Raw genomic sequence first — 135,257 nt, forward strand, 5'->3', positions numbered from 1 at the left:
ATTCTGTATGGAGAAATGCTCTCTGATCTCTTGTCAGGTGTTCTCCAAACTCATCAGGCATTATAGGAGAAAACTCAGAGCTGTTATCTTGGAAAAAGGAGGTTGCAAAAAGTATTTAATAAAAGGGGGCAAACAATTGTTCCCAACATGTTTTGGAGAAAAACATTTATTTCGTAATGTGATTTACCCCCACTTTCAATTCTTTTACTTCAATGAAAGGTTAGATTTTTGCTAATTTTTTTAATAAAATATCAAAAGGATTAACAATGCAGATTTATTTTTTGCAGCCATCTTTGATCATATTTACCAAGGGGGCAAATAATTCTGACCAGCACGGTATATAACTGTACCCATATAATTGGACAAGCGGTTTGGAAAATGGATTGATGCATAATTCAGCTGTGTAAACCATTTTCTGGTGAGATGCTGGAATTCATTCGGAGCGACCGTCAAAGTGCATTATGGATATATAGGCTGCGTTAAAAAATTTTTGGTAGGCCTACTTTTCAATCAGAAGGTTGCGTCCCAGTGAATCTGCATCCAACTCAGTCCTTCTCAGCTTTAATCGCTTGAATGAGAAGTAGTGTGCATGGCTACAGTTAACAAATTCATTAGTTTCTCATTTTCACATGATCAGGGCCCGTATGTATAAAACTTCTAAGAATTACTCGTAAGAATAGTCTTAAGCTTTGTCTTAGGTGTCAAAAAATTTGTAGTAAAAAGTAGGACTTTTCTAAGTGTAGGACACTTTTATAAAGAAGCCAAAAGCAACTTTCAGTTAATTATAAGATTGATTCTTAAGTGCTGACTGAAGTGGGACTTAAGTGCTGCAAACTAAGGACTACAATGATGTCAACCCAAAATGGCCGCCCTCAACCACTGAATAAGCCAATAGTGAGCCTGCAAGGGTAAGGTCACTGCAGCATGACACCAGTCATTTAATGTATTATAATAAAATAATTTAATTAAGACACTGAAACTTTAATATTTATTCTTTTTTATTTTATTTTTTTTATTGCTTTGCATTGTGCAAAATTATCACAAATTAGTATTGATGCTGTGGAATCCCCTGTGGAAAAGTGAGGCAAAGGAAAATTGTCAGATTCACCCTTTATTCAAATAATATTAAAAATGTGTTAAAGATTTTGTAAGCGTACTGTGTAGTTGTGCCTGGAGTCAATTGTTTATTTGTGATAACACAAACATTCTAAATTGTACAGACATAAGTTTTAGCTAGGCTGTCATACAAAGAAATTATGAACACATGAAAAAACAAGAGAAGACAATGAAATATTAATAAATGACTATGTTGCAGACAATGTATGATTTGTTTTTCTCCTGTGAGCTTTTTAGTTTTTCTAAAACCTGTAGCTGTAGTTTGCCCTTTTTTGTCACTTAATATTCAAGAATATTACTGATCTGCCTGCATTGACACCATTATATGAGAACTGAACTGAGCTGGACGATGACATCACGGTTTACTCCAGAGCGGCTGTATAGATAAATGAACTAAATAGATAACTAATGATTTTTTACAATGGAAATGAAAGCTTTAGCGTTACATCACTTATTACCTTCTCATCTATCCAATAGTATTACTTGTAGTATAAAAGATCGGTACTTACACATGTCTGAGTTCGCAGACGCTGACACCAACACTCACCTCCATCCTCCCCACCACCACCAGGATGGTCCCTTCCCATACCTCACAGGGGGTCTCTCTCACTCTAACCCTACCCCATACCTCCCCGGGGGTCGGCTGCGCCCCTGCCTTCGTCTTCAGGCAGGAAATGCAGATTCTGTTACCCTTGGATTGCGAGCTATGGACAGGGCCTACACCAAAATACTTTATAACACAATACTTGCTTGCTGGGCTGTTAACAAATTTATACTTTGTTACATCATTTTGCCTTCCGAGTCTTTCTGGTAGAAATGAATCAACACTGAACTTACTTAAGCTGGACAATGACACTATTTTCTTCTAGAGCTGCTGTACAGCCAAGACTATCTTTGCTGCATTATTTTCCTGTTATCTCAAAAGCTCCTGTTATCTAAAAAGCACTGTAGAAATAAAGGTGACTTGAAATAATTTTGATAAATACCTTCACTAAGTTTAGTGTTTTGTTCTTCCCTCATATTTTAAAATGTTTAAAATATATAAATATAAAAATATTTTCCTCATAATTTGGTGGTTTAAGCAAACTTCTATGGTCATTAAAAAAAAGCCCTCATCACAACATCACTTTTTTGGCCACTACTGTATATTTGGTGTGGTTAGTGCCACAATAGTGCTATTCGAGCCTGCTAACTGTGGACTGAAGGGCACGAGTCATCACAGGTGCACTGCTGCATTTTTCCAGTCGCCAAAAATATAATTATTACTTTCATTCCATTTCATTGCTATAAAATTTCTTAAAGGTAAGTTACAAAAAGAATACCTTTTATTGTATTGTTTGTTCAACTCCGTCATCATTTAACTCCAATACATCATATTTCCGTTGAAAAGTGCGTGGCCGCGTCTTGTTACTCCTAACTAGGTTAGGAGACCTCTCCAGCTCTCTTAAATAATTTACGAGCTGAGACCAAGTCTTAACACTTAGGAACCTTTATGAATCACACTTATTCTTAAGTTTAGGAATAAGAGTAAAATGACGTCATTCTTAGAATTTTGACAGACTTGAAACTAACATTTTAGTGGCTTTATACATACGGCCCCAGTTCTCTAATATAATATGACACTCAAAAAAAAATCACAAGTCTTTTTAACTGGATGTCTGCTCATGCATAATATTTGCCTATTTATTGATGCATTCTTTGCCAACACATTCTGGAGTCAGAACTGCATTGTTCATCTTACAAGGTAGAGTTTGAAGATTTGATCCATCGAAACTCAGGTAACTTTTGATGAATTAATGTTTTGGAAATATGTCTTAAATGTGTAGATGCTGTTTATTATATCTTATCACAAAGTGGTAAAAGCAGAATCCTGACAGTATGTTTTTAAATATATAGTTGATTGCTTTCAGGAGTGTTTGAAAGAGACTCGTGTTATTGTAATCGCAGGTACAGATGGGAAAGCCACTAAAATGAAAATATTTAAGATTTATTGAACATGGCGATATTAACAATATAGGAGGTTCAAACTGCTTGATCAGGGTATATTTTAATATGCATTTATGGCAAGTCTATAGTCTGTGTTAATTGTGGTTTATTGCTAACTTGCACTCCCAGGATAAATATTGTAATAACCCATTGTTGGTTTGCGTTATTATACAACTTATGTTCTTATGTGGATCAGACAATAGTAATGTACATTGTGAGAATAATTGCTGCACAGTAAATGATTATTTTCTTTCACTAATGCGTTTTTTAATCAAATCACATGAATCTGAACCAGTCTCTGATGAACATGACTGTGACTCTTCTTGATTGTCCAAATTTATATTTTGTGCAGGTTCAAACGCAGTCAGTAACATGATGAACATCACAATGGAAACCGAAGAAACTCCAACATGCAACACAACCAGTATGCAGGGAGCTAAACTGCCCTATGACGCTGCGATATATGCCATCCAATTCCTGCTTGGTCTTCCTTCACACTCCTACATTGTATGGCTCATTGTCACGGGAAAAGGAACAGGAATTGCATCTGAATTCTTCACTCTGAACATCTCCGTTTGTGAGATTATGTTATGTCTGCGCTCATTGTTTTCTTCAATGCTCAATATATTTCCAAGTCTCAGGAACTTTGTGTTATTTTTATCAGGATTTGTCATCACCGGTCGTTTCTTTCATTGTCTGATGTGTGTTGAGCGTTACCTGGCAGTGGTTCATCCTGTAACCTTTCTGAAGTTCAAACCTCTCAGATACAAAGTTGCATGTTCCATTTTGACCTGGCTTATGATTGCTATCTATTGTGTGTTTTCTCTGCTTATACGCACCTGTTTTATGCAAATGTATACATACTTTTACATAATACAGTTTTTATTCTTCATCTCCATAAACCTGTTCTGCTGTGTGGCTGTTCTCAGAGCTCTGAAGCAGTCAGGACCAGGAGATAGAGGGAGAGAAAGAGAGGAGGGAAACCACATGAAGAGAAGAGCATTTCATCTCATTCTAATAACTACTGGGACTTTATTACTCACGCATGTTCCGAGTTTATTTGTGGCTTTACAACATATTCTGCCAATGCAGAAAATTCCAGAACTGGATTCATTGAGTCTCACATTTTTCTTGCTACCTGGTTTTGTTCATCCTTTTCTCTACATTCACAGAGTTGGCAAACTGCCCTTCTGTAGGTCTCTGTAATTGACATAACTCTGGTCATTTATTACCTTACTATTTAAACAGAACTGCACAAAATGTGTTTGTTGTCATGTTCATTGTTTGTTCTTCTCAATAAAACAAAAGCACTATGTTCGGATTTCCATGGAGCTGCCATAAATGTCAATCTTCCCTCTATGATATAAATGGCATGAAAATGTTTTTGCCAACAGGTATGAATAGACATATTTAGATAGAACGATAGATGTTATATTTCATTTACATAACTATATTTTAATATATTTAAATATACACTCTTAGAAGAAATTGTTCTATATAGAACTTTAAAGGGGTTACCATAATGGGGTCATTTTATGGATTTAGTTTTAAATAATTATTAATATAATTTATTTTTTTTAATTACATTTTTATGAATTAAGCAGCTCATAAATAAACTGCATCACTAGAAAAAAATTAAATAACCCATTAAGTATGAAAGCATTATGCAATCATTTAAGATATATTTCTTATAGAACCTTTTTGGCATAAAAGATTGTTTAAAATGAAGTCAAGAACCCTAGGGTTCACTGCTGGGTTCATATCCCAGCAGTGCATGCCACAGGATATGGGTGTGCTCATTTTGAGGGTCCAGGACCGTCACTCTGTGGGCAGTCGTGGCCTAATGGTTAGAGAGTCAGACTGGTAACCTGATGGTTGCGGGTTTGATTCTTAATACCGGCAGGCACCTGACTCCGAATGGCTGCCCACTGCTCTTGGTGTGTGTGTGTGTTCACTGCTCCTAATGTGTGTTGGATGGGCTAAGTGCAGAGGACACATCCCAAGTATGGGTATTTCATTTATATAGAACCCCACTGAAACGTTCGTTTTTCTAAGAGTGTACTCACTTATTCATCAATTTATTTACTTTATAAAGAGCTATATTGTCCTGATATTGTTGTGTATTAAAGAAATATATGCATGTCTTCAGGTGCAAAAAAAAAAATCTTATAGATTAAAAAATTGCTTCTCATATTTTTTGTTTGTTTGTGGTTTTGCATATGCATTTCAGTGGCAAAGCTTATACTTCTGTGCCTATATCTCACTTAGTCCTGACTCCTGACATCTTCCAAAGTCATGTGATCACAGCATCAAATAGTTTTATGTTCACAGTTCTATGATCTAGATGTTAACACTCATAAATCACCATATGCATATTGAAATTTGCATACAGTAATACAAATAACATATGCAGCGTTGTGGATTCAGAGTGAGAACTGCACTGATCACCTTCCTCGACAGCCGAAAATTTCATTTGAGAGAGTGGAGAGATTTGACTATTACTATTCCGGTAACCAACTATCTTTCTTCAAAATTTTATTTCTATAATCACAGCATTTACAAACAAAATATAATATGATAAAATTGTACAACCTATAGTTAGATTACATTTCTTAAGACTTAATATGATCAAATGCTGAATCTGCTAGAGGTCTATATGAATATAATATAATATAATATAATATGCATTATATATAAAAAAAATATTGAACAAATACTTAATATATATTTTCTAATTAATGAAACCTTTAATATCAGATGCTGGGTCAAGATAGGCGTTTACAACATTTGTCATTTTTGTAAATTAAAAGTTTTTAATGTTTTACATTCTAGAATAATGTTGTTTTCTGCAGATTAAGTCTGATTTTATTACTTATTTTTTGTTCAGGTGAATGCAAAGACAGTTACACGATGAACATCTCGAATGAAGCACCTCCGACAAACGGGGCATGTAACATAACCGATTTTTACAAATATTATCACATTTCACCCTATGATGTTGTATTACATGTCGTCAGTATCCTGTTTGGTCTTCCTACACACTCCTATATTCTGTGGCTCATTGTCACAGGGACAGGAAGAGGAATTGCATCTGAATTCTTCACTCTGAACATCTCTGTTTGTGAGATTATGTTCTGTCTGCGCTCACTGAACGCTGTGCTTGGTAATGTATTTACAAGGCTATGGACTGTTATGATGTTTTTATCAGGATTTACCATCACTGCCCGTTTCTTTCAGTGTCTGATGTGTGTTGAGCGTTACCTAGCAGTGGTTCATCCTGTAACCTTTCTGAAGTTCAAACCTCTCAGATACAAAGTCGCATGCTCTGTTGTTACCTGGATAATGATCACTATATGTTGTGTGTTGTCTCTGGAACTTGTAAACCCATGTTTTATGTCCATTTTTAAATGCCTGTACCTGTCACACTTCATAATCATCCTCTCCATAAACCTCTTCTGCTGTGTGGCTGTTCTCAGAGCTCTGAAGCAGCCCAGACCTGGAGAAAGAGGGAGAGAGAGAGAGAAGGAAAACCACATGAAGAGAAGAGCGTTTTATCTCATTCTAATAACTACTGTGACTTTAGTAATCACTTACGTTCCCAGTTCAATCACAGCATTACAGTATATTCTGTCAATTCCTGCCAGCAAGGAACTGGAATCAATGAGTCTTACATGTTTCTTTCTGCCTGGTTTTGTGCAGCCACTTCTCTTCATTCACAGGGTTGGCAAACTGCCCTTTTGTAGGTCTTCATAGTTGATATAGTCATTTTTAACTCAATTTTTGGCTGCTGGGTAAAGAATGTCATAACATGTCGTGTTCATTGTTTGTGTAGTGCACTAAAAACAAGTGCCCTCTGTTCTTGTGGTTATTTTAATTGTGATTATTCTATTCCATTCACATCCTATTCTAACAAAAATAAATAAAAATAAATCTGCAATAGAATAAATATATGTATTTTATGTATATGTATGACAATATAAGAGCCAATTATTTAGCAAACAATGTATTTTAAATATATCTTTTTTTCAAACCATATAATGGATCTTCATACATTGCTTTTATATTGTAGTAAAGGTTTTTTTTTTTTTTTCGAGGGGGCCATACCATATTTTTTTAAACATTTGAAAACACCTGCTTTAGGACACACAAATGCATGAATAATGGAAGAACTGACGATTTACCTGTAATCAATTGAAACCAAGGTCTTCATAAATTTCAACACCTGGTTCAGCTTGTAATCTATAGTGCAAGAAAAAATATGATTGTTTAATTTATATTAATACATTAGGTAAAATGTTTACCACAGTATTATTTAATATAGTAAGCTATCCTTTCTTAGGGATGCTTTTTGTCTACCTGACACTAATGCTTTGTTTGTCTCATTTTCATCTTTATTAATAGAGTAACCGGCAATATACTTTAATGTAGGCCAAACAAAGAACCACATAGAAAAATAAAGCTAGAGAGAAAATAAAGGCATACAAACTTTGCTTTTTTCATTTATAAATCAAACAGAAATGCAAACATGGTGATGGGTAGCCTAATGATGAATGTCAAATGAATTTATTGTTTTCCGAATAAAAACAATTAGCTGCACTTTGTTTTCCATACAGGTGGTACCATAAATATTCTCTGAAAGATATCAACAGTAGGAAAATGTACTGGTAGGCTATAGCTACCTCTGCCAAAAGAAGCAGGCAAACACTGGAAAGAGCAAGTGTTTCGCCTTTTGATTTGAAGTCATTTGTCTCGAGCACACTCACGCGCACGCCAACATGACGTGATTCACAACCTATTTTTTTACAGTCTATGGGTGTTTCTCAATATGCGTTCTTCAGCGATCTTGTGTCCTTGTGTTCTCGTTTTACGTCATCATAACCGTCGAAGTTCAGACCCAATTCTCAAGAACGCAAGTACAGAGGACGCATGAAAGAACCCGGATGTGTTCTTGATACCGAGGATGCATCGAATGCAGACTTGAGCTAGTACTCGCCTGGTGTCCCAGAAGTCATTGCGGCCGGTTCCGAGTTCGTTCTTCCAAGGAAGCTTGGCAAGACCGGTCTCCACGAGAACACAAGTCCGTTCTCTGCGTTCTTGGAATTGAGAAACAGCCATTGTTCACAACAAAAAAAAGTTACAAATCTGCTATACGGATTTTTATTTCCATAAATAATGTCTCAGTTGGTCTAATCAGAAAATATCGAAAGGACTATATAATTAAAAAAAATAAAAAAATAAAAAATCGCGATCAATAAGCTTACCTTAACGCACTTCAGAATTGAAGAATGGCACATTGAAGAATGTCATGCCAGTCCACACACAGTAGGCCTACGCCACTACCGGAGAACATGATGACGCGTCAACGTTGAGAAATGCGAGGTGAACGGTGAGAAGTGTTTTTACTCTACAAACATTTCATATTCTATATTCTGTAGGCCTATATGTTATGAATTTAAGTCATTGAAAACACCTGCTTTAATTTAGCATTTTTAATTCAGCAACAGCTATTTGTCGAATCTCCAAACGAGTAGGCCTAGCCTACTTATAAACTTCAAAGACTCGTGCGCATGCGTGTCAAGAATAAGAAAATATTTTAATAAGAACTGTACAGTACTGTAATGTATTCCTAATAAAGAGTTCATTGCATTTACTGGAAAAATAAGTGACTTTTTCTAAAGTAGCCTATACTTAACACAGTTTACTAACAGTTATTTTGTATGTTTTTTGATATGGCTTATAGTAACAGGAACAGGCAATGGACTTTCAGCAGAGTTCTTCATTCTCAACCTCTCTGTTTGTGAGATTCTTCTCTGTCTGTACTGTCTCATCTGTCTTCTCAGGTATAAATTTGAAATTTCCTTGATAGTGTGGACTATTCTTACAGGACTTTTCATCACTGGTCGTCCTCTGTTTCAGTGTCTGATGATGTGTGTTGAGCGTTACCTGACAGTGGTTCATCCTGTAACCTTTCTGAAGTTCAAACCTCTAAGTATAGAGGTGTGTTCTGTTATTGCCTGGATGGCAACTTTTGGCACCTGTGTGGTTCTTATTATAACTTGGTTCTCCTTGATTGAGCTTTACTTCTATTATATGTTGGCACAGCAGATCCTTTTCCTCTCCATCCAGTTGTTTTGTCTTGTGGCTGTTCTCAGAGCTCTGAAGCAGTCAGGACCAGGAGAGAGAGGGAGAGAGAGAAAGTGGAAAACGCCTCGGTTACGACTGTAACCTCGGTTCCCTGAAGAGGGAACGAGCGTTGCGTCGAGTTTGACGCTATGGGAACGCTTTGCGTGATGACGTCTTGAAGCACATGTAAAATCAGTCCAATGGTGTGGCGGAACGTCAGAGGCGGGTGACGTCACGTACCAGGAAGCTATAAAAGCCGGCCCGAAACAGAAAACGAAAGCTTCGTAAAGTCTGAAGTCGTGTTGACAGGCATGAAGGAGATATGGCAAGGTGACGCAACGCTCGTTCCCTCTTCAGGGAACCGAGGTTACAGTCGTAACCGAGGCGTTCCCTTTCAAGGGAACTCGCGTTGCGTCGAGTTTGACGCTATGGGAACGTCTATACCAACGCCTCCATAGCTACAAATGTCTGTCCTGTGTGAAATCTGGTGAGCAGCACTAGGAAGACAAAACATGAGACCCTGGAGCAGAGTCTAGATCCAGAGAGTAGAACCTGACGAAAGTGTGCGGTGAGGACCAGCCTGCCGCATCACAAACGTCCTGTAACGAAACTCCTGATATAAGGGCCTTAGAGGCCGCCATACTCCTCGTAGAGTGCGACCGGACAGCCAAAGGAGAAGGCTGTCCAGCCGCCTCATAAGCAAGTGAGATAGTCTCAACCACCCACTGCTCATCCTTTGCTTAGACACTGGACCTCCCTTGTTAGGGGAGCAAATGTCACTTTTACGCCACAGGGCAGCTCTGTGGACATACGCGTCTAACGCCCGAACAGGGCAAAGCAAATTATTAGCCTCCTGGTCCGATTTCGAAAGGGAGGAGGACCTCCAAGTGCCACGAGGGAAACGAGATACCAAAGGGGTCTTTCCCCACAGACATTCCACCCAAAGGACTGTGGTAAGCACCTACGGCCGCCACATAAACCTTTAAAGTGGACGGGGTCAGACCTGCAGTGAACCGGTCCTGCAGGAACTCCAGAACTGTACCAATTGGGCAGTTGACTGGATCCAACCGACGGTCACTACACAAAGAGGTGAATACTCTCCAGTTCAGGGCATAAAGTTTCCTCGTGGAGGGAGCTCTGGACTGTAGAATGGTCTCAACAACCTCAGTTGAGAGACCTGACTCTATGAGCTGGGCCCCCTCAGAGGCCAAGCCCACAGGTTCCACAGTTCTGGGCGGGGGTGAAATATCGAGCCCTCCGCCTGGGACAGAAGGTCCCTCCTGACGGGTAGCTCCAGAGGAGGCCCGTCGAGGAGCGACACAAGATCGGGAAACCATACTCTGCCCGGCCAGCGCGGGGCTATAAGAAGCAGGCAAACCCGGTCCCTGCGAACTCTCTCCAGAACTCCCGGGAGCAGAGCAACTGGGGGAAAAGCGTACAGACGTAGCCTCGGCCACGTCTGCACCATAGCATCCAGTCCAAAGGAGCTGGATGCGTGAGGGAGAACCAAAGTGGACAGTGAGACGTCTCTCGAGACGCAAACAGACCCACTTATAATTTCCATATCAGCTCCACCACCTCGGGGGTGGAGCCACCATTCCCCGGGCCTCGGCCCCTGTCTCGACAGAGTGTCTGCTCCTATATTCTGGACCCCGGGGATGTAGGCTGCCTTGAGTGACAGCAACTTCCCCTGGGACCACAAGAGGATATGGCGTGTCAGCGCAAACCCCCTTGATATAGGCGACTACCGACGTGTTGTCAGTATGTACTACACATGGTGTCCCCTGAGACCTGTGATAAAGCTCCTCAGAGCCCGGAAGACAGCTAACATCTCTAGGCTATAGAATGCCAGGAACGATGATGGTCTTCCCACAGACCTTGAGATGAGCGACCCTCAGGATCGCTCCCCAACCCGTGAGGGAAGCATCCGTCGTTAGCAGTTTGCGACGACAAGGAGCTCCCAGCACTGGGCCCTGGGACAGGAACCAAGGTTTCTTCCACATAACCAAGGCACGTAGGCATCACCGCGTGACCTTGATTGTGCGAAATGGGTTGCCCCTCGGGGAAAAACCCTCTGGTCCTGAGCCACCACTGCAGGGGCCTCATGTGCAGCAGTCCAAAAGGTATCCCGTTGGAAGCTGCTGCCATGAGACCCAACAGTCTCTGGAACTGTTAGACAGTGAGTAGCTGGCCTAGCTTTACACTTCTCACAGCTGCCAGGATCGAAGCGTGGCGATGACAGGCGCGCCTGCATCGACACTGAATCCCAAACCACGCCTAAAAAAGTGGTCCTCTAAAATAGAGAAGCACACTTTTCTTGGCGTTCAGCCGTAACCCCAACTCTTTCATATGGGCGAGAACAACATCTCGATGTTGAACCGCCATCTAATGCGACTGAGCTAAAATCAACCAATCGTCGATGTAGTTCGTGATGCGAATACCCCGGAGGCGCAGAGGCGCCAGAGCTGCATCCACGCATTTGGTGAAAGTGCGGGGTGATAAAGCCAGGCCGAATGGAAGAACTCGATATTGGTATGCTTTGCCCCCGAAAGCAAACCTCAGGAACTTCCAATGACACGGACGGATGGAAATATGCGTCCTTGAGGTCTATCGTGACAAACCAGTCCTCGGACTAATCTGTGGCACGATTGTCTCAATGTTAACATTTTGAACTTGAGCTGCATGACAACTCGAAGACCTAAAATGGGACGCAATCCCCCGTCCTACTTTGGAACTATGAAGTACCGGCTGTAAAACCCGGTTTCCCTGTTGGAGGGAGGTACATATTCTATGGCCCCTTTCTCTAACAGAGTGTTTACTTCCTGTTCCATAACCAGAACCTGCTCGGGGCCCACCATTGTGGGCAGGACCCCCATAAACCGCGGTGGGCGTTACTAGAATTGTATCTAATACCCTTTTTCCACGGTCTGCAGGACCCAACGAGAAACATTTGACAGTAGCTTCCACGCTGTCAAAGATTCTACTAGAGGTACCAGTCTCTCGAGACTGGTTTCTGGATTTTGTTGCTGTTGAGTAGTCGGTTCGTCGCCCTGTAACGGCGCACCGGCAGGGAACGACCAAACAGACTGCTCTAGCACCCTCCTCAGAGGGGGCGGGCATCCCGAGGCCACTACGTTTCCGGGTGGACCTTGAGATATGTGCTCGCCGGAGACCGCTGCGCCCTGTAACACCGGAGGCGGCAGGGTTAGCAGAACGGTCCCCTGAGGGCACCGAAGAGAGACGGCACCGTATTTTTCTCCTGCTGTTGAGCAGTCGGTTCGTCGCCCTGTAACGGCGCACCGGCAGGGAACGACCAAACAGACTGCTCTAGCACCCTCCTCAGAGGGGGCGGGCATCCCGAGGCCACTACGTTTCCGGGTGGACCTTGAGATATGTGCTCGCCGGAGACCGCTGCGCCCTGTAACGCCGGAGGCGGCAGGGTTGGCAGAACGGTCCCCTGAGGGCACCGAAGAGAGACGGGCACCGTGAAAAGAGGTGTTAACCGTTCTGCTTCGGGGGGACTACCCTCATTTGTCCTGAGCCCTCAGACATCAGGACTTTTTCCCAGCAGCCTTCTTGGCGGTAATAACGGTCCGCAGATCCGTTTTACCCCTCGAAGACTGCTGGGTTTGAGAGCGCCCTCCGTGTCCCCGAGATTTTTGTGGGGGAGCACGGGAGGAAACGCTCTGTTTCTGAGTGGCGCGGTGCTCAGCGCTCTTTCTAGAGGAGTGAGGCTGCTCCCGCTCAGCAGCCTCATAGAAAGAACGGCGGGGGAGAAGTTTCTGGAGAGCAGCAGCTTGCTTAGCGGCTTCTTGTGATTTTGCTACCGCAACACTAACTGCATCACCAAACAGACCAACAGTGGAGACCGGAGCATCTAAGAGAACATGCTTTTCTTTATCCTTGATATCACTTAGATTGAGCCACAGATGCCTCTCAGTGGCCACCAGGGCTGCCATAGACCGCCCGATAGATTTAGCGGTCTCCTTGGTGGCCCTGAGAGACAAATCTGTGGCTCTGCGAAGTTCGGCCACAGTGTCAGGTCCAATTCCCCCGCCCTCCTCCAAATCCCCCAATAATTCAGCCTGATAGGCTTGTAAAATGGACATCGTATGCAGACACGCTGCAGCTTGACCAGCGGCTGCATACGATTTATGAACCAGGGAAGATGTTACTTTAACTGGCTTAGAGGGAAGTGAAGGAGCTTTCAGAGAAGATGCCGTTGCTGGAGAGAGATAGCCCGCAAGCGTCTCTTCCACCTTCGGCATCTCCCCATAACCATACTCTTTATATTTAGATATTGAGGAGTAGTGAGATGTTTGTGGTGTATAAACTCTGTGAGACACTGGTTTCGCCCACGATCTCGACACCTCGGTGTGGAGATCGGGGAAAAACGGCAGGCTCCTGCGCTGGGGCTGCGCACGAGATGGCAGGAAGCGTTCGTCGAGCTTACTTTTCGAACGAACGTCCTGCCTATCTTCTGGCCACTCAATAGACAGTCTGTCAACAGCTCTAGTAATGACATCGAGCAGTTCCTCACACGCATGAGACTGAGGTGGCGAATCCTCAGACTCAGCTTCAATACTCACAACATCCAACTCCTCAGAGCTGGATAGTTGCAGTACTGGTGCCTCTATCGGGGGGGAAGAAACCGCCGCGCGTGCTTCCACACCCTGATGAGAGGCACTGGATCTGTCAGTAAGAGGCTGAGATAAGGCAGAGCCCGTCTCAACATCCACTGACAGATCCATTTGCGAACCCCAGGTCTGAGATCGCCGCCGAGCCTCAGCCGCGGCGGGACCCGAGCCCTGGGGAACATGGTCGGGATTGAACCGAGCCAAGCGGGATCGGAGCGTCCGCAATGGAAGCGCACAGCAATGCACACAGTCACCACCCTCGAGTGCTGACTGGGCATGCTCCTCTCCCAAACAAACAACACAAAGAGTGTGTGTGTCACCTCCCGTTAAATAACGCGGGCAGGGATGGACACACACTCTAAACTGCTGCTCGCTCGCCATACTGAATATATATATATATGATATAGACAGACAACACCAAATATACAGACAGATTTCACACAGAGCGCAACTGAAGACTCAGAAAGCTTTCGTTTTCTGTTTCGGGCCGGCTTTTATAGCTTCCTGGTACGTGACGTCACCCGCCTCTGACGTTCCGCCACACCATTGGACTGATTTTACATGTGCTTCAAGACGTCATCACGCAAAGCGTTCCCATAGCGTCAAACTCGACGCAACGCGAGTTCCCTTGAAAGGGAACTACCCTTCATGAAGTGTCAATAATTCTACTTTACTTAACCCTTAATCAAAAGTTGTCTTTCACTTTTAGTTATTCCAAATAAAAGACATAATATAAGGGTTCTTTAGTGTGGACACTTTATGTGCCATGGCTTGATTTCTTTTAAAGCTAACATGCCTCTTTTCTTTTGCTATCAAGGTCACATAAAACTTTATTATTTATTTTTACCATGCAAATCAAGTGCCTTTATGTATAGATTTCATTGTTTCACCATTGTCCCAGAGCCAGACTTTCAAACTTTTCCTATGAAAAAATACTGTAAAAAAAAATAAAAATACTGAAAAAATAAAAAAAGTGTGAAATATACATAAGTCTAGCAGCTGTCATCAAATATTCACTTGCCTCTTATGAATAATGTCATATTTTGGTTTGCAGTTTGCACCCATTTTTATTTGGAAAGACAAAAGAGAGAGAAAAAAACAAATGAATGAAGTTCATCCTGAAGTATTTAATTCACTGCATGTGCTTAGACTGTTTTTCAGATCTGCCATCTTGTACATCATTTGATTAACATATATTTAATAATGAAGTGTATGTGCATATGAGGACTAACATATTAATAAAGTGCTGCCTCTCCTTTCAAACCACATCACTGACTTGCTGCCAGTGATTGAAAATTATAATTTTTTTATTTATATTATTTCTTTTTCTTCTCTGCTACATGAAGATAAAAATCCTTGGTCAGTCTGGAGGCAAAGCACGGCATTTGTCTCTTCATGTGTGTATCCAGGTCTGTGGTGCGAGACTGGAAGTGAAAAGCCACATGATGATTTACTCTTGTGAGAATCTGAATAATCTCTAGATGACAGTCCTTTAACATCTCGCAAAGTTCACCGATAAATACAGAGCCTGTTTCTGGATTTCTCCACGAGTAGTACCCTGTAGAGAAACAAATGTTTTCAAATGCATTTGTTGAAAGTGTTAAAAAATAAATAAAAGCAATCAACTATGCCACTGTCTGTCAGTGCAATGCAAACCTTCCACTGTGGAATAACAGCAGAGAAAATCTGCCTCGGGAACGTCCGATATTCCCAAAAATTCCCCCGGTGCTTCTTCGCTGTCTGCCTCGACACCAGGGTCAAATTCCATTCCCCTGCAGGCCTGAATATGTAATGAAACCAATAACATTAGTTAGCCACAGACAAAATGTTATGAAATGCTTCTCTCTCTCTCTTTTGCAGGCGGCTGTTACCTGTAGGAAGAAAAGTTTCGGCTTGTCCCGCAGACTAGGGCAGAGGTCAGAAGTCACGAGAGAGGTCAGAGTTTTGACATGGATCCAGCACTCATCCGATCCAAGGATTGTTCCTTCCTCTCCGTGGCTCATCAGTACACACACAAAGCAGGAATTGTCTGTGTGGTTCTCCTTGGATACTAGGGCATATTTATAAGTGAATACAGGTATTATGACCCATTCTGAACACTGAAAATGACGTTGTACTGTACCTTTTCTCAGCACACTAATCATTTCATTTGCCGACAGGTTCTTCTCCACCTGTACTTGAAAACCGAGGGACTTGAACGTGCTCGACAGTAAGCGTTCATCTACTGAACCGCCCTTCCTATGCAAACGTGGTGAGTCTGGAACAAGAAGCATAACTAAGGAATAGATGTATAGGGAATTTAATGTTTTTGGTTTAAGTTTCATTTCTACCAAATCCATTGATTCTTTTAGAGCTTAATTAAATCAGCACAGCACAGACCGATCGGTGTATGACATCAAAGTACAGCGAGAATCTATTGATACTGAGCCGTCTGCTCTCTCGCGGTACTTTGATGTTATCGGTCTGCGAACGCACCCGATGACTTAAAATTCAATGAATGAGTCAAATTAATGAATCACTCACTGAATCAGTGTGGGATTCATTAGACTGATTCAAACCCAATAACTCAGAGACTGCTTTTTTTTTTTTTTTTTTTTTACTCAAACAGAATCACTGAATCAGTTAAACTCATCACTATTTATTTATTTATTTATTTCATATGTAACCGTGTACGGAGATATAATTTACAATCAACCATTCATTATCACTAAACAGTTTTTAGAAAAATCCAGAGGGGTTTTTTTCAGGAACGGATACTCTGTGAAATGCCACAACACCGGACTAGCGTGCTAAAAAATCACATGAATAGAAACTCAAGACTGTAAACCACTGTGGGATTAGAACTCAAAACAGAAGAGCTGGAGTCAGCAAGAATCAAGATTAGAGGCAAAGTTAACACTTAAGTTGAAATTTAGATTAGTCACACTACAGTATACTCTATGTATAGGGTTCTTGACTTAATTTTAAAGAACACTTTATGACAAAAAGTTTCAATATAAGGAGAATTGTCTTAAATGATTACATAATACTTTTGTGCTTAAGAGGTTATTCTTTGTAGTGATAAAGTGTGTTTATTAGATTTCTAATTCAAAATTAAAAAATAGATTCAAACAAAAATTAATTATTTAAAACATAATCCATAAAATTATCCCATGGTGGGAACCTTAAAAGGTTCTATATGAAGTGCCTGACATAACCCTTTAAGGTTCCATATATAATTGTTTTCTTCCTAGAGTGTAGCATTAAGTTGAACTTTAAAATTATTGTAGCCATTCAAAAGGGCAGATATGTATCAAAGAACAGTTCCAAATAGCCTACTGTAAGCAGGTCAGAGATTAAACAACTTTATAGTTCAGGCTGATAATACTCACCAGGGAAGTGCTCATTACTGATTATTAGACATTTGCCTATGTTTTTATGCTTCCTGTATGGCTCAAATACACAAGACTTCTTGACAGCACTGTGAACACAAGATGCGAGTTAAAACACCATAACAAAAGTAAAATGAAAAAATAACTTAAACATGCTTGGCTTGACAATGATCTGAACATTCTGTTTTAACCAGAGTCTTACCTGTGATCTTCAGAAACATGCGAATTCATTCTGAGACTCTGAGATTCATTCATTACACCACCGCGTCTTCTTGAAAGTGACGAATAGCTTCCTACAGTCTCACTTCTTTCATTCTAAATTTCCTTCTCCCTTTACTTTCATTTTACAGCGAAAGATTTCAAAGTCCGCTGCCTCCCAGACGGGGCGTTGCACTTGATTTGTGACCAGCTCCCTACAGAACAAGGTTCACACAAAACATTCATATCCTTTTATTAACAAGAAAATGTTTTTATAACATCATATTCATGCACTCTATAGTGTTTTAGGTGTTTTTTGTTTTTTTTACTTCAAAACACAATGGTTGTGGACAGTGGAACTGTGCTGTATAGTTCCCTCTGCTGGGAATTTGCAGTATCTACTCCGAAAGGCCACTACATTGAGAGAGAGAGAGAGAGAGAGAGAGAGAGAGAGAGAGAGAGAGAGAGAGAGAGAGAGAGACAGAGAGAGAGAGAGAGAGAGAGAGACAGAGAGAGAGAGAGAGAGAGAGAGACAGAGAGAGAGAGAGAGAGAGAGAGACAGAGAGAGAGAGAGAGAGAGAGAGAGAGAGAGAGAGAGAGAGAGAGAGCAAATTATGTAAATATACATTACACTGATCATAGAATCACTTTAATATCATTTACATTTATTTCAACATGCCACTATAAATGTATTACTTGCGGAAAACCAGAAAGCACATAAAAAATAGTTTTTAATCTTGAAATCATGTTTTTTTATGTTTTATATATATATATATAAATTTCAAATACAACTTTAAGGTCATGTACAGAAAAACAGAAACGGTGGCTTGTAAAATCAAAGATGCTTTGTTATATGCTGCATTAAAAGGATATAAATGCATCTGTATAAGTAAGACTATCTGTATGAAGAGTTTGAGGTCATTACATTGTGACACTGCAGTTAAGGGCTCATGGTCTGTGTGCTGTCAAAAAGATTTACGACTCATAATCCAATCACAGTCATTCTTCTGTACTAAGCCTTTGGTTATAAGCGTGGTGAGCATGTGTCACTCTTATGCAGACAGCTACAGATTACTGTTTATTAGTGTTCTTAGCATTACATCTCGGGGTCTTACAGCAGTGAGGCTGGGACTCTTTTGAGCCTGCCATATGTGCCAATTTTGAAGACCCCATGGTCGTTTAGGGGGTGTTGATTAGGTTTCTGCTGGCGAATGAACAGTCTGAATAGCATTGTCATTTTAGTGCATCTTAATCTTATTAAAGTTCCATATGGGGAAGCTGCAGCTGAGCTCATGAGTAACTGAAATTAAACAAATGAAATGCATCTTTTCAGTTAGGTTACTACTGCATCATATTTACATATAGGCCCTCAACTACAAATATATCAGCAAACGTTGATCAAGTGTGGGAAACATTATATTTATAAAATGTTAAATATGATTTTTTTTTCTTTTGTGTTATGTAGGTAACATTACGGTTTCAAACAACACATTTCTAGTGATGCTTTTCGAAAGTTTTTCTGGTAATACTTTACAATAAGGTTCATTTGTTAACAATAGTTAATGTATTAACTAACATGAACTAACAATAAGCTATACATTTGTTACAGTATTTATTTATCTTTGTTAATGTTAGTTAATAAAAATACAGCAGTTAATTGTTTGTTCATGTTAGTTTACAGTACATTAACTAATGTTAACAAATACAACCTTTGATTTAAATAACGTACAAGTAACTGTTGAAATTAATATTAGCTAAGATTAATAAATGCTGAAGAAGTAATGTTTATTCTTAGTTCATGTTAACTAATGAACCTTATTGTAAAGTGTTGCTGTTTTTCTTTATGTTTGTCTTGTAATAATACTTAAGTAGACAGGCAGGCTCAGTGACAATGCATGATGCAGCAAGCTACAATCTTGTTTTCTCAAAGCTGCCTGGCATAAAGATCCAATTTGCTGAGCCACTTAAATCCAGTTCATGCCTAGATCCAGTATAGCTGCTAACCAATCAGATCACTGGACCCTTGACCATTTTATCCACTTAAATCAGTACTTTGTATTTGGGGAACTGAAGATTATGTTATGTTTATTGAATAACTTTTACATCCACATGCATTAACCTGCTCTACATTGTACTTTGGGGCGTTGGGACTTATAATAACCGTATGGCTAAACTGGGAAAGGAAACAACGGGAAGACGGGCAGTGATGGGATCAAGAAATGACACAAGGAATACTTGAACTCGGGTCACCCACAACACGTCCTGTCAAACGTGAGACCATGTCAAACTCAAATTTATCTACAATTCTAAGATGTTTTAATTTATTTGTTCTGTTTAAACACCAGTTGGCTTTAGATCTGAAAGTTATATAAAGAACAGAATGCTGTAGATAAAAGCACAAATCTCAATAGTATCTCACAAATATCAATGAGAGCACAAAGTGGTTTGGATACAAGAAGAGCTGCACAGTACAAAAAAAGAAACAGTAAAGAACATCTCTAACTAGGTTTTAATTTTAAAGGATAGTTCAGGCAAAAATGTTCTCATTACACTGTCATATCATTCCAAACCTGTATGACTTTCTTTTCTAAATTCTTTCTTCCATGAAAGCGCATGGGCACCCTGCCTCTCAAGCTCCAAAAAAGACAAAAAATATCATAAATGTGCATAAAATGTGTGCCCTAGTACAAGTTTTCTGAAACCATAAGGATTGAGTGAGATGCTAAATCAGCATGATGCTCAATATGTTTTAATTAACACCATTTATGGATTTGTCACGACTTGTAGCACAGAAATGATGTTTTAGGCTTATGATGTTGCATTTAAAAATATTCTGTCATCAGTTACACTTATGTCATTCCAAACCTATAAGATTGCTTTATATGATCACATGTATATATGAGGTTTGTTCCCACGCATCGAGCAAGCATCCTTGAGCTTCCGTTTACCATATTTGAGTGCTGGACGTAGTATGTCAGAAATCAATTTTCAATAAAGGGACAGAAATTTCTCGGATTTCATCAAAAAATATCTTGATTTGGGTTTCGAAGAAAAGAAAAATCTTAAGGGTTTAGAATGATATGAGAGTGAGTAAATGATGACTCACCCTTTAAGCTTTGTAAGAGACATGTAGATGTGTGTGAATGAGTGTGAGAAGTCTCTGTCCGTATCTCAAGGCTAGCAGTGACACACTGTCACAGGCTTTAAAGCAAAATTCTGCATCCGGTGAAATGTGGATACGCATTCACAGATAGGACACCTCATGCTATTCCTGGATCAGAGAACAAAACACTGTGGAAATTTCATCTTGTAAACAAAATGTGTGATGAGTCACAGATAAATGAAATGAGTGTGAGAGGAACAGAATCAGTGTTTTTATGATCAGTAAATATAGTTTTCTAGGTTTGAATGAACATTACAAGAACTTGTGCAGACACACACACACATGATATTTTATATCATATCATGAAAATATAGATTATAACAAGCGGCTTTGTTGATTTTATTGCATATTTAGGTTCCATTTTATTTTTAGTCCACTTTAGACATTCTACTAACTATAAGTAACTTTGCAACTGCATGTCATCTAACTCTCATTAGAGTATTAGTTGGAGACATTATTAGAATGTCTAAAGTGGACTATTGAAATAAAGTGTTACCCATATTTATTTAGTAAGCAGTCATGTAGTGCTGTAAGTGGGATAATATTGCAGTCATTATTGCTAAATAAACCCCAACATGGTGATACAAGACCATTTCACTTCGCACCAGGGTCCTGATCACTCTGTCGGGTTTATATTTTGCGATAATGGCAGGCTGTTATGTTTACATATTTAATATAATGCTTTATATGGCTGCATTTTCTAAATGCCTGCATTGATTTTTTTCTAAACTAATACTATAAGGCAAGGAGCTTAGTGGAGTTTGTTTCAAACCACTTTTTAAAAATTCTCACAAGCACACACCAATAACAACTTACATCACAGTGACTGCAGTCCACTAGAAAATGAACCGTGTGTGTGTGTGTGTGGTTTTTAATTAATTGGGTTATTGGGTTTAAGTCAAACTCTTCAAACAAGCAATAAGGAGAAGTTCAATCCAAATATAGTGCTGGGTCAACAAGTTGCATAGTTCATAAAAACAGGTAGTTGTGGGTTTAGTAAGTATAAAGAAATGCAGCCTTGAATGACTAATGCAAATGTGATAGCTGAACTCAGCAGGATATATGATCTCAGCAGCTCATTATACACTGTTGAAGAAAATCAGCAGGGAATCACTTAGGAAAGCTTTTGTGATTGTCCTGATTTGTGAAAGAAAATATCAAGCTGGGCTCAGTATTTTCTAACAAAACAAAATCCAAATTTCCTACTTCACATTAGTGTGGTTAGTTTGAAATGTCAGTAATTGTTAACAATATAAGTAATAAATAAATAAAGCTGAAATAAAATAAAATATAGATATTACGTTAAAAAAACAAACAAAACTTAGAATGTGTTGCCTTAGAAATGTTGCAACTAACTGAAACAAGTTACATTTGAAGTACTTAACTAAAACTGAAATAAAAATAATTTAAAGCTATATAGAAATATTTTTTTTTTAAAATGGTAAAACTTTACAATAAGGTCCCTATTAAAAGTGCTAACTAACATTAACTGACAATGAGCAGTACATTTGTTACATTATTATTATTATTTTTATGTTAATTTGTTAAAAAAACAACTGTTAGCATTCATTGTTCGTTAATATTAGCAGGTTCATTAAACAATATTAATTATAAAATTATACAATATTAAAAATGTATTAATAAATGTTGACATTAAATTAAATTAAATGTGTTAGAAGTATTTTTCATTGCTTGTTTATGTTAAGTAACATAGTTATCCAGTGTTAACAAATGGAACCTTATTGTAAAGTGTTACCAAAAATGAATAACAATGACAAAAGCACATAAAAAATTACTAAAACAAACTAAAATTAAAAGGAAATGTGATTTTTTTTTTTATAAATATGAATACATACTAAAATAATATATAAATAGTACTAAAATAACACTGACCTGAGCCGTCTGCTGTCCACCTGCAAAAGTGTAGAAAATTTAACTAATAAAAGACATACATAAATCATAGTAAACTTACTTTTACAATAAATAAGAAACCACACAGAATAGAAACATTTTATTTTGTTGGTTTTATGTTTCATCACACACACACATGCACACACACAAAATGACTTGCCCACAAATACATACATTTTCTTAAATGACTTTTAGTTTTTATATTAAGTAAATTATAGCCTACTTAAGTAAGTCTATATGATAACTCTACACCTACCCTTTACAGAAACCTTTTGTAGACATCATTTTGTCATTGTACTAAAGGGATAGTTCACCCAAAAATGATGTCATCGTTTACTCACCCTCAAGATGTTCCAAACCTGAAGAGTTTCTGTCTTCTCCTAAACACAAAATAAGATATTTTGAAGAATATGGGTAACCATTGTTGATAGTTGATGGACCCCATTGACTTCCATAGTGTGGAGAGAAAAAATGGGGCACATCAACTGTTTGGTTACTGACATTCTCCAAAATATCTTATTTTGTGTTCATCAGAAGAGAGAAATGCATACAGGCATGAGGGTGAGTAAATGATGACAGAATTTTCATTTTTGGGTGAATTATCCCTTTAAGCTCTTATCATGGTTACACTTTATTTTACAGTACGTGTACTTACAGTGTAGTTACACATGAAAGTACTGGTAATATAAGATAACTACATGGGTTAAGGTTAGGTTTTAGGGTAGGTCCAGGGTTAGTATCTAGTTATAACCCAGTTATTATAACGGAACAGGACTGTAAAATAAAGTGTTCCTATATCATTGTTATTAAAACATTTTTAGTTTTATGAATCATGTTTATCCTTGAGGACATCCCTGAATGTCCTTATGTCCTGTTTTGTCTGAATTAGTTCCATTCTGTTCCCAAAGTGTAGCTAAGCCAACCCATTCACACACACAGGAGTCCTGGTGCTGAAGTCCACTTCTGGTTTTCCGGCCCCTCCCCTCTCAGGGTGATTAGTGTGGTAAGCTGCAGTGGGATTGGGTGAGAGAGTTAGTCTCATTACTACACGTACAAACACTGCTCTCAGCCTGACCGTTCTGATGCTGGACAGAGGAACTTTACATGAACGACACACCCTGACGCTTATAGGAATTAAGAGACCAAAGAGAATTTCAACAGAGCAGACTTTCAGCTTCAGGATCATGCGGGAACTCCGACGTTTGATGTTCCCCAAGATGGTTTAATTTGAAGGTTGCTCCACTATGAAGGACTCAAAGAGACATTAAGCTAGTTTGGTATGTTTGGATTGTCTCACGTCACCATGGAGATCAGGAAAGTACTTCTGAAATGCCCCGGGACATTTTTACTGACCATGATGATGTTCAAATGGGGTAAGTTCTCTCTCTCCTTCTGTCTATCTAAGATATAATATTCTATGAACATATATTTTCATAAATACATATTTATAGAACATTAAATTAACTTTTACTTGGAAACCCTGAACAATGAAAGAAGGAACTTCTTACAAGAGGCAAAAAATGGGACACTGATCATTAAAAGCTGTTGAGAATACCTTTCATATAATCAGGGATAGAAATAGAATGTGATGTTTTGCTAATATTTGCTCACTTAAGTGTGTTTTATTCTAAGAAAGACCAAGTTTAATCATATATATCTCTGCTAGAGTCAAAAGCAACAGGTTGGATGTGGCTCTACTGGTACTTTGATTTTTTTGGGAAAGGGAGTTGAAAGCAAGTAAATGTACTTTATCCACACTATAAAAAATACAAACAAATGTATTAGTAATAAATGTTTCATAATTATATTAGGAGACAAAAGCATGGGGGGGGGGGGCACCTAGCAACCACTCAGAACACCCTAGCAACACCCTGGCAACCACCCACAAAAATCTAGCATCATGGTGATTTAAAAAAAAAAAACTGCATGGTAAGCCCTTGGTGTTCATTTTGTTATTAATTAGATATCATATCTTCTACATTCTAAAAAAATGCTGGGTTGTTTTTCATTTTATTTTGAAACCCAACAGTTGGGTTTGTCCATATTTGACCCAAACATGAGTTGAAACAACTCAACATTTTTTCTTTTCTTCTGTTTTATGCTGACACAGAATTCCTGGCACTGTTTCTCGCATTAGTGTTGTGGTCATTTTCTGTTATCTGGGACTCCCAAAGATGTGCACTGGAGTGTTACTCGCCTCCCTCCTTCTGTCTGGAGTGGATATGACTGGTGCATGTTAGACGGGTGTATGGGGGAGGTTACCCATCTATTTTCCCTCCCTCCCTCCATCCATCCATCCAGTCTGATTCTGCCCCGCTCTCAGGCCTCTGTCTGAAGCAGAAAAACTTGGGGGGTGGGTTCCATTGTTTCCCGTTGCCATGACACCAGGGCTGAGTCATTTGGACGTTGTGTGTGGGTGGAATCTGCGTTAAGCACTTTTAACAAGCTTTGTTTACTTTTGCGTCCTGTAGGCTTAACGCTCTTTCATCTGAATGCACGGTCAAGCTTTTCTGAGTATTTAACTCTATGATGATCATATCCAGGACAATAACAAATCTAAAGTTTTGAGTCTAAAGTATTAATGGTTGTATATAAAAGCAAGTATAAATTTTAGTACTGAGTAATACTAATTAACTACATGTATTTTCTACAGGGTTTGGTTTAGGGTTAGTTGCATGTAATTATGCATAATTTATAGTTATTACTACAGTAACTACATGTGTAACAGGATCACTGTAAGATAATTAAAGATTATATTAAATGAAGTTTTTTACATTTTTTGCAATTTTACAGTAATAGCAATACCTGTAATAACTTATTGCTCTGGTCAATGTTAGTTTTGGTTCTAAGTGTTATATAAAATTGAAATGCAAGGTTGGCACTTACATTAAATACACTTTGCTTAGTCAAAGCTCATTGTTCTGACTCACAGATCCTGCTGTTTAGGTGTTAAGTGTTGTATGCAATTACAACACTGCATCTGTAGTGTATTTGCATAGACTAATGGGAGTCAATGGGGAAATTCAGCGAGATGAACAGTGAAACTGGTCTAATGTCCTGACTGAGCTGATAGTTCATGTCAAATCACGCATGCAAATGTAACATCAAGCGCTTAGGGAAACAAGGGGGACTTTTTCAATGAAAACGTCTACAATGGACCCTTCCCCCAACCCTAATCCTAACAAGAACACTGACAGGGAAGAATAAATTCACATGACAAAGTCCACTGCATTCTCACAGTCAAGATTCTGCTAATAAAAGTGAGCCTATAGCTAGAGGAACTTGCATTGATGCTAACATTAACAAATAATGTCTTTCTGTTGATCAAAAATATCACCTAGAAGGTTCAATGAATGTTTTGGGTAATAGAGTGTAATATACACTGCACGGCCAAAAAAAAAAAAGTCTGTTTGGATTTAAAAAGGCAAATATGTAAGAGTCATGATTGGATCATTATTGCAGTGATTATTATATTTCTAGCATATTATATGTTTGGCAACAGTTCTTCTAAACCTAGTTGATGGAGTGTGTAGCTTTTCATTTCTTAAACATCCATGTAGGAAGACACATCATGGCCATATTCTAGGATGACAAACTGTGAAATGGTTGTGAGGGAGCATGAAGAACCATTTCCACACATTAATTGGCACCTCTGAATCCAGACCTTAAATTCAGTGAAAGTTTTTGGGATGTGCTGGAGGAGACTTTACAGAGTGCTGGACTCTTGCATTGTCAATGCAATATCTTGACCAAACATAGATACACCTCTTGATGGAAATAAATATTGTGATGTTATTTCCATCAAGAGGTGCATACATTTTTGGTCAAGATCTAGTATATTATAGGTGTTGATGCTAACATTGACATGCTTTTGTGTGGATTAATGCTCAAAAATATCACCTATTATATATTTAGAGGGTTAAATTAATGCTTTGGGTAATAGAATATATATATATATATATATATATATATATATATATATATATATATATATATATATATATATATATAGCCTATATCAGTGCTGTCAAATCAATTAATCACAATTAATCGCATCTAACTTAAAAAAGGACAATTTCGACAATTTACTTGCAAATAATAGCTGCTTAATAAAAAGGTTTTTACAAAATAATTCACTTATGTGCTCTTACAAAAAAATCAAGCTTCACATTTCTGCATTTAAACTCTCCAGACGCTGACCAGGTTTACTTAAGCAGTATCTGCTACTTAACAGATATTAATGCCACAAATTTGGTTGATAAAACTGAAATATTTTAAATTCTAATATTATGTTTTGGTTTTAGATTTACTTGACAGAATAAAGCTAATATCCTTCAAAACTAATGCCAAAAGCCTTGTGTTGGTGCTCATGAGGCGTAACACTCAAAAACATCACCTAGTCTTAAAGGTTAAAACTTTGTGTTTAGATGCAGGGTGGAATAAAGCTAATTAGCCAATTAGCATCTGAGACTAGAGCTAATGACAGACGTGCTAAGTCTGAGTTCATATTGATGCTAAGAACAACTATTAATACTCTAATAATCACAATGAGTCAAAACTATATATTTAGTCTGAAAAGTTTGATTCTTAATTTTAGAACTCTTAATTTTAGGTTCGCATGAGAGAATTAAGCATGCATGAGTACAAATAAACTTGTACACACCTCTCCAGCGCCTGTGAAAATAACCAGACCACAGGTTATCACAAAGTCCTGTCACACATCACACACACGTCCCAGCTGCCCACTCATATCTCTGGACAGATGCATATTAAGAGAGTGTTATCTCATTCAGATGATCTCCACATCTGACTGGGCCACTAACCCTGACAAATTTCACAGCCATTGTATAGACAGTTGATCTCTTACCTCCAAGATCCATACAGTGTGTTACAGGGTTAACTGAAACTAAAACTACAACCATTAAAATTAAAAAATAAAATAAACCTCTTACTTGAAATAAAACTGACATAAAATACATAAACTGAAATACTGTATATATACGACAAATGACAAAAACACACAACAAAATAACTAAAACTTGACCTAAATTTCAAACATACAAATAAAAACGAATTCAAAATAGTAATAAAAACTACAATAGGATCTTAATTATACACATACAGATGCCGTTTCCCCACCTGACCCCTCTAAAACAATCTGTAACCCCTAAAATTGTAAAACTAACCAATCACGCCCCCTCACAGCAGGAAGTAAGACAAACAGGGATGATTGACAGTGATGTAAACAAAAGGGGAGGAGTTCTCCTTGATTGACAGTCAGTATCAGTGTTAGCAGTTTAACTCTTAGAACCTGCATGGCTAACATTCTTCCAGCGGCCTCACACAGATAACCTTAAACACAAGTAAGCCGTAGTGCTCAAGACAGATGTCAGGAGAATGTCTCCGTCTGCCATAGGATGCCAAAGACTCTCAGATCTCTGTGAAACCTCAATGTTAAAGTCTGTATAATCAGAACCACTACAGCCTGTCTCCACCTCGAACCTAAATGCGTCACATCTGGGTGCTGTCCACATTCCAGCGAGATCACATTTAAGAGAATACAAATACTGTATGAATATGAATGGAACATGACCAGATCAAAAGGTGACAAGCTCACATTTGTAGAAGACAGATATTGTTGCAGTAGTGCAGTGGGTAAAGGCTGCATTATCAAAAATACAGTAATATTCTGAAATATTATTAGAAATTAAAATAACTGTTTTCTATTTAAATATGTTTTAAAATGTAATTCATTCCTGTGATGCAAAGCTGAATTTTCAGCATCATTACTCCAGTTTTCAGTCTTCAGTGTCACATGATCCTTCAGAAATCATTCTGATATGCTAATTTGCTGCTCAAGAAACATTTCTTATTAATATCAATGTCAATGTATAATCAACAGTTTTTGCTGCTTAATACTTTTGTGGATACTATGATTCATTATTTTATTCTTTTATGAATAGAACGTTCAAAAGAACAGCATTTATTTGAAATTTATATTATTTGTAACATTATAAAATGTCATTACTGTTTTAATCAATTTAATACATCCTTGCTGAATGAAAGTAGATAGATAGATAGATAGATAGATAGATAGATAGATAGATAGATAGATAGATAGATAGATAGATAGATAGATAGATAGATAGATAGATAGATAGATAGATAGATAGATAGATAGATAGATAGATAGATAGATAGATAGATAGATAGATGGCACAAGGTGGCAGAGAACTGGATTCTAAGGTTACAGAAGCTGTCTGGCTTAGCAGTGTAGACTAACCTAAAGCTGTCCTGTTTTACACACACCACTCTGAGAGGATTACGTTCAGCTCAGTATGTGAAGACTTTGGCCTACTCAAACTTACACGACAGAAAGTACAAATATTTCATCTGAAATTATGATGAAATTCAAGGTCTAACATGTGAGCAGACAACACAGATATTGTCAATTAAAGGTTCAGTCAGTGAGTGCTCAAGCACACGTGTTTTTGTGAGAGTACATAAGCTAAATGAGGTACAGACAGTTTAATCCACTTTAATTTTCTGTAAACAGTAGCCTACAACACAGGTTAGCAGAGGGCTAAACAGAAAGCAGATAATCAGTGTCCTTCAGTGACAGGAAGGAGTAAGTAAAAAAAGAAAACTAGAAGAGGCACTTCATGTATGTCTGCCGTCAGTGGACTGGATGCTTCTGACGGGCATCATTATGCTCCATCTGGCTTAGTGACCCTTCATGGCAGCGTAGGGTTGCCAACTTCAGAAAAGAAAAATGCAGGACAATCGTGGTTCTTTACAGGAAAATAAGGGACACTCAGAATATTTGTACTGTAGCCTATCACACAGTATATGTCATTTCAGGTTTGTATGTGTTTAAAAGGTTCTCAGACATAAACACATTTGTTTTGCTTAACCTATTTATGCACAATTTAATTCTAAAACGAATTTTAAGGTCACACAAAAAAAGTCACATTACACACAAACCATAGTTCAAAATAATAGCATTTATCTGAAATAGAAAGCTTTTGTAACATTATACACTACATTTTAAAGAAATTAAAGAAAGTAATAGCCTACTTTTATTCAGCAAGGATGCATTAAAGTAATCAAAAGTTTATTTCGGATAAATCTACTTTGAACCTTCTATTCATAAAAGAATCCTGACTTTTTTTTTTTTTTTTTTACATTAATAATAATCAGAAATGTTTCTTGGGCAGCAAATCACATCAGCATATTATTCCCTCAGGAAGATTTCATGTTTTCTTGCGTGGCTGGATGTTGGACTCTAATGTGGCTGGATGTTGGACAATAATCACATTGTTTGAATTCGTTAAAACTGATTTAACGAGCTGAGAAATCTTCTTTACTTATCACACTATACTGACAGGAAATGACATTAGCTTTAAAGAGATCTATGGTGAGAAAGACGGAAAATAAAAGGAGAGGGGAGGTGGATCTGAGGTCAGAGGTCAGAATCTCATCTCAGGGCCAAATTAGCTTAGCAGCAACTATGGAAACTGAACACTTTCTAGGTCAGTCTGAGTGGAGCTTGTTTTCCTGGGGAATGAGTGCTTATTTGTGGGTGTCAGACGGATCTGCTGCATCCTACACAGTGAAACATGCTAAAATTAGTGTTCTTAAAATATTTTTTTGGGAACATAATGTGTGCATGGCGATTACTCCTAAAAATATCCACTTGTGTAAGCCGCAAGATAAATGTGAGCGTGTTCACACTAAGATCAGTGTGTAAGCTCTCAGTTGTGTTGTGTAAGAACAGTCTGTGTGTTCTGAGACTGATAAGATGTTTCTGTTCTAAAAGTAACACTTCCATGTTGATTAAAGTGTCTGGGCAAATACATTGAAGTGGGTCCAAAAGTCTGGAACTGACAATCCGGAAATCCAATCCAATCCAATCCAATCAAAATCGAATTTATATCTGGAAAGAAACAAAGATTCAGGATTTTGAACAATTTAGAGTAAAGGAACATTATGATGTTCTATCTTACACTAAAATTGTTGTGCTGATATAGTACAATTTGCTATGTAATTTATCATGTAAAAAAGAAAGTATTACATTAGAAAAAAGAAGCATTTTCTCTTATAGTATAAGACTTTGGGAACCTACTTGTCACTGCTATTATGATCTGTAAACTGTTGCTCCACAAATCGAGACAAGTTAAGTCATGTTTATTCATTTACTGCTTTAAACAGTACCGATTGTTTCAAAGCAGCTTTACAATAATAGGAAAATAAGATAATCAATAATGCAAACTTACAAAAATGCATCATTTCGCTTCAGAAGGCCTTTTTTAACCCCCTGGTGCCGTATGGATTACTTTTATGATGGATGGATGTGCTTTTTGGAGCTTCAAAAACTCAGGCTCTATTCGCTCCCATTATAAAGTGTGGAAGAGCCAGGATATTTTTTTAAATAACTCTGATTGTGTTTGGCTGAAAGAAGAAAGTCATAAATACTTAGGATGGCTTGAGGGTGAGTAAATTATGGGATCATTTTAATTTTGGGTGAACTAACCCTTTAATGTGACCTTAAAAAGGTTTAAGAATCAAGTTTTACCCTTGTGGGAACATTTGATTCCAGTCCCTTCACGCTTCACCTTATTTTCACAAAATGCTGCACCATTTCTGCTACGCTGCCTTGCTACACACACAATGCTCAACATGGGCACACAGACACACACGCACAACCTCATTCCTTTTGCCCATTCATTAATATCTTCCGCCTGAATGAATATTTGGGATGAAGGTCTGATCAAAGCGACATTGAGGGGGCCAGGGCAGCAAAGTGGTTGAGAGAAGTTGGGGGAGTGTTTAGGGGGACGAGGGGCCCCACAAGGGTTAAGGATGGGTGGGCCACACTAATGGATCTGAATTGAATGCGCAGTGGGGGTTGAGGGTCGAGGTCATGCAGATAACAGGAATTTGGAATGACGCAAAGAGCTTTCATGCGATTGGTTGAATTGCACGAGAAAATCCCCATGAATGCTTTGCACCACATTCTGATCTAAAAAATACATACTCATATGCACAAGCAAAATATGCAATTTACAATACACACTAGGTCACAAATTACAGGGGATCTCTCAAATTTTAAGACTTGTTATGACTAAGAAATACAAAAATAAATAATAATAATTATTCTGAACCTCACAAATGATCAACCTCACATATGGGCTTGGTATTTGCAATGCTGATTTTTAAGAGATTATTTCACTTTGTTCCTCGGGCTCAGTCAGTCTTACCAAGGATTAAGGTTTGTGATCAACAGCCTGTTATTAACTGATGTCAGTATTACCTTTGTCTTGAATGGTATTTGTCTGTTTTTCATTTTTCAACAGAATCTTTCAAGTTTTCTGAAGAAAATGCACATGCAAAATTAATCATCACTATGTTAGAATTATGCTATGTGGGTGCTAAGGTGTTCTGTATGTTTGTTTTTTTTTGCAGTTTGCTTAGTAGTTGCTAGATGGTTGCTTACCAGCCTAATCAAATGACCCCACCTCCAACTTTCTATGACATTATGGGCCCTAGATGATATATGTTTGTTATTCAAGGTCTATGGGATTTATTTCCCAATTTTATTGTCAAGACATATAGACATCTATCACAAATCTGATTGCTTAAAAAGTTTCAGGACATCTCTCCAGTCATGTCTCTTTTATTCCATGTCTATTGGAAAAAATGGTGTAGGTCACCAAGCCCCAAACCCCAAGTATGATCAGTGGTAAAAAACTGACATAATATTTACTTGGAATTTACATCGGGTTTCCCGTTGGTGATATGCATCAGTTAGAGGTACCATATTAAATCCTGTCTTTCTTTCTCTAGGTATATTCTGTTCCGGGTCATCTGATTTGTGTGCATCTTCTCCGTGTCAGAATGGGGCGACATGCGTAGATACAATGGATGATTATGTGTGTTTGTGTTCACGGGAAGGAGTACGGTACATGGGGAGGGACTGTGCGGAGCTGTACGACGGTTGTGTGTTTGCCGAATGTGAAGGGTGTGTCAGTGAACCTGGCACAGATCACTACACCTGCCCAGAGGACATCAATGAGTGTGAAAGTGGGCCGTGTGTCGGTGCCCTCTCTGAGTGTGTGGACGAGCTGAATGGCTTCAAATGCTTGTGCCCACCTGGTTTTGGAGGAGAGGACTGTAGTCGTCGCATCACAGACTGTGTTGATGAACCCTGCCTCAACAATGGCACCTGTAGACGTATAGTGGATGGATTTGAATGCACTTGTTCAGACGGTTTTCGTGGTGAGACCTGCGAAGAGGACCTGGATGAGTGTGATTCACATCCCTGTCAGAACGGTGCAATCTGTTTGGATGGGGCCAACAAGTATCACTGCTTCTGTGTACCTGGATACCAAGGACACAACTGTGAGATTGACATTAATGAGTGTGCATCGAGACCTTGTAGGAACAATGGAACATGTATTAATGGGAAAGACCGGTACCTGTGTGAATGCCTGCTGGGATATACAGGTAATCTGTGGGTGTGGATGAATATATTATTAACTTGTTTGAAACCTTAAGTTTCCACATTTTGTAACTGTATGCTAATAGTCTAAAGCAGGGGTGCCCGATCCTAATGCTGACAGACAAAGGTCCTGCAAAAATTAGTTCCAACACACTAATTTCAGGTAATCCTAGTAGATCTTAATGGCTGATTCAGATTTGTTTTGGTTGGAACTAAACTCTGCAGGACTATGGCCCTCCAGAAGTAGGATTGGGCACTCCTGGTCTATATGGATGTTGACAGCAATTAATAACTGGTACTTGCCAAGTCGCAAGCTGTTTTTAGATCTGATTTTTTAAGTCATGTATTGTGTTTTGTATCTCTGTAGGAGTGAACTGTGAGATGGAGATTGATGAATGCGAGTCAAATCCCTGTCAGAACGGAGCCACCTGTCATGACCTAGTGGGGTTGTACACCTGTGACTGTGTGCAGGGGTTTGAAGGTTCCGACTGTGAAACCAATATCGATGAATGTGAGAGTGATCCATGTCAGAATGGAGGAATCTGCCACGACCTTATTGATAGGTAACGGAACTCTGGAATTGTGGGAATGCCTGAAAGAGTCATGCAGATGGCATGTCCATGCACTGCCCATTATTTTTTCACTTACTCACTGTGAGTAAAACAAATGTTACATGTTAGTCAGACAGTCTCTTCCTATCTAAGTGGTTGGTTATTGGCCAGAAAAAGCTGTAATGCAGAGCAGATTTTATGCTGAAAGTTAAAATAGTCTGATTTGGTGTGTTTGTATGCAGTTATGAGTGTGAATGTGAAGGCACTGGTTTTATGGGGGACCACTGTGAGGAGGATATTCCGGAGTGTGCATCTCATCCTTGCCAACATGGAGCTACTTGTCTAGAAGGCATTAACCACTACAACTGTACCTGTTGGCCAGGTAGCTCTCCTTTATCCAAAACCGCACTCAAGTCTTTCAAGTCTTTATATCCCTAACTCTGCAACAAACTGAAACAATGTTAATGTGTGAATAGGTTTTGAAGGAGATAACTGTGAGGTGGATATAGATGAATGTGCTGATACTCCTTGTGAGAACGATGGTGAATGTTTTGAGAAGTCAAATCCAGATCTCTGGGAAACGGACTGGGAGTTCACCTACGCCACAGCTGTGGGTTACGTCTGTCAGTGCCAACCAGGATACACAGGTACCGGAAACATGAAAACAGATGTAAATGTAAAACAGTACAGTAAAACAATACACAGACATTGCAACTGCTTTCATTTTAGGAACTTGTTCCGAAGTTGAGCCTAACTATTTTGTGACCCAATATGTGATTGAATGGGTGGTGAAGGTTACTCAAGTAATGACACAATGTTTTACCTGAACAGAGTTTTGTCATGCTGTTTATTTGTTTATTTCCCCAGGAGAGAACTGTTCAGTGAACATAAATGAGTGTGTATCTGAGCCCTGTCACAATGGAGGAAGCTGTAAGGATTTGGTTAACGGATACACGTGTCTATGCCCGGAGGGGTTTGTAGGTTAGTGTTTGCATATGGGAAACTGTTTGCATGTGTATTTGTCTGTATTGTTCATTTTGGTCTGTCTTTCTCAGGCGTGGAGTGTGAGGTTAATATAGATGAGTGTGAGAGTGCCCCCTGCCTGAATGGAGGTGTATGTGAAGATGGAGTAGCTGAATACAAGTGCCAATGTGCAGAAGCTGAGGAAGGTCACCTGCCATGGGGGGGTCCCCAATGCACTGTGCAGCTGCTTGGTTGCATTGAGCATGACTGCCAAAATGGCGCCACCTGCTTGCCGTGGTTAGATGAAGAGACACATGGACATACTTGCCTTTGTCCTCCTGGTTTCTATGATGACATATGTTCTACACCAACCACATTTTCCTTCTCCTCACCGAGGTTCTTTCTGATTGAGGTTCCACCACTCGAGCGCAGAAGGAGAGACATAGAACACGAGCACCCTCTGGGGGTTCGTCTGCGCTTCCGAACCACTCTGCCGGATATGCTGCTGTTCTTTCGTGGCAATGATGAGCTCTTCTTATCCCTAGAGATTGTTGGGGGTGAGCTGCTTGCTAAGGCAATATCTAAGGAGGGAGAGTCACTGGAGGCACAATTACCAGTGCTTGTAAGTGACGGAGGTTGGCATGAGGCAATGGTCACCATTGATGAACAGGATACCAGACTTGTGCTTCAGGTCAAAGGTCCAGGCTGTGACAATCAAGTATGCAGAGTTGAAGACAAGCAACCAGATGATCATGAAACTTTTTTGCACTACGAGATGCTCACAAAGATATATGTGGGTGGAGTACCAGAGGAGTACATGTACCTTACATTGAGCGGCCATGGCTTTTTGGGCTGTATGGAGGACCTACAGATTGATGGCCATCCTGTCCTGCCCCATGATCTGGATGACAAGGAGGAAAGTGTAGAGTTAGGCTGTATAAAGACGGAATGGTGCCAAGTGGACCCACATCCTTGCTCTCAACAAGGGCACTGTGTTGACCTCTGGACGAGCTACCGCTGTGACTGTTATAGACCACATTATGGACATGACTGCAGCCAAGGTGTGCATAAGCATATCCTCATACACTCAGACATTGATCTTGTAGTAATGTGTAGAGCGGGGATATTCAGCTCTGGTGCTGAAGGGTAATTGTTCTGCCAGGTTTAGCTCTAACCTTATACAAACACACCTGAACAAACTAATCAAGATGATTACTTGGAAAATACAGGCATGTGTTTGATTCTTGTGGGACTGAAACTTTGCAGGACAGTGGCCCTCCAGGACTGCAGTTGCATAGTTTTGGTGTAGAGGAAACCAAACTTATACAATAATAAAACATTGGCACATTATCATACTTGATTTTTGTCTCTATTTCTCTTTATTTTCCAGATTTTCCCTCTTGGACATTTGGTCATGAGCACTCTACAAGCTTTCTTCCATTTGTACTGCTGTCTGATATTGGCAGGAACTTTAGTGTCTCATTCTTCCTACGATCACTTAAATCAAGTGGATTATTATTTCAGCTACGAAGGGCAGGCCTTCAGGAGACAGAGGGAGATGATCCTTATTTTACTATGTACCTGGAAATGGGACGAGTACAGGTGACCTCTGTAGCGGAGTCACCCACCCTATCATCACCAGTGTTTGTCTGTAATGGAGAGAAGCCACTGCTTCAGTTGGACATACAGGAGGGTTTGGTATTCTTTAGCCATGGAGGATTGCGCTATAGGCTTGGCTCACTGCCTGACATGGAAGTTCTGAAGGGAGACCTGGTGTATGTTGGTGGAGTTCCAGGTGAAGAGGGTGCAACAGATTGGGGTGGACAATTTAAGGGATGCCTGCAGGACCTGAGACTAGACGATGTGCATCTGGCAGTGGAACCCTGGAATATTACCCTCAGTGAGACTATATATTTCTCCAGTGATGCAGAAAATGTGCTACCTGGATGCATGAGTGATGACACATGCAAGGTATGTAGACATACATTTTTGTTTTCATTTCATCATACCTGCAATGATAATTACAAGCTGTCGTTGTGCAATTGGTTTGCAGGTGGAGCCTTGCTTAAATGGTGGAGAGTGCACAGTCACATGGAATGACTTTACTTGTTCCTGTCCACGGGATTTCACTGGAAAGACATGTGAAACCAGAGTTTGGTGTGTCAGTGACCCGTGCGTAAATGGTGGACGCTGCGTGGATCTGTCGGATGGTTTTGAGTGTATGCTTATCTTGAACACCTTGCTGATATTTTTAATTTTCTTGTTTTCTTGAAATAATTCAAATATGATTAATGTATAAATGTTTATAATCAAGTAGTAAATATAAATGTATGTTAAAAAAAAGTTTTTTTTTTCTTACCAGGCATTGCTAATGCAACATTTGACAACACACCCTTACACTACAGTGCTAAGGGATCTGTAGTTGACCCAGTGACCAATGTTACCATGGAGCTCCGTACAAGGCAGGAAAATGGTGTGCTACTTCGTGCATGGAGAGGAGTGGAACTTCTTCTGGTTGGTCTGTTGGATTCAGCCATTTATGTGGAGCTTCATACAGAGAACAGTGTGGAACCAGTAAAATTCTCTGGACAGAGACACATTGCAGATGGAACCTGGCATCGCCTGCTCGTTGCCATGGCCAACCCAGAGCGTGATGTATCACAGTGGTTGGTTTTGGTGGATGACATCATTGATGGTAGCAGTGCCCCAGTGCTTGCTGGTAGTTTAACTTTTCTTAAAGACTTGTCAAGTGAGGTTGCACTGGCAGAGACGTACACAGGATGTCTAGGTGCTGTCAGAGTAGGTGAGGTGTATCTTCCATTTGTAGACAATGCCAAACCACCCCAAACATCTCGGTTTTGGCGGAGACAAGATGAGCGTGTGCACATAGGGTGCTTCGGGGCTCCAGTGTGCCACTCTCATCCTTGCAGGCGTGGTGGTACATGTGTGGATCTCTTCAATTCTTTTGGCTGCCAGTGCTCACCCGGCTGGGAAGGGATCACATGCGAGAAAGAAACAGACGAGTGTGTCTCAGGACCCTGTCTCCATGGCAAATGCAAGGACAAGTTTAATGGGTTTGACTGCTTGTGTCACCCAGGATATGCTGGACCTACATGTTCGGAAAACATAGACGACTGTAAAGGATTGAAGTGTAAGAACGGGGGAACCTGTGTGGATGGAGTAAATGACTACACCTGTATCTGTCCCCCTAATTACAGCGGAACACGTTGTCAGTAAGTTCCTACTGATCACACATTGATGCCTAGACTTGACTCAGCCATAACTTAGACTCCATTTACAATACATACGCCCTTCCACTCTGTTGAACAGAGAACAGGGTTATAACGTGGCCTTCACATTACAACCAAATGCAAAACTGCTTGCAATTGTAAATACTAATGAAAGCCAGTGGGGGAAAAAAAAATAGTTCACCATCCATTTTATACAGTTATTTCTTGTTACTCAAGTTTGAATGAACCAGTGAGGCTGTATCCTTATCTGTTTGGGACTGTTTTGATCTGTTGTGAGTTTGAGCATTTGTTTGTTTGTGTTCTTGTGCATCAGGTATAACTACCCTCCTCTTAAATGTCAACTGGATTTTGAATGTGAAAATGATGGCATCTGTCATGACACTCAGTGGGGGGCAAACTGCACCTGCCTTCCAGGATTCACAGGAGACAGGTGGAATTAACACTTACATCCTTGTCCATTAGAAATAAATTGAATATACAAATACTGATATAGATGACTAAGTGTTCACATTTTTTCCCCCCACAGATGTGAGAGAGAAATGGATGAGTGTGCATCTAGCCCATGTCTAAACGGTGGATCGTGTCTGGATCGGTTGAACCGGTTTCAATGTTTGTGTCCAGCAGGATTCAGTGGCCAGTTCTGTGAAACAAATGTAAGTAAACACGGAGTATAATAATAAGCATACAATTTAGGAGCGAAAATAAGAATGCAAACTAGTTCAGTAGTGTTGATTGTTACTTTTTATACCTGCCAACAACAACAATTTGAATCTCTCTCTGCAGAAGCAGGCTCAGCAAGATCATATACCATGGCTGGCAATTGCGGTTCCATTGGTATGTGGCTGTGTCCTCTTGGTGGCTATTGGTCTCATTTTCATGTTGATGACAGCACGCAGGAAGCGGCAATCAGAAGGAACTTATTCCCCAAGCCATCAGGAAGTTGCAGGTGCACGCCTGGAGATGGATAGCATGCTGAAAGTACCACCCGAAGAGCGTCTAATTTGAGAAATGTAGACAAGGTGACAAAAACAGATGTAGACAAGGGGGCGCTAATATTATCGGAGTGACTTCATAAAACTAAACTCAACCTTTCCAAGACCATGTGGTATTATGGAGCTACAATAATAAGCAAGTGCTACATCAAACAAGCAACCTAAAGATCTGCTGTAATACAAATAAAGAGGAATTTTTTTTAAATGAGAAGTCATTAAATATGGTTGATATTTCACCATAGATTTTGTCGAGACCAACAACTCTGGAATTTATCCAGCAACTCTCTCAAGTCTAGTTGAACTTGAACGTTGTGATTCTTTACCTCACGGGATTATATGCCTGAACGACTTTGACAAAGTGTCATACAGTAAAGAGGCAAAAATATGAGTTTACATTCTCCCCACACTTCCACAGCATTTAAAATCTTTAACAAATCCCTTTCAAAGATAAACGCTGAAAGTAGTGCTACAGATGGAGAAAGCACCATTTTGAAAAAAAAATTCCACAGCATTTGAATGTACAAGGTATGATATCTGTAGCAAGACTGTTATGTTAACTAGCTACTATTTCTGCTGTAGGCAATACTGGATATGATAATTGTCACTAAGGAATGTGGCTTCATATTCATGCCAATGTGAATAATTAGCTATACATTAGCATTTACAGGGGAGGGGAACAACAAACTAGTTACCCTTTTAGGCCCTGTTTACACCTGGTATTAAGATGTGTTTTGGTCGATCGGATCACAAGTAGACGAGGGAGACATTCCCGTTTACACCTGGTGTTTTAATCCATCTCTTTTGTCAAAAGGGGATGGCAGAAAAACTATGGAGAGCATCAGCTTTCTTTTTTGCTCTGAAAGCTGCAAGACAACACAGAACGCTGTGAATGTGTGTTAGAAATCAGGAAAGAACAATGAGTTTGGTACGTTTTTTGTCTTCAAACCAAACTGAAGTCTTCTTCAGCCAAGAAAGTTTAAATCCTTTTGTGGTTGTTCGAACACATTCGATAACATGAGTGTTTGCACTACGAAAAGCAATCCGCAAGAATGCGTTTTCGACTACCTCTGGAAGTGTTCGAAAGTAAACAAGCGCAAAATGTTTTAGACCCCGTTTACACCTGGGGCCGGTTTCACAAAGATAGACTTTGACTATGGCTTAGATATAGTAGATAGTCAGACTTCAGATAGACATCGAAATAAGACCGTTGCACAAAGCACTTAAGACTCTGACTATCTTAAGTAGGACTACACTGCAATGCATTCTGGGTAAAATAAGACGCTTTTCAAAACAAAAAACATGGCGGATCGAGTAAGCGGCGCATTCAACCGCTCAGTGCAGTTTACCCCAGCGGAAAATATGTGTTTGTTGGAGGAGTATAAATGACGGCGTATGTTTTTATGTTTCCACTGTTCGATCGCGCCCGTGCCTCTCTCTCTCTCTGACACACACACACACTCTTCAGCATTGCAATCTTGACATCGCAGCCTGTTGCAGCATTCACACCAAACGCGAATAGAGCGTCAAATTCGCGTCTAGTTCGACGCTTGAACATTTTGAATCCATTCGCGCGTATAAAGCGAGCGTTTGAAGCGAAATAGACGGGCGTTCAGAGCTATGACTCCACTATGACTAACTACCCCAGTTGCGTGAGCGGTGTATTGCATTTCACGCATCGCCCGTGCCGTGACGCTTGCGTCCACTGCTCAGACTATGAAAGGGAGCGCGCCGATCGTTGCTCGCGTTGACTATGTAACGGCCCTAACAGTTACAAGGACATTTTACTTGGGAATGTAATAACTGGAAGAAATGTTTAAATTATGAGCCTTTTCCCTTTTCTTTTGGCAGTTTGTAATTGATTGTGAACTGCTGGTTGCCAAGGTAACATAGAGTCTTAGACCTAAGTTAGCCTGGGGGTAAGGTGTCTAATTTTTTTGGTCTAAATTAAGTCAGTCTTTATTTTTGTGAAACAGTCTAACTTGCATTAGACTAGTCTATGAGCAAATTTTAGACTTGTCTAACACTATAGACCGGTCTAAAATAGCTTTGTGAAACCGGCCCCTGTATTTAGCATCGTCCACTTGTGATCAGATTGACGAAAATGCTTAATACAAGGTGTAAAATATTATATATTTTTTGCTTTTGGGCATAACTTTTTAAGCATTGTTGCATTCACATTGTGTCAGAATTACTCTAATTACGCATTTATGATTACTAAAAACTATTCACTTTGTCTTTGTTGAGCACATTTCTGTCATATAAACAACCAAAAAGACTACAGTTAATGCGAGTTAGTTGGCAATATCACTAGGTTTATATTTGATATGCCATTTTATTTTAGCCAATAACCTGCACTTTCACTATTAAATATTTGAGACAACAAAGAGAAATAAATGAATGTAGTGATTAATATATTTTTTTTGCTAAAAGCTGCATATGGTGCTATTAAGCTGTCATGGATGGAGTCACAAGACAAATAACTTTAAGTAGAATCTTAGAAGTTGTAATCTTGTAATTATGGTCATTCCAACAAAACAGTGAATGCAGCATAATCTGACTGAGACCGTTATTGGAAAAACTGTGAACATTTTACTGTTTGACAATCACCGCACTTCAAATTTTTTATGGGGGGTGGGGCATTTATACGCATACCAGTGTGAGACTACTAAAGATACAAACACCAAACTCAATGTTTATACACACTTACCTCTGGGATACACATGCAAACATGAACGCCATGAGTGGTAAAATAAAATTATGCCTGTGTATGAAGATTAAAAAAAAAGAGAGATGAGATGAACATAATAACAAATCCTTGCTGATGCCTAAATGCTGTAAAAACTGAGTGAATGCAAGTTGCATTCATTTTACAAGTTGTATGTATATGTTGTAAATTGTGGCTATAATTTGTGTTTTCTTGTCTGTTGTATATCAATCTGGCTTCCTTCAAATGTATGCTTAGGAATTACTAAAACTAAAAAGTACAGTGTGAACTGCAACATCAACATAGGAATATATTTTTTAATGTGTAAATGTGCAAAAACTGTTTAATAAAGGTGTTGTGTTTAAATGTGTAAATTGAGTAAAGGTCGGATCTATGATTATTTGTGCTTGTTTTTTTTAAATGTCATCAATTTTGCTTATAATTAGCAACACTTAATTAACATGTTAAACACCCCTAAAATATTATAAATAACAATATGTGCAAGAATACTGGGAATGACAATGATTAAAAATAAATAAATGGGAGCAAAACAAATGTCAAGCTCGCAACTTTCACAGGAATATACTGTGCTTTTTAATTATGGCAAACACAAAAAAATAACATCCAAATAAAAATTAAAAAAGTGCAAAATGATAAACAGGATATGAGTTCACATTAGGATACATTCCAAGAGAAAATTGTATTTTACACATCAGAAATGCATTTCGATAATTCCATTTTGCTGAGAGCCGCTCTCTCCTACCATTCAATCCGAGATATCCAAACATCAAAGGATCCTGTCAAAATACAATAGGTCGTATAATGTTAAATCCATGCTAAGTCATACTTTCAAAACCTGTTTTATGTTAGATTATAGTTTGACATTTTTTCGCTCTCAGAATACATGGTCACATTCAGGGACGTCCCTCTTTGTCTGTTGTACAGTGATGTGCAACACTTTACCCAGTACAAAATTTAACACTTAACACACTTTAATGACTTGCCAGTTAAATATTGCCTTTTAAACCACCGTGTATATCACAGATTCAGCACATCTGACAGTTGCTGAAAAAATAACAAAAATACTGCATCTGCTTCAGCCAAAATTGAAAAGGTACTTTTCAGCAAATACATTTTTTTTTTTTTTTTGATATTTCAACTTAATGTCTACTTTTGCCATTTTAAATTAGCACTTGATATGCAAGCACACATTTTGATGTAAATAATGTGAAGTTTTGCATTTATCAAACATTACAGACAGTGTATTCTTTAAGGATGACTCGTAAAATTTCCAATTGTGTTTTAGCATCCATTTCTGCTAAACATTTTCTTTAAAACTTTCCGTATGAATTATTTACTAAGGACAGTGTTTGCTGTACCAATCATATATCAACTTGACAGCCCAAGTGAACATGTGGAAATCATCTCATAACAAAGTCAATATTTGAACCAAAATGTCTGAACAACCCATGCTGTAAGACTAGGTATACACAACAAACCTCTCAGCAAAAACAGCTCTGAACTTCCACACACCCACACACACAAACACACACACACACTTGCTTGCAAGGACCAAATTAAACTCACTCTTTAAGGCCCAAATTAAAAGGTGGTCCAAACGAATCAACTAACAGAATTTTCTAACAGCTCTACAGGGTGGATACAGATGTTCAAGAACACTTTAATAACACAAATAACATTATTTCATATCTTTAAATACAACAATAAAACCAGAGAAGAAGAGACACCAATTCACTCCCTGATGTTCCCTGACATGGACAAAATAACATGTTTCTTTTGGATTTGAGCATTTGGTTGTACACAATTCTTTTCCATGTCAAGATCTGCACAAACAGTGTTCTCCTACTTGCAAGTCTCAGACAAAAATATAGCAAAAAATGCCATGAAACAATGATCCTCCAACACAGATTGTGTATCGTGCTAAACTAAACCCAATAAACAGGCACAGTCTATGACAAGAAAAACAGCTTTTAGAGTTAGGATTCATTTTAACACACTTTATAGCAGTATGTATGTTTAAAAAGCGCAAAACAGATCCATTCGAATAAATACCCATAATGCAGAGTGCATGGCAGTAGCAGATTGGATGGAACGGGTAGTGCTAAAAAGAAAGGTCTGATTGGTTGCTTTATGAAAGCTATAAGTCTATTATATGATGCTCAGAATAAAAGAAGATTTCAAACTTCAACATCAAATCAAAGCAAGTGGACAATTAGCATCTAAACTAAACTATTTTGAAACTGAACAGAACCCAGTTCCAGGAGACCCATTTTAACACTTTTGGACTGACACGCAGGCAAGCAGAAGAGGTAAAGCCTGTACCAGTAAGGGGTTTACCACATATTTAATCAAAAAAAAAAAAAAAAACACACTCTTGATCAGTTTACCTTATTTAATGACACTTTTTTTGGTCAAGAGCTAATGCATCAAATGCATCCTGCATTTTTGACCTCTAAAATAAGTGACCTCTAGGGGCAGTGTTGTGTTCTGAAGGGCTGTTAATTCTGACCCGTTCTGAGAGCTAACATTGTGCTGCACACACTATGCTCTATGCAGCGAGTAGTATATAGCTTGTACTAGGGCACAATATGTAGTGCAGTATGCATTGTAGTATAACGTATGTAATGTAGTGCAAATATGAAGTACACAGCAGGTACCGCAGCCACATGTAGTATGCAATGTGTATTTTAGGGTGCAGAATGTCGTATGCTCTTGTGTCATGTAGTAGGTAGTGTGGAATGTGTAGTATGCAATTTACTAGGGATACACAATATTTGTATTCAAGTGTGTTATAAATGTCAATTTAACAATTGTCTGTATACGTATGCACAAGAATGTGGATGTTAGGGTATGATGATTTAAATTAAAATATGTGTATGCTTAAAAAATAAACTTCTTATTAAAACAGCACTGACTGTTCAGAGGATGTGCAGTTTACTGCCATAAAAGCAATGTCAGTCTAATCGCTAATGTTGGGATGTGGGTCATTATTGTATGGTATCTTTAATATTGTAGTCTGATCCCTATGGGAACTACACTGCTAGCTACAGAAAATACAGTGTTATTCTGCTAATATGTTTTTCAGTGTTAAAATTGGTGCTATTGGAGCAACACGGTTTATCCAGTTGTTATGGGAAATACAGCATTAGCATCAGTGTGCATAAGGCTAAGTGAGTGAGCTAGGCGCGAAAAAAGCACAACACACTCTGGAGGAAAATGTTCAACAGTGCTTTCAGGCCACTAGGAGGCGCAGTCTTAAATACCCACTGGCTCTAAATTTGCAGTCCCTCACTGGTTGGTAGCAGCAGTAGAGGAAATATGTGGGCAGAGCTAGTCGAAAGTTTCCCACCTTCTCCGTAAGTCCTCCACCTTTTTTGGGGGGGGCGTGGCCATTACTGTTGGTGTGGTTGCCATGGTAAGAAGCTCACTAAACGGGTCATGGGGTGCGTCTGTGGAGACTTGCGCAGGCTGGGCAAAAGTAGCCGGAGCAGGAGAGTCCAAGAGGCTTGAGAGAGAGCCACTACTGCTGGAGGACGGAGGAACGCGCCCAGTTGACCACGCCCCTCCTGTTGGGGTCACAACCACAGCAGATGCCTGACCATATACTGAGAATGGGCGAGCAGAGGTGGGGAAGTAGTTGGCACCTGGGGAAGGCATGTAGGCTGTGGTGAAAGGGTTACCTGGGGCAACAGGACTATAGTGCCTTTGTGGCGTGTACTGGGACGTTTGGGTGAAGGGGTTCAGTGACACTGGAGGGGGGAAGGCAGGCAGGTTTGGGGGGTTGGGTCGAGGAGGTATAGGGGGTTTAGAGAGGGATGGGGCAGCCTCGTTCTTCATTGTTCCGCACAGAGGGTCCAACAAGCTGAGCAAGTCCAGTCCCTGTTCCTCGTTTGGCTTCAACAAGTCTGCCTGAGTTTGTGCTTGGGAGTGAGGAGACATATTCAGCGCTTGCCGAAACTCCTGCCCTCCAGTGGACCCCCCTCCCTCCTTCTCGCCGACCTGCTTGACCCCGCGCAGCAGGGTCACAGCTGGTGCCAGCACTGCACCCGGTTCGGGTGTTTTCCGACCTTGGGGACGAGGGATTGTGATAGAAGCCCCCTCAGTCTTCTCTCCACTGGGATTTGAACTGTCTCTGCTGGGTGGGCGTGCCTCAGGGGGTTCCAAGGGTGGCACGGAGAGAGGTCTCTCCCAGGATAGTGACTCTCGGCCAAGCAACGTAGATGGGTCCTCCAGTTGGCTCCAGAGCTTGCTGTACGGATTGGTGGTTTTAAGACCTGGGAGAGTGCGTGTGCGCTCGCCAGAACTAAGATCCATCCGCTGGAGAACAAACAATTAGAACAAGTTTTTAGATAGATAGAGGCCATGAACACAGATAAATATGGTTGCTTTGGAGTGTTTCACAGTTTAGAGTGTTAACAGGAGTGAAAACCGCAAACCAATCCTAAAACAGTAAAGTAGTGACCAGTAAATGTTTATTAAATGCTTCTTGTTTACCGCCGTGAGATGACAAAGCATTGCTATGGTTCTCATCATCAATTATTGTGATTTGGGGAGTGTCTTCTGTATTCTGTGCAAGAGGAACAATAATTTAGGACAGTGTTTCTCAAACCTGATCCTGGAAACACAACAACAGTACACATTTTGGATGTCTCCCTTATCTGACCCATCCATTTCAGGTCTTGAAGCCTACTAACAAGCTGATGAGTTGAATCAGGTGTGTTTGAATACAAGAAGTTGTATTGCCTCCAGGAACAAGGTTGGGAAACAGCGATTTAGGTGATTCTCTTGTGCATTAAATTGTGGCTGTCACTCCCACACCTTTTCAGTGCTTACATAGTCTAACCTGGTAGTTGAAGTTGGCATGTTGTGGGTCTGCCCGAAGCTCCTCCAAACTCCGTGCAGAACTGATTGTAGAGTGTGTGCTGAGAGATGGTTTTGTGGTATTTGTAATTTCTGTACATTCTGGTTCCCCCTGCTGACTACGGAAGGCATCCTGCAACAGGCTCAGGTCAGAGAACTTGTGTAGCACAGGGCTGGACGGAGCAGTGTTACCTTGGAAGCGCTCCCCGACCTCCTCACCTTCTTCCACAAGCTCTGCCTCTTTTAGAGACCTGTATGGCTGGGGCCTAAGTCACATACGCAAACAAAAACACAAATGTGCACAACATCCACACCACAAAACACAAACAAGCACACGCAACACATGCACAAACAAGTACAGACACACATTGTAATTTTCATGTTAGATGAAAAGCTGTTGAAATGGGCAGATATAGTCAACATACAGTAATAATCAAAATCACTTTGCGTAAATAAGCTGTTGCATGCCACAGGCATTACATTTTTAAAATCTAGCCATGCAATAAAACTGATTTAAGCCAGCATTAAAGACACATTTAGCAGGCCGCAGAGTTACTAAATATCATGGTGAACCGTGGCCCCAAAAACCATTTGGACAATTAAAACACACTTAAAAGTATAGTAGTCATTGCATTAGATAACAACAGGCTCTCACAACAGGCTAACATGCTCTCAGGGCCTGATTGAAGACCAAATACTCTGCCCTATTTTGGATTACTTGCAGACCTTTAATAACATAATGCATTAAGGTTGGCTAGAGGAGCACTTCAGTAGTCTAAACAAGTCTAGAGATAGCAAGAGTTTGGACAAGGAGCTGTGTGGCATGCTCAGATCTGAAAGGTTTGATCTTTCTGTTGCTGTATGGACAAATCTGCATAAGTGAGAGGTCGTCATAATATGGTCTGCAAAACAGAGCTGATCTCCAAACACGAAGTTTGACTACCAAAAATATTTGATAGACCAAACACACCACCTAATCCTGGGTATCATGTGGACCTTTAATAACTTATGCAGGGAGGCTAGTGAGAAGAACACTGGAGAAGAGGATGGGGCCAAGCACCAAACCCTGAGGTACCCCTGTGTGTAGTTGATACAGTTCATACTTTAAGTTTGAATGTGTTTTGAACAGTATCAGTATATCTAATGCTTCAACATGGTTTGATATTTTCTAATCTAATGCAATGACATCCGAACATTTTTTTTAGTGTGTCCAAATACCTTTTGGGGCAAAGTAGGTAAAAAGGCCATCAAATATTCACTTTAAGACTAAAAGACATCAATCAAGAATGAAAAGCACTTGAACAGAGACCATTCAAAAGGTGCAGAAAGCATGAAGTGTTCAGGGAAAGCAGCAATGGAGTCGTCATCCTGAGACAGCTCGTCACCCGAAGAGTCCTCACACAGAAACACTGTATAGTGACGAGTTGGACGCACATAACTACAGCGTCAACACGCACACATACAGAGATGCACAGCAGCAACAACAAAAAAAGAAAGCATGAACACAAATTGGTAGAGACAGAGAGCCAAGTATCAGGTGTAACCACACACAAATACACAGATCACAAACAACCATCCCAGTGTGAAAGAGAACACAAGAGTGAGAGAGAGAAGGAAAGAGCAAGTGTTACATGCAATCACACAATCAAGACCACAACATTTTTGCTGTGCTAATTTGTATGTGAGGGATAATGTACAGCCTGCCAGCCACCAGTGTTATCGCTAACTAAAAATATAAAAAAACATGTTTGTCAATTGAAATAAAATGTACTTTGAGTAAAAAACTTTGAATTGAACATTTTGAAATAAAAACCAAAACATAAATAAAAATTAAAACAATACATATTTATTTAAAAAATAAATGAAAGTGACAAAAGTACATAAATTTAGTAAACATTAAAATTAAAAGGAAAACTGAAATGTAAAAGTACACGCTAAATCAAAATATTTAAACAAAATTATAATAGTATATAAATTATACTAAAATAACATTTCCAGCCACTATTGCAAAATAAAAGGAAATCAGGACCCAGATGCAAAGCAGAGGCATCTTGTATTAAACCAAATGAGTTTATTTTAGCATAATGATCAGCTGGCTGTACGTTATCCCACTTATTACATGGATACTAGTCAAATAAAAAAAGAGGGGGAAAAAATTTATGAGTTTTAATTTTTTCATTATTTTTAATTTAAGACTGGCTTAAAGCTTCTCCTTAATAGTTCATTACAAATAAAAACAATTGGCCAAACTACAACATACTGTTACAATATTACATTTATATATTATTACCAATCTGCAAGTTACTTTTTCCTAAGCATAGCTACAATATAGCATGTCTTCTATTTTAAGTTCTCTTTCATCCAGCTCTTTGTATTTCCTACCAGTTCATTGTTCTGAACAGACAAATATACAGTTTAGCGATCATCAAACAAAAAAATCTGACCACTCAATGCCATGGTTGTGGAGCAAAATATTCCATATAGCCGTGCAATAAAAACCAACAGAAGCAAAAAGACCATTGTCTATTTGTTTATGTTTTGCAAAAGCATATGTGAGAAAGGATAAGCATTTAAGTCTTACTGTTCAGGGCTTCCCTCCACCCCAATGTTACTGCGTGGTCTCTTTGCCACCAGAGGACGAGGAGGTCGAGCCTGCAAACACACGCAAATACACGTTTCAAACAGCATCCTAATGTCTAAAAAAGTTCAGGACTTGTTAAATCACTGTTAGGTCAGAGGTTAACTGCTCCCGTCAGGTCAGAGGTCAAAATCCAAGACCTGTGGCAAGAGTGGCAGCCCGAGTAAAGCGCCTTTTAAACCATCCCAAATTGGTAGAGGTTTTCACATTCATTCGGCTCACAGTTTCTTCTATACTAAAAATGAGCTGAAAAGCTTTTTGTTTACACTCTAGCTCTCAAGGTCCAGAATCAGGGCTCGACAGTGGGAGCATTTCACTTGCATTTGTGACTAAAAATAGATGTGTGCGAACTGTAAAATGTATTTAGAAATATACGTGCGAATAAACAGTAAGTCCCCATGGGTTGTGTCAAATTTAAAGTAAAAAAAATCAATTCTTGTACATTTTAAAAGTCCTAATTGTCATTTTAGGAGGTCTTAAATTTGAGGATGGAAAACACGAATAGCAATAAGGCTTAATGTGATTATTGGTGATTATTTATTTGTGAGCGCTGCACGTTCAAAGTCATAACGTGGCCCTGTTGCGCATTCTAGAGGCCCGTGGTTTCAGAGCAGTTCGCACTCAATGTATTTATTTCAAACGATTGCTTATGATCTATTGTCGATTAATTATGAGAATGTTTACTTTATGGTGTTTGTATGATAATGTTTTAGATGGTTGTAAGAGTGCATATTTTAGCTGCCTCATGTTTGATTGAGCAGCTGGAAGCAGTAAAGACATTTCAAAATAAGAGTCCCGGTGTATTTTGATTAAAAGTCCTGCAATATTTTTTTTCTCGTTATTATTGGTATTTCATTACAAAATAAACTTTATCTTTACATTAATTAAATGCTTAGAATATACATAATTATTTAAGTCCCCATGAAATCAACATTTTTTGGCTTTTAGTATGAATATGTTAGCCTTATGGTTGTCTCCAAAACAATGACAAAAAAATACATTTAGAGGATATAAGCTTTCAAAACATACAGCCTCTCACTTCCGCCAATATGGATCAAGGATTTTGATGACATCACTCTGCACTTCAGCTTCTCATCAGATTTTCAGTCCAATCAGATGCTCTCTAGAATCTAAAGCGTCCCGCCCCCTACATTACAAATAGACGTTGAAGCTGCGGCTTAAATCGGTCACTCGTTCACACATTTACTATTTTCTATATAGTGAATGGCACATAGTGCACTATATAGGGGATAGTGAACGATTCAGACAGTGTCCATTGGGGCGAATGAAGTCTGGTTTCACATTAGTGTCTCGCAAACCACTGCCGCACGCACACAGTCTCCTCCGGTCTGGAGACACGGTAGCACAGAGCGGATCACACGCTCAAGTCGCTGCAGACCAGAAAACCTATCGGACCCATTTGAATTCTACACAAAATGCTATATTTTAAAGCAAAATTGAGGAGATTAGCAGGAGAAATGGTTAGACAAGACTCGGCATTAGAAACAGCACTGACGATTAGTAGAGATAACATTGGTGCCATACACCAACATAAATTACACACTTTTCAAACTACACATGCTCTGCATGATTGTTCAGTTTTTCTTTAGTAAAAGTTTCATATTAAATCTAAAAGTGGAATCTACTGTGGCTATCATAAGCTGTCAAATTCGGCTTTGCTGAGCTCAACGGCTCAGGCTGAGCTGTGATATAAACAAAACACTATTGGCCATTTTAAAAAAGGGGAGGAGCTGCTCTATGTCCCGCCCTGTCTTCCTTCTTCAATGGAAATGACATCAACACTGAATAACGCTGAGCGTTTCAAGGCACTTCAGTGACCCTTTGAATAAACATTTTAAAGCAGAAAAAAATTAAGTGTCACACCCTGAGAAGAGATTGAAACCAGAGGAAAAAAAGTTTGTGCGGTGGGAAAGTAAGTGCAAACACACATGATAAACTCATTCATGTGTGTGAGTGAGCATTTATCTGTGGAATAGGAACTGAAGTTAGATCACACAGACATGTAAATACACACGCATGCACACAAACAGTGTCCTGCAGAACACAAATATAACAAACTCCAGTGCAGACGCCAGGTCAGAGGGGAATATTCGAGCTCAGGGTGACAGCTCAGAGGTCAGCGGCATGTACTCACTGGTCGTGTGCTGCGGTGCAGTTTGGAGGGATGGGGGGGAGGGGGGCGTTGTGGCCGCAGGGGCCGTGCCTGATCAGTCTGCTCCAAACATACAAACATGCACACACTTTTATCTATAAAAATATGGTTTCTCTTACACACTTTCTAAAAATGAACAATCCAACACAGACTAAATGGACTGAATCCTAATTACTATGTCCATGTTAACTGAAATAACTTTAATAATTCCCCACACCCACCTGTCCATGTTAACTGAAATAACTTTAATAATTCCCCACACCCACCTGTCCAAAATGAACTGTGATTGGACGTCTCTGGTCCCAGGTGAGGGAGTCTTTGCTGTGTGTGGAGGGTAAGTTGGTGGAGCCAGGCTCTTCTGAGTAGCCATTCTCTGCAAGCTCCTGGAAGTGAACGAGTTTGAATGACAATGCATGCACATTTGTTTATGCAAAAACAATGAATAATTGTGTTCTTGTGTGTGAGGGTGAATGTTTGAACACCTTTTGTTTGAGTCTACTCTTGACTTCTTTGATGCCCATCTTGGCATGGTCTTTGGCCTGTAGAGGAAACATAGAGGAAGATCTCTTACACACAGACAGCACAGAGAAATCTCTCATAATGAAAAGAAAGAAAAATTATGAAATTATATATATCTTATATAAAAGAGAATAATAAAAAATAACCCCTCTCATGGAGAAAACAATAATTCACTCACACAGAGACAGCTGAGAAAGAAGAAGCAAATGTTTACACATGGATACATACAAATTTGTAAACTGTCTTCATTGCAGGATTTGCCTTTGTCTTCACTGTGTTTAAGATGGCCCCACTGCCCCTCTGTAAGCGAAAGATGAAAAAGACATTATCAGATATGAGCAAATTTACACATTCACTCAGTACAGTTCAACCTCTTTAGCACACACAAAAACAAAAATCAAGAAATTTCACCTTCACTGTGAAAAGCCACTGATATGTCTTATCACTGCCTGTAACCGAAATTTTTAACAGACACAAGCAAATTAAAAAACAGTAACATAGAATAACATGAATTTATTAGCTGTACAGTGAGCATACAGACAAAGTGAGAGTCTCTTACCAGCATACTCTCCAATGTTGATCTCCTCCTCAAACTGATCGCTGAACCCTTCACCAGAGTTCAATAGCTCCAGACGGCCATCTATAAACTGCAAACACACACACACAAAATAAAGCAATGATCTCTATGCAGGTGTCTCGCACTGCGAGAAGAACCAATATGACACTTTATAAAAAACAAACTTTTTTTTATCAATTTAAAACAAGTGAAGAAAGAACTCAGAAATAGCTTGAACTGATTATGACTAATAACATGTTAACATGTTATGAATAATAATCAGTGTTGGAACCCATTACAAGTAACGTGAGTTACATAATCAGATTACTTTTACAAGTAACTAGTAAGGTACCGCATTACTTTAAATTTAAAACAAAATATGAGTTACTTTTTCAATCAAGTAACGCAAGTTACTTTGTTTTCCCATTTATGTACTGAGTGCTCTCCAGTCCCCATGTTGAGAGAAATAGTGAGTAAGTGCCGAGGCTTTGTATGTGCTGTGTTAACATGATGGATTTTATATAGTTCTAGACTAAATGTGAACATGTGCATTTACTCAAATGCACAAAAACAGATTCAGCATTTCTCAAAATGAAGAAAAACAGTAAATGCAAACTTGGAATATTACGCAAACCTGCAATAATTAAATATGCTAAATTACGCAAACCTGCAATAATTAAATTCGCTAAATTACACAAGTATACTTTATGTATTTAGTCTCACTTTATGAAACAATGTCTTTGTTGCTGACCTTCGATGATCCAATTTAAACATACCAATAGGCAAAAATTACTTTAGCTGAACATCACATTTGTGTTTAATTTGTTGTTTTTATTGCTAAAGTAAGAGTGTTGAACTTTCTTCTCCTGCATCCTATTCTTGTGCAATCCAGAATGGCAGCAAAGCTGAAAGGTTTGTTTGAGCTACTGTACAGACGTGAATTTGCATTTCCTTCAGCCTGAAATAACTTTCCCCAACACTGCTAATAATCATGATCATTAATATGACTCACTATGTGCATTAATCCAGTGCTTACAATAAAACTCAGCTATACTTTGGGGACAAAATTCCCTGAAAGTTAGCTCTGTGTTTGATTCTAAAATTGCTATTTATACAGAACATGTAAAGCATGAGTATGAGAAGTATGCCAGTGGTATTTCAGTATTATTTATATACAATTGGTTTGGGTTTTTTATATTTTTAATATAGCTTTAATTATTTATTTTATTTCAGTTTTAGTAATTTTAGAACTAAAAACGAAAACAGCTGTTGTTTTATAATACAAAAGATAAACTTATAAGCTTATAAAATAAATGGAGCAATATTCATAATTAGCTTTATATGAAAACAATAAATGTCTATTGCATGCTCTCATTCAGATAGCTAGGTAAACATGTGTAATACCTGTTTAAAGAACTGTAGTTGGATAGCGTTCTGGAGAAACTGTCTCATTGTGCTGGATCTGTGCGTGATGAACGTTTCCTCACTGAACGTGATTGGCTCCTCCTGAACATATGGACACATGGGAAGGAAAAACATGCCGCTTTATACCTGAGCATTTATATTCAGAGAGCTACATGTACTGTCCACTAGAGGACATTGTCTCACAGCTAGCCTGAATATTCTTGCACATTCAACTGCACAAATACCTCATACCTCAAATGCTCAGAGCCAACATTTATAACCATTTATGAGCTTCACTCAGAACCATAAGTACATCAATACTACTAACTTTCTCTCTCACCGGTTCAATGTGTAGCGCGTTCCTGTAACTACCGAACAGAGCTGCCTGCGCCTTCAGAAACGCCCTGGCCACCCCGTCTCCTGTCGTTGAGGAAACTTTTCTTAGGCGGTTCTTTAACGAAGATACCTACAACACACACACGTATATCATCATTATAAATATATTTCATTAACACTTTACAATATGGTCTCATTTGTTAACTGTAACTATGAAACAAACAATGAGCAATATATTTTTACAGCAGTTATTTAAGTGCCCCTATTATGCAAGGCTTGAAATTGCGACCATTTTGGTTGCATATGCTCCCACAATTTAGTCCGTGCGACCTCAAAAATATTTGGAAGCATTTGTGCGAGTGCACATAATTGTTGTGGCGCGACATGTTTTATTTATCTAAAAAAAAGTTAGCTAATTACTGCACAGTTTGTGCCTGATGTGAGCTGATACAGTGACCCATGTTACAATATATTCGGCTCCTGTTATGCTATTTTTAAAGTTTTGCTTAAAAATTTTGCTCTAGAGGCTTTTACAATAGGTTTGCATGCAACCAAAAAATACAATATTCAATGAACTAATGTTAACAGATACAACTTTTTATTTAAAAAAAATATATATTGGTAAATGTTTTAGACATTAACATTAACTAAGATTAATAAATGCTGTAGAAGTATTGGTCATTGTTAGTTCATGTAGTTAACAAATGAAACCTTATAGTAAAGTACCTATATTTCTATATCAGATCATCCCGTCATATCAAAATAAACACTTGCAACTTTTGTGGAGATCTGAGCAGGTTGTGCTTATGCTTATTTACTTACCACATCATTAGGAAGGTTTTGCAGGTCATCAAACGGCGTTTCAAGTGTGTTTGTGTCTACATTGAGAAGTACCACATCATCTAAAGCCATACCTCGCACCTTCTGTTACGGCAACAAACACAGATACACACAAAACTTTCTAAATACAGCCTAGAATTTAGCTACGCTAAAACCAATAACCGCAACATGGAGAAATATGAATATGCATTTATGGTAAAATAAGGTAAAATAAGGTCAAATATACCTCCATGAGACTGGAGTGCACGCCGATGAGGTATGGCATTGGAGCGCTAACAAAGAAAAAAAACGCCACATATCAGTATACTTTATGCCTTTTAAAATGTATTAAATATATGATTATATACAAACATATTTAAAACAAATAATTTTACTTTTACATTTTTAAAAAAGATTTCTATTTTAAATAAATGCTGTTCGTTTGAACTGTCTATTAATCAAAAAAAAAAAAATTTGAAAAAGGTATCAAAGTTTCAATAGAAGCAAATCTACATAGAAGGATCATGTGACACTGAAGACTGGAGTATTACTGCTAAAATTTCAGCTTTGCATCACAGGAATAAATTTCATTTTAAATTGTAATAATATTTCACAATATTACTGTTTTTACTGTGTTTTTGGTCAAATAAATGCAGCCTTGGTGAGCATAAGTGACTTCTTATCTTGATGACTATCTTACCGTTAAATGTATTGTTTGTAATTAAATATGTAAGATATATTTATTAAAATTAATTTAATAAAACCTTAAAATATATTAAAATCTTCTACATCTTGTGAGGAAAGTCTCAGGCCAAATAATAAGGCCAAATAATGCCCTTATTGATATATAAATATGGAGGTGAAGTACTAAGCAGCTTAATTTAAAAACAATAGAAATGGGAGGACCTTCGTAAGTATAGATGAATAAATGTGTGTGCACTCACCAGCAGTAGTCTATTAAATGCTGTGGCAGGACTGGAATGTAAACATGCTGCCAGAACATGGGATATAACATGGCTGCTGCACCATGAACACATGCGGTTAACTGAGAGAGAAAGAGAGGGAGGGGGTTTATTAAAACCCCTAAAACGAGTAAAGAAGCGACCAATGATAGAGAGAGATGGTGGTAGAGATGTTGCTCACAGTACTCAGCTTGCTGCAGCTAATAAGGATTCGTCTTTCGTACAGCATGCTAGCGTACAGATGCAGCATGTTATTCACATCCACTGCTACGAAATACTCGGTCAGATTTCTCTGCAAATAAAGAAAAAGAATTTTTTAAAAATCTGAGCAGTTAAAACATTTTGCATGAGTTTCAATGTGTTGGACATGTTATATTGGACATAGTTAGAAGACGTCAGATACATTTAATTTTCAGACAAGCTTTATCATTTTAAATGTGTGCATTCTGCATTCTCATATTTGTAAAAAGTCCCATCCAAATTGTAATTAGTCACCATTGTAACTTGGTCAAGGTAATAAGACAGACTTACATTTTCAGGTATACTGGGTAATTCCCTAGGATCAGGCACTGTGAAAAACAACTGCTAGAGAGGGACAGAGAATTGTAAAATCTAATTAGAAATGTAATGAGATGTATACAAGATATTAATGTACTATGAACATCTTGTCTGATGAAAGCATGTGTATTTCTGTATATTAGAGGTCTTCACGGGGCCACTTGGATCTGAAAACCCGAGGTTTCGGGTCCAAAACTTTAACGAGTGCCTTGGACATGGGTCGGGTCTGATATTAGTAGCTTCGGGTCTTGGGTAATTTAAAATAAATGGGCTTTTACCAAATGGACCTGAGAAGACACTAATTATTTTATTAAAATATGCCAGCTTTCCACTATTCGTTTCAGGTTTTTAACTATTTTTATTTAAAACAAATAGATATTAAATAATTATATAACAATATTATCTTTCTTCCTTCTCTGTCAATAAACACTTCTATGGGTAAATTACCAAACCCTCTAATTATATCAGCTATTGCTTTTCTTTTTTCTTTTTTCTTTTTGTTAAGTATTTTTAAAAAGTATTTATGCATGTCAGGTCGGGTAAGAAGTGATTTGGGCCGATTCAGGTCAAGGGACCCGAGAAGACCTCTACTGTATATTACCACACTCAAATGCACAGGCACTCCAGGATCAGGGATGTTTAACACATGTAGAGACTCTAACAATTCTCTCCATTGACTGTCCTGTAACACAAATACACAAAGATAAAAAATAAAAAAAATGATAAGATGTTGAATCACTTTAACTAAGCATTGCTACATCAGTTTTACATGCATGCATGTGTGACTTTGCTACACTTCTGGGGTCAAACAGCTGAAAATATCCTCATAAATGATTTACACTACCATTCAAAAGTTTGAAGTTGGTAAGATTTATTTAAATGTAAAAATGTATGTCTCTTATGCTCACCAAGGCTGCATTTATTTAATCTAAATTTAATTTAAAACCGTAATATTGTGAACTATTATTACAATTTAAAATATTTGTAATATAATATTTAATAATAATTTAAATGTCATTTATTCCTGTGATTTAAAGCTGAATTTTCAGCATCATTACTCCAGTCTTCAGTGTCACATGATCCTTTAGAAATCATACTAATATGCTGCTCATGAAAAACCTATAATTTAGGGTCAGGGTTTCAGTTTTTCAAGGGAATTGTAATTAAGGCCTTAATGTAAAGTAGGAAATCAGTGAGAAATCCTCATTTACATGGCTAACTAAATGTGTATGTGTACATTTGTGCATACAAGACCCAGTGACATATGATATATGACCTTTATTGTCATACGTGCACCACTGACCTGTCCTTTGGTTGAATAGTCAGCCAGGATATTCAACAGCTTGTAAAACACCTCAAACCAGGGCAGGTAGCTGAACAGACACAGATAGACTATAATTAGATAAACTTGATCTGCAGGAGGTGGATGACAAAAATAGTTTCTTTTAAATGAAAATGTAAACTTGTACTCTCAAAACCAACAATTTGTACCTGAGGATGCAGTGACAGCTGTGAGCTCCCGATGAGAGGCGACAGAAACCAAAGCGCTGTTTACTCTCGATATCCGTTAGAACAAAGGTGAAGTTCTGCCCCACGTGGCCCACTGACATACTGAAGGACAAGACAGGGTCAAAGACAAAATTAGAGTCAAAACGTATAAAAAAGGATTAAGAGAAGCTGGAATTAGTACAAGACAGTGATGCTGGAGGCCCTTCAAAAAAGAGAGTAAAAATGAGGTTCCTCAATAACTAAACAGATTAAAGATTGCATGTAACATTACCTGTCCATATTGAAGGGGAAACAAAACTTTGGGATAGTCTGTAACGTTTCCTGAAAACAGATTGAGAGAAAAAAAGAATTCATACACTACCAGTCAAAAGTTGAGTAATTAGAAACTATTTTATGTTTTTGAAAGAAGTCTCTTATGCTCACCAATGCTGCATTTATTTGATTAAAAATAAAGTAAAAACAGTAATATTGTGAAATGTTATTACAATTTCAAATTACTGTTTTCTATTTGAATATATTTTAAATGTAATTTATTCCTGTGATGGTAAAGCTGTATTTTCAGCATCATTACTGTAGTCTTCAGTGTCATATGATCCTTTTTTATATGCTGATTTTGCTATGAATTATTATCAATTATCATTGGTGCTCAATTATTAATAATGGTTCTTCTGATCAATGTTGAAAACTGTTTTTGCTGCTTAATATTTTTGTGGAAACTGTGATACTTTTTTTAAATAATTCTTTGATGAATCGAAAGAACAACATTTATTTGAAATGGAATTTTTTTGTAACATTATAAACGTCTTTACTGTCATATTAATTTCTTTAAATATTACTTACTCAAAACTTTTGAATGGTAGTGCATCACAGTTTCCCAAAAAAATATTACTCCAGTTTTCAACATTGATAATTAAGAAATGTTCCTTGAGCATCAAATCAGCATATTAGAATGATTTCTGAAAGATCATGTGACACAGAAGAAAATTCAGCTTTGCGTTACAGGAATAAATCACATTTTGAAATATATTAAAATCGAAAACAATCATTTTAAATTGAAATAATATTTCGCAATATACTATTACTGTATTTTTGATCAAATAAATGCAGCATTGGTGAGCATAAGAGACTACTTTCAAAGACATTAATAAATCGTCATTATTCCATATATTTGACCTACTGTACAGTAAAACATAATTATTAACTTCATTCACACAAAAGGCCAAAATGTACAGATGACACTGTGTGTGGGACTACCATAGTATCCAAACCCTTGTGTGTGAACGGTCGCTCTGTTACCCCTCCATATGGACTTGAGCCCCCAGGGGTGTGTGAACGTGTGAGTGTGAGTGTGAGTGTGTGTGTGTGTGTGTGTGTGTGTGTGTGTGTGTGTGTGTGTGTGTGTGTGTGTGTGTGTGTGTTTTCCTGCCCTCATCTGTGTCAGGAGTTAGGGATTATCCCTGGAACAATAGCAAGGGAGGGGACACGGCCCAGATTACAGAGCTTCACCGCTGGTTTCTGACACCCAGATCGTCCTCTGGGACCACTGGACCCAACAATCAGGGTGAGTAAAGCTGCATGTGTGCTGAGACACTGTGAAATTACAAACAACTGGTACACACTTCAGATCCAGTTATACACACACACCAGCTTTAGTAGGTGATGTCATCATGGCAATGCATCATTAACGTTTCAAACCAGTTGCTGTGTCTGATATCGCTTCCCATTCCCCATTTAATGCATTATATATTCCTTGATTCCTCCAATCTTTATTTCACTATTTTTACAAGTCATCATCATTTGATTTTAAAAATTGTATAAACTATAATATTTCTTAAAAAAATTATATATATATATATATATATATATATATATATATATATATATACTACTGTTTGAATACTATACTACTGTTCAAAATATTTTTTTAAATAAGTTTTATTCGGCAAGGACGCACATTTATAACATTACAAAATATTAAAATTTCAAATAAATGCTGTTCATTCTATCCATCAAAAATCTTGAAAAAAAAAAGCCATCACTGTTTACACTAAAAAATAAAGCTGAGCTGAACTAAACAGTTTTCAGCATCGATAATAATAATAAGAAAAATGTTAGAATGATTTCTGAAGGATCATGTGACACTGAAGACTGGAGTAATGATGCTGGAAATTCAGCTTTGATCACAGGAATAAATTACATTAAAATAATATATTAACATAGAAAACAGTTATTCAAAATTGTAATAATATTTCACAATATTACTGTTTTTACTGTATTTTTGATCAAATAAATGCAGCCTTGGTGAACAGAAGAGATTTATTTTAAAAACATTAAGAAATCTTTCAGACCCCAAACATTTAATTGTGTACAATTTTATTTGTGTACAATTTGGTTTGGTGTACAACAATTTAGTTGTTTACAATTATAAATTAATTAATACAATTATTTATAATTAGAAAATAACTATTCTAATTATGAACAAATATTTTTTTGCTATTCATTTGTTGGTAACGCTATTAAGATTTAATTCAAATGACCAAAAAAAAGTTATCACCTTAAGGTAACATGTTTGTCAACTATAGTGAATGTTATGATGTCTTTATTATAGATTTAAACAAAAGTGATCTTATCCAGGTACAAAAAACTGCTCAGTACAGATAAGAGAGTTGACATATTAAAAGAAACTGAGCACTCTCAGGCACACAGTATTTACATCAGCATATATATGTGCTTGCTAAGTCCCCTTATATAGTGTATCATTCCCTATATATGGAGTAAACAGATTTTGGATCCAGCAAACGCATCTTTTCTTTCATTTCCTCTTTGTTAGCCTGAGTCAGAATCCTAAGCAAGTTTGTTAAAACTGCATAAAGACGGTGTTTGGTACCATGGACCCTCTCAGAGAATTACAACCAATCTCTAGTGGTTTAAACTCCATCTGCCAGAACAGGTGCTCATTGCATTATCACTGAGGTGAACAGCAATTATGAGATCCCCACCCCAACATCCCCAGAGAGAGAGAGCAAATAATGAGGCGCAAACCTGGTCAGCGTATGTGTCGGGGAAACTCCTTCGCACCTCTGGTCCTGAGAAGAACACACAAATCATATTATAACAATATATAGACAAATACGGAGATAAAAACGTCTGTTTTCTATACAAGCATGGTCTCCACATGTTGCCAGCCAACCTTATCATTATTATCATACAGTTTCAGATGCAGAATTCAAAACACAATGATTTATTTTCTTTGGTTTAATATGTAAAAACGATGAACCGTACACAATAAGAACAGGCACATGAAAATTTAAGTAAATGTCATCAATTTTGATTACTTCCAGATTTTGAGATACTTTCAGCCAAACTGCATCTTTGAGCACCGTACATGTTATTGTCAGACTAGGATGAAACAAACCCTGCATAGTGACATATTTAGGTTATCTTAAGTTTCACTGTCAAATATAAATAAGGGTTGAGATACTGACACAACACTTCTGGGCTGATCTGAAAGGGTTTCCACTGATTTCAGAGGGATATGTGAATGTGTGGATGTGTGCATCATGGGAGGGCTTGTCTCAGGAGAAAACACCCAAGATGCTTTGCTCCTGCTGCCCTCATCAAACCATACGGTCACTAAGCAACAGTCGCCTAGAGGTCTGCATTGGAGGAGTTCTCAAACAGCTCACGTACATATTATTACCAAAGACTTTGATATAAAAAGATGGTGCACTCATATTACTATGAATGGGAGAAAGTGCAACGCGCAATATGGCGGAATAAGCCCCATCTTCTGAATAAGAGCCAACTGGCACTGCAGCTGCAGTTAGAAGCTCCTGTTGCTTTAGAAACAGTCAGTGTTCTGAGACGAGCACTTATGACTGTGCATGCACATTGCTAAAAAAAATCAGTTTTTTGTCATGATATGAGCATTTACAAACAAAATGTATGAGGCAGTTAGATATTATTGTTGATTTCAAATATGAACGATGGCTACTGAGTAAAATGACTTGCCTTAAAGGGACTGTGATTTTACACACACTACCATTCAAAAGTTTGGAGTCAGTAAGATTGTCTTTTTTGAAAAAAAAAAATATAGAAATGATGTTACAAAAGATTCCTATTTCAAATAAATCATGTTCTTTTGAAATTTCTATTCTATTCCAAAACAAATATTAAGCAGCACTCATTTTGAACTCTTTTTAACATTGATAATATTATGAAATGTTCCTTGAGCAGCAAATCATCATATTAAAATGATTTCTGAATGATCATGTGACACTGAAGAAAATTCAACTTTGCATCACAGGAATAAATTATGTTTTGAATTACGTCAAAATAGAAAACAGGTCATTTAAATTGCACTAATATTTCAAAATATTACTGTATTTTTTTTATCAAATAAATGTATAAGAGACCAAATAAATGTCAAAAATCTTACTGGCCCCAAACGTACATAGTATATATGTTTACTTGCTACTAAATGTCTCAAACAACTCTTGTCTCAATCTCTTTCAGATATTTAATGACATCAAACTCATTAAAGTGCCCCTATTATGGTTTTTCAAATATATTACCTTTCATGCAGTGTATAATAAAGCTGTTTGTAAATGTAAACGTTCTGCGAAGTTGTAAAGTCAAAAGTGCACGATAAATAAAGTTATTTTCTCCCAAAAGAAAGAACCGACTCTGAACCATCCGTACCAGTCGTTTGTAATTTGAATCATACTGCGTTGCGGTTCTATGTCACTAGATAAGACATTTGCATATTGCATAATGCCCACGTTGTCCGCCTGCGAACAACTTGACCAGGCCTCAAACACGTCCTTTCACTGACGATACTGGCGACTGCTTCTCAAATCTCAGAGTTCAACGCGGGATTCGCAAAACGCTTGCTCTTGAAATATGGGTCAGTACCCAGTTTATTTGGACCAGCTTGCTCCTCAGAATCACAACCTGTAAGTATGAATAGTTATTGATGTATATATTTTCTACCGGGTGTTCAAAAAACGTAGTACTTTTGCTAAGCAGCTGTGGGCCACTATTACCTAAAACTGTCTATTAATGCATATTGTCTGTCATTCTTTGAGTAAAGATAAAGGATGGAGCAAGATTTGTTTTACAAACGTTTGTTACATCAGTCATTCATGTAGTGCTGGGCAAACATATGCACCGTTATTGAGTATATACAGTTCCCGCATGTGCACAGCAATAAATTAGAAACATACACATCCGTTTGTTGATGGACATACTCTTGTTAATGCTGATGGTGAGGAATTACAGTTGCAACATCTCTTAATGTACCTCAAACTGAGTAGTGTATCACTGAGAAATGTCCTGCTCGAGTCGTCTTAGCGATGGAGGATCAGGTTGAATAACTACAGTAGTTCTTCCAGCGTTTCATAATCGGACTAGCGCTCGGATTGATATGGTAAAATCGACGTCATCGTTATTGTCTTTACAGTGTGTACAATCACTGAGCTTTAGGAAGCCTCAGGACGGAACTGAAGTTTAGTTACTGTTTTTTGACCTTTGATGCATGTAAACCTGTTGTATAAGACCTCCCAAACAAAATTTGGAGCCTGTAAAATAGCATAATAGGGGCACTTTAACTGTAGAGGCCGGTTCTTCCTCAGAAGTGCTCACCATAGCAGCCTGTTCCTTATAAACAGGTTTCCTGGTGGACTGATAATACACACCAGGATCTTTTGTTCATTTAAGCGCTTGAACCCACACACTCCCAATGCACTAAATCACTCAGCAGGCCTTTGACTGCATTCCTGATCACAAACCAGGAAATGACGTGAGTTACACTTTAATATGTGTTTTTTAGATTCACTCAATGGACCACTACAAACTTAAATCTCTCCAGGCTAACAGCCAGGCTAATCTTGTATATTTATCATATATGTAGCCAAATTTTCTTATCTTGCTCTTCCTTACTTGATACTGAGAATTCTATTTAAAAAGAAATACAACAGATCATTCTGAGGAAGTACAGTATGTGTGGGCGACATGAATATTTTTAGAAGTATGTCACATTTCTGAAACAGTGAGAGGACTCACCAGAGCCAGCCGTCCCAGAATGCACCACCTCCATGTACACCTCAAAGGTTGAGCCGGGGCTCTCCCTGAAACATAAATAGCACAGGAAGGGTCAGAGGTCAAATATGGATATACTCTAAGGAATGTGAAGACTAACTAAGGCTTTTAAAAGAAAATCAACAGTAAAATTTTGCATTCAAAAATCTGCCCTTATTATATTACAACAAATTCCCCATTTGAACCCAAAAATTATAGTTCCACTGACTTGAGATGTAATAACAACATAGCTGACCACATTACTAAATATCTTGGCCACAAAGATACACACTGTCTGCAACATAGCAAAAAACATCTTACTTGTAGTTTTGAGAACAGGTTTTAACATTTATTTATATGAGCACTTTGACCTATATAAAGTCAGCCAACAAATTAAAAACAAAAAAATAGCCTAACTAAATTGCTCTTGTTGTATAGCTAAAACTAAAGACGTGTGGGACCATGATATGACGTTAGATTAATAGTCACATTCACCATGTTACAGAAATTACTAGGCTTGTCTAGTGAAAAGAGGATCTTATCTGACTAGTGACTACCATAACAGAAACCACAAAATAATCTTTTCATCTGATCAGAAATGAAAATTAAGTTCCTGAAAGTCAATAAACCTAGGCCACCAAAAAAAATAAAAAATTAAAAAAATTAAAAAGAATAACAGCATTAGCGCGGTTTCTTTAATGTTTGCAAATATTTTACAAGTATTGCAGAAACCATGTTATGGGATAATTAAAATTAAGATGGTGGTCAGAATGTGCATTAAATATACTAGACACAAATGCATAAGGATACTGAATATTTTCAACAACTTCACTATATATAACCTAAATATGATCTGGAAATGATTGTTTAATTTAGATATCTAATACCTCTACTATCAACTATGAAAAGCAAGATCAACAAACTTCACAAACTGAATGACTGTCTTTTTTCCATGTGTACAAGAGAAGCTTTTTAGTGAGCGAAAATATGTTTATATCTGACTTTGCTCTGTCCTTCATGCTGTTTCCAAAAACATCTTATCGTGGGCCAATTTTAAACCCTGAAAAACACTGTTACCACAGACTGCTCTTTATCATGTCTTATTCATACAATGCATTGAATTACCAAAGCAAGTAGTAAGCGTCACTGAGCTGGAAACAATGTAATAGACTCCAGAACCTTCACTGAAATGCATGTGTCTGCTTTATTTTACATAGATATGCATTTCTTTTATCAAGCTGTGAAAATTATGTCTTATTAACATAACAAAATTGACAGTAATTCATCCATGCAGGACATGTAAACAATCAGTCTCATGGACTTCATGTGTCTCCAGTAACTTACTGCAAAAATGCACAACCCTCCAGGTAATATAATACATGAAAACATAATTAAGTGCTGCATTTATCATACAAATAACTAAACAAACACCCAAATCCGCAAAGCAAAGTCTCTCTCTCTGTCGCAACAAGTCTAAACAGGCCTTTTAGGGAGGTCAGAACTCGCATTTATAACAACACTGTATGTCACACAAAAGGGGAGAGAGACATTGACGCTTACTTGATACGAGAGCCCATTGTATCCTTTATTCAAATCCAATCCCTTCCTCAGAATTATGTGACAATAACCCGCTGTCGGAGTTATATTTCCCGTTACCCCCGTCACATACTGCACAGGAACGCCATGGTCTCCACGCGCGGATCACGGTACTACGGCCTTGGTGAATTATGGGAGTTGTAGTTTTTAAGGCGTGTCTGCGGTTGTCAGTCGATAGAGCGCCGAACTACATTTCCCACAGAGCCGTGACGTACGAGTCTCCTGACACAGAAGGGAGTGTAGTATGATGCCTGGGCATTGCAACAATGAATTGCAATAACAACTGTTACAGCTGTATGACAGATGATCAGTGTGGATGTGTTTGTTGTAAGGGGTGCTGTGGCTGAGTCAGAGACTAAAACTACTGTGGTACACTTTATGAAAGGAGAATGTATCCTACAGTGGTATTTTGATGATGGTGTTGCCAAACGGAGCCTGTTGATGTGAAATAAACTTCAGTTCAGGTTGCTGGTGGTGTTTATGATATTGTTCTTTCTTTCTTTAGACTTCTCATAAACAAAGATTTTCATCCTAAATCAATGGTAGGCTATAGGCTATCCTATCCTAACCCACACAAACATTGTTTCTGAATGTTGTGAAAACTTTTAAGATTAAATCATGCTTGCAGTATAGGCTATCCTGCAAACATTTTTTTGCCAGAATATACATTAGTTGGCCTAATTTTGTAGGCCCTATCCAAAATTTCCATTAGCCTATATCCACAATAAAAATTTAGCTCTGATTGGATGACAGCCTATTTCTAGATATAGTGATTTTGTTTGAGGAAAATATATTTTTCATGGGGTTGCACTGCATACTGCATTTTCCTGTTTCAGAATAGAATAGAATAGAATAGAATAGCTATCACACAAGCAACATATAGGCTATACATTGTTTAACGTGAAGGAGCTATTTCTTCATAACTGATTTCTTAAATGACTTTCATTATAAACAGTCAGGTAAGATGAGTTGCACGCGGGAAAACAGCGATTACAAAAGCTGCTGTCTCTAAGCGCGCAGGACTAGCCTATTATTTAAAAGTCTGTTTAAGGCGACAGATCTTCACAAGCCCTGATACTGCGCGCATGCAACTATACCCCGTCCACTCTTACCGAAAGGAAACGGACAACTAAAGACGGCAAGACTACAATTAAAGACAACTGGACTTCCCTGACCGGGATAGCCTATATTGATGAAGACAGGCACGCGCACAGGTGACAACACGCAGCTTCTACCTGCATCTCCGCGCAACATCCTCCTTCGATTCGGGAAGCTGTTGTCGCAAACAAAGTTTCTGATTGCAGTTTATTTATTTCGAACATCCTTGAGCACATGGATGACCTCCTCTTTAGAGACATCTCATCATTTTCCACTCAAAGGAGGTAAAATATTCATATTGTGCTGGAGGAGAGGAGCTATCAGCTGTTACTATCAACATGGAAAACAAATCAGTAAGCAATTAATTTAATTATCTTATGATACATAGATAAATACAACTTTTTACATTATTTTAATTTGCAGCAATGTAGTGAGTTTATAAAACCTGTTAAGTTTGATGTTAATTTTGTACATTTGTATTTTATTAGTTAGCCTACATTGTTTACAGTTTTGTACAAGAAGTCAATATTTAGACTATTCATTAATATGAAAAGTGACAATTTTATTTTAAAATAGGCCTATATATTAAAAGTAAAATGCATTATTATTGAAGTTACCTTGATATTTAACTGTAGGTTATTTGTATTGGTTAGTGTGATACATTCTAAATCATGTTTCAAATAGCAGACAGTAAACCACAAATATACTTTGAATGGTAAAGGAAGATTCAAACATTATTTATTCATATAAATAAATATATTTAATTAAATTCACATTTATTTGTATAGTGCTTTTCACAATATCGTTTTAAAGCATCTTTACAGAAAATGCTTGTTTTGATCTGTTATCAGAGGTGACTGTCCAAGTTATGACCATCAGAAATGTACAGTTCTAAGATGATAGAAATCATGCAGTTTGCTAACATCATGTATTCATTTAAGCAGAAATAATGGTCTCATTGCAAGTTGTGATCAATATACAATAGAAAATTTGGCAGTTGTGTATGTTGATTCAGAGTTGGTGTTGGTGTCATCTCTTCAGGTGATCGTTCATCCCCAGGTAGCGACAGAAAAGCAAATGAAAAATGATTAGCGTAGCTGCTGTTCATAACATTTCAAGCAAAAGATAATCATGTGCATTTGATCTGAAATAACTACATGGTTATGAGATGCATTAGTGAATGCTTGCTATAAAGAGATGTGTCTTTAATATAGATTTAAACTGGGAGAGTGTGTCAGAGCCTGAACATTATCAGGAAGGCTATTCCAGAGTTTAGGAGCCAAATGAGAAAACTCTCTCCCTCCTTTAGTGGACTTGGATATATAGGTACAACCAAAAGTCCAGAGTTGTGCGACCTTAAAGATCATGATGGATTGTAGGGCGATAGAAGATCAGTTAAATACACAGGAGCTAAATCATTTAGGGCCTTAGGTCAGTAGCAATACATAATAATAATAATAATAAAATAATTAATAATAATACTTAATAATGTAATCGATACAGAACTTAATAGGTAACCAGTGTAGAGATGATAAAATTGGTGTTATGATCATATTTTCTTGACCTGGTAAGAACTCTTGCAGCTGCATTTTGGACTAATTGTAGCTTGTTTATTGAGGATGCAGGAGAATCAGCTTCATTGCAGTAATCTAGTCTAGAGGTCATGAATGCATGAACTAGCTTTTCTGCATCAGAGACATATATGTTCCGTAGCTTAGCAATGTTTCTGAGGTGGAAGAAGGCTGTTTTTGTAACATATAAAATATGGTTAAGTTGCTGTCTAATATAACACCAGGTATTTGGAAGAACAGTAGCCTCCTACATAATTCTATGCTAATTTTATTCTAAGAGATTCTGCTGGTTTTTGGTCCAATATGTAGGCTAATACATCAGTCTTTAAAATATGAGTCTTTCTTAAATATTCATAAATTCACACAGGGCTAATATTCTGCTGTTTAGGCAAACGCCTGGCACACATTTCTTTATATAAGAACATATTTCTGTAAAATATATGACAAATGAGATTTAGGATGTTTGATAACGATGGTAAATGTTTAATGGTGTTCCAGGACCCGGGCTGTGAGTCACCAGTGTGCGCGGGCTGTGGCGCGCGGATCTCGGATCGCTTCTACCTGCTCGCGGCAGACAGACGGTGGCACGAGCGCTGTTTGAAATGTAGCGCGTGCCACGCTGACCTGGAGTCAGAGCTCACGTGCTTCAGTAAACACGGAGACATTTACTGTAAGGAGGACTATTACAGGTAAAATAAATGTAGGCTATACATAGCTGGACGTTGGTTGTTATTCAACATCGAAATTAGACCAAATTGTTACTCACTGCATTGCCATTCGTTGGACTGCGTTTAGTTGTCACGCTTTTACCACAGCGATTTTTCTCAGCGTAGGTTTATTTATCCTTTTTTCAAAAAGTTGTTGAATTCCCACCATTATACAACCAGAAAATAGATGCAGTTCATTTAACAAACGTTGACCGTTCACCCCAATAGCGGCGCGTCATGTTTGGCACTGATTTGAGAAGAACAGCCTATAGCATTTCATATGAAACTAGATTAAAAAGTTCGTCGAGACAAACTTTAAGTTGGCTTGAGAAAGCTGGACCAGAAAGTTTGAAGAAGTTTGAAGTTTAAAGTAGTTTAAAGTTTAAAGAACAGTTAATTCATCCTTACATAAATTAAGGCCTTAAAAATGTCTGAAATCAGAGCAGAAAGTCTTCAATTCATAAAGTTATAGGGCATTAAATGTTGCATGCATTGCAAAAAATAATATCTTCCTTAGTATTTTTGTCCTGTTTTCCAATTTAAAAAATCTAAACCCCCTTAAATCAAGATACATTTACTTGATATGTAAATGTAAAATGAAATTGTGAGTTTATGCTTTTGAATTAAATTGATTTATCTGACCCCTTTAGCCATCTCAAGTAAATTGTGTCTTGATTTAAGAATCTTTTTTGTAAAATGAATTAAAAAGTAATGGATATCTGGTGTTTTTTTAAACTCTGAAGTGTTGCTAATACAACTCATTGTGTTTCACATTTGGAGAACATATTGACATATTGTACTTGGTCTTAAAAAGGTCCTTAAAAAGTCTTACATTTACCTTCATAAAACCTGCAGATACCCTGGAAAAGTCTACAACATCTTAAAAATTATTTTAGAAGATAGTCTAATTATGAAACAGAATTTCATGAAAACCAAAACAACTTGCTAAAACAGCTTGTTTTCTGTGACAACTTGCCCCAACACCCCTGCCCTGAGCTTTCACAGTTCACACATGTGAAAAGTTTCTTAATAAAGCCATGCAATGATGTCTTCTCTTATGTAGTAGGTTTTCTTCGCAAAGATGTGCACGGTGTCACCTGGGAATCTCTGCTGCGGAGATAGTGATGCGCGCCAGGGATCTGGTGTACCACTTGAGCTGTTTTGCCTGTGCCACCTGTGACAAAGTGCTGTTCACTGGAGATCACTACGGGATGAGAGAGACGTCAGTGTACTGTCGGGTACATTTCGAGATGATGCTACAGAAGGAATGCCTTAAGGATTTGTATTATTCAGACGTGCCTCCAATAGAGCTAAACTCTGAGAGCAGCACATACAATGAAGGGACACCTGTGCGCAGAGGACGGGCCCGGAAGAGGAAACATTTTGATGCCGCTGACCGTGGTACTTATAATTCAGGTAATGCATTTTAGAGAGTAGCATAATTGTAGCATAATTTTATATATTTTCTAGTGCTGTCAAATCGATTAAGCGCGATTAATTGCATCTAACATAACCTTTTGTGTTTACATAATATAGGCTATGTGTGTGTATATATTCATATATTTATATATATTATATATGTCTGTGTGTGTGAGTGTCCGTTATACATACATACAGTATATATATATATACAGTATATATATATATACATACATACATAATTACACTATATATGTATAGATGTGTGTGTGTGTGTGTGTAGTATATATATACACAGATGCACACACACACACAGACATAATATATATATATATATATACATTACATATATATATATATATATATATATATATACACACACATATTATGTAGACACAGTCTTTTATGTTAGATGCAATTAATCGTGATTAATCGATTTGACAGCACTAATATTTTCATCAACTTACAGGTTATAAAGTTTATTGTAGCTATGTGGGCGCTCAGTTTTTCCTGTCTTTTAATACATTTGGCCAAAATCTTGTGTTATAAAAGATGAGTTGCTTACACAAGCTGTATATGATTAGGGCAAATACCAGACTAAGACGGCTCCTCAAATGCATAAAACATTAGCCTTCACACACATTGTGGTTTTTGAATAATGAAAAAAATTACTTACCCTTGCACGGAATTTTCATCAATATATATATATATATATATATTTCAAACATTTGACCTGTAGTGTATATATTTAATTTTGGGATTATAAAAATAAAAACGTTAATAGTTCTTATCAAACAATATGTTAGCATTACAAAAATAGTCAGATCTCATTAAAAAAATACACACACAAATATCATTAACAAATAAAATCCAATTGTTATTTTAATATGAGTACAATTTAAAAAATAATGAAATATAATATATAAATATTATAAAATTACTTGAGTAAATCATGTTCTACACAGAACGGTTCTTATAAAATTATTTAAGAGTAAATCGTCATAGTTGTGGAACTTTGTTCAAGTAAATGTGTGCAGAAGATGAAACTGAGAAAACAGTGTTTGCTATTGTTGACTATAATGCCCTAGCCTTTAGTGTTTCAGTGAGTCATATCAGTGATGATTAACTGTGTGTGCATGTGCTCTAGACGTGACTCACGTTAGGGATATGGGTGTGGACCTGTCGGAGAGAGTGAGCTGTCAAAAGTCCAAACGCATGAGAACGTCTTTCAAGCATCACCAGCTGCGGAGCATGCAGTCCTTCTTCACCCACAACCACAATCCAGATGCCAAAGACCTCAAAGAGCTCTCCCAGAAAACCGGCCTCACCAAACGTGTGCTCCAGGTCAGAAAAACATCACTGGGAGTTGAACAGAAATGACCTCTGTTTGAGTTAGATATACAGTAGGCTCCAAAATTCTGAGACCACTTTAAAAATGTGGCATTAAAAATAAAAAAATATTAAAAAAAATATATATATTATAAAAAAAATTATGATGAAAAATGCATAAGAAATATTAGAGATTCTGCATTATTTGTAGATCACTAATCAAAGTAAATTTGCAACATGGGTCATGTGACTCCTTTGTACTGATGGTCAGATTTTCTTGTTTTCAAGTTTTCTTATTCGATTTCATGCACAGACCGATCGACATTTATGTTCTGCAGGAGCTCTGATGATGACAAAGCTGTTTCACGTTTGGCCGGACATGTTTATTCTGACACCTTAAGTTTTTTACTGGCATTGATAGTTCTATGAAGAATCTTTAACATCCATGGAAACATTTCATTGCACAAAATGTTCTTTTTATTAGTTTAGATTATTATGATGTTCTTTACACTAAGAAAAATGGTTCTTTTAAGAACTGGTAACTGAAAGGTTATTTGAGGAAGCCGAAATGGTTCTTCTATGGAATACCCGACTTTATTGGTATTTAAAGGGAAAGTAGGACATTTTCGGAATGGCTAGCAATAGCAAGCTAGCTTTGAAAGCATGAGATCCTACCCTCCTTTCATACCCCTTTTCCACCAAGGCAGAGCTGGTGCTGGTTCGGAGCCAGAGCCTAGTTTCAAATCGGTTCTTTGTTTTTCCACCGCCAAAGCACCAGCTCCGAACCAGTAAAACTGGTTCTTAAGTAGCACCAAATCATTGCAGGGTCTAGAACGGAGCCAAGAAAGAACCGCTTGCGTCAGGGGCTGGGGGCGGGGTTACCGTGACCAACAAGACGAATAGAAACTTGTGACCGCCATTTTTAAATAGCAGCTAGTCGAGCTAATAGCAGCTCGATTATAATATCCGTCTATGTAAGTTACGGCGAGCTGCACGAACGCGTTGGATTCCGATGTATTTTTGCAAACCCATGAGCATCCATAGTATTGCAACGTCTGTTATTGTTGATGGCTTGTTCGAGATGCATCGGAGCGGCGAGGACCGATCGGAGCTGCGGGAGTGTTTGGAGAGCATACGACTCCTTGTGCTTTTAGATCGCTATCGCAGTGCTTTGATGTCATGCGGCGATCGATCTGCGAGAAGCCGATGCATCTCGAACAAGCCTGGCGTGTTTGGCGCTACCGCACTAGCGGTTGCTGGGCAACATGAGACGTATACAGTGACGTAAGATCTGGCTCTGTTGTGGCTCTCTAGCCGGTGGAAAGGCAAACCGGTTCTTAGTAAGCTCGTCAGTCGAACCAACTCTGAACCAGCTTTGGCTCTGGCTCTGAACCAGCACCCGGTTCTTGTTGGTGGAAAAGGGGTAATCAGAGCATCTTCAAAGCCACGTCTCCTTCAAAACACATGAAATAGAGTTTGCAAAATGTCACGAGACGAAAGACGGCGTTAAACTACCTCCTGTCTCAAAGCACATAACATTACAGTAATAATGATCATAAACAACTTAAAGAGCACTGACCTGTATCACCTGACAGCTGCAGGTTCATTTCGCCGCTGATAGTGTTGCCATTGAAACGCATACATTCGAGTCACAAACCGCTCCGAGTATAACGTCACAGGTTTCCATCTCTTCCAAATGACAGTAGTTATGGCCTGAACACAGCATAAGCTGGATGTTTGGTTCAGGAGGAACTGTAAAACGCTCCTGTTTCGTTTGCGCTGCTCGGTGACTGACGTCTGTCTAACTCTGCATAGCATGAAACGCGCTGATGAAACGCGCAGAGGTAAGAAATACAGGCAGGTCATATAAATAGATTTAGACCACTTAACGTAGTGATTGCTATCAGGATGTGAAAAGACTTTCAACCAGCATAACAAAACAAAATTCTGGAACAGGCGCTATATTTACAAGAATAAAGCAGTACATTAAGTATTAAATGTCTATTGTTATATGAAAACATCTGAAATGTCTTGTGCATTTGACATATATTTCATCTAATCCACTTCATACGTGATAAGGAACGCAAATGAGCGTCACAACGGGAAGCAAAAAGTTTCCAACTTGACGCTACGTTTTCAACTCCTCAGTTCAATCGAGCCACAGCCAAAGTCAAACACACCATTCCCTCCCTCACTGATATGTAAATTAGCCTAATGGAATCAAATCCTCACGGTGTCTTTATTTTCTGCAGGTTTGGTTTCAGAACGCCCGAGCAAAATTCAGGAGAAACTGTCTATATCAGGAGAGCGTGGGAGTGGACAATGTTTCTGACAATTCCACCATCACGTCCCCATCGGTGCCTTCACCTGAGCTTTCTCACGGATCCTTGAGCCCATCAAGCCCCAACACCGGCACCTCTCCATCTCAACACACACACACACACGCAACACAAAACACAACAGCATTAGACATTCACAATGTACACTCCCCAATTTCTTCAGAGTTCCTCTACCAGTAGTTTTTGATTGTTGTTAAACTATATTATCTTTAAAGTTAGTGTATTTGTTAGGTATTATTCATTAACTAAAGGAAAGTGAATGCCTGTTGGAGTCTTTGAAGCACCAGCACACAGTAAAAGAGAAGCCACCTCCAACATTATGTCTAGGGATGGAATACATGCTAAGTATGTATAGCATTCTGCATATTATGGTATACAGTCTGTTGCATTTAAAAAAATTGTTTGTTAAAATGCAATATCATATGCAAGCATGAATGTTTCAAACAGTCGCATGTTAAATTGTTGTCACATGAAATCATTGTTTTGTATGTCGGCAAGTTGCATCCACATATCCCCTTGAAAATAAAAGTTATATAGCATTTTTTATTCAGTTTTATATAGAAATGTCTCATTATCATTAGTAAGATGTATTGCAATGATTCATTAAATTGATTAAAAGTGACAAGGTTTTCTGTTTCAAATAAATGCTGTTCTTTTGAACATTCTATTCATCAAAGAATCCTGAAAAAAAAAAGTATTATAGTTTCCATAAAAATATGAAGCATGACAACGGTTTTCAACATTAAGACTAACAATAAGAAGAAATGTTTCTTGAGCAGCAAATCAGCATATTGGAATGATTTCTGAAGGATCATGTGACTGGAGTAATGATGCTGAAAATTCTACATTTTAAAACAAGCATAAACACATATACATAGCAGTTCACCCATATGCACACAGAGAAAATCAGATGTGGTAACTTTGATTGGAACTCTCTGAACAAGATTAACAAGGTTGGGGGAATATATGTTTGTTTATTCATCACTGGAGTGTGTGATGCTTGATTATATGTATAAGTGACGTGTGTGAGAGTGTAAAGTTTGTCCAGGGTAATTATCCTGATCCCTGCTGAGGTGATTGTGGTTTGCATTGTGCAGTTACGAGCTGAGACTGAAGTCTGCCAGTGCTGGCGAGTTACACGGTCACAACATCAAAAAGAGAAAGAGATTCGCTGCTGTCTTTCTTCCATGACCGCACTCTTTTATTAGCTGCTAATTAAGTTTTGCATGGCAAAAAAATATATATTTTCCGGAATTTCTCTTCGTTAAGATCTCTGTAAAATTATGGATAGTCATCGCATAAATATTTTTTTTACATTTCATGCTTGTTGTGGTTTCCCGCAACCAAGTTTGTTTGTGTGAGTGAGCGTGTGTGTTTACGCATGTGTGCCTTTATGGATGGCAGATTATAGGCTACTTGTGCACGCACGCGCGCGCGCACACACACACACACACACAACTTTGGGGTAGGTAAGGGTTTAAAATAAAATAAAATAAAATAACAGTAAAATAGCAAGTAATAGTTGCGTTCTGGCGCAATATATGGCTGCCGTCGCATCATCCAGGTGGATGCTGCACATTGGTGGTGGTTGAGGAGATGTAAAGATGTAAAGCACTTTGAGAGCTGAGAAAAGCGCTCTAAAAATTTAACAAATTATTATTATTATTATTATATTATGAAATATTATTACCATTTAAAAAGTTTTGAAAATGTAATTTATTACTGCGATGAAAAACTGAATTTCCAGCATCAGTCTTCAGTGTCACATGATCCTTCAGAAATCATTCTAATATGCTGATTTGATGCTCAATAAACATTTCTTATTATTATTGTGGAAAACAGTATAAATATTTTTGTGGAAACTATGATAAAAAAAAATTGCAGGATTTTTTGATGAATAGAAAGTTCAAAAGAACAGCATTTATTTATCAATTTAATGATGGATACAAAAAATGTAATCTATATATTTATTACTGTATTCGTGTGCTTCAAGTAATACCATGATAACATGGTATTGACTGATCGTCTGGACACTTTTTGTAACTGTTTTTTGTTACTGTCTGAGACCTCGAGGGGGCGCTACTGAATTTCGAATGACTGAAATGCCCGATGATTGCTTAAGAAAGAATGATAAAAAAGCACACATCCATCCATTCATAGTTCCTCTATAGACACATAACCACACACATACGCACTTAAAATGAAAAAGCAGAAGTCCTCCACACTCTCTACAGTTTTATGTCACTTTTTTAATGCCACTAAAAATATATATTTGCCACTTCCTCCAGCACAACATGTGCCAAACACAACTGTGTCTGCAACAGCAAACCTTTGCCATGGTGCCTGTGAGTGTGTTAAGGCAGACATGTGTCTGAAAGGTATTTGCTCATAATTTCCCCACAAGAATGACAACTATTCAGGTTGAAAGTGAGTGTTTGTGTGTGTGAGAGACAGAGAGAGGTGGGAGATACAGCAAACTCTAGAAAGATGTGTCAACTTTCCATTAACCAACAAGCCACATGAAGAGTCTGGGGTTTTTTGCTGGCGTACTATTCTTGCACATGGGGTTATACTGAAGCAAAGTTATCATGACACTATCATGAATATGAACTTGTCTAAATTATCCATCTTTAATATCAGGTTTGGGATATATACTGGCTTTAGAGCTCCATCAAATGTTTAAGAGTCACATGTGCAATCTATACCATAAATATAAATCCTGGACATTCAATACCCAGCATACATATGTGGTATCATCCTAAGGACAATTCATTTTTCTCCATTACAGTGCATTTTGTCAATATTTCATGAAAAGAGTGTATATGGAATCTTAGGATCCAGCTTTTATATTTCATTTTGATTCATTTTTGTCAATTAAAATCTATTGTTATTCATTTTAAAGACAACATCTTTATGTAAAAATAAGAAAAATTAGAAATATAAATATTCAATATTCATTATTATTATTAGGTGGTGGGGGGTTTTCACATTTAAATAAAATATATAATATAACAATAAAATAAATATAGGACTAATTATTATTATGATTATTACTATTATTATTTATTAGGTAGCAGTGCTTGCATTATTATGTCATATAAATAAAATAGCCTACATAATATACAATAAAAATAATTATTGCATTTATTATTATTCATATTATTATTAGGTGGTGGTGATAGTATTGTCACATTTAATATAAACATAATTATTTAATTTATTATTATTGTTATCATCTTTATTATTATTGTGGTATTGTCACGGTTAAAATAAAATATTGTAATATAGTACAATATTGTATTGTAGCCTACTATTGCTAAATTATATTATTGTGATATAACTGTCACATTTAAAATAAAACAATGTAAAAATTATTATTATTATGAAATAAAATGTTCACATTTAAAATAAAATAAATAATGTAAAAATGAAATAATTATTGGACTACTTGTTATTGTTAAAAGTCTGAATGACCTATCCCCCCCTTGCAGAAAGTGGTTTACTGCAGTCACAGATCACAGTCAGCCATGTGATGCGCGGGGTGTGACTCAAACTTGCGTGGCCCGTGACATTAGTGAGTCTGGGCACTGACCAAAAGGGCTTCGCAACATTTTTCAGCCCTGTAAATGTGTCAGGCACCGCTCTGGAGAGGTAAGTGGAACTCCTGCGTGACTTTTAACCCGATTAGTTAAAAACACGATGCTCGTGACGCTCGCGCGCCTCGCGATAATAAGGGGTTACAGTTGCGCAACGTGTTCATGTAGAAGAGAAAGATTGCACCAAATTATTATTGGGGGCATAATGTCGCTGTGAAACAGTAAAAAGAGGAGAGACAATCTAAATGAACACAAGGCTGTTTCGTTCTTTTGGATTCAATTTACATGGAACGTGCAAATATTGCTTTAGTTCACGTCTACTGTTCTTGCGCGGAAAATAGATCTGTTTTGAAAGTTCATACATCTGTTTTTCTTCATATTAGGGCCTAGTTCCGCTCCTTCGTATATTTCCAGAAGCAATAATGAGAATAAATAAACACAGAACGATCGTATCGCACTGTAAATACTGTGTAAGTGAAATTAACAAGTATACAGGAAACATTGAAATGCTCCTCTAGTTTAACGGGAACACCCACCTTCACACTGTAACTTCGATTATATGTGCAACTATTACTTACAGCTCTGAATCAACACTTGCACGCGATCACGACTCATTTATAATGGTAATAAGTCGCTTTTAATGTTCGGTTATTTGTATGATGGTATTGCATAGCGCTTGTTTTTTATAAGGAAAAGCTGCAGTTTGACTCCGCCCACACACGCGGTTTGTTTGTATCCATTCACGTGTTTTTGGACACAAAGTAGCGTTTTTCTCCCTTTTTATTAAGATGACTCATTCAGGATGGCAATTACAGGAAACTTGTTAAACATGTTAAACAAAAACACTTTTTGCATGCTAGCAATGACCAGAAATGAAATATTTATGTAATAAAATATTTTTAAATAGATAAATAATAAATAAAAGGCATTCAATGACATGTTCTTGCAATAAAAAACAAAAACGTTTTTTTTTTATATACTTTTTTACTTGTAAAGAACGATCAATAATCATATCTATTTTAAAAATGGGTATAAAGTAACTGGGTATTTGACATTTTTTCATAAGATTTTAGGTTAAAATTGATACAAAGCCAATTTACATTATATCTGATGAACTTTAGGCTGTCACACTGCTGTCACTACTTGACACATCAAGTTTTTGCAGTGTTTCCTCTTAATGTCAAGATGTTTAGATACAATTGTATTAGTTAAGATTGTATTCAATATGCATGTAATTAATGACTTAAAATACTAACTGTGCATTTGGTTGTTTTCACCGAGGCATAGAAGATCATTGCCAAACAAGTCAAACGTGTTGGTTTTTGTGATAGATCACCATGCAGTAATGTGGGATTCTTTTACAAAATCAAATGATATTATCATGCAGGTCTTTCTTCATCAGACACGTGTGTGTGGGTTTCTGTGCGTGCGCAGGGGTTTTTTTGGAAGTGAGATTGTGGATATGTTGGGGGTTTTTGCATTTGAGACAGTGGAGTTGTTTGATCTGTAGCATTTGATCGAGCGGAAACGCAAGCGCATGAGTCAGAAGAGTAAGCGGAAGATAGACAGCTCAAACTCGCCCAGGTCACTTCCTCCAGACCACCACTAATCTTAAATCTGTTATCCTTAATCCTAAAAATGTAGGATTGTCTATCAATCGACAAATATCCTAAAAAAAAAAAAAAAAATCCTGTTAATTTTACTTAAATTTTTTTTTTTACAAAAATAAACAGTGACAATGCTTCAAGTCTTATCAAACTGTTTGTATATTTTGTACGCTCATTGGATAATTATGTATAAAGGGTAGGCATAATAAGCATAGGCTTCAGCATACACCCTTTTCAGTTATTCTGTATACTATTTTTCTTTACTATGGAAAATTATCTGTGAGGACAGAAATATTTTTTGTTGAATTGAATTGAATTGAAAATATAACAAGATTCCATATTGGTGCCTGTATATTTTACAACTTATAGATTTAATGAAAAAAACAAGAGATTGTGTTGGTTGACAAAACACCATCAGGGTAACACACATGACATGACACTAAAATAATAATCCATTGGGAATTGATTGGTTCATTTGATGGTTGTGGTTTGCTATTGGTGGATCTCATGTGAGTGACAGGTTGCCCCGCCCTCACGCCAGTAAACACATCATCAGAGAAGAGAAGAGACGCTGCAAGAGGGAGGGGAAGTTATTTTGATTAAAGATTATGAAAATGATGTGCACAGATAAATAATTGAAAATAAATACTGCAATATTGCATTAAAAATAAGAATTGTCCATTTTGCTTTCATGGTGATTTTAACCAATTAACAGGTTGGTACTCTAGCCATTTTCTTCTTTAAAAATTAAAAAAAAAATTTTTTGATCGTAGTGTATACTAAAAACTTTCTGATACATTAAAGTCACAAACTAGACACAGGATACATCCTATACATTTATAAAAGTGTAGTGTTGTAATATGCCATTTTAGCCATTGTGATGTAATTTCTTATTAGATAGAAACAGGAAGATGATGCTTGTCAGGTTTCTAAGTATTCTAGTGTTTCTAAGAAAATTGTGAATTACCTCTAACCTATCTGAAAATACAAACCGAAAGCACACATGTGCAAATGTGGTGTGTGGTGCACATCCAGATGTGTCTTTGTTCAAATGTTTGTGTGTGTGTGTGCGTGTGCGTGTGTGTGTGCGCGTGTGAAGAGTGGCACTGTTGCAGGCGGTAGGATAGATTTTTTCCTTTGCATTTTTCTTCACATGAATTGAAGGAAATGGTACAGGACCTCTGTCTCCTTCCCCTCCACACAATCTCTCTTTCATTGTTTTTTTTGGTTTGTTTTTTTCTTCTATTTTATGGAAGCAGGAAATAACTTTAATTTTTTTTTACTTCTTTGAACGAGAAAGATATGTGCTCTGTGTAGTGTGACTTATTTCAATAAATGATTAGCTGCATTAAAGATTTCAGCAATACTACTCTAATCACAAAGAGTTTACAGTGTGTTCTGCATTACTGTGCCGTGTCTTTTCTAACTAATTTGCACCAGTTTAACCGTTGTGGATGATGAAAAAAAGCCAGTCTGCTTCAAGGTTCAACATGTTGTGAGTCAGAGATGCTCTTCTGCAGACCTCGTTTGTAACGAGATATGCAGAGCCAGTCTGGCCATTCTTCTCTGACCTCTGGCATCAATAAGGCATTTTTGCCCACAGAACTGCAACTCACTGGATATTTTCTCTTTTTCGGTCCATTCTCTGTAAATCCCAGTTGATCAGCAGTTTCTGAAATACTCAGACCAGCCTGTCTGGCACCAACCATGACACATTCATTGTCACTTTTCTTTGCCATTCTGATGCTCAGTTTGGACTTCAGCAGATCGCTCTGAGTTGCTGCCATGTGATTAGCTGATTGGATATTTGTGTTAACAGGCAGTTGAACAGGTGTACTCCATATACATACATATATATATATAGGTTGTTCATAACATTGAAGTAGCCTAGATGATGATCTCACACGCTTAAAATCATGTTTGCTCATTCATTAACATGCTTATTCTGCTAATTACTCTTTATTATGGCTTGCAGGCACAGAATATGTTACAGGCACCGCAATCCGTGTTTGTGTGCATTTGTGAATGTGGGTCAGTAGGTTTGTGTAGTTTGTTTAAAATAAAACAGGACTTGTTTGTACATGTCATGCCATACAGTGTGGAAGAGAACATGTGCCCTGAAGACTACACACCCTCATGCACAAAATCCTATGGCTGTGCAGCATACTTGCAATGCAGTTTTTCTTATGTTACACTAATCTGATACCTGGATCAGTACTGACACCAAAACTCTCCTTTTTTAATATATGAGTTATCAGGCAGATGAGACTGGTCCAAGTCTGTTAGGCATGGTTGTTACTGTCAAGCTGGGAAAAAAGAACAAGATGCAATTGAATCAGGTATCAGAAACACTATCAGGATAAAAAGGGGAATGCGTATCTCTGCACATCTCTAGAAGTCAAACACTGCATGCCTCGGTGTACACGTTAGACACTTTATTTCCACTTTTCGAATATTTTCTTCATTTTTATTGGAAATAAATGCATTTCCAATCTGATATGTGATGGGGAAAAGGGAGTAGATTGAGTTCGGCAAAAAGCGGATTCAACCTTATTTCTATTGCTAAACATGTCTTCCGTCAGTGGGCGGAGTTAGTGTAAATAGCCTTTGTCAACAAGCCGGACTATTTGCACTTAGTGCACTTATATTATTGATGGCATTGCTGGTGATATAAAAGCAAGCAAGACTCTTCCTTGTGTTCATTTAGTAAATAAAATAATATTTTGTACTGCATTTTACTTACATTAAACATTTTGAGTTTACTTATTTTTAAAAATAGTTGGCTGTGATTGAAATGGACATTTGTCTGATTAAAAAACAAGACAATGCTGTTCAAAAGTTTTGGGGTCAGTATGTTATTTTTTAATTATTAAGAAATGAATCATTGTATTTTGCAAGGATGCATTAAATTGATCAAAAGCGACAGTAAAGCCGTTTATGTTACAAAAGATATCTATTTTAAATTAGATTTGTTTCTTTTGAACTTTCTATTCATCAAAGAATCATGAGGGGGGAAAATCACGGTTTCCACAATAATATTAAGCAGCACAACTGTTTTCAAAATTTATAATGATAAGAAATTATTTTTGAGCAGCAAATCAGCATATTAGAATTATTTCTGAAGGATCATGAGGACACATGATGCTTAAAATTCAGCTTTGCATCACAGGAATAAATTACATTTTAAAATATAGTCAAATAGAAAACGGGTATTTTAAACTGTAATAATATTTTATTTCACTATATTCCTGTGTTTACTGTATTTCTGATCAAATAAATGAAGCTTTGGTGAGCATGAGAGACTGCTTTCAAAATCATAAAAAAAAATCTTACCAACCCCAAACCTCTGAACTGTATATTGTGTAAATAAATAAATAAATAAAAATATCTGTTGAATGTCATGAAATGTCTAATATGGCTCAGCTTATGTTTTTCACCTGTTTTTCCTTTGCTGGGCTATAATTGTAATTGTAAATGTCTAAACATTTGAGTTTAGGTATCAATCATCTCCACAGCACAAAAAAATAAATCATCCACAGCACAGGACGATTGATACCACAAAATTCCATACTAAGTGTTCAGGGTTTCTTCGAATCCCTTTAAGTATGAGCAGATGTAATAGTGATGCTCGTCTTAGCAAACGCCTCAAATTAGCATGAATCCACCGCTGTGAAGCACTCACAGCTGCTCGTCGGATCTCTTTGTTTGACTTTCAACGGTTCAAGATTGTTTTTCATCGTTACTGAAAAACTACAATTAAACAAAGCAGCCATCTGGAAAGGAAACAACCTGTTTGATAAAGCAGACGTTGCAAATGCCTGTCTTTTGACTGACTCCATGTCCTTTGTGTTTGCCTGTAGGTCTGGAATGTCATTATGGAGCAAAACAGCCTTCAAGATCTGAATAAAAATTACACGGTGCCAGTACAGAGCGACCAGGTCTGACCACACACACACACGCACACACACACAGACACACACCGCTGGCACAGGCCTGGGCTCACGTGGCATGCGCTGTTAATACACTCGTCGACGGCAGACAGAAGCGTTTATGAATCATCAATCTGATAATGCTGACATTATCACGCTCCTCTGACTCTCACTTACACTGTCTCTTTCTGTTCCTCTGAGGAACATGCTAATACATTTTACATGTACATTTATGCATTTGGCTGATTCTTTTATGCAAAGCGACATACATTGGTACACATTTGATCAGTTCTTGATTCAAACCCATGATCTCAGCGTTGCTAGCGTCATGCTCTACTGTTTGTGCTACAGGAAGACTGTGGATACGGATATGAATACTATTCGGATCTGTCCAACTTCCTCATTGAGAAAATGATTGGCCGTGGTCAGTTCAGCGAGGTTTATAGAGCCACATGTCTACTGGACAACCGGCAAGTGGCACTAAAGAAAGTACAGGTGAACATTTACATTCATTGAAATTGCATTTTAGCATACTACTTTTTTTTCTTTTCTTTTTTTTAATATACTAAATCTTCTGTATGCATAATAGTATACTCAGATGATCTATTCAATTTGACAAAATGTGCAATGTATAACCTGTGAAAACTGTGTGGAATGGAGAATCCCATAATGCAATGCTCTCGACTTAAACCTTATAATGCCAGTGTGACAAATGAATTTATTACTCTTTTATTACATTTATTACTCAACATTTAATCAGATGTTTATGCAAAATCTCACCAATGAATCACCCAAAGTTAACATAATTGGATTAAAATACAATATAATAACGTGAATAAATATAAAGAATATAAATATTTATAAATTCAATTAAGTACGCAATGTGGTGAGTTCATGTGACCTAATGAATCAGCATGATTTTTAACATCTGTTCCTTGACTCAAATGAATCACCAAAAGTTAAGAAATTTTAACACAAAATTGGATTAAAATGCAATATATATATATATATATATATATATATATATATATGAAGAGTTCAGATGCAAAAGCCTCTAAGTGCCATCTGAAATTTTCTTCTAGAATGATCATTTTTAGCAAGCTTGTATATTTAAGTTCAATAATTTCACTTAAATGGCATTGAAAATGACCTATTAATTGTCATTTAAGTGAGATTACTGAACTTAAATATACGGGCTTGATAAAAATGATCATTCTAGAAGAAAATTTCAGATGGCACTTAGAGGCTTTTGCATCTGAACTCTTCATATATATATATATATATGAATAATTATAAAGAATATAAATTATAAATATTTATAAATTAAATTAAACATGCAATGAAGTGGTAATGTGACCAATGAACCAAGCATGATTTGTATTTTATTTTATTTTTCACCATTTAATCACTTAAAGTGTTTTTTTTTTTTTTTTTTACACGAAATTGGATTTGAAATTAATTTAAGGATATATATAAAAATGTATGTCACATATTAAATAAAACATGCAATGTAAGTGAGGTCTTGTTACAGTGTGGCATTGTACTTTTATCTTTACATTGTGTATACTATTTTCATTTAGTATTTTTAAGAAATAGCAGGCAGTAACCAGTACACTGTGCATTAACCAGTAACCAGTATGCTAGCATTCCATTGCGACCACAGACTTGATCTTCAGAATCCCGTGCAAATAAGCAATTTCAAGTGAACCTCTAAGAAATCTCGCTTTCATCTATTAGTGGAATCTGTTTTTGGAATGGATGAATGAACCGTGATTTAAAATGTTGACAGATTTAACACTCTGTCAGTCTGTCATCATCTTAAATCACGGTTCATTCAACCATTTTGAAAACAGATTCCGCAACTATAAGAAAAACAAGATTTCTCAGAAGTGCTCTGCAAGTGTTTTTAATAAACGAGTGCAGATTTAGCTGTGTGTTGTATTTCAGATCCTGGTCTGGGTGTATATTGTAATATTATGATGTTTTCTCAGATCTTTGAAATGATGGATGCTAAATCCCGGCAGGACTGCATTAAAGAGATCGACTTGTTAAGGGTTAGTATCATGTGTTTTTGAACTTATGCATGTGTCTCCATACGTGACAGTTTGTGATATTTTATATTCATTCTGTAATTGCAGCAACTAAACCATCCAAATGTCATAAAGTATCTGGCCTCATTTATTGAAGACAACGAGCTGAATATTGTCCTGGAGTTAGCAGGCGCTGGTGACCTGTCCCAGATGATTAAGGTCGGTCTCACCTTGACACATTAAATGCCCAAATATTATCTAGTAGACCCCAAAAACTAAAATTTAATAAAGTCCATAATAGGTCCCCTTTAATATCATTGATGCACTATTATAGTTTTTGTTAATATTTTTAATTAGATTTAATTTTTATATTTTCTGTTTTCATTTGAATTTTAATAATTGTATTGTTTTAGTGTGTTTTTGACAATTGTATTAGTTTGTTCGTTTTTTAATGTCTATATTATTTTATTACATATAGTAGGGATGCACTGAAATGAAAATTCTGGGCCGAAAAAAACGAAACCGAAAATGCTTTTAATAATTGTTTATTTCTTATTTTGCATTAGGTTTTTTCATATGATTGAATTATTATTCTACTTTTTAATGAAATTCAATCATTTTAATGATGCTGAATTTAAAAAATACATTCCAATAAAATAAAATAACCACACCTTTATTGAAAGTAAAACTAAAATTGGACAGAAAATATATTAATATTAAATATCAATTTATTATTCTTTATTAAATTTAGTGAAACCTGAGTGCTGAACACACTGAGCATCGGGGCGATTTATAATTCCGGCCAAAAACCGGAAAAGCCGATTTAGTTATTTAGTTTGAATTATTTTAGTACTTCAACTTAAATTTATGCAACATTCATTACATTTTTTCTTTTTAAGTTTATGCTTAATTTATTTCAGTTAATGAAAATGTGAAAAAGCATTAGTTGACGATACTAACCCTGGCATGTGTGTAGTATTTTATGAAGAAGCGGAGGTTGATTCCCGAACGAACGATATGGAAGTATTTCGTGCAGCTCTGCAGCGCACTGGAACACATGCACTCCCGCAGAGTCATGCATCGAGGTAAACACGCAAACTCTCTTTCTAAAAGAGACACGCATGCTTTCTTTCATTCGTGTGCCCCTATTTCTTTTGTACTCATGTCAATGTTTGTGTTTCAGATATAAAACCAGCCAACGTCTTCATCACAGCTACTGGAGAGGTCAAACTCGGTGACCTTGGACTAGGCCGATACTTTAGCTCCAAAACCACTGCTGCACATTCTCTTGGTAACACTGACCATCCACACAAACACTCACATAAACACATTCACACTGACTGAAATAACAGAACCAGTCCAGACAATTCAATATACTCCAAATACACAAATGTGCTTATTCGTTCCCAGTTGGAACTCCATATTACATGTCTCCCGAGAGGATTCATGAGAACGGATACAACTTCAAATCAGACATCTGGTCCTTGGGCTGCTTGCTGTATGAGGTATACAATCACATCTGCATCCTATACACATATACACACATCACTTATACTCACCCAGGCTGCATTTATTTCATCAAAAATACAGTAACATCAGTAATATTGTGAAATATTATTACAATTTAAAAGAACTGTTTTCTATTTTAATATATTGTAAAATGTAGTTTATTTCTGTGATGCAAAGCTGAATTTTCAGCATCATTCCTTCAGTGTCACATGATCATCAGAAATCATTCTAATATGATGATTTGCTGATCAAGAAGCATTTCTTAGTATTATCATGTTGAAAAGAGTTTAATATTAGTGTGGAAACCATGATATATTTTTTTTTATATTGTAAATGTCTATATTTTTACTTTTGATCAATTGCTGATTAAAAGTATTACTTCCTTTTAAAAAAAACAATGTTTTGTGATGCTGTGATGTGAGATCTCCCATGCCATGGGAGAACATCAGCTGATATTTGAACTGATATCTAAAACAGAAATTATATTTCTAAATGTGGATATCATGTATTTTTGGTGGATTGTTTGCATTGTGCTGTTATTTAAGTTAGTTTATGGTTTCCCAATAAAATCCAGTACAAGCTTTTGCATACTGATTACCATAAAAAAAATCATGTTGATTTGTCCCTTAATTTGAATACATGAATAAAACATTGTGTTTTACACTAATGCACTTGCAATCATGGTCTATCTATAGGGCAAGATATTGCACCAGATTAAATGTTGAAATGCACACTCTATTTTTCAGCTCAACCACAGTGGTTAACTTGAAACGAGTGTGATAGTGATAGTCAAATAAAAAGCCTGGCAAGTTTCCAACAAGACGAGCAAAGACACAAAGGGTCGTAATGATGTTTTCCATTAAAGGATGTCATGAATGATATTTCTGTCTCTGTCAGATGGCAGCTCTTCACAGCCCCTTCTACAGCGACAAGATGACCCTGCTCTCATTGTGCCAAAAGATCGAACAGTGTGATTACCCACCTCTCCCTACAGAGCACTACTCCCAGAAGGTACGACACACACACACATTTAGAACGCGTTTTTCCATTTCACTGCGCTACTTTTCCATTGTTTTTTGCTTTATATTTTTGTGGAAATCCTAATACATTTGTTTAGGATTCTTTTGAATATAAATGTTATGATGCCTGAAGATGCTGTCTAGGTAGTCAGCTCACTAGATTTTCTAACAGCCCATCTCAACAATCACTGGCTGCATCTGAAATCACATACTCTCTTGACTAGATGCTAATTTTGTACTTTGCGAGTATGTTCTATATAGTATGAACGTGTGCAGTATGAATGTAATCTGGACTTACTGCATTCGCCGTGTTTCATGTTATCATGTGACCTACCAGTGTCAGTTGCATCACGTCACTGCCATTCACAAATCCTCTCCCATGGCCTCATGGGATAGTAAAGTGTCCAGTGGATGCACACTTCAGAATCTTGCCGCAAGTAGTTGGTCATCATTTTTGATGAGTGCTGTAAATTCAGACATACTTCTCTCATCACCTACTGTATTTCAGCTACTATATGGTAATGTATGCAGTTTCAGATATGTGAACATCTCTTGTAAATACACACCTTGTATGTGTTTCAGCTCAGAGATCTGGTCAGCATGTGCATCAACCCAGATCCCGACCAGCGGCCCGACATCAGCTTCGTCCTGCAGTTCGCCACACAGATGGAAAGGTGGACGGCCAGCACCTGATACAAACACACACACACACACCTGCAGCCAGGAGAACCATTGCGCAAACCTGTGATCTCTGCTCTCTCAATCCAACTGATCAAGCTATAGAAATATCTAGAAATGAGTTAAGAGAGAATGCCATCAGCGATAGTTTCAAGCTGAGCGTTACTCTAGATTTGTATTGAAAGGAATGCCGATATATATTCTGTTGTGCCTTTGAATGAGGTTTCAGTGCTCTATGCTGATTGGTTTAGAGAAAGTTGGTTAGATCAGGTGACCCAGTGCCTCATGCTGATGATGTCAAAGCAAGGTTTATACATATTTATACATACTTTTTTTCTGTAGGCCTATATTCATAACAACATATAAAGAGCCTTACAGTTGAGTTACTTATCGCTCTTTATGTTTCCGATACACGCATACATACATGCATACATACATACATACGCACACAATTGTTAAGTGTTTTCACAAGGAAACACTCGTTTGTGAGATCTTGTTCTCTGGTCAAATATCTACCATGTGAAAGTGTTCATTATATTCATTGTTCCAAAGAGATGTTATTTTTAGGGAATTTTGAAACATTTTCTCACGTTAAAATGTGTAATTAACAATAAAATTTAACTTTTGACTTTGTGACAGCATTGTTTTGAAGAACATCTGAAGTGTTTTAAACACTTTATTAAACACTAAATTAGGAACCGACAGCTCATATTATCTAAGGCCCTCTGGTGATGAGCAAATGTATTGTTAACTGCTATCATTTATCAAACAAAACATAATACAAAAGGAAACACCTGTTCACCTCTAGCTAATTAAAATGATACCATGTTTTAATAAATCATACAAATCAAACTTTTACTCAGGCAATACAAGCACCTTTTTGCATTTCAACAACCCCAGACTCAGTTAAGCTACTGTGTTTTGAGCGAATCTTTACAACTCAAAGACCGCATTCACAATTTCTGGGGCATGCAGTATGTACAGTGCCATTCAAAGGTTCAGGGTTAGTACTTTTTTTTTTTGTCAATACTTTTATTCAGCAGTCACATTAAATTGATCAAAAGTGACAGGAGACATTTATAATGTTACAAAAAATGTATATGGAATAAATGCTGAACTTTTTGTTCATCGAACGATGATGAAAAATGTATTGCGGTTTCACAAAAATATTAGCACAACTGTTTTCAACATTGATAATAATAATAAAGTTTCTTGAGCAGCAAATCAACATATCAGAATGATTTCTGAAGGATCATGTGACACTGAAGGTGAAGACTGGAGGTAATGATGCTGAAAACTCAGCTTTGATCACAGGAATAAAATATATTCAAATAGAAATCAGCTATTTTATAGAGTAATAATATTTCACAATATTACTGTTTTTACTGTATTTTTTATCAAATAAATGCAGCCTTGGTGAGCACAAGAGACTTCTTTCAAAAGTAAAAATCATACCTTTACATTTATTGACTCGTTATTTAATTAGACTGCCATACTATGTAAACATGCAAAATAAGGAGTTATCGGAAATAAAAGATCCCTCAATAAATTGGCATGCTTTTTTTAAGAAAACAATGGTACAGCAAGAGGCGCATAAAAAGAACACAAACTTCAACTCACAACTTTTTTTATTGGAAATAATGAAAAATGACTAAATCACCACACAATAGTTGGGGGAAACAAACAGATCAAAGCGTGGTGGATTGAGTCTCCTCAGGAGGTGTCCATGGTGTGCACACTTTCCTCTACCACCTCTAGGTTCAGAGGAGTCACAGCCTTCGTCAGAATCGCGGTAGTTCCATGCTTGTACCTGTAGTTTCCGGTTCTGTGAGGAGAACACAACAAAAACAGAAGAATTAAAACAAATGCAAACACTGCACGTTTTTCACATGATAAAACTCATCCAAACGGAGAAATACACTGTAAAGTGTAAAAAAAAAGAAAAGAAATGTATAATGATGTTAGCAGAAGATTGTAAGAGAAAAATCAGCAAACAGCTTGTCGGTCTGAACAACTCCTCTACTTCAAACTCACACTTGGTTAGTCAAACACATGCAGGTTACAATTACATCTAGATGTGGGCAATTCGTTTTAACACACGGTTACTCACACAGGGCGTCCATCAAGCTTATCCTCCCTTAAAATGGAACAGTGAAGCATGAGCCATTCATTTAGTAAATTCTCTGATTAGTACCATGCACACATGTGGTGGCTTTCATCAACAGATTGTTTATGGGATAATTTACCCAAACATGTTGACTTTCGTTCATCTTCGGAACACAAATAAAGTCCCTCTGTTGAAAGTCTAATCACATAGAAAGCTCATGCATAATGACCAATGAGGTTCATTCTCGTGTTACGCAGCACGTTTGAGCTTCCGCAAGAACCAATGAGGTTTGTTCTCGCTCGTCACGCAAGTGCAGTTGAGCTGCTGGAAATGTTCAATGATCAATGTTTAAATGTTTAAATTAAATCTGTTCATCATATAAAGCGATCAAGTCTCTTCAGAAGACTTGGATTAAACCACTCAATTCATGTGGATTTATTTTACAATCTCTTTATATGTACGTTTTGAATCTTCAGAGTTTTGGGTGAATAGACTTTCAATGGAGGGACAGAAATCTCTGCGATTTCATTAAAAATAAATTACCTTCATTTGTGTTGGGTTTGGGATGACATGAGAGTTATTAAATGAGAGAACTCTCCCTTTAATCATACTGACCATTTGTGACTAGACCTAAACTTGATGTTTTTGGACAACCTGTATAATATTTACAATAAGCTGATCATATAACGACAATGGCATGCCCAGTTCTTTACTAATTTTAAAGGTATTTATGCTGGCTGGCCATTTATGTCAGTTTTTTTATTATTAACAGCACATATTTAGATGCCACATGAATTAATTACACAGATTTCATCACTGCATCAATGCTAGCAATTTGCATGCTGCCGTGCAACAAGTGTAACTGCAATAGGTTTAGATGCGTGATGTTGGATGCTCACCTGACACCCTTCTTGTTGGCCACGTCATGAGGTCTCAGGTAGTCCACCTGCCCTTTGGTGATCACACACAGGTCAATGTTGCTTCCTGAGCCCAGGTCATTAAAGATACCGGCCGCTATTGCATCCCGCACCAGAAGCTTGGCCTCATCCTCCTGATCGACACAACCACCATCATTAAAATGATACAGTGTTCTCGCATGTTTCCACCAATTGACATGTGCTTCCCAGTCTTTCATGATTACTGGATAATCATATTGCATTCACAAAAAATTATTTCAAATTTCAAACCTAAAATGACCATGTCTTTCTAAGATTTATTAAGATTCATTTCCATGAATTTTCCATAATTCTCTGAAATTGCCAGTTTGTCAATGACTTTAGAAACCCTGAATATACACACTATTGTCCAAAAAGTTTGAGGTTGGTAAGATTTTTGGGGTTGGATGTATTTGAAAGAAACCTGGCATGCTCAACAATACATTAAAAACTATTTAAAATAACTGTTTTGAATATATTTCCAAATGTAATTTATTCCTGTTGTGCAAAGCTGAATTGTCAGCATCATTACTCCAGTCTTAATATGTATTGCTTAATATTTTTGAGAAAACCATGATACATAGAAAGTTCAAAAGAACAGCATCTATTTTGTAACATTATAAATGACTTAACTGTCACTTTTGATCAATTTAAAGTGCCTTTTCTAGATAAAAGTATTATGTATTTATTTTTAAACTTAACTTGAACATTAGTGTACACCTCAATACAAAAGAGTGAAAAAGACATGTAAATGCACACGAGAGAGGGTCACCTCCATGTTGGGCCTGTAGCGATCCTCAAAGACTGCCATTGCTGCCAGAGATCCAGAACCTGATGAGACAAAAACATGCTGATGTTACAAGTGAGAAAGTGAATCAAGAGAAGCATCTTCTGCATTAACAGATATTCACTGATGGCTGCATGTCATGTTTTCATAGAAGTCACAACTTGCAAAGCCAGTCAGTCAGACATCTCTCATATCTTGGCACCAATCAAAGGCTTTTCAGAGACACAATATCTCCCCCTTTTGGTGGAAGAGGATGATAATCCATGCAAGTACTGTATTGTTCCGAATATAAGACAATGTTTTCTTTTTCTTTGAAATACATCTGAAAAAAATGGGGTCTTCTTATATTCAGGGTCTATAAACTTTTACATGTCAATTATACATCCGCAACAATAGGGAGTGCCAAATACATGTAAATACGAGTCATCAAACATCAATACAAGTCATCAAACTAAATTTTCATTAAGCAGCCAAGAAATACTATGTCACAGTGTAATGTTAGAAGATAGCGAGCCCAAAAGGACAGTCTAAAAAATGCTAACAATAAAAGAAAAGCTTACTGCTGTCCTAAAAGTGGCCGCTTCGAAGAAACTTGACAGGCAAGTGTGTCAAGTACGGAGCCGAAAAAGAAATATTTTTGATATTTTTTTTCTTATTTCGACTACGTACTTGCCTGTCAATATCCTCATAGCGGATGCTTTGATGCGGCGTAATGGATTTGCGCTTGCCCGCCGACTTCAGGGAGAAACTGCTGTCTTTTTAACACTATGTGATCGGCCTAAGGAAAAAACATTCATATCCCCCTATATCAGATAGCTAATGCGGATCAAACACCTTTTTGTCAACCCAACATCTGTCACTGTACATGAAAAAGGTCATAATGAGAACTTCAGGTTATTTTTATGGTAGCTATGCCATAAAATGTTTAAAAATTTAAATATGAAAAGTATGTTCTTTAAAAGACAAGATTTGGTGTGCAAAAGGTACATCTTGAAAAGGGGGGGTCGTCTTATATTGGGAACAATACGGGTTATGCTATAGACAGGTTACGGGGTATGTTAGTGTAACTCACCCATAGTGACATAGGGCAGTTTGTCTGTTGATCCGTGTGGATAGATGCTGTACAAGTGTGGACCGTTGCAGTCGACCCCTCCGAGAACCAACGCAGCACCAATATAACCCTGATACCTGCGTAAACACATGGAGATTGGTCATAAACACTACCGGTCAAACATTTAGAATAAATATTTTTTTTTTTCCTTTTTTTTTTTTTTTTACAATTTCATGTATCCTTAATGAATAAAAGTATTAATTTCGTAAAAAATAAAAAAACTCCAAACAATTGAGTTGTAATGTATCATGCTTTCCACAAAAATGTTAAGCAGCACAACTGTTAACAATATTCTAGAGCATAAAATCAGCATATTACAGTGATTTCTGAAGGATCATGTAGACTGGAGAAATGATGCTAAAAATTCAGCTTTGCATCACAGTAATAAATTACATTTTAAAATATCCAAATAGAAAACGTTTCTTTTAAATTGTAATATTTCTGTTTTTTTCTGTATTTTTGATCAAATAAATGCAGCTTTAGTCTGAGCATAAGAGACGTCTTTAAAAACATGAAAAACCTTAATTCTTCTAGCACATCACATAGCGCTGCGATGATTCATTACCTGAAGAGCATCTGTTTGAGCATGCGGTTTGCGGTGGCGACACGCGGGACACGGCCGGTGGACAGAGCATGGAGCTCCAGATTAGAGGAGATGATCTGTGTGGTCATCTCAGTGTCTGCTGCAGTACCGGCTCCACAACAACTACACAACACGAGAGAGAGAGAGAGGACTTCAGAACAATGTCATCTGATATCAGGGATTGTAAATCACAAAGATGCGAGTTGTCTGTAATGATGTGTTTGTACTCACTAGATGTTGGAAGAGATGTAGTGAATTTTAGAGCAGTTCTTATCAGCGACAATCATTCCTTCAGTGGCACGAGTGTCCGCACCTAAAACAACACCATCCTGAGAGAGAGAGGGATGATTTTAGTGAGGCAATCTTTCTTGTATGTCATCGTTTTTGACAGATATGAGGATATGAATTCAAACCCTTTATTTTACACAATTAAACTCATCTACGCTCTTAAGCTTACCTTGTAAACAATGCCACAAATGGTGGTTCCGGTTTTACGAGCAGCAGGAGAGCTGAACCCCAGCTTAGTGATGTCTGCCTCCAGAAGGGCATTTCTAGAACAACATAAACACATTACGCTTTTTCCCAAACATCTTTTTTTTTTTCAGCCCTTTATAATTAAACTCTGCTCCTACATGAGCTTACATAAGATGCTAAATTAACATAATAAATGTAGAAAACCACTGGTTTGACCAGTCAACACAGAGTTGTATTATGGTTTTGATTCACACTGTCAATGACAGATTTATCCTCAAACCTCAGTTCTACTGACGACTAGTGGACACTTTATACACTCTTATATCACCACTCATTTGTGGTTCATACACAAGTATTCACATTTATAAAGAAATAACTACATTAAATCAACTTAACGAGATTTATTAGCGAGTTAACAGAACGTAAAAATGACATTAAAAACAACAATTAAAGGCTTCGTCTTTAATGTTACAAAATTTATGTCATACTGTGTCGTTTTTGTAATTGGTAATAAAAAACAGATGGCAATACGATTAAACGAATTAAAGTGACTTTTATTTTTTTAAATGAATAAAGTTCACGCTAATTCAGTTTAAATGTTCATTTTGTATGAACTTACTGCATTTACTATAAGCGCAGGGTCGAAGCCCACCAATAACAACAAAATATCAACTATTTAAGAAAAAAACATTGTAACCTTAAAAACACAATTCGTATTGTTATACATAACGTGTAATGTATTTTAATGTGTATTTCATTAAATAAACCCGTAATTCAAATGAGTTTGAGTAAATTCTCCTGAGTCATTCACGCAGGCCGTGACTCAAACGATCGGTAAAATGCCTTTAAAACCCACTCAGACTCTTTGTTATTTCACCGAATCCATAAAAAAAAAAAAAAAACACTTCACCGGCTAAATTCCTCTTAATATAGAGGGCTAAATCTCACCTCTTGCAGTTTTCGAAACTGAAACCTCCAGGATGATACTGACACACTGAGACGGTCGCCATGATTCTGCGGTCCCGCTTCCGGGAAGCGCGAGACTAGTTTCCCGTCTGTGTTACACGCTAGAGCTTCCGCGCTCTACGTCATTTCTATAGAATAAGCGCAGTGGGAACCTATAGAGCAGGAACGTATACAATGTAACACGTGTTTCTGCCTCATACGCTCCCGCCATATCATCGAGATTCAGATTCTAGAAAGAGTTTACATTAAAAATAAGTGTTTACACCCCCCAACTCATTATTACATGAACCTATATTTATTATATATGTTAGACATATGGAGTTTGGGGATAGATTACTTTGTCACAGTGAATATTTTTCAGGGTAGGTCATCATTTTATATATATATATATATATATATATATATATATATATATATTAGTGTAGACATTTTTAAACTTTATAAAGTTTAACAGTATAATACAATATAATGAACAGGATTGAAATAACAAGCTTTGATATTTTATATTTAAAAGACTATGAAGTAGGCTAAAATAAAACTGATGAAAAGAGGAAAAACTTATTACTGATTATCAAATGTTCACAAAATAACAAGCAAATTTCTTAATAATTTTTTTATTTTATAAGCTTGTTCAACACTTGAGGACATGCAAAAAATACCAACATCTGCAAATGTTGAGTTTAATATTTTAAACCCGTATCACAGGGTTTAGGAGGATAAAACACCCAGGCCCGGTTTCACAGGCAGGGCTTAGATTTAGCCAGGATTAGACCTTAGTTCAATTAGGACATTTAAGTAGCTTTTATAAACATGCCATAAAAACACATTACTGGTGTGAATCTTGGCAAAGCAATGGCACTGACATTGTAAGATGACAATGCAAGCTGCTTTTTAGTTATAACAGCTCAAACATGCATTTTAGTCTGGGATTAGGCTTAAATGTGTTCTTCTGATGAACACAAAATAAGATATTTTAAAGAATGTCGGTGACCAGTCAGTTGATGGACCCTATTGACTTCCATATGGGGAAAAATATGGAAGTCAATGGACCCCATCATCTGTTTGGTCACCGACATTCTTTAAAATAACTTCTTTTGTGTTCAGCAGAAGAAAGAAATTCATACAGGTTTTGAAACAACTTGATAGCGAGTAAATGATGACAGAATTTAAATTTTTGGGTGAACTATCCCTTTAAGCCTCGTCTGTGAAACCAGGCATCAGTGTTCAGTTTAAAATCTGGCCACTAGGAAGCAGTGTGCACTCAGATCTTACTCTTACTGCACCAATGGGAACAGGGTAACTTTCCCATGCTCTATGGCCTGGTTTCACAGACAGGGTTTAGATTAAGCCAGGATTAGACTTTAGTTCAATTTGAACATTTAAGTAGCTTTTATAAACATGCCTTAGAAAAAAAAAACATTGCTGATGTGAGACAAAACAATGGCACTGATATATTTTAATATATAGGCTATCTGTGCACGTTGCTTTCAGTTAGAACAGCTCAAACATGTATTTTAGTCTTGGACTAGTTTAAGCCTTGTCTGTGAAACCAGGGGTAGGCTATATTTCCTCGTTACGCTCGATTTGATGCGGAAGTATTCATCCTGACCCCCTAGATTGCCTATATTTAGTCTTTCCTTGAGCTATAAACTGCTAATATTCTCATCTAACTCTTTCCAGAACACAAAGTGCAGGCTTTATTAAAAAGGATTGATTTTGTAAATTGTCGTCACTGTATGACTTGCTGCTCAATAACCATTAGATGAGACTTCACCGAATCTTTAGAAACAGCACGCGCAAAAAAATAAATAAAAATAAATAAATAAATAAAAATTATTAATTGAAAAAACTTTCCCTCAATACAGAATTGAATACAATAAAGAGAAATAAGCACAAAAGACTCCATCAATCTAAACGCGCTCTTCTCATCCACTCGAAACTCCAATAGTCCAGCAATCTGCAGAGCCCGTATGCGTGTGTGTTTGTATGAGCGTCTGCTAGAAAAGAAAGATGTCAGCTTTCCTTTCATTAGTTTCTTTCGCCGCACATTCTCCTTTTTCAATTTCAATTCCGACTGAAAAGACACTTCGAATCATAATTATGTTTAGAATTTTTAGTCCTCTCAAAGAATGTATGCGAATGCATGTGTTTGTGTGTCAGATCTGGTCAGTAAGGACATGCTTTTGCATGGTTGTCATGGAGACGGTATTCAGTGGGAGGATTCGGAGTTGGCGCTCTCGGCTCGCGCACACACAGGTGGAAGGTGTGCTATCTCGCGCTGAGTTTCCTCCCTAATATACAGACCTCTGTGCATAAATGAGTGAGCCATTCTACAACTGACGGTAGCCTACATTTCTTCATGTGTGAAAGAACATGTGTGTTCTTCAGAAAATTCATAATTTATCTAAGTCACCATGAAATGGTGTTATGATTTGATGAGGGGAAAATGCTGCATGCATTATTTTTGTGCAGCGTTATTTTTTATTATAAGTGGTTTATCTGTGCACATCATTTTTTTTTTTTTTAAAGCAATTCATGTGCCCACTTGCAGTGACATCTCTTCTCTGATGATGTGTTTACTGGCGCGAGGGCGGGGCAACCTGTCACTCACATGAGATCCACCAATAGCAAACCACAACCATCCAATCAGGACGGAAGAAAAGACTATTACAACTTCTGTTTAATGACAACTGTATGGAAAAGCATGTTATAATCTCACACAAATAACCTGTTTCACTTTGCTTGATTTTGCATGAAATTACAGTTTTTGTTGTGTCCTTTTTTAAAGTGAGATGACCTTGAGTTCAAAATAATGAATAGAAAAATGTTAGTCAACCTGGTCTATATTCCATTTATTTCTAACTAGATTTTATTTATTTTTTGATCATTTTTTATGTTGTCTGTTGCTTTAAATGCTCCAGCTCTTAAAACAGGATGGATTCTGATTGGCTGTCAGTGCTTTTATTGTTCATCAGCTGAAAACAAAAATCGTTCTGAAAGTGATTCCAAATATATAGTTTCTTTGTGCCATTGTTATAGTTGTGGACTCTGTTATTCTTTTAAATCTAAAATGATTTTCAGAACTGTATCTTTATCGTGATTGTTACTGTCCTTGGTGTGAACGGGCCTTAACTCTCTATTTCTTTCTCTGTAATAAATCAGAATTAATGAGCAGTTTGGGGCAGATCTAATGGATGTCTGAGTCAGATCACTAATTAAACAACAGAGGAAATTGCTCTTCATAAGAAAAAAAAAAACACTTGCATGTGAGTGTGTGTGTCTGTGGGAGATTTAGACGGGGGTGACGGGTAAACAGGGATATAACCTCGCTCTGACCCGTCCTCCTGGCACGACATGAAAAACATACACATGAAACAAAAACACTCACACTTGTCCGTATTTCTATTGCATAAACACCTAAAAATATATTATGATGAAAAAAGAAAAAGGGTTACATTTTAAATAACTTTTTATGCCAAAAAGCTATGGAAAAAAATCTTAAATGAATAAATACTTTCATGTTTAACGGGTTATTTCTTTTTTTTTTTTCTAGCGATAATGTATGTTTACGAGCTATTTAATTCATAAAATGTTATTAAAATAAGAATAATTATTTAAAACTAAATCAAATGATCCCATTATGGGAACACCTATATGTGAAGCGCCTGACAGAACCTTTTAAGATTCTATATAGAACATTTTCTTCTAGAGAAGGATTTAAACTAACACATATACCAGTAAATACAGATGTTAGCCTCTTCACACACACAACACAGGAGGAAGACTCGTCTTCCTCAAGGATGTGATGAGCATCTCTCCCACAAGGAGCCACAGGATATGTGGGACAAACTTCAAAAACACACACAGGGTTTCGTGTTCAGACAATAGAAGCAGTGTTAGAAACACCGTGCTCTCCTACTGGCCTGATCAGCTCAGGCAGACAGCAGATAAACCGTGTGTACTCCTACAGACTCAGACACTCCGCTCTTTCTATAATTGGAGGTATTTCGCACCAATAAAATACAAGAACAAAATGCTATCTCAATAAAATTACAATTGGTTTCAGTTTATATACTTCATCCAGGTAACATATCTACTAGTTTTCAAGCTTTAGGCTATATAGCCTAACTATTTTGATCAACATTTAAACAATCAATTCATCATCAATCCTTCTTCCGAAACTTGCTTTTGTCTTACCCTGATTCACTAAGGTAAGCCTCCCAGTAAACAATTACCGTCTTTCAACGTTGAAATATGGTTGAAAATAAGTCGGTCCGCGGATGGGTTTTCGACGTGTTCATTATTATCTAAAATAAATTTAAAGAGTTTTACATATTCCATCAAGACGTTGAAGATCGACCTGTTTTCAACGTTGAAAAGTCGTAATTAGACTTTGAAGATTTACGTCTATTCAACGTCTAATAGACATCTTTTTGCTTGCTGGGCTATTATAAGTGTTTGTATTATAAACATGACAGAATGGTTTTCTGTCGTACGTTGCGTACGCTAGTTCGTCCATTCACCTATGCGTGTCTCGTCATATCCATAAATAGAGAAAAGTTGCTTTGACTACTTTGACGCTTGTATGTTGTGGGAGGTACAGGTTATTTGTCACAACGAGCGAGAAAGGTTGATATGGAGCGTGTTAAATCTCCAACCTCCAGGGAATCACTCATTAAACAAAAAAGTCTCTGTTGGCACAAATTGAATGTGACAGAGCTCGTAATAAAACAAGAATCAACATTGGCAGGGCTTTTCAGAGATGGCCAGAACTGAGGGTATTTTATTGAACATATAAATTGCCATACTAACAGAGTTCATTGTAAAGCCTATCTATTGTGAGGGTCATATCATTATGGTTGTTGTAGCTGTGCTGGAATTTATTTTATTTTATTTAGTAGCGTGTCTATGAATGCGTTTAGCTACAGTAACATCTTCAGTCAGCTGGAGATCCTTTCCATCTTGACTGGTTATATCTCTTAATCCTAGCAGTGAATGTTTCGTTTTATGAGCAGATAAACATATAGCCGTAGAGCTGAAGCACAACCATAACAATACACTTCCAAAAAATCCATTTAGTTTGTTTGTTTATTAACCTCGGGCCAAAAGTTGTTAATACCTTTAATCATAAACACCATATAATGGACAAACTGAATGTAATGGTTATTTTATCTTATATGGACAGTGATTGTTTTAAAATAATTTGAACCCCGTAAAGCCTGACATTCGAAATAATAATCAGAAAAATGTATTTTTTAAACAGAACAGTTTTTTGAACCTTTGGACAAAAAAAATTTAAATAAAATCTTAAATCTAAAAAAGTTTGCATATGTGTTTTTAGTATAAAAATTGATATGCTCATACAGGAACATATGGAGCTCACGGTCAAGGGAAAAAAACACCTCAGTTTTATTCAGAGGCCCAAACTAAGCAAACATCTTTAATTTGGAGCAGTTGCTGATATATGGCCAAAAATGATGAAATTCTGATAGCTTGTATTGTAAATCAATGAGATCTTAATAACAGTATTACATAAAATGCATATAAATATCAGTTGTCACTCTATATCTCCCAATAATATGTCTTTGTAAGATGATATTTAAATGCTTAGTTTTTAGCTCTGTAGTTTTTATTGTGGGTGAAAATCATACAATGCAATGCAATCCAGTGCAGATTGAGAGATGAACAAATATACGTTCCTCAAAAAACCTGATGTAGACTACAGATCATATTTGATACTCACAATTTAACAAGATTTTTTCTAAAAAATGATGAATGGATAGTCATTCCTAAATTGCTTCAGTCCAGCAAGTGTTCGTGTGTAAGATTTATGATTGTTTTTTTTTTAACAAAGTTGTGACCATGTTGATAATTTGGTGGCCTTAGAAATTTGTGTATTAAATATGATAGTAGGCTTTATGAATCATGTTTTTTTTTGCAGATTTTTCCTGCAGCACTCTACAGGATATGTTATGATTCAAGTATATAGCTACAAACACATCATGCTCATTAAGATTCTCCTCACACTGTTTTTCCACCATGACAGTAGTTGACCCAACAGAGAAGAAATACTGTTGAACAAGACAGTTTGTGTCAAATCCTGCTATATATGTGGCAGATTGTATTCTGACACATTTTGGAATGTCCTTATCCTAGCTAGAAGCATTTGTATGTTTCAGATTTCATGAATTGCTCGATTAAGATGTCAGGAATTAGATCTGCATTTCTCAATTGAAATAGCAGTGTTTGCAAAGCAACATTAGTGTTGAAGTTTGAGGTTTTAGGTAACCAGGGCAACGGGAAAGCAGTTGTTGAGTTGTCCTGGGTCATTCTAATCTCTCGGCTTCCACAAGGACGATGGGTAATCCGATCATATGACATCATTGTGATGAAGTTACCGCCCAGGTAACGAAACACTGATAAACTAACAATGACTATGTTTATATACACAAAAATAAAGTGATTATTAGGCAATATTGCAATTAAAGTTTAAACTCTACCTCATGAATACACTATACTTTGATCAAATTGATGCAATTAAGCTCATAATTGTAGCAACCAGTAAAATGTGGCATATGCATATTTTTTTAAGCGCAATTAGGCAAGTAATCACTTTAATCGTATCTATTCCACTCTGACCAAAGTGTGCATGTGCGTGATGTACACTGATGACATAGACTGCATCCGAAATCACATTCTTCCCTACTATATAGTAGGCAATAAACAGTATGTGACAAAAGAAGGATGTCCAAATTCACAGTACTCATAAGATTAGGCAAAATATACCTGGTTGACCTTGTTCCAGCGAGATTCTGAAGTGTGCCTATGATGGACACTTTACTATCCCATGAGGCCATGGGAGAGGATTTGTGAATGGCAGTGAAGTGATGCAACTGACGCAGGTTGGTCATGATGATGACAACATGGCAAATGTAGTATGTCATACTACACACATTCATAGAAAGTACTTTTTAGCGGTCATGGAGTAGTTACTTCAAAATAAGTACCTACTCAAGAGAGTCATGCACAGATTCGTAAACATGGTGGTAAAGAAGATACCGCATTTTTGGAGTGTAGTGTATTAATGGCCAAAACTGTCAAAATGAAGACATTTTTAGGTGCGTCACTGAAGAAATTAAATATATAGAAATGTGTTTTGCATTTGATGTTACCATTAAAACAGTGCATGTAAATGGGAATAAAGAGGTTCGCTTGTGTCATATAAACATCTTACTGCGATTACACTGATAATTGGAAATAATCACATTATTGTAAATGTAGCCAATGAAAATAGGATGTATAAAAAGTAGCTAAGTGTGTGAAGAATTGTCACAATGACCAGCGCTAAATTCCAGCCCTAAAACTAAACTAAGCAAATCTCAAACCTGAGTGTTATTGGTTTCATGCAGGTGTCAGTGGGATCCTGGAGGTGTTTCTAAAAATGTGTGTGTGTGCCTGTTTGAAACTGGAGGGAAGAGCTCAAATGATCCGGTATCAAACAGTTTGATCAGACGCACACGGTTGTCATGGAAAACGGTGCCAGGCAGGTGGCATGAAGCGGCAAGGTCATTAAGTTTTTGATGTAACTTAGGACAACCGCAGGTGGGCACTCTAAGATCAGATAGCTAAATACACTCAAGGTTAACAGTGACACACACACACACACACACACACACACACACGTTGTGTTTTCAGGTTTTATGGGGACTTAATGTTTTTTATTCTGTACAAACTGTTTATTTTTTCCCCTTACTCTAACCCTAAACCTACCCATCACAGAAAACCTTCAGCATTTTTACATAAAAAAAAAAAAAACACTTAGTATGATTTACAAGCTACTTTCCTCATGGGGACCAAAAAATGTCCTCACAAGGACAAGGATTTCGGATATTGCCATCTTTGTGGGGACATTTTGACCCATTATGTAGGGTTTACCAGGACACCCACCCACACACACACACACACACACACACACACTGCAAACTGCAACATGGATCGGTGTCTGTCTATGTGTAACTTTGAGCAAAATCTGACAGTCACCTGAAAAATTCAGACTATAACCACTGTATCCTGACAGTTTATGAAATGTGTGATAATTTATGCTGAAATTCTATAACTTCTGTAACTTAAAACAAAACAAAACATTGAAGCACGGTTTTGTATTGCTAACTAAATCTAAAACCACAAAAAAACTGCTTACATGAAATAAGTAATAATAAAGTAAATGTAAATGTTAAGTGAAATAAACTAAAATATTAAACAAATATTATATTAATTTTTTTCTGATTTTTTTCTCATTTTAAATTTAACTAAAATTAAAATAAAAAAATCTAAAAAATAAAAACTAATTCAAACTATTAATATAATAATATCTCAATAATTTTAACATTGAACAGTTTTTAAAAAAAAGGTTATTTTTGTATTGAAATGTAGATTTAAAAAAAATATTGATATGAAAATGTTAGTCAATTTTTATATAATATAGTTGGATACAATGCAACATTTACTTTACACACAGACCTCAAACAAGTTTGATTTTTGGCCCTCTGTGGTAAAACATTTGGGCACATCTGATTTGAAATACTGCAATTTATTGGTTATCAGCCATGAAAATAATTAACGACTTATCGGTATCGGACAGAATTTTAACATCATTGCAGCAAATTTTGGAACAACATTTTAGGGTAACAGAAACACATTATAAAAATATTCATGATTCTGTCTCAGCTGTCAATGTCGAAAACTTTTCACGTGCAGGGACATGTGGATAAGCGTTTCTGACATCACTTCCTGCCTCCTCCAGCACAGCCACAGGATGTGACACCATTGATTGTGACGACGAAAAAGAACTATCTATTAAAGGGAGCAAGAAATGACAGACAGGAAGATGATAGCAGAGTTATTGAGCTGTGTGTGTGTGTGTGTGTGTTCTCTGAGGGTGAAGGTTTTTGGGTCTTCAGGGAAGCAGCCGTGTGAAAAAGGTGGTATGAGGTCTTTCATGTCAAATGACCAATTAATGGAGCTGAAGTGGCCCTTAAGTGTGTCATGTTTGCACACACCCTCTCTCAAACACACATACACACTCAAACATCCACACACTGGCTGAAAAGACCCATTTTACGGCTCTCTAACACATCAGCCACTCACACACCTGTTCCCATGTGCACACGCTCACACAGACACACACTGCTGTTGGCACTACACCAGAAGCTCTCACGTTAATTGTGTCCTGACTTTCTTTCACTCCGGCTCTCTCAGGTGCAGTATTGAACCCTCACACACACACACACACACACACACACACACACACACGCACACACACACACATACACACACACACTTCTTTGAAGATCTGTGAAAAGAAAAATTATTTTTTTCCATTTTAATTTTGCACTTTCAAAAGGACCCAGCTGTGCTCTCCCACTCTCCCCCTTTTCTCGATTTTCTTCCTTTCCTCGCAAAACTCCATGTTTACTGGGTTTAGATTTTAGTTTTGTACACGTTCTACATGTAATATTGCAAAACTGCATTTTGATTGGAAGTCTATAAGCATTTTTGGGGGGAATTTTTCAAAACTTATTATTCTTATTATTTTATTTTATATGTACACTTAAGGAAAGTTTCATATGATTTATACATTATTTTATCATTTTTTTTGTTGTTGATAAAATGATTTTACATTTTTTTTTTTAAAGAGGCACTACATAATTTTAGGAATAAGATGCATGCTATCATTTGCTCTTTTTCTTCTTGTTCTTTTCTGTTTTTTTCTTGTCCTTTCTTTTCTTTTCTTTCAAATATCATGAAAGGCAATGAGAAAGCAGGTTTTTTTATTTGTATTTATTTGTTATATGTATATTTACATTTCAGGAAAATTATTATTTCTATATTATTTTATTATATTTTGTAATATTGTTTTTTATTTTGTAATTTATTTTGTAATTTATTTTGTAATTTATTTTTTCATTGATTGATTGATTGATTGATTGATTGATTGATTGATTGATTGATTGATTGAAGGGGCACTGCATGAAATAATATGGTTTTAATTTTAGGAATATGATGAATGTTACCAATTGCTGTTTTCTTAGACAGTGAAAGGTATTTGGACAGTGAAGCCTTACTTAAAAATGAAATCCCATGGCATAAGATAAAATATCAAACCAAGCACATTTTTTCTTTAAAGAAAAGTATATACTGATATGATGATATGCCTTATCTTTTTTTGCAAGGACTTTTAACTAACTGGTCTCCATCTTATTTGTCTAGCATCAGTTTTACATTTTAGCATTTATGTTGCTAGCATTATTTGTTTTATTAAGTTTGACTTTATTAAGTATGTGTGTGTGTTAGACAAATAACTGAGAGAAACTAATATCTACAGGTTTAAATAATTTGTATTTATTCATTTGAAACAATACAGTTAAGCACACTCATAACAAATGTCATGAACACAAACATGTTACATGATAGAGAACTTGACCAATCAGACACTCCACTATACAAAAATGAGCCAATCAGAAACATGCTGAGATATCATAATCAGCTTGTCCTAAGCTAGAGAGGGGCGCAATATTGAGATGACTTTTCTTAACAGTCACACACAACCTCTCACTCACACATTAGAACACACACATCGAATAGTTATGCCGACTTATTCTCTCAGCTTCACAGGATCAACAGTGTTAGTGTTAAGGCAGAATTGCAAATCCTAATTTACCTCCCCATTTCTCAGCATGTGCACACACACTTAGACACACACACACAGCTCATTTTAAACATACACAATCTTCTATTGTTAGTGTGTGGCTTTGAGCGTGCCATAGATAAGTACGTGTACAGGCATTAAGAGCTCTGTTCCAAAACCTAGTGAGCTGCCTTGCTGTCTACTAACTATAATGCCTATAGCAGCTGCCTTCTAATAGTGTCCGAATTATGATTGCACCGAATAAGGGAATAACTTGGAATAATCTACATGGACAGCAGTTCAACGTGGCACAAAATATGGTAGATTTGACTCACAACAGAGTCTAGTGTTAGTAAGGTGCTGAGACAATGATGTACTCAAATAGGCAAACTTACATATTCCATTCAAAAGTTGGGGGTCAGAAAGATTTTGTAATGTTTTTTTAGAATAAGATGTCAAAAATACATTAAAACGGCAATATTGTGAAATATTACTACAACTTAAAATAACTGTTTACTATTTGAATATATTCTGTTATGATCTTTCCTCCAGTCTTCAGTGTCACATGATCCTTCAGAAATCATTCTAATATGCTGATTTGCTGCTCAAGAAACATTTCTTAATATTTTCAGCGTTGAAAACAGTTGTTTTGCTCAATATTATCATGCGACCTTGATACATTTTCTTGATACATTATACAAGTTCAAAAGAATCTTTTTGCACATTATAAATGTCTTTACTGTCACGTTAGGATCAATTTAATGCAATCTTGTGAATAAATGTAATAAAAAGTACTCACTGACCCCAAACTTTTGAACTGTATAGTATATATCATTTCAGTTTATTTATATATATATATTTACTGTGCTCATTCTAGTGCTTTCTGGGATTGACTTTGGGTGATGTTCCTTAGTTTTTGGCCATACAAACATACAAAATCTCAGACTATTTCGTAAGAAGCGTGTATGATGCTGTCTAAGCTCACTGGGTTAAATGACAGAGCTATTATGGGTGTGCAGGAAAAGCTTTGTTGAATGGCACCTTCCCTCGCTCTCTCTCTCTTGCCTTCAATCTTAAAAAGGGAATGTTCATGAAGGTTATTTAGCTCATTTTCTGGATCCTCTTGAGGAATTCATTAGATTTACCAGCTTTCTGTTTCATTAGTGCTTTACTTCATTTCGTATTTCTTGCAATGTCTCATTTGACATGACGGTCATGCTGTCTGGCTGTGACTATGCCTCACTTTGTTTTTTTACTTACTGTTCTTTTAAAGAAGAAGTGCTTCTCAGTGTGTGAGTGTGTGTAATGAGAGGGAAGGCACAATCTGTTGCTTTTTTAAATAGTGAGCTGCAAGAATGATGTATTTTTTTAAGCCAACACCTGGAAACGAGTTAGCATTTTAACATCCGGTTCCATCGTCCTGATTTTTTTAATGAGTTTTTGGTTAAATGCCTGAAATAAGGTCTGTGGTGAACACAAGCTCAAGATATTTTCACATCTACGATATAAAAGACATCAATAATACCCCTTGAGATTTTTGTAACGCAGTATTTTTAATGCTTTAATTATGCCTTGCTTTCCACCTTATAATGCATTGTATGATCTCAAGAACAAGTGTAACCAAGTTATAATATATGATAATACTTATGTTATGCCTTTAGAAAATATAGTGCATATAGTGCAATATAATGCATGACAAACAACCAATTTCAGATGTAACAATGTATCTGCAAATATTATAATGCATCTTAACTTTGGTTACAATTCTTTTTGAAAAGATATAATGCATTATTATAACGTATATTATGAATACCTTTATAATGCATTATACATGAAGGCTTTAAGCAAAGTGTTACCGAGATTTGTCTTGAAAAAGGTGGTTGATATATATATATACATGTACATATATATATATATATACATACATGTTTTAGTTGGTAGTTTTAGTTTTAAATGTTACTACTTGTTTCAGATTGTTTAGAGAACATTTAAAGATCTCATAATGTTTCCAAGATTACAAAACGTAACGTTCCCTTAATGTTTGCATAACCAAGATAGTTCAGGGAACATTCAGAAATGATGTTTTTGTAACTTAATGGGATTGTTAGCAAAACATTCAAATCAATGTTAATGTCATGCGACCTTGGTATAGTTCCTTTATAGCCCACGTTTAGCTTTTTTACATCTGGCGATTGTATTTTGGCTCGTTCATTTTCTGAAGATTATCTTGATGAGCAAAGCCTGTAAGAATCATAACTTTTGTTAGTCACAGAGCTTATTTTGTACAATAACTCAAAAGCCAATGGAAAAATCCTAATGTGTTTTTGTGGAGGGAACCTCAGGGCTGGCCTTAAAAAACATGTCTTCCCTGCAGCGCATTTAATACACATTAAAAATAGAGGTTCCAAAAGTTTTTTTTTTTTTTTGCGATGCCATAGAAGAACCATTTTTGGTTCCCCGAAGAACCTTTCAGTGAACCATTTTTCCCACTATAAAGAAAGGTTCAAAGAAACTTTTGTGTGATGGAACCATCGCTGCCAATAAAGAACCTTTATTTTTAAGAGTGTATTATAAACACAGTCATTAACACTGACATCTCCCCTCTTCCTCTTTCAGAAACACAGTGGCATGGTTGATGAGGTTTTCTGTGTGAGAGATGACTGCTGCACAACATGATAACAGCGTCATCTGCGAAGGAATCAGGCTGTTGTGTGTGTGTGAATGTGCGCTTGTGTCAGATGCAGGTTCTCTTGGCATGCAGCATTTCTATGAGGAGGTTGTTGCAGGGCACCTCTCCGCTCAGGTGTTTGTAGCACAGGTAGTCTTCGGCTTGCGTGCTCAGCGCTCTGAGCTCGGGAAGGCGTAGCAGGATCTGGCTGAACCTGTCCGGGAACTGCGGATACGCATACAGTGTGTACTCCAACAGCGCGGCGTTCACCTGCTCGTACACGCTCTCGACGTAAGGCTGGTTTTCCAACAGTTTCACATCTGCAGAGTGAGAGATGCACCGATAGAGTCTCATTAAAGACGGCATGAGTGGAAAATGGGTTTTCAAGCACTTTCTGAATGCACACAAACACACACACACACACATGCACACAGCTCTCAGGCACTCTTATTATGAAAAGCAGCTTTTGTTGGAGCTAAATTGCTCTCACTTAAGGGAACGCGAACAATAAAGGAGCATTTTCTCCTGAAGCTGAGAAAGAGAGGGCCATGGCAGCACGGACCAATATGGGGTCAATCCATTAAACTTCTTTTGAGCCGGAGTCTCGCTATAGATGGTGTGTGTGCGTCTGCGAGAGGATATGTGGTCCGGCTCCCTGCCTTTGTAAACAGGAGCGATTCAGAAGGCTTTCATTTTAATTAAGCCCATTACCCAGTTAGCGCACGGCCCGCGCCACACAAAACACGCTGCCACTCACGACAAATAGCCTGATGCACACGCGTCCTCGTTAGCGTGGATCAAAATCAATGCAATATTCGTCTTTTGAGAAGTTAATTAGCCTCGGTCAAACCCCAGCAGGGGAAACATAGATACGCTCAATAAGACATGGAGCACGGGGTGACGGTGCCACCGCGGTGGCTATAAAAATGTATTTTTTATATTAAACTATTAAAACATCAGCAGCGGCGTTGAACGGAGTGAGAGAGACAGAGAAAGAGAGGAAATTTCCCAACTCTTCCACAATGATACAAAGGCGATTTGGTCTCTGGAGTTAGTTAAGAAGTAAAACTCATTCAAACACTTGAGCGGAACTTTTTAAGGGAAACATTATTCAAATTAAAAGACCAAAAGGCGTGCATAACTGGATAGTTCGACTCAGTCAAGGTTAATAAAAAAGTCTTGATTTAAGAGTCATATCATGGGAAACAGGTTTTTGGTCTTTTGAAATTATAATAAAAAGCTGCTCAATCGACATACTCTTTATTTACGATGCAAATCTTGCTCCCCAATGATTTGTGGAAAATAAGTAGCAAAAATCATCTTGGTCATGATGTCACAACTATGAGCACATTAATACACTACTGTTCAAAGGTTTGTTTGTTTTTAAAGACATATGATAATAAAGACTATATCTAATGCTGTTATTTCAAACTCTCTATTTATCAAAGAATCCTGGTGTCAAAAAAAGGTGTCACGGTTTCCACAAAAATATGAAGCAGCACAACTGTTGTCAACATTGATAATAATTGGAAATGTTTGTTGAGCAGCAAATCAGGATATTAGAATGATTTCTGAAGGATCATGTGACACTGAAGACTGGAGTAATGATGCTGAAATTCCAGCTTTGATCACAGAAATAAATTACATTTTATTAATATTTAAAAAAAAAACTTAATAGTAAAAATCACAATTCACATTATTACTGTTCTTACAATATTTTTGATCAAATAAATGCAGCCTTGGTGAGCATAAATGACTACTTTTAATGTTTGTAAAAAAAAAAAAAACAGTGAACAGTGTCCACACACATAGCAATTCAGCAGTTTACATGCAAAGATGTCAGCCAATCACATCAAAGCTACAGTAATAGCACGTGCTGCCTCACCTGGGTTAAAGAGGATGAGGTATTTAAGACAGGCGGTTTCTCTGCGGTCCAGCTGAAGCTCTTGTAGACGATGCACCAGCTCCTGACCTCTCTGTATCATCCCGCTCAGAGTGACCCCTGCCTGGGCCAGCAAAGACCCCAGCTCAACCTGACCCACACACACATATCCTAAACATCAATTGAGTGGATCCAATGCATATATGTGCATATGTCTAGTGTGTGTGTGTGTGTGTGTGTGCGCGTGTGTGTGTGTGTGTGTGTGTGTGTGTCTGTGCGTGCGTGTGTGTGTGTGCGCGCGCGTGTGTGTGTGTGTGTATGTGTGTGTGTGTGTGTGTGTGTGTGTCTGTGTGTGTGTGTGTGTGTGTGTGTGTGTGTGTGTGTGTGTGTCTGTTACCTCCTGTCCAGTGATGAGAAGCACACTGTCCTCTTTCCCATGATGCAACTGTCTGGCGATGTAGTCCAGCACAAGAAGCTCACTCCAGCAATTATGCAGCAACTTCATCTGATCTCCCACCTATGGAGCAGAGAGAGAGTGAATAAATGAAAATGGACTTGAAATTTACAAATATTTGTGTAAATATGCATTTGCATTATGTATGTAGATTTATTTTATATATAAATTATTATGTATGGAAATATAATTGCTATGTATTATTATTATTATTTCATTTTATTTCATCACTGTAAAAAATTATTGTTGGTTTCACTTAAAAAAGTAAGTTAAAATGCCTTAAAATTTTGAGTTTATTGAAATAATGAAGGATATTGGTTTAATGAAAAGAAACTCAAAATATTATGTTATCTGAACCACATTAATTATCTAAGTTTATTTGACAAAAGATAAAAAGTTGTGATAACAAATCATGAAAATATTTTTTTACAGTGAATGTACAATAATATTTACATTTGTTTATATTTACATCACTTATATTTCATTTAACAAGAACTTTATTTCATTTGCTTATCTCATCTAAATTTCTAAGATAAAAAAATAAATAAAAATGGAAACAAATGAGACAAAGATATAATAAAAAGGATAGAGATGTATAAATATGAAATGAAAAAAGCAATTTAAGCAAATTATTGTAATCTCTTCTGAAACTCTAAAGGAGACAACAATTAAAAAAGCAGAAGACTTCAGTAAGACTCTATTTGAGGAGAAACAGCTGAGATATTATGAAATTTGATATTTCCTTTTGAAGTTAAAATGCATATTTAATACACACACCCACCCACACACACACACACACACACACACACACACACATAGCCTCACCCACACACATTTCGCAGAGATCTGCAAGTTTTCCACCGCCTAACATAGAATTGAGTTAGTGTATAAAAATGGAACAGAATGGATTGAACCATCATTGAGGTTAGCAGAGCCGACGATGTGATTCAGTGTTCATTCAAAGATCCGCAGTAGCTGCCCGCTATTGTGCTTCACAGTCCACAGTCCTGTCCAGTACAGGTATAATTGGATTGAAAATATCCAGTTATGTGTATGATATAATTCTACAGAGACAACTTTCAGCTCACTGTTGCATACGAGATTCGTGACCCCACAGAAGCCTCCCGGGGCGGCACAGTTAATTGCAACAGAAACGCACTCGGTATTTTTTTAAAGCGCATAGAATTGGATGCTTGATCCATCACTCCCTTTATGCCACACTCCTGTTGCCATGACGAGAGATTGTAGGCACATTCTGCACACAGTGAAGGAAGCTGGAGTCTTGTGTGTGCGCATCTGTTGAACACTGTGTACCTGTGTGTCTACAGCAACAGACAGACAAAAAACGCACATGTAAGAGCTTTCCATGCAAATGGAGGAAAGCAATGAATGCTGGGGTGAATGTCATTAAACACTATTTCACTGTACTGTAAAGAAATCATTTCAAATCTAAAGAATGGGACAATTTCTGTACCCCTGCAATCAGCCGATTACTCGTCACAAGCAATTAGTGTTCTCAGATATGAAATCAAGTATGTCTTTATAGTTCACCCAAACATTCAAAAGAGGAAGAACGACATTCATATGTTGTGGAAATTACATGACATGAGGGTGAGTACATTATGATATTTTCATTTTTAAGCTATCCGTTTAACATCTTGTCATTTGCATACAAAAAAAAGGAGAAAAAGCAAGTAATGCTAGCTTATTAAAGTGAAGTAGGCTAAAGCTAGTGAATGTTCTGAATGTAGTTAGAATACAGTGACTGAAGCACCTTTGAAGCAATTAATTTCATACTTGAAAAGAGAAAGCTTTCTGCATTTCCAGCAGCCTTCACGAATAAACATAAAAACACACTTATATTTAACTAGAAGTGAACCTGCTGCTAGCTAGTGTTTAGCAATGCTAAGAATCAAGCTAGCAAAGTAGCCTATGATCAAACAACATAGGCCTATGATTTAAAGCACAGTGCCCATGATTAAAGTAGAAATAACGTTCAGAAATAACATTCAGAGTCACATAACAGCAAAACTGGACAACCAGAATCTTAAAACAAAGCAGTGAGCCATATTAAAATGGCTATATATTATTCTCATTAAAACTATGCATTTTGAATGCAAACACATTAATGAATAAATAAATCAAATTGTTATAAAAATTATACATAGACAGACAGACAGACAGACAACAGGGACCTGGATATTGGATAGGGGGCGCTAGCCCAAAAAAGGTTGAGAACCACAGTTCTAAATTAAAAGAAGTAATTTCATAAAACTCAAAACAATGAAAGACAGACAGACAGACAGACAGACAGACAGACAGACAGATAGACAGATAGATAGATAGATAGATAGATAGATAGATAGATAGATAGATTGCCATTTTGAAAGCAAATAAATGATTCTCTCAAGTTACTTGTTTCATATTGACTTTAAAAGTAGTATGAAACATATAGTGCATTATGCAACAATAAGGAATATGCAAGCGTTAATAGCCACATTCACATTAAAAAATTACGTTTGATTCATTGAGCGGCATCCAGGTTTTTTTGTTTTTAGTTGTTTTTTTGCTTTCTAATTGCATTTTGTGTGAAAATGTGATCTTTGCTCATCTAAGGCACCAAGTAATCCATGACTGGCAAAGACAAAATGGTAAAGAAAAATAGGCTTATTGATTTATCAAAGTGACAAAAAGCCCAAAGAAAATAAACAAAATAAATAAATGATACAATAAGGACTTTCTTAAAAACAGACTTCCCTTTTGAATACTGGACTTGCTACTTACTACCATTAGTGTACTAGTATTTTTCAGTTTGTCCTCAGCGGCATCACTATAAGTGCTGTGTGAAGCCGCTTTTGGAGAGTGTCAAATGCCCTTGGCACCCCGGTGTGGGCTTTTATATGGGACAGAGAAAAAGCTTTACTCTGAAAAGATTATGAGTAAAACAAGACCCTTGTCCATTTCTCAGCAGTAGCTGTTGACTCTGAAATCACACACACACGCATCCACATTCACGTCCACACTTGAACACCACAACACTTCCCTGTCAGCGCTTTCTATATTTTGTAACCCTCATTTATCTGCGATAATACCTGCCGCTGCCCCAGACTTCCACAACACAGGCTTTATTCTTGTAGCTATTTCTCTCTCCGTTGTATCTTTGTGGAATAAACCCGCCTCTTTTTTGTGTTGCAGGAATTTGGGATTTTGACCCAGAAGGACACACATATCCAGCTGTGTGAATGAGGAAGAAAAAAGTAACAAACGAGGACATAAGCTACATCGAGAATGCAGTTTACTGTAAAAAGTGATCAGTTGACTTCACTTAAAAAAAAGTGAGGAAACCTGTTTCCTTAAAATGATTAAGTAAATAATGTAATAATAATAATATTTCACAGTATAACTGTCTTACTATATTTTTTACTATTTGAAATGTAAGTCATCAGTATATTGCAGGCATACAAAGAAAATGTTATACTGCAAACTGTTTGCAAGTAGTATGCTATTCTGAACACAGAGTGCTTGTCTGTAGATAGAGATGCACACAAACCATCCAAAACATTTTTTCAAACTGTCACACACACACACACACACACACACACACACTGAATGAGGTCTGCATATATTAGTCTTCAGACGGTAAATAAACTAACAGTTCACATCCGGCGTGTGTGTGGGTGTGATATGTGTGTGTGAACACACCTGTTCAGGTAACAGTGTGAGGTGGAAACAGTCCATCAGCACAGACAGAGGAAGTGATGATGGTATTAGTACTGTAGTATCCTGTCTCAGTGTGTTTAGGGTCAGTCAGTAGTGGCATATCACTTACAGAAACTACCATATTATTTTAGCTTACATAATTATTGTACTTTAGGCCTACATTAAAGTTGCTGAAATAGTTTAGCTAAATAAAATAAGTTTTTATATATATATATATATATATATATATATATAGCAGCAGGAATGACGCCGGAAGACTAATTCACCACTGGTTCCCTCGAGATTTTCATTGTCCGTGTGTGTGTGTAAGAACGAAGAACAGCAAGTGTTACTATGTACTGTATATTGAGTGTGTGTGGTTGAAATGCTGTAATGTATCACTGTGTGCATGCTGAGTAAAATAAGGTCTGTGGTAAACACAACTTGAAACTTGAATTTTATTCTACAATGTAAACTGCACACACTCTTAAAATTAACGATTCTTCAAAGGTTCTTAGGTTTAGTCTTTTCATTGGGTACTTTAGAGATTAAAAAAAACATCTTGATGTCACAGTTTAGGTTGTTCAGATCAGAGTATTAGTTTCTAAAGAATTACTAAATAAAAAGGTCAGTAAAAAGATTTCCTTATGACATCAGAATGTAAAAAACAACAAAAAAAAATTTCTTTCTAGTAGAAATCTTTATTTTTAGGAGTGAACAATATTCAAATGAGTAAAAAAAACTATATTTTCTGGAGGACTCTGATGAATTAAAATGAGAGAGAAACCTTCACATGCAGGCCAGACTGAACACACGGACACTGCAGCATTCACATTCTCCCCTTATCTGGAGTGGAATGCTGTTGCTAACCCCCCCCACACACACGCATACACACACACACACACACACACACACACGCGCGCACACTGTTTCCATGTTTTATGAGGACACCCCATAATGATTGTTATACTGTACAAACTGTATATTCGTTCCCCTTACACTAACCCTAACCATAAACCAACCCATCACAGAAAACTTTCTGCATTTTTACATAAAAAAAATAAAAAAAAAACATCACTTAGTATGATTTATAAGCTGTTGTCCATGGTAACCAAAAAACGTCACCATAACGTTTAAAAATTACTGCTATAACTATCTTAGTGAGAACATTTGGTCCCCCATAACGTAGGGTTTACCAGGACCACACACACACACACACAGGGATTGGAAAGCACACCGTTTTTCCTTTGCCTTTTATATATATATACAGTGGGTACGGAAAGTATTCATACCCCGGGTAAATATGATCAAAAATGGCTGTAAAAAATAAATCTTTCATTCAAAAAATTTGATCTTTCGTTCAAAAAATTGGCAAAATTCTAACCTTTCATTGAAGTAAAAGAATTCAAATTGGGGGTGAAATCACATTATGAAATAAATCTTTTTCTCCAAAACACATTGGCCACAATTATTCATACCCTTTTAGTAAATACCTTTTTGCAATCTCCTTTTGCCAAGATAACAGCTCTGAGTCTTCTCCTATAATGCCTGACGACGAGTTTGGAAAACACCTGACAAGAGATCAGCAATCATTCCTTCATACAGAATCTCTCCAGATCCTTCAGATTCCCAGATCCATGTTGGTGCTTCTTCTCTTCAGTTCACTCCACTCATCAGGTCAGGGAACTGGGACGGTCATGGCAGAAGCTTCATTTTGTGCTCAGTTACACATTTTTGTGTTGATTTTGATGTTTGTTTTGGATCGTTGTCCTGATGGAAGATCCAACCACGGCCCATTATAAGATTTCTAGCAGAAGCTGCCCGGTTTAGATTTTTTTATCCATTGATATTTGATAGAATCCACGATGCCATGTATCTGAATAAGAAGTCCAGGACCTCCAGCAGAAAAACAGGCCCACAACATTAAAGATCCAGTGGTATATTAAATTGTACACATGGGGTACTTTTTATCCTTGTGTGCACCAAACCCATCTAGCGTGTTTGCTGCCAAAAAGCTCTTTTTTTAGTTTCGTCTGACCACTGAATATGCTGGAATTTGTTTTTGGAGGAGCGAGGAGCGTTTTTCTTGAAACCCTCCCAGACAACATGTGGTGATGTAGGGGTTGTTTGATTTTTTTTTTTTTTATAGGCTTTCTGACCCCAAGACTCAACTAATCTCTGCAATTCTCCATCTGTGATTATTGAAGAGTCTTTGGCCACTCAAACTTTCCTCCTCACCATCCATTAAGATAATATAGACACACGTCCTCTTCCTGGCAGATTTTTAACATTTTTACTTGATTATAACTTCTTAATTATTGCCCTGATGGTCAAAATGGGTATTTTCAATTATTTAGCTATTTTCTTACAGCCACTTTCTATTTTGTGACGCTCAACAATCTTTTGCTGCAAATCAGAACTGTATTATTTGGTTTTACACATTGTGATGGATGATGAGGGGAATTTGGCCTTTGTGTTTCCTCATATTTAAACTCCTGTGAAACAAGAAGTCATAGCTAAACAATTTCATGTTCCTAGTCCCCCTGGTGTGCTGAAAAAGGTAAATATTAATGGGAATATACTTCAGAGATATTTTTCTCATAAAACATTCTAGGGGTGTGAATAATTGTGGCCAACGTGTTTTGGAGAAAAACATTTATTTCATAATGTGATTTCCCCCCCCAATTTGAATTATTTTACTTCAATGAAAGGTTAGATTTTTGGCAATTTTTTGAATGAAAGATCAAATTTTTTGAATGAAAGATTTATTTTTTACAGCCATTTTTGATCATATTTACCGGGGGTATGAATACTTTCCGTACCCACTGTATATATATATATATATATATTAATAATTTTATATATATATATATATTAATAATAATATTTCAGACTTTACTTCGGCCTTCCTATGGTTTTCCAAGCCTCTGTTTCCTACTCCTATTTCATCTCTATTTGTTTGTGTGTGTGTGTGTGTGTGTGTGCGTGCGTGCGTGTGTGTGTGTGTGTGTGATTCAAATGCTGTAATGTATCATTGTGTGCATGCTGCATTGTCAGCAAAGTTTGGAAACACTACAGAGAGAGACAGGAGCTCAGAATGGACAAAAGAAAGGAGTGTATCCTCTATTTCCTCTAAGACAACAAACACACTAGAGTTTATTTAAAGAGCTCTTCAGGACTAACAAAACTCAAGTGTTTTATTTAAAGACCCTTCAATGCCATGGTTATAATGGACATTATATAGCTCTCAATTTTATGACGCTATTATTCTCCAGAAAAAATTAATGAACCTTCTGAAATGACCCCAAAATATATTGCAGCATTTCGGATTATCAATAAATCCAAACTTCTACAATCAATACAATTTAAATATGAATGAAATGATCCGTCTTCAAGTCATATGTGACCCTGGATCACAAAACCAGTCACAAGTCGCACGGGTATATTTGTGGCAATAGCCAACAATACATTGTATGGGTCAAAATTATCGTTTTTTCTTTTATGCCAAAAATCATTAGGATATTAAGTAAAGATCATGTTCCATGAAGATATTTAGTAAATTTCTTACCTTAAATTTATCAAAAATGTATTTTTGTGAGTGAATGCAGCACAATCACCAACATAAATGGACAACTTTTAAAGGCGATTTTCTCAATGTTTCGATTTTTTTGCACCCTCAGATTCCAGATTTTCAAATAGTTGTATCTCGGCCAAATATTGTCCTATCCTAACAAACCATACATCAATGGAAAGCTTATTTATTCATCTTTCAGGTGATGTATAAATCTAAATTTCAAAAAATTTACCCTCAAGACTGGTTTTGTGGTCCAGGGTCACATATTATGTTAAAGCTACAATATGTACTTTTTTTTCACCACTAGGGGTCGCTAACCTTTTACAATAACAAAGGCGTCGGTTGATGACGCAGAAGCAGAATTATGGAACTTGTCGTCATGCCGAAGGATGTAATAATGTTTATGGATGAGTGAATACATTGATGTTTTTAACATGACTGTGGTATGAAGCAGGTCGTGATCGCTAATGAGGGACAGATATCAGCGCCACACGCGAGTTCCGCGGATATAAAGGAATAAGGACATTTCAATCTACCATGAAGTGCTGGATTAATACTCACACAGGTCAGTTTATTAGACGAATGAAACTTGTGAGGTAACGCAGCGCTGTTTCACTTGGTCTACACTATCACACTAAACTGCATTTGAGTGTGTTGAAAGTTATAATGTTATTCTATGTGTTAGTTTGTCTGTATGAGACTAGCAGTAAGCTAGATCAACATTAGAATAACATACTGATCATATTCTAAAAAATTGTATCATGTTGAGCTATTTAACATTGATTAGTTTTATGTACATTTGCACTCTCTGTCAAGTTCAAGTTTGTCACGGACGTGGAGCTCTCGGCATCTCGAAAACGCCACGCTGATATCGATCCTCGTTTTAGTTATCCTTTTGTCCCAAAGTCTGCTTGCCATGGTCCATAATGTTTGAACGAAACAACAACAGCGTGAGCGTGCCACTAGACGTAACGCTTTGGGAACTTTTGGGATATTGTAATTACACAACTGCAGGAAATATATCACACTGTGCAAGTGATTTTTGGATATTTTATTACAAAAATCGTACATATTGTAGCTTTAACACGGGAGTTGTGAAGATAGCACTAAACCGCCAGCGAGTCAGTCATGGTTTAATAATCTTGTGATGTCAAATAACTGCTACTAAATGAATTCAGTTCAGTATCCAGTATAAATTCCCCAAAATAGATATTTTTAGTTCTGTGATAACCCAATATTTTAATTTGGTATTTGCAACTACACATACACAATTGTTTAAAAGTTTTGGGTCAGTCATTTTTTAAAAAGAAATTAATACTTTTATTCAGGATGCATTAAGTTGATCAGAACTGAAATTAGTTATTGCTGTTCTTTCTATTCATCAAAGAATCCAGCAAAAAAATAAAAAAATGTAATCATGGTTTCCACAAAAATATGAAGCAGCACAACTGGTTTCAACATTGATAATGACAAGAATGCGGTTTTACAGTATTTTTGATCAAATAAATCCAGCTTTGGTGGACTTCTTTCAAAAACATAAAAAATCTTGCCAACCCCAATGCACAATAGTGATAATTATCTTAATTCAGTCTAATATACTCAGTCTTTGCCATCAAAACCAGTTTAAACCCTCATTACAATCCAATGCTTCAGGTTAATGACGTCATTTATAGCAGAAAACCACATTTTCTTGGTCTTTTAAAAATGACCTACAACAAGAACAACCAGAATACTTTCCTCGAATACTTTCCTGTTGACTGAATCACATCAGACATCACTACCATTATAAATGTGACAGAGCAAACACAGCAGGCCTGACTGTTTATCTAGAAACACACACACACACACACTCCCTGTTCATCCATGTCAGCATCATCTCATCACGCTGACTGCATCCGCTCCGTTAATGCAAACATTATTGTGTGTGTGTGTGTGTGTGCTGATGAGGTGTGCATTACTTTCAATCCTCTTATAATTCGGATTATAATAGGATTTTGCCCGTGTTCACACTCACCTTGAGCTCCTTAAAGAAGATGCAGCTGCGTGCCCATTCCACGATGGAGAAGAGCGTCTGGTCGGCCATGTGGCACATCAGGCCGAAGGTGCTGAGTCGTTCCTGTTTGGCTGCGAGACTCCGAGAGTTCTGTTCCTGCTGAAGGTGGGCCAGGTGAGCGCTTATCTTGCTCTGCACCTGCAGCTCATCTTGCTCACAGCGAACAAACTCCAGAACCAGCGGCGGGACCGTGGAGCCCGGCGGGGCCAGCGGCGGGCTGCTCGACACTCGCGTCTGATCCATGTACGTGTAGCCTGGGACCGATTCTGGGGAGCTGGCGCTGGTGTAGTGCTCTGAGCTTGTGTAGTGGTCGGGATACTCGGACTTGATGGCACGGCCGGGTAGGTTTGGATACGGGTACTGTGCTGGCAGAGGGGTGTGGGCCGGGATTGGGCCGGATAAGCTCAGGGAACCGGATGCGTACAGGCTGCGTTCATAATCGGTGGGGGCCAGCGAGGTGCCGATGTTCAGGTGTGTGTTTTTTTGAGCTGGAATGGAGAGAGCAGTGCTGAAGCTGTAGTCAGACTGTGGTGATGACAGCAAAGGGGGCGTGGCTTCCATCTTTAGGCCACTCGCCCGGATGAGAGCTTTCTTCTGCTGCTTTAACGCCCGGTCTCGTTTGTACATGGGGCCGAATTTATTTCGCCCTCCTCGCATCCTGTCGGCACGGACAGCTGTGAGAACAAACAATACCCTATTACACTGTGCTTTATAATTAATGTTCATTTGTATTATAATGTTAATTGTTAATAGTATTATAAAAGTATTGATGTTATAATTCCTCTAAGCAAAAGTTTTATACAAAAATAATATCAAATAAAAAAAGTATTTCTGTATTAAGTTCTGTATTAAATGTATGTGTGTGTGTAATAATTAATAAATTATATAGTCTATGTGTGTGTGTGTGTGTGTGTGTGTGTGTGTGAAGGTTTTTCAGTTCATATGAATACCTGGCTTCACATTAAATGTAATTTCTTGCTTTGTTTCTCGCTTTCAACTAGCCTATATAAATAAATAAATACTTAATAATAATGTATTTGTTGAACTGGAAATGTTCTTATATGACATAAAACTGTAAAACCGTTTTTGGTTCTAATTGGAATCTTTATTTTTTAGAAGTGAAGGATTAGGTTCTATAAGTTGAATGTTGCTTCTTTTCCGTTTTTTGTTTTGTTTTGTTTTATAAAAATCGTCCTTCTATTCGAACTAGTTAAAAATACCTCTATAGCCTGACTGATTAAAATAGAGTCGTGCTCAAATAAATACTTAACCTTGATCCAGAAGCAGCGCGCGCAGCCGGGAACGCTGAGGTGCCTGCAGATAATAGCGACCTTGCAAGAAGTGCTGCAATTTCTTTTGTTATTTTTTCACTGTTGATTTTTTCCCCTGGTCTTTTCTTTTATTCTAAATCTACATATAAAACTAATCAACCGGCTGCAATGCAATTTAAATTCTGATTCGTTTTTTTTTTTTTTTACTGACCAACGTGCCTTACAAAATACAATATTTGTTCAGGCATACGATTGTCTTTATCGGACATATAATACATACTTGTATATTTTAATAATAAATAAGATAATAAAATAATTAGAAGATAGTAGCCTAGCCTAAGCAATATTAAAAAGAACCAAATGGAAAAAAAAAGCATGAACAATAGCCCATTTTACACGAAATTATTTACCAATGTAATCCCTTAAATAATTGATAAGCCTATTATTTGACCTCCAAACATGCTTTATAAATTTCATTGCAGTTATATTTGAGATGAAACTGTTCCGCTCACCCTCCAGCCGCATCCCGACGTTGAGACATTTCTGGAAGCGGCAGAACGGACACCGTTTCCTCTGGGTTTTATCAATCTTACAGTCTTGACTCTCTGCACATGTGTACCGTTTGTTATTCTGTACGGTCCTCTTAAAGAAACCCTTTATAATGAAACAATAAATACTGTTACGATTCGTCAAAGGTAAACAATCAAAACAATAAATAATATCTTTAAAAATGCAATTCTAGAAATTTTTTTAATTACCATGGTATAGCTTTAAAATGAACATATAGGCCTACATTATTAATTTGCTCGCAGTGACGGAAACATCTAAATAGCCTAATATATAAAAACAAAATAATCATAAAAACATCTAACATTTGATACAGTGTAAAAAAATGAAACTGCATTTGTCAGCTTACATAGCTGTTTCGTCACCTGACCCTTAAAAATACAAATATATTAAATTCAACATTTAAATTAAACAAATGATTCTTAATTGAACAAAACAAGTAAATCTAATCACATAAATTACTACATTTTAGGTCACCTAAAACAGATTGAAACTGTCTTATTTAGGCTGATTTATTACCTTGCAGCTCTCGCAGGTTAATAACCCATAATGATAGCCAGAAACTTTATCCCCACACACCGGACACAACTCTTCCAGGTCCGTATCATAACTGTAGTCCATCCCGCCCCGCCGAGCGCCTGCGCACACACACATAAACACACATTGCTAAAATGAAGGTTCTTCAGCGGTTCTGCAAATAATCTACTTATTATCAAAAACGTTATGGTTCTTTGGAAATTAAAAATGTTCTTGCAGTTACATTATTCATTTCTGGACCAGAACATCGATGGATTTTCATGAAACTCTGGAAGGAACTAAATCATTTAAAAAATATATATTGATGCACCAGATTGTAAAATCTTTGTCGGTTTTAATTGGAACCTTTATTTTAAATGTGATCTGATATCAAAAAATAATTGAACAATAAGGCCTTGAAATGATCGCATTCAATAGGCCGACATCTCATAAAGCAGCTCCTTTAATTGATCATTCTAAAGATTTCATTATAGATGACATTTTAGCATGATGGCATTGTAATTATTAGCAAGTAAATGTTTATAAAATCACATCACATTAAATTAACAAGAAAATATGACATCGGCATCATTTAGTGCATTTAATTGAGCAATAATACTAATGCTGCCTGTATTATTTTGTTAAATACCAAGCCTATATTTCAGATGCTGTCTTAACATAGGCTAACTATGTGATATAAAAATATTACTTAAGGCCTACTAATAGAATAATCGTTCTTCCACGCTGTTTGGTTGGAATGCAAACGAGTCCAAATGAACTCACGAAAGCATGTGATGTTGAAGTGAAAGAACTGTTACCTGTCAGTGACTCCTGCTCCTCTGCGGTGCTTCAGTGCTGCTGATCTCTGCGCGAGGAATTTAATCACCAGAGCCGCGACACCCGCGCGAGCCTGCCGGTTCACTTTGTGCGTGTTTCCCCGGTAAAAACCTGCGTGATGTCTGCGAGGACAGCGCGAGGGCAGCAGCTCTATTAGTGTTTGGCCTCGTGCGTTCACACAGTAGACATGCCCTCATATTCGCGCACACACATACAAAAAAGGAGTGAGTGAGCGACAGGAAGAAGCGCCTATCTGCAACAGGTACAGAGAATGAGGAGGAGACATGGAAACGTTTTAGTTCAAATTAACGCTGAATAATTTCTGATTAAAAATAACTCTTATATGAAGACACCTACCTGAGCAAACATAGCCTACTTAAATCAACACTGTAAAAAAGTTGTTTCCTTAAGTACAACCAACTTGGATGATTAAGTCATATCAACGTAATTTACACGAAACTGACTTACAAAATGAGTTGAACTTATAAAAAAGTAGAAAATTGCTTAACTTATTTTGATGAGTTAAAGCAATGTAAAAACATATGTTGTACTTATTAATCATACAATGTTTTAGTGAACGTGATAACATTATTTTTGTTAAAATAAAAAACATGTGCACAAACAATCTTAAAGTAACCTTACATTTATTATAATAATTATTTATAAATAGCATTTGCTCACTTATAAATGGTCCAAAGCAGGCATACATTTGAGTACATTTTTGCCCTAAAAAAAAAGGTTCCATGCAACACATTTTTTTTGTTGTTGTTGTTGTTTTGTTTTGTTTTTCTCGCAGCGATGCCATAGACGAACTATTTTGGGTTCCTCTAAGAACTGGTAATTGAACAGTTCTTAAAAGAACAATTTTATTTAGTGTGAATAACATTTCAAAAATCTAAAGAACCCTTTTCCCTATAAATAACCTACTGTATAGGCCTAGGCCTAATTCAAAGGTTCCATTGATGTTAATGGTTCTTTATGGAACCACTGATACCAGTAAAGAACCTGTATTATTAAGAGTGTATAAAAGCTGAACGATCAAGATCCACGTGACATTCAAAAGCAGTGAATTAAATACGCTAATAACAGCCCAATGACAGACTGTGATCTGATAGCTGACATGCTTTAGTTCAACTCTTAAATCAAAAGTTGTCCATTATTATTGCATTTTGACTTACATGACCCGTCATGCAATCGTTGAGATTTAATGCATACATACAAACATCATCATCTTCATCACAATCATAACCGACTGATAAATCCCAATAGAGGTTTCCACAGACGACTTCTGATTACATTCGCATCTAACCAATAAAATAAGAATACAGATAAAACGAATAAAAGAGAGATAGTCTACCCATTTCAAAGACGGTATGCTATCACTGAATTATTATAACGTATAAAGATGTAGCCTATGTGCCTTTTTATCAGGTTATTTTTTGCTTTATGTTCTGCCTGAATGTCAAGTGCAAAAATGGTCACACTTAAAACATTTCGATTTAAAACCGAGTAAGATTTTTCTTATGAAATATTAGGCTATAACATTAGTGGTGTCAGAAAATTAGAGAATGTCCCCATTAATTTCACTATCAAAAGTGAAAGTGTTCCCTTGAATCACGTAGGCATATATATATATATATATATATATATATATATATATATATATATATATATATATATATTGTAGGATATATATATATATTGTAGGATATATATATATTAGGATATTTAATTTAATGAAGTAATCGGCATTGGTTTTCAAACCGCACACACACGCAAACAAAACATCTTTCATTCTGTGACTCCTGCACACGAGTGTCTCCATATGGCGCATTTCCCATCAGTCATTGTGCTTCTTAATCAATAACGAACACGAAACACAGCGTGCAGAGGTGCTGAAGATCGTTCTCCATCAAAGACACGTGGAACATGTGTGCGCACAATAAATACAATAGCTGTCGGGCCCGCTTTCATTTCTCATTAGCATATTAATTAATACACTTCAGGAAATATTTGAGTGGCACAGATCAGTTGGTGAGTGCCAAAACAACATCCGAACTAAAACATTGGTCATATGTCACCGTTTGATAAAAAATAATCACATGAATCTGAATTCATGTTTCAATTAGGCCTGAAATTCTTATGCTTTGTTTCCCTGTTCTTGACTTCCTTTTGTCAGCCAAAATATACCCCTCCCCACAGATGAAAAAAATAAAATAAAATAATAATAATCACTGTAAAAACTGTGAATTCATTCAATTGTGATTGTTGAAGCTGGTGTCTCCTTTCATTTAAAAATAAATAAATAGCCAAAAAAATTATAATTACACAAATATTTGATCATATTATTAGAATAAACTATTTATTTGTTTAAAAAATTTATAGTTTTTTATATTATTTTATTAGCCTATTTATATTTTATATGGGGCTTTTATATATTAAAGCATACAATCATCACAATTCTATAATTTATTATCATGCATCACATAAAAGAGAAAGGCCCACATCCAAAATACTGGCCCACATCCAAACATTTAGTATAATAGCTAAGAATAAAATAAAAATAAAAGCAAAAAAATAAAAAAGCATATGTTTTTAGATCATTATTGTGTTTGGCACATTATTATAATTCAATATATTAGCCACACCCACACATTTGATATCACAGAACCAAAAATGCTTCGCCATATTGCTTATTAACCATAATTATTAGCCTACATTTGGATCATAATATAACACAACTATACATATTATATTGCCCATTTATCATCACATTGAAAAGGATTTAAGACCACCACCTAAAGCAGTGACAAAGTCTAAGAAATATTAATAAAAAGCCTAACATAATTGGTTATTATTGAACTGTCATGCACGATGCATGTCATGATGCATGTCATTCTTCTCCGATAGATATTTTGATCTACAGTATAGTCTGTTGATCAAAATATTCTTCTGAAAAATGAAACAATAAGCACACACACACACACACACACACACAAAAAGATAAAGACTTTGTTCGCCCCAACAAGGTCGAAATCCCGAATGTCCAATGGAGTTGTCACTTCTCACATAAGACCTGAACATCGCACCTGATTTTAGTTTCAAAAGAGAGGAGAGAAAGGGGAATAAAGAGAGATTCAAAAGAGTCTTTGTAGTCTTTGACCTTCGTGGCCTTTCCACCGACCTGACTCAACTATAGTTGAATTAAAATGATATTCCAGGACGAAAGATGAATTGCTTAAGAAAAGAAAAAGAATGAGAATTAGGGGGAAAAGCCACAAAAAGGACTCGCTTTCATATTAGCCATACTTCAGTGCATTCTGTTAAAAGTGAGATTAGGTAATTGACACAAATATAAAAATGATTCCTATCCTTGTATTGGTCTATATACTCTATGTACTCTACACTTGCAGAAGTGTAAATGTGTTTACCAGGGTGTGTGTGAACGTGATTTTACTAAGTGCAACATGTTAACATGGTGGTCTGTATTCTTATCTGTCCTTCACCTGCACACACTTTCTCTACACCACACTTCTGAAGATTGCTTTCCAAACACACACACTTACGCATGTCAAGTGTGTTAAGTATGTAGGTCTATAACAGCAGGATCTTGTCACTCCATCATTTGCGTCACATAAATTGAAAGCAGCTTTTTTTTTACGCTCACAGAATGGTAAACTAGTCTTTGTTTACACAAAGTTAAAACTGAAAACACGGACTCGATCTGACCTTTAAAAATTACTTGGTTTTGTTAATGTAACCTCCAGGTTGATTCACACACTGTATTTTGACCAAAATCAGCTCATTTAGAGATTTCCACACAAAGTTTGTTTTTATGTTAACGATAGTTTTGATCAGGAGTCTGTGAATGTCTGGTACGAGATCCATGGAGGGATAGAAATTTAAAATATAAATTCAGAGTGTCTATTTACACCAAGTGCAAATTAGCCCACCTTGTTGGCAAAAGCTATTGACACGAACTCGCCCATCACTATCTGACTGAGTCAGGCAAAATGACAAAAGAAATCCCACTACAGAATCAATGGTGTGGAGAGTAAGCTTTCGATGCGAGCCGAGTTTGAATCCGCCTTTTCCCTTTTCCCATCGCGTATCAGCTCAGACTCAGAGTAGCATTTATTTTAAATAAAAAATTAAGAAAATATTCAAAAAGTGGAAATAAAGTGTTAGTTTATATTGGGAATAAAGTGTTTAGTGATAATTTCATGTACAAGTAATGTCCCAATCAAGCAGCATCCATTTATGATTTTAATAAATGTAAGCATATACACTGAATATGTTGTTATAATTGCATACTGTTTATAGCCTAATGTCTACTACAATACACTGAGGTGCAAATAGTATATATATATATTTTTTTTTTTCATGACACTTCTTATAGGCTACTTGAAGATATAAGCATTGCTTACTAATGAAAGTTATTACAAAATATAACATTAAATATATAGTATAATATAATATACATTGTTAAAAATCTAGGTGAAATATATTCGACTATCTATGACAGACAGACAGACAGACAGATAGATAGATAGATAGATAGATAGATAGATAGATAGATAGATAGATAGACAGACAGACAGACAGACAGACAGACAGGTTGATATAAATATAAATTTTTATTTATTTATATATTTGAATTGTTCTTAACCCCCCCCCAGCATTTATTCTCCCTTGCAAGTGCCATCGGCAAAGCATGCTGGGAAATAGACATCCCAGCTGTTTCAGTTAAACTTAAGTTCATATAAATTAAAAAAAATAATAATTTTATAAAACTCAAAACAATGAAACAGTTCAGTTTACTTACAATATTTCAGTTCTGTGAACTTGAAAGAAAAAGAAAGTGCTAAAAAGTTCATTTGACTGAACTAATTAGTTTGTCCAACTCAAACCAATTCATTATTAGATAGATAGACAGATAGACAGACGGACGGACAGAAAGATAGATAGATAGATAGATAGATAGATAGATAGATAGATAGATAGATAGATGGATAGATGGATAGATGGATAGATGGAAGGTGTGGTAATGTGTGTGTTAGTGAGTGTGGCATAGGCTGTGCCCCGGCCCTGAGATCTGTTCTGCAATGACGTAAAATATTTCACCCCAAGACCCTCAAAACCTTGAGCCTGTTACACAGCTTATTTCAAACACTCTAATTTGTATAACACACACACACACACACACACAACCATATAACTAACTCTGCCACGAGCCCTAAAACACACACACACACACACACACACACACACACACACACACACACACACACACACACACACACAACCATATAACTATGGAAGGCATTTTCTGCCAAATTTAAATAAATAAATAAAATGATTAAAATGAAAATTAAAACCAGATTAACGATTTCATTACAGAAAACTGTATGCAAAAAATGTGACAAAATTGAGAATGAAATTAAATGATTTCATTTTCACAGCATTATCCCTGTCAAATTGAAAAATAAAATGCAATTGGTGATTTCACATTTCATTTTCACTACAGTCTCGAGGCAAGACTGCCAATATTAAAATGAAAAGCCAAACGTGAAAAAGAAACTGCAAATACAGTTTTTACAATGCTCTTTAGTAACGCTCACGCAATAATAGTGACACAATTCAAATACAAATGTAAATTTTCGTTTTCATTTTAATTCCTCTTTTATTTCACAGTTTTCATTTTCGTTTTCATTTTCAAAGACAACCTGCATGCAAATTCTATGTTAATGAGTGGGTGTGGCTTATTCTAGTAACGGCGCTGAGACACGCCTTCTGTAAAGCTAGAATTCATAACCTAGTTATGATGTTAGACTCAGACTAGACCATAATCGACGATGAGGTTCATTCATGTATTAGGCTGTTTTGGAAATTCAACTATTTGGGTGTACAGAAGTCTTAGTAACACAATTTCTACAACAAATATAGCCAGACATTAATACCCACTGGCTTTAACCGAGAACCTCGGCCAATGTTTCATATTCGCGTCGTGCCTAACAACGCCCTTCAGCCGTGACTTATTCAGATACAGCACTAGCCTAGAGTACCTTATTGCTTTTATAAAACGGTTACCACGCAATACAAATATTAATCCCGAAACATATGTATCTATGCAACTTTCATGAAGTAAAATGAATCACTAAAAGCCAATTCCTTCCTCTGGAGAAAAAAAAATAGTCCCTGACCATAAAGCAACAGAAGAAGTTACATTATTTCTCCATTAGATGGAGACAAAGACTGTCTTAATGAGTGAGTCAGTCAGTCAGTAGAGAAGACTTTTGAAATGACTCAAACTTGTGATCACGGAGAAGAAAGACGCAACTGACATGACTATAGGCACGGACAACCCCTAACTGTTAAAAGTACAAGATATCACACCGGACATTCAAACGGATTTTTTATTATGAATATAGGACTGACCTGAAGGAAAATGCTATATCTAGCCTACTGTAAATGCAGGTACACTCGCTTTCTCGATCTCATCCAGTTGTTGTTAGTGGAAATGAAAATCAGCATTGTGATTCTTTTTGTACACAAACTTAAAATAACCAAAAGACACTTAACAGTTAAACAGCGGACAGATACAGGCTAGTGCTGTAGCCTATCTGAATAAGTCACGGCTGAAGGGCGTTGTTAGGCACGACGCGAATATGAAACATTGTCCGAGGTTCTCGGTTAAAGCTAGTGGGTATTAATGTCTGGCTATTATTGTTGTAGAAACTGTGTTACTAAGACCTTTGTACACCCAAATAGTTGAATTTCCAAAACAGCCTAATACATGAATGAACCTCATCGTCGATTATGGTCTAGTCTGAGTCTAACATCATAACTAACATGGTCAGGCTGGTTGTTTCCATGTTCTAATGCTGCGGCAGCTTCCCGCAAAAGCTCACTTAGAACAGATTTCGCCATATCTCATCGTCTCGATTACAATATAATCACATTTAAATAATTTCGTTTCACACATTCAACTCATGCACACGGGACGTCGATGACTTCGCTTTACAGAAGGCGTGCCTCTAGCGCCGTTACTAGAATAAGCCACACCCACTCATTAACATAGAATTTGCATGCAGGTTGTCTTTGAAAATGAAAACGAAAATGAAAACTGTGAAATAAAAGAGGAATTAAAATGAAAACGAAAATTTACATTTGTATTTGAATTGTGTCACTATTATTGCGTGACCGTTACTAAAGAGCATTGTAAAAACTGTATTTGTAGTTTCTTTTTCACGTTTGGCTTTTCATTTTAATATTGGCAGTCTTGCCTTGAGACTGTAGTGAAAATGAAATGTGAAATCACCAATTGCATTTTATTTTTCAATTTGACAGGGATAATGCTGTGAAAATGAAATCATTTAATTTCATTCTCAATTTTGTCACATATTTTGCGTACTGTTTTCTGTAATGAAATCGTTAATCTGGTTTTAATTTTCATTTTAATCATTTAATTTATTTATTTAAATTTGGCAGAAAATGCCTTCCATATATAACTAACTCTGCCACGAGCCCTAAAACAGCCACGTGTGTGTGCATCAGGAGTGTTTAGTGTGTGAAGGTCTCTGTGTGTTTTAGTTTCTTATCTGAGCCATCAGGAGTATTTCGAACATTCTGCACAGATAAGATTACTCATGACAGAGTGAACCTGTATGACTGTGTATGTGTGATGACCAAACAGATGACCAAAAATGGAAGTGAAAAAAGAGAGATTTGTTCATCTTGAAAGAATAGCCAATGAGATCTTGAGTCCTGTTCTGGTTTCCTCTACAGTAAACTAAGACAAGACAGTTTGGCCAAGAGAGGTCCCCCCAAAAAAGCTTATTTTCCTGCCATTAATTGATGCTGTACTCATAGTATTAAAAATCACTGCAACTCAATGACAAAATGGCTTATTTTGATAAGATATAATGTTCAGATATATGATATATGTATATATATGTAGGCTATATAGTTCAATGCTGCCCGTGCAGCTTTAGGAATAAATCTTGTTTCTGTGGAAATCAACAATAGCACTTTCCCCTTATCACAGACAAAGCTTAAGCTTTAGCAGGCTAACTTCCTGCAACTTATTTCAAATCTTATATAGCCTATATATATAACTGTAGATTTGATAAGCCATCTAAAACTTAATGTTTTATCACAACGTTAGGCATTAAAGAAACTATCTATCTGAGACTGCTTTCATTTTACAGATGTGCTTCTCAAACTAAGCCAACATGTGAATTGGAAACAACTGAGAAATTAACTTTTAAAATTTGTCTTTGGCTTGTACCTGTCAATGTCGCGGTTGCTGCTGTGAACCGCTCTCACAAACCGCGGGAAAATTAAGTGTTCTGTTTTAAAAATGAACAGTTCCAGTTTTTGAAAAGGCAACGTAGCACGCATGCGCAAGTGAAGTCGCCATGCACGCACTTAAAGGGATAGTTCGACCAGTGAATTTTAATATTTTGCATTTGCAAGTACACATTTGCCCCATGAAGGAAACACACAATGTGGGCCTACGTTTGTTCCTTGAAAATGTGCAAAAGGTGATTTTTTTGTTTTATTAAAAGTGAAGGCACGCCCCTTATTTGGAGGGTCCTGTTGCATTGATATGTACATGAGACATACAGGTATGTTTTGCTATTAGAGATTTAAAAAAACCTAAAAAAAAACCTAAAACAATAACATTTTTGAGTACAGTATTTGAAACTGCAAAGTTGTGGAGTGGTGAAAGAGATGTTTGTTTGCATATTTTTATGAGAATTAGACACCAACCAAAATGTCAGATGAGAGGATATGGAAGTAAGCTTTCTTTTTAAGAATGGAGTGGGAGAATTAGACTAAGGAAGATAAGGTTGTGCTAAAAACAGTCACGATTTCTGTAGGCTACTCCCCGCAGGAAGGGGCGGAGCCTGACACAGGAAACAGGATCTTCACTTAGAACTTACACATATAACTCTATTATTGCTGATTCAGGATATCTGACTCTCTAAGTTTGCTAAATATGTTGTATTGTTCGGTTTATCCAAACTACTCCATCATAACAGATTGTGATGAAGAAAAGGAGAGAGAGGAAAGAAAACTGAATGAAGAGTGAACAAGGTCATGGGCATCTAAATTAGTTCAAGTGGACACTCAAAATTCTGCTAACAAGTCAAAAAGAGACAAAGACATTCTATATACGGCATTTAAAGGCAACTCTGCAAGTTTTGACATCTGAGATCTACACAATGTACACATTAATAAAAAAAAAATCTCTCTCTCAATGGCCAAAGGCTTCCTGTATTTTTCCTGTTGTTTCATGAATGTTGTTTCATTCTCAATTCATGAAGATAATATAGGTTCAGAAAAATCAGACCCATATCCAGTTCTAAGGCAATTAGACTGAGGAATCAGAGGGCTTTGTCAGTTTATGGATTTTGATCGATCGGATTGCTATCCAGTTGGGTATTAGCCACATACATATCTATCTACTATTCCCTTGCAAGTTTAACTTAACTTCTGTTATGTGTCTGCCCACTTGTTCAGCAGCCTTGGTTACAGAAGTATTTTTCCCATAGGTATTAAAAAAAAGTATTTCTTTAAGAGTTATAAGCCTTGAACCAAATCAACCAGCTACGAAGTGAATCACAACATTACGAACGTTGATTCAAGACTGAAGGTACAAGACTGTGTACATATAACGAGGCAATCTCATGAAACATTGTGAACAACATAATCAAAATGAAAACAATGGATAAATATAAAACTATTGATTGAAATATGTTAATTAACTGTGCGTGGTTACACTTTATTTTTAAGGTGACGTACTATTGCACTTAAGTCCTGAGCAGCCTAATATTAATTAACTACATGTACTTACTATAGAGTTACGGTTGAGGTTAGTTACTTGAAATTATGCATAATTTACTGTTATTACTACAGTAAATACATTTAAGTAACGTGTAACTACGTCACCTTAAAATAAAGTTACACCGAAACTTTTTTATTGCAAAAATAAGCTTAAGGAGTACTTTTGGCTTTTTGCTTGATTCTGTTATGGAGATTTTGTTGCAGACTCATGGGTAATGTAGTTTTTCACTATGAGTTAAACACTTTGTAACTCACAATACTGTAGGTCTATCTTTAAAGGTTTGTAAGTCATCATTTAAAAAAATACGTCTGGAATCTGACTGTTGCACTCTGTGGCAGACAGCAAAATGTTCTGTTGGTATGCCATTTGTAATATTGGTATGTGACAATAAGTGTTTGAATTTTACTGAATGGTAAATTCAGTTTGGGATTTGGGGAAGGTGATGAACAAACAAATGCTGAGTTTGTACATTTTGATCTTTGCTGATCGAATTTTATAGACTGTACAGAAATACAGGCTATAAGGTCCCTTCCTGTACCCTGCATATGTCCAACATCATAACTATATGGGCATGCTAGTTAGTTACTAGCCATGAAGCAGACTAACCAAAGCAGTTGATCCTTCACTAATATTAAAATGTTAACCAATCTTACCTTAGTTTCTTCACAGTGAGGTGAACACATTGTATTTTCTCGCCTTTTTAAAAATCTGCAAGTTAATATTAAGAAATGCTACTGTTATTCTGTCAAATGTGATAAAAAATTTGCCTTGATGCTGTTTGGTTGGAGGTGGTATTAATGGGAGGGGCATTCTTAGAGAGCATTTGATTGGACAACTATAGTTCAGAATGAGTCATCATTAGTTTTGATGATTAGCTAGATCAATATTTGAATATTATATTAATAAAAGCTGGATGACTTGTGTTGCTAAATGGCATGCAATTAATTTTAAAATATATAGAAAATGCTGTATTACTGTTATGTTAGCCACTTGTCTCTGAGGCATGGTAAACATATTACTCACATTAAAAAAAGAAAACAGAGTGTAACACTGTTTAAAGTTCAGGGAAGGAGGTGGTGGGAACCGGCGATTTCAATTAAAAAAACTTAAAAAAGTAAAGCAGCAGCCCCCTCATGGATGACTGCTGCATATAAACATAATAAATCATCAACATAAAGTCCAGGCCTGGTCCTTTGTTGTTTCTATGGTTTCTATGAAAGTTAAACCAAAAATCAAGGGTAATGCGGATTGACAGGCGACTCAATGACGTGGGCCGTTACATTGGTTAATATAGATGATTTTTTGGATTTAAACATTGTTGGAAACATTTGGGATAATATAAGTGAAAATTCTTCAGTTACACTTTATTTTAAGGTGTCTATACATTTAAGTACTGAGTAATAATAATCAACTACATGTTCTTACTATAGGTTTATAGGGTTAATGCAATTATGCATAATTTATAGTTATTACTACAGTAACTACATGTAACAAGGACACTAAAATAAAGTGTTACCCATTGTTCTAATGTTTTTGTGTGTGGCTATTTTAATCTGAAAATCTTACATACTGTGCCTTTAATTTAACTTTCACTGGAAATTTTTCCTAGACATGACGCAAAATCATTTGGGGCACGTAAGTTTCTGAACGTGATGAATGACGGGACACGCTTAGCCTCAATACCGCTCCGAAGCTGTTTTAGAGATGGTGTGGATTTAGTGTGCGTTGAGCATACTGCACTTTGGCATTTTTCAGACCTAGGGCACTCTTGCGCACTTACTTCCAGTCATGTGCACGTGCTCTCAATTAGCAAAGACCCCAAGTGTGGCTATTTGGACAGGCCCCATTTGTTGTGTATATCTACTAGTTAAATTTGTCACCATTAAGCAGTGCACTAGCACATAGA

General features: G+C 36.9%; 7 protein-coding genes across 12 annotated transcripts; 3 read left to right on the forward strand and 4 right to left on the reverse strand.

Annotated features, from left to right (window-relative positions):
- Positions 1-14,907: 14,907 nt before the first annotated feature.
- On the reverse strand, positions 14,908-17,581 carry casp21 (caspase 21, apoptosis-related cysteine peptidase). The gene is made up of 6 exons (XM_084137621.1): positions 17,436-17,581; positions 17,234-17,322; positions 15,985-16,119; positions 15,734-15,912; positions 15,519-15,642; positions 14,908-15,420 (listed from the first exon to the last, which is right to left on the reverse strand). Exons 1-6 carry the CDS (start codon positions 17,486-17,488, stop codon positions 15,179-15,181), a joined length of 822 nt encoding a protein of 273 aa, XP_083993747.1. The 5' UTR covers positions 17,489-17,581; the 3' UTR covers positions 14,908-15,178.
- Positions 17,582-23,548: 5,967 nt separating this feature from the next.
- crb2a (crumbs cell polarity complex component 2a) lies at positions 23,549-41,864 on the forward strand. Its single transcript, XM_084136658.1, has 13 exons — positions 23,549-23,878; positions 32,352-33,011; positions 33,374-33,569; positions 33,800-33,939; positions 34,034-34,204; positions 34,425-34,538; positions 34,613-35,581; positions 35,911-36,491; positions 36,574-36,739; positions 36,883-37,753; positions 38,085-38,201; positions 38,298-38,424; positions 38,555-41,864. The coding sequence occupies exons 1-13, from the start codon at positions 23,785-23,787 to the stop codon at positions 38,774-38,776; spliced, it is 4,428 nt and encodes a 1,475-aa protein (XP_083992784.1). The 5' UTR covers positions 23,549-23,784; the 3' UTR covers positions 38,777-41,864.
- Positions 41,865-42,024: 160 nt separating this feature from the next.
- Positions 42,025-65,619, reverse strand: dennd1a (DENN/MADD domain containing 1A). Of its 6 annotated transcripts, none has more exons than XM_084136659.1 (24): positions 65,461-65,619; positions 63,886-63,950; positions 60,865-60,908; positions 58,094-58,143; positions 57,805-57,924; positions 57,617-57,686; positions 56,915-56,995; positions 56,287-56,340; positions 55,937-56,047; positions 55,738-55,838; positions 55,041-55,086; positions 54,797-54,898; positions 53,979-54,104; positions 53,639-53,740; positions 52,238-52,325; positions 52,090-52,127; positions 51,907-51,978; positions 51,642-51,698; positions 51,426-51,542; positions 51,142-51,219; positions 48,930-49,000; positions 47,658-47,786; positions 46,332-46,614; positions 42,025-45,805 (listed from the first exon to the last, which is right to left on the reverse strand). In XM_084136659.1, the coding sequence occupies exons 1-24, from the start codon at positions 65,475-65,477 to the stop codon at positions 44,819-44,821; spliced, it is 3,009 nt and encodes a 1,002-aa protein (XP_083992785.1). In that variant the 5' UTR covers positions 65,478-65,619; the 3' UTR covers positions 42,025-44,818. The 6 variants fall into 6 exon arrangements, with proteins under 6 accessions (XP_083992785.1, XP_083992786.1, XP_083992788.1 ...); XM_084136660.1 differs by having other exon boundaries at positions 56,287-56,337; positions 65,461-65,605; XM_084136662.1 differs by lacking the exon at positions 51,142-51,219 and having other exon boundaries at positions 56,287-56,337; positions 65,461-65,605.
- Positions 65,620-68,479: 2,860 nt separating this feature from the next.
- lhx2a (LIM homeobox 2a) lies at positions 68,480-74,597 on the forward strand. The gene is made up of 4 exons (XM_084136665.1): positions 68,480-68,854; positions 69,936-70,288; positions 71,439-71,635; positions 73,873-74,597. Exons 1-4 carry the CDS (start codon positions 68,613-68,615, stop codon positions 74,137-74,139), a joined length of 1,059 nt encoding a protein of 352 aa, XP_083992791.1. The 5' UTR covers positions 68,480-68,612; the 3' UTR covers positions 74,140-74,597.
- A 2,858-nt stretch (positions 74,598-77,455) lies between these two features.
- On the forward strand, positions 77,456-88,960 carry nek6 (NIMA-related kinase 6). Its single transcript, XM_084136666.1, has 10 exons — positions 77,456-77,610; positions 83,023-83,100; positions 83,443-83,586; positions 85,083-85,145; positions 85,230-85,340; positions 86,098-86,206; positions 86,305-86,412; positions 86,532-86,626; positions 87,528-87,641; positions 88,232-88,960. Exons 2-10 carry the CDS (start codon positions 83,038-83,040, stop codon positions 88,340-88,342), a joined length of 918 nt encoding a protein of 305 aa, XP_083992792.1. The 5' UTR covers positions 77,456-77,610; positions 83,023-83,037; the 3' UTR covers positions 88,343-88,960.
- A 977-nt stretch (positions 88,961-89,937) lies between these two features.
- On the reverse strand, positions 89,938-95,400 carry psmb7 (proteasome 20S subunit beta 7). The gene is made up of 8 exons (XM_084136667.1): positions 95,273-95,400; positions 94,308-94,401; positions 94,082-94,179; positions 93,833-93,973; positions 93,229-93,344; positions 92,142-92,200; positions 91,334-91,485; positions 89,938-90,152 (listed from the first exon to the last, which is right to left on the reverse strand). Exons 1-8 carry the CDS (start codon positions 95,332-95,334, stop codon positions 90,041-90,043), a joined length of 834 nt encoding a protein of 277 aa, XP_083992793.1. The 5' UTR covers positions 95,335-95,400; the 3' UTR covers positions 89,938-90,040.
- Positions 95,401-105,669: 10,269 nt separating this feature from the next.
- On the reverse strand, positions 105,670-123,651 carry nr5a1b (nuclear receptor subfamily 5, group A, member 1b). The gene is made up of 7 exons (XM_084137198.1): positions 123,480-123,651; positions 122,665-122,783; positions 122,091-122,232; positions 120,269-120,981; positions 110,925-111,044; positions 110,531-110,678; positions 105,670-108,965 (listed from the first exon to the last, which is right to left on the reverse strand). The coding sequence occupies exons 2-7, from the start codon at positions 122,764-122,766 to the stop codon at positions 108,712-108,714; spliced, it is 1,479 nt and encodes a 492-aa protein (XP_083993324.1). The 5' UTR covers positions 122,767-122,783; positions 123,480-123,651; the 3' UTR covers positions 105,670-108,711.
- Positions 123,652-135,257: the final 11,606 nt, after the last annotated feature.

The sequence above is a fragment of the Abramis brama genome, assembly GCF_963993115.1.
Source record: "Abramis brama genome assembly, chromosome: 15".
Classification (NCBI taxonomy): Eukaryota; Metazoa; Chordata; class Actinopteri; order Cypriniformes; family Leuciscidae; genus Abramis; species Abramis brama.

Coding starts and splice junctions, on each gene's coding strand:
- casp21 (XM_084137621.1), bottom strand. CDS start 17,488: ATGAATGAATCTCAGAGTCTCAGAATGAATTCGCATGTTTCTGAAGAT. Junction 15,913..15,984: donor GATTAGTGTGCTGAGAAAAG/GTACAGTACAAC, acceptor AATATGCCCTAG/TATCCAAGGAGAACCACACA. Junction 15,421..15,518: donor CTGTTATTCCACAGTGGAAG/GTTTGCATTGCA, acceptor GTTTCTCTACAG/GGTACTACTCGTGGAGAAAT.
- crb2a (XM_084136658.1), top strand. CDS start 23,785: ATGTTTGGATTGTCTCACGTCACCATGGAGATCAGGAAAGTACTTCTG. Junction 34,539..34,612: donor ATGCCCGGAGGGGTTTGTAG/GTTAGTGTTTGC, acceptor TGTCTTTCTCAG/GCGTGGAGTGTGAGGTTAAT. Junction 38,202..38,297: donor CCAGGATTCACAGGAGACAG/GTGGAATTAACA, acceptor TTCCCCCCACAG/ATGTGAGAGAGAAATGGATG.
- dennd1a (XM_084136659.1), bottom strand. Junction 55,087..55,737: donor CATTTAATAGACTACTGCTG/GTGAGTGCACAC, acceptor TTTCTTTGTTAG/CGCTCCAATGCCATACCTCA. Junction 52,128..52,237: donor CAACATTGGAGAGTATGCTG/GTAAGAGACTCT, acceptor TTTCGGTTACAG/GCAGTGATAAGACATATCAG.
- lhx2a (XM_084136665.1), top strand. CDS start 68,613: ATGAGATTTAGGATGTTTGATAACGATGGTAAATGTTTAATGGTGTTC. Junction 70,289..71,438: donor CCGTGGTACTTATAATTCAG/GTAATGCATTTT, acceptor CATGTGCTCTAG/ACGTGACTCACGTTAGGGAT. Junction 71,636..73,872: donor TCACCAAACGTGTGCTCCAG/GTCAGAAAAACA, acceptor TATTTTCTGCAG/GTTTGGTTTCAGAACGCCCG.
- nek6 (XM_084136666.1), top strand. CDS start 83,038: ATGGAGCAAAACAGCCTTCAAGATCTGAATAAAAATTACACGGTGCCA. Junction 85,341..86,097: donor ACCTGTCCCAGATGATTAAG/GTCGGTCTCACC, acceptor GCATGTGTGTAG/TATTTTATGAAGAAGCGGAG. Junction 86,413..86,531: donor CACTGCTGCACATTCTCTTG/GTAACACTGACC, acceptor ATTCGTTCCCAG/TTGGAACTCCATATTACATG.
- psmb7 (XM_084136667.1), bottom strand. CDS start 95,334: ATGGCGACCGTCTCAGTGTGTCAGTATCATCCTGGAGGTTTCAGTTTC. Junction 93,974..94,081: donor TACATCTCTTCCAACATCTA/GTGAGTACAAAC, acceptor CGTGTTGTGTAG/TTGTTGTGGAGCCGGTACTG. Junction 91,486..92,141: donor GCTACAGGCCCAACATGGAG/GTGACCCTCTCT, acceptor TGTGTCGATCAG/GAGGATGAGGCCAAGCTTCT.
- nr5a1b (XM_084137198.1), bottom strand. CDS start 122,766: ATGGACTACAGTTATGATACGGACCTGGAAGAGTTGTGTCCGGTGTGT. Junction 111,045..120,268: donor TCTTCTTTAAGGAGCTCAAG/GTGAGTGTGAAC, acceptor TCTGCTCCATAG/GTGGGAGATCAGATGAAGTT. Junction 110,679..110,924: donor TTCTCATCACTGGACAGGAG/GTAACAGACACA, acceptor TGTGTGGGTCAG/GTTGAGCTGGGGTCTTTGCT.